The following is a 144179-nucleotide window of genomic DNA, read 5'->3' on the forward strand; positions in this document are numbered from 1 at the left end:
CTAAATATAGAAAGGAAGAAGTGGTACCAGCCACTGCAAAAACACACAAAATTGTAAAGACAATTGATGCTATGAAGAAACTGCATCAACCAACAGGTAAAATAATCAGCTAAAGTTTGGATTCAAGATGGCGCGGTAAGAACAACTCAGGATTTCAGCTCTCAGTAAAGTCGCAGAGGGTGAGTCAAAGCCGCATTTCCAGACGGATCTTTGTTGCCCACAGAACAGGAAAATTCCCAGGTGTAGGAGAGACACAGGATGCCAGCACAGCTCTTTCGGCAGGAGGGGCCGCTTCCGCCGGCGCCACAGAGCAGCAGCACTCCACACAAAATGCACTGGTCTGGATGCCCTGATAAACGGCAATCTGAGATTTGGGAGGGCAGATTAGCATATCCATCTGATTAACTGGGACTTGGACAGTGAGCCAGACCAGGAGATTCCTGGGAAGCGGCATTTGAGCCAGCGCAGTGGGTTGCTGCATGGGAAATCACACAGATCCCAGTGCCCTCTCAGCAGGCGACTGAAACACCTGGGAGAGAGTCGACCATTCAACTTAAAAAAAAAAAAAGCACTCTGAGGCAGGGAGCCAGGTGATCAGGCTCGGTGGGTTTCACCCCCACAGGGACAAACAAAACGGCGATTTGAAAAGGTCAGGATTGAGAGTTTTACTGCGGGCACAGCTGAACCCAGAATGGTGCAGCTCGGTGGGGGAGGGGCATCCACCATTACCAAGGCAATCGGCCCCTACTGAGAGGTACACTCCCATTGCTGACGCAGCCTGCCATTGCCGAGGCAACCCACCACAACAGAGAGACTCCGCCACAGGGCGGAGCCCACAGCAACAGGGCGGACCCCACACCAGCAGGGCGGGGCCCTGGCAGGCAAATAGAGACTAGACTGCCTCCTACCTGGGCAGGATAGTGCAACGGATACTCATAAAGAAAGCCCTAACTCCCCGAGACAGAGCATCTGAGGAAAAAAAGGGGTTTCATGAGTTCTGCTGCAGCAGACTTAAATGTATCAGCCTAACAGCCCTGAATGAACAACGGAGTTCACAGCTGAGCACTTGAGCTCCTATAAAGTACAGACTGTCTCCTCAAGCAGCTCCCTGACCCCTGTATATCCAAAGAGTCACCTCAAAAAGGACTGATGAGACTGACCTTTGGTGGGCATCATTCTGGGATAAAGATAGCAGAAAAAAACTGGTAGCATCCCTCACTGTTCCACAGCTGCTACAGGTGTACCCCAGACAAGCAGGGCCTGGAGTGGACCTCAGCAGTCGTACAGCAGAGGGACTAGACTGGTAGAAGGAAAACCAAGTAACAGAAATACTTCATCATCAACAATCTGGGCATCCACTCAGAGACCCAATCAAAAAATCAGCAACTACTCAGACGACAGGTGGATAAATCCACAAAGATGGGAAGAAACCAGCGCAAAAAGGAGGAAAACACCCGAAACCAAAACACCTCACCTCCTACAAAGGACCAGAACTCCTCACCAGCAAGGGAACAAAGCTGGATGGAGAATGAGTGTGACGAAATGACAGAATCAGACTTCAGAAGGTGGGTAATGAGAAACTTCTGTGAGCTAAAAGAACATGTTCTAAATCATGCAAAGAAACTAAGAACCTTGAAAAAAGATTCGAGGAAATGATAACAAGAATGGACAACTTAGAGAGGAATATGAATGAATTGAAGGAGCTGAAAAACACAACACGAGAACTTCACGAAGGATGCACAAGTTTCAACAGCCGAATTGACCAAGCAGAAGAAAGAATATCAGAAGTCGAAGAAAAACTCAGTGAAATAAAATGAGAAACCAATATTACAGAAAAAAAACACAAAAAGGAATGAACAAAGTCTCCAAGAAATGTGGGACTATGTGAAGAGACCTAACCTACGTTTGAAAGGTGTACCAGAATTTGATGAAGAGAATGAATCCAAGCTGAAAAATACTCCTCAGGATTTTATCCAAGAAAATTTCCCCAACCTAGCAAGGCAGGCCAATATTCAAGTCAAGGAAATACAGAGAACACCACAAAGATATTCTGCAAGAAGAGCAACGCCAAGGCACATAATCATCAGATTCACCAGGGTTGAAATGAAGGAGAAAATACTAAGGGCAGCCAGAGAGAAAGGTCGGGTCACCCACAAAGGGAAGCCCATCAGACTCACAGCAGATCTCTCGGCAGAAACTCTGCAAGCCAGAAGAGAGTGGGGGCCAATATTCAACATCCTTAAAGAAAAGAACTTTCAACCCAGAATTTTGTATCCAGCCAAACTGAGCTTCAAAAGTGAAGGAAACATAAAATCCTTTGCGAACAAGCAAGTACTCAGAGATTTTGTCACCACCAGGCCTGCTTTACAAGAGCTCCTGAAAGAGGCACTACACATAGAAAGGAAAAACCAGTACCAGCCATTCCAAAATCACACCAAATGTTAAAGAGCATCAACAAAATGAAGAATCTGCATCAACTAAGGGGCAAAACAGCCAGCTAGCATCAAAATGGCAGTATTAAATTTTAATACTATCAAATAACAATATTAACCCTAAATGTAAATAAGCTAAATGCACCAATCAAAAGACACAGACTGGCGAATTAGATAAAAAGCCAAAATCCATTCGTGTGCTGTATCCAGGAAACCCATCTCACATGCAAGGATACACAAAGGCTCAAAATAAAGGGATGGAGGAAGATTTACCAAGCAAACGGACAGCAAAAAAAAGCAGGTGTTGAAATTCTCGTCTCTGATAAAATAGATTTTAAAGCAACAAAGATCAAAAGAGACAAAGAAGGCCATTACATAATGGTTAAAGGATCAATACACAGGAAAAGCTAATGATCCTAAATATATATGGACCCAATACAGGAGCACCCAGATACATAAGGCAAGTTCTTAACGACTTACAAAAAGACTTAGACTCCCACACAAAAATAGTGGGAGACTTTAACACTCCACTGTCAATATTAGACAGATCAACCAGACAGAAAATCAACAAGGATATCCAGGGCTTGAACTCAGACCCGGAACAAGCAAACCTGATAGACATTTACAGAACTCTCCACCCCAAATCCACAGAATATACATTCTTCTCAGCACCACATCACACCTACTCTAAAATTGACCACATAATTGGAAGTAAAGCACTCCTCAGCAAATGCAAAACAACTGGAATCATAACAAACAGTCTCTCAGACCATAGTGCAATCAAGTTAGAACTCAGAATTCAGAAACCAATCCAGAACCGCACAGCTTCATGGAAACTGAACAACTGGCTCTTGAATGTTGACTGGATAAACAATGAAATGAAGGCAGAAATAAAGAAGTTCTTCGAAACCAATGAGAATGAAGACACAACATACCAGAATCTCTGGGACACATTTAAAGCAGTCTCCAGAGGAAAATATATAGCAATAAGTGCCCATATGAGAAGAGTGGAGAGATCCAAAATTGACACCCTATCGTCAAAATTGAAAGAGCTAGAGGAGCAAGATCAAAAAAACTCAAAACCTAGCAGAAGACAAGAAATAACTAAGATCAGAGCTGAACTGAAGGAGATAGAGACACGAAAACCCCTTCAAAAAATCAATAAAACCAAGAGCTGGTTTTTTGAAAAGATCAACAAAATAGACAGACCACTAGCCAGATTGATAAAAAAGAAAAGAGAGAACAACCAAGTAGATGCAATAAAAAATGATAAAGGGGAAATCACCACAGATTCCACAGAAATTCAAACCATCATCAGAGAATATTACAAACAACTCTATGCACATAAACTAGTAAACCTGGAAGAAATGGATAAATTCCTGGACACCTGTGTCCTCCCAAGCCTAAGCCAGGAGGAAGCCGAAACTATGAACAGACCAATAACAAGGTCTTAAGTAGAGGCAGCAATTAAGAGCCTACCACACAAAAAAAGCCCAGGTCCAGATGGGTTCACAGCCAAATTCTACCAGACACAAAAAGAGGAGCTGGTACCATTCCTTCTGAAACTATTCAAAATAATTCAAAAAGAGGGAATCCTTCCCAAATCATTTTATGAGACCAACATCATCCTGATACCAAAACCCAGCAGAGACTCAACAAGAAAAGAAAACTTCAGGCCAATATCCATGATGAACATAGATGCAAAAATCTTCAATAAAATACTGGCAAGCTGATTGCAACAGCATATCAAAAAACTTATCCTTCATAATCAAGTAGGATTCATCCAGGGGATGCAAGGCTGATTCAACATACGCAAGTCTATAAACATAATTCACCACATAAACACAAACAAAAACAAAAACCATATGATTATCTCAATTGATGCAGAGAAGGCATTCGACAAAATTCAACAGCCCTTTATGCTAAAAACCCTCAATAAACTCGGTGTCGATGGAACGTATCTCAAAGTAATAAAAGCTATTTATGACAAACCAACAGCCAATATCATACTGAATGGGCAAAACTGGAAGCATTCCCTTTGAAATCCAGCACTAGACAAGGATGCCCTCTCTCACCACTCCTATTCAATATAGTACTGGAAGTTCTAGCCAGAGCAACCAGGCAAGAAAAAGAAATAAAGGGTATTCAAATAGGAAAGGTGGAAGCCGAATTGTCTCTATTTGCAGGTGACATGATAGTATACCTAGAAGACCCCATCACCTCAGCCCAAAAACTCCTGAAACTGATAAGCAAGTTCAGCAAAGTCTCAGGATATAAAATCAATGTGCAAAAATCACAAACATTCCTATAGACCAATAACAGATTTAAAGAGAGCCAAATCAAGAATGAACTGCCATTCATAATTGCTACAAAAGGAATAAAATACCTAAGAATACAACTTACAAGGAACGTAAGGGACCTCTTCAAGGAAAACTACAAACTACTGCTCAACAAAATAAGAGAGGACACAAACAGATGGAGAAACATTCCATGTTCATGGTTAGGAAGAATTAATATCGTGAAAATGGCTATACTGCCCAAAGTAATTTACAGAATCAATGCTATCCCCATCAAGCTACCATTGACTTTCTTCACAGAACTGGAAAAATCCACCATGAACTTCATATGGAACCAAAAGAGAGCCCACATAGCCAAGTCAATCCTAAGCAAAAAGAACACAGCGAGCGGCATCAAACTATCGAACTTCAAACTATACTACACGGCTACAGTATTCAAAACAGCATGGTACTGGTACTAAAACAGAGATATAGACCAATGGAACAGAACAGAGGCATCAGAGGCAACACAACATATCTACAACCATACAATTTTTGATAAACCTGACAAAAACTAGCAATGGGGAAAGGATTCCCTGTTTAATAAATGATGTTGGGAAAACTGGCTAGCCATGTGCAGAAAGCAGAAATTGTACCCCTTCCTGACACCTTACACTAAAATTAACTCCAGATGGATTAAAGACTTAAACATAAGACCTGGCACCATAAAAACCCTAGAAGGAAATCTAGGCAAAACCAATCAGGACATAGGAGTAGGCAAGGACTTCATGAACAAAACACCAAAAACATTGGCAACAAAAGCCAAAATAGACAAATAGGACCTAATGAAACTCCACAGCTTCTGCACGGCAAAAGAAACAGTCACTAGAGTGAATCAGCAACCAACAGAATGGGAAAAAATTTTTGCGCTTTACCCACCTGACAAAGGGCTGATATCCAGAATTTACAAAGAACTCAAACAGATTTACAGGAAAAAAACAAACAAGCCCATTCAAAAGTGGGCAAAGGATATGAACAGACACTTTACGAAAGAAGACATATGTGAGGCCAACAATCATATGAAAAAATGCTCATCGTCACTGGTCATCAGAGAGATGCACATCAAAACCACATTGAGATACCATCTCAGGCCAGTTAGAATGGCGATCATTAAAAATTCTGGAGACAACAGATGCTGGAGAGGATGTGGAGAAATAGAAACGCTTTTACACTGTTGGTGTGAGTGTAAATTAGTTCAACCATTGTGGAAGACAGTGTGGCGATTCCTCAAGGCCTTAGAAATAGAAATTCCATTTGAACCAGCAATCCTATTACTGGGTATATATCCAAAGGACTATAAATCGTTCTACTATAAGGACACATGTACACGAATGTTCATTGCAGCACTGTTTACAATAGCAAAGTCCTGGAACCAACCCAAATGCCCATCGATGATAGACTGGACTGGGAAAATGTGGCACATATACACCATGGAATATTATGCAGCAATCAAAAATGATAAGTTCGTGTCTTTTGCAGGGAAATGGATGAATCTGGAGAACATCATTCTCAGCAAACTGACACAAGAACAGAAAATGAAATACCACATATTCTCACTCATAGGTGGGTGATGAAAAATAAGAACACATGGACACAGGGAAGGGAGTACTACACACTAGGGTCTGTTGGGGGGAATAGGGGAGGGACAGCGGCGGGGGAGCTGGGGAGGGATAGCCTGGGGAGAAATGCCAAATGTGAGTAAAGGGGAGGAAGGCAGCAAAACACACTGCCATGTGTGTACCTATGCAACTATCTTGCATGTTCTGCACATGTACCCCAAAACCTAAAATGCAATAAAAAAAAAGAATGTAAAAAAAAATCAGCTAGCATCATAATGACAGAATCAAATTCACACATAACAATATTAACCTTAAATGAAAATGGGCTAAATGTCCCAATTAAAAGACACAGACTGGCAAATTGGATAAAGAGCAAAAGAAACTATCATCATAGGGAAAAGGCAATCTATAGAGTGGGAGAAATTTTTTGCAATCTATCCATCTGACAAAGGGCTAGTGTCCAGAATCTACAAAGAACTTAAACAAATTTGCAAGAAAAAAAACAAACAACCCCATCAAAAAGTGGGCAAAAGATATGTACAGACACTTCTCAAAAGAATACCTTTATGCAGGCAACAAACACACGAAAAAAAGCTCATCATCACTGGTCATTAGAGAAATGCAAATCAAAATCACATTGAGATGCCATCCCACACCCATTAGAATGGTGATCATTAAAAAATCAGGAAACAACAGATGCTGGAGAGGATGTGGAGAAATAGGAACACTTTTACACTGCTGGTGGGAGTGTAAATTAGTTCAACCATTGTGGAAGACAGTGTGGTGATTCCTCAAGGATCTAGAACCAGAAATACCATTTGAGCCATTTGAGCCAGCAATTCCATTATTGGGTATACACCCAAAGGATTATAAAGACACATGCACATGTATGTTTATTGCAGTACTGTTCACAATTACAAAGACTTAGAACCAACCCAAATGCCCATCAATGATAGACAGGATAAAGAAAATGTGGCACACATACACCATGGAATACTATGCAACCATAAAAAGGGATGAGTTCATGTCCTTTGCAGGGACATGGATGAAGCTGGAAACCATCATTCTCAGTAAACTAACACAGGAACAGAAAACCAAACACCGCATGTTCTCATTCATAAGTAAGAGTTGAACAATGAGAAGAACATCACACACCAAGGCCTGTTGGAGGGGTGGGGTGGGTGGGAAGGGATAGCATTCAGAGAAATACCTAATGTAGATGACAGGTTAATGGAAGCAGCAAACCACCATTGCACATGTCTACCTATATAACAAACCTGCACATTCTGCACTTAAAGTATATTTTTTTAAATACTATAAATAAAATTCAGTTTAGTAAAATTACAGGTAAAAGATAAACACACAAAATTTTGTTTTATAGTCTAATTCCAGCAAGAAAAATTAAAATTTAAATAGAAAAAAATGTATTTTCAACAGTTTAGACAATTACTTTTAAGTATTGAAAACCTCACCTTTGGGTGAGAAGATATTTCCAAAATTTAACCATCTAGATGAAATTATTTGTAAAATATGCATCAGATTTCACCTTTTCATACACAAGAGTACCGTATCTATGCCCAGAAAGTAACTCTGCCCAGGGAAAATGATATCAGAATGATAAAATATTATTGGGGAAAATCTAGTGAGCTATTTCTGAGATAACAGAAACATTATATCACAGAGTAACAATATATGAGCTCATTAATATATATTAATAATCTAACAGAGATTTTTTTTTACCAAATAAGTTATCAAAAGCTTGTGAAACTCATGGGGAGGGCAAAGGAAAGCACCGTTTTAAAAAGTCAGAAATTTAGAAATGAAATATAGAGGAAAATAGGATCCTGTCATGAAGGTCCCTAAGAGAAATGCAAGGGATATAAAATACCAACAGACACCTAGAGCCTGAAACCTAGAATAAAGCTATGAAAAACAAAATTTAAATTTATAAAATAATTCAAAGGATAAAACTACCAATTATTCCATGTGCCATATAATATTAAGCCTGGAACATAATACTAAGCACTGAATGAAAGAATCTACTTTAGGTCTGTCCGTGCAGTCCTTGTCTGCTACTCAACTTGGAGCGATGGGAGGCCTTGAGAAGAAGTGTGAACGAGGCTCAGCCATCAACTACATCACCCAGCACAAAGCTCAGAAGAAGCTCCAGCTGAGCCTGGCTGACTTTAGGCGGCTGTGCATTCTGAAGGGCATTTATCCCCATGAACCCAAACACAAGAAGAAGGTTAACAAGGGTTCTACAGCAGCCCGAACTTTCTACCTTATCAAAGACATCAGGTTTCTCTCCATGAACCCATCGTCGACAAGCTCTGGGAATTCAAGGTGTTGGTCCGGAAGCTCCAGAAGGCCTATGGGAAGAGCCAGTGGAACACTGTAGAGCGTCTAAAGGACAATAAGCCCAACTACAAACTTGACCCCATCATCAAGGAACAGTACCCCACATTCACTGATGCCCTGCGGGACCTGGACTACACCCTCTCCATGTGCTTCCTCTTTTCCATCTTCCCACGGACTGGCAAGTGTCACGTGCAGACCATTCAGCCATGCCGCTGGCTCACCGTGGAGTTCATGCATACATCATTGCCTCCTGTGCCCTGAGCAAGGTCTCCCTGTCCATCAAAGGCATTTACTACCAGGCCGAGGTGCTGGGGCAGCCATAGTGTGGATCATTCCCTATGTCTTCTCCCATGACCACCCGACAGACGTGGACTACAGTCATGGCCACCTTCACCAAGTTCTACACCACCCTGCTGGGCTTCGTCAACTTCTGCCTCTACCAGTCGCTCAACCTCCACTACCCCCCAAAGCTCAAGGGACATGCCCAAGCAGAGGTGAAGGCCTGTGAGGGCACCTACGCGCTGGACTCTGAGAGCTCTGTGGAGAAACTGGCAGCCCTCAGTGCCAGCCTGGCCCGCGTGGTGGTGCCTGCCATATAGAAGAGGAGATGAGTTTACCCCCAATGGGGAGATGTCGGTGCAAAAGGAAGACAGCAGGAAGAGGGGGGAGGCGCAGGAGAAGCACAAGAAGCTTTCTGAGGGCCTGAAGTTTTTCCTGAACCGAGAGGTGCCCTGCGAGGCCCTGGCCTTTGTCATCAGGAGTTTTGAGGGGGAAGTGTCCTGGGACAAGTCTTTGTGCAGTGGGGCCACCTACGAAGTCACGGACTCCCGCATCACTCACCAGATTGTCGACTGGCCTGGGCAGCAGACCTCCCTCATAGGCAGGTGCTACGTGCAGCCCCAGTGGGCGTTTGACTCAGTGAACGCTAGGCTCCTCCTCCCCGTGGCAGAGTACTTCCTGGGGTGCAGCTGCCCCCACACCTTTCACCCTTTGTGACTGAGAAGGAAGGAGATTACGTCCCACCTGAAAAGCTGAAGCTGCTGGCTCTGCAGTGGGGAGAGGACCCAGGAAATTTCAATGAGTCGGAAGAAGAGGAGGAAAAAGACAATGACAACGAAGGTGATGGTGATGGAGCAGGAGAAAATGAGGAGGAGGAGGAAGATGCAGAGTCTGGTTCAGAAAAGGAGGAGGAAGCCGGGCTGGCAGCCCTGGAGGAGCAGAGGATGGAGGGGAAGCCAGGGCGATGGCAGGCACCTTGAAGCTGGAGGATAAGCAGCGGCTGGCCCAGGAGGAAGAGAGTGAGGCCACGTCCTTGGCCATCATGATGAAGAAGCAGGAGAAGTACCTGCACCAGAAGATCATGTTTGGCAAGTGGCAAAAAATCAGAGAGGCCAACAAGCTGGCGGAGAAGTGGAAAGCCCATGATGAGACGGTGAAGTCTGAGAAGAAGGCCAAGAAGGCAAGGCCGGAGTGAGTGCTGGCGGCCCCTCAGGGCTAAGGCCAGCTCCTAGCAGCTGAACGTGGCAGAGGCAGGCCAGAGTACCTAAGTGTGATGGACCAGAGTCATTTCTTTTCTTCTTTCTCCAGCCAGCCCTGATCCCTCAAGCTCTCTGGCTGGGCCAGTGGGCAGCCCTGGCCCTCTCTTGGATGGAACTGCCCTGCTTCTGCCTGAGCAGAGAAGAGGCCTCTGTGCCCAGCCTGATTCTGTGTTCCCAGGAGCCAGTGACATGAGGTGCAGGGGCCCACCCAGCCCCTTACCTGCTGCCCGTATTCACGCTGGCTTTCCACAGCCCACTCCCACACAGTTGGACCCATGATTCTCAGGGTGCTGTGATGGGGTGAGGGTGGGGGGAACATTCGTTATTAAATGACTGGACTTTTGTGCCAATTGTAAAAAAAAAAAAAAAGAATCCACTTTAGTTTTAGAATATTTTGTTCAAACGGTATTTTATACACCTCCGCTCATTTGACTCTTGCTCTAAAATAACGTCTGGGTGTACCATGGAGACAATTTTTATTTAAAGCATTATTCCATTCATTCTTTAACTTAGTTAATGCAGCTTAGTTAAGGCATGCTAGAAACTGTGACAAGTGCAAAGAATAAAATAAGTATGATCCCTGCCCTCAAAGAATTTACTGTCTTGTTTGAAGACTAGACAGTTACAAAGGATGTTATGAGATTTACACTAAGAATGATATTATGAGTATATATAAAAAAGAACCTATTAACTCTGTTCTTGGTACTCTAATTGAAGGTTCAAAACAAATTCCAGTTCAATAATGTCAGATAATCCTATTTTAAATACTTATATAAGTAAAGAAGTGATACAGGAAAAAACAAACCTGTAAGTATTTAAGCAGAGGATAGTGTTATATTATAAACTACCCTCAGAGACCACTCACCCCCATGGTGGTTTCACTGCATTTTCAAAGGTGTTTTCTAAACCATGTTTTTTGTTTGTTTGTGTTTGGCTTTAGCAACTGAATCATTTCACGGTCCAAGTGGCACACAATAAGAGTTCAATTTGCAATGCACTTTAAATCCAAGAATTTAAAGTTAAAAGAACAAAAAAGCAGGATATAAAAGTAGACTATTTAAAAATAGGTCCAGTAAATAGTGACGGAATTAGAATGACTGAAGTCGGGGGAAAGCACAGACTGATCAGATTATAGAGACTGCTTAGGACAAGAGAATGTTTCCTTCAGTGTTAAAATAGAAACAGGATATGAGGCAGGAGTGGAGCCCAGTTGTAGTGATCAGGCAAAAATGTAGGAGAAGATGGCAAACCTCTTAGTTCATCAAAATGCTGATGCTATTCTCGTACAAGAATGCCGGATTGCAAACGTGAGTTTGTGTTTTCAATGATGGCCAACATGAGAGAATATTCAGGAGAGAAAATGGGCATTGCAGAAGCCTTTTTACTTCTTCAAAATCATAAAGTCTGGAAAGTATGTATCAAACTTGTAGAACATTAGACCTTTAAAAATTAAGAAGTCACTTTAAAAATCAGGTATTGGGGTGGGAACGGTGGCTCACGCCTGTAATCCCAGCACTTTGGGAGGCCAAGGCGGGCAGATCACGTGAGGTCAGGAGTTTGAGACCAGCCTGGCCAACACAGTGAGATCTGTCTCTACTAAAAATACAAAAAGTAGCCAGGCATGGTGGCGCATGCCTGTAAATCCCAGCTACTCAGAAGGCTGAGGCAGGAGAATCACTTGAACCCGGAAGGCGGAGGTTGCAGTGAGCTGAGATCACACCATTACATTCCAGCTTCTGCGACAGAGCAAGACTCAGAGAAAATATATATATATATATATCAGGTATTAAACATGAAAAAGGAAAATATAGCTTCAGGAGCAAAGAAGAAGCACAAATATCAAATTCTAACATATAAAAGAACCAAATAAAGGAAATAAGGCCTGTGCAGAAGTCAAGCCAATCCTGTCGAACAAGCCAATCCTGTTTACCCAGGGGATGTTCTGTGCATTTTCAAGCACATGGCCTCCTCTCATCTTGCCAGCTACTCTGTAAAATCATTAATAATTTCTGCATCTTGCGGATAAGAATGCCAAGGTTTAAATAAGTTCAATGCTTTTCTCAGCACTGTGTTACGTAGAAGAACAAGGACTGAAACAGTGACACTTTGACTCCATGCCTGTTTTCCTTTCCATTTAAACATAGTCTATGTTAGGGTTAGAAAACGCTTTTATATAAAGGTCCCAGAAAACTTTAAGGCAAAGGAAAGCAAACTGCACAATGAATTCTCATCATGAACACAATCTCAGAGACCAGAAATTTTCATTTAGGCTGAAGACGTTGGAAAAAAGAAAAAATGTAAACTCTAAGAAAAACTGAAATCCACAATAAAAGTGCCAGTACAAATGGTCAAAGGTAACTTGGTAGGTTTCAGAAATATTTTTATCTTTTCTTTATTGTCAATGTTCCAAGTATAAGAATATTACCACTTATTTATAATATAGAATCTTTTCCCTTATTCTCTATAGAAAAGAAAGGAGTAATAAGTCAGATAACAATCAAACTTGTTCTTTCTACTGAATTCCAAAAGTAGTATGCGAGATTTAAGTTCATCCTTGTTAAGTTTCTTTAAAGTTTGTCAGCACAGTATGAGGGTTTTCATAAATGGATTTTTTAAGGAAGAGTGTAACATGCTTCCCTTTTTAAAAAGCAGCTGCTTGCAAAACCCAGAAACAGCACATTCAGTTACTTGCTGAAAACCTCAGCCTTTTACATCCACAATAAAAATTGAGTACAAAATGTACAAAGCATAGATTTTCCCCATGTGCTTATTATTAAATCCTTAAGTCAAAAATATTTAAGAAGTCATTAATAGGTATAGCTGCTAAGGAAACAAGTGAACAAGATAAATATGCAGAGTTATTTATAGTAGTGAAAATTTTGAAATAAATGTGTATTCAATAAGATAAATTTTTCAATAAATTTAGGACATAAGTTCAGTAGACTATTATGCAGCTACTAAAGATGCTAATGTCACTATGTGCTGACATAGAAAATCAGTATTATTTTATAAGTTGGAAAGGAAGTTTACAGAACATTAAAATATATAATCACATTTTACAGATATCTACATGTTTATATTTTTACACATATCTATGCATATATTAAAAGGTCTGAAATGATAAAAAGTGAATTATACTTTACCTATTTCTGACTGACCTGTACTATATATTTTATTTTATATTAAAAGTAAAGAAATAACTTTTTAAAATAACATATGGCTCCCTATGTATGATTTATCAGGGAAATACGGTTACATTTGAAATACAGAAAGAAAACTCAGGAGAATAAAAAACAAAGTGTGTATCCCAAGTGGATATGAAATCTCCTGATATCTAAAGTTAATCTTCAGTTTAGCTGAGCACAGTGGCTCATCATAATCCCAGCATTTTGGGAGGCCAAGGCAGGAGGATTGCTGAGGCCAGAAGTTTGAGATCAGCCTGGTCAATACAGTGAGATCCCATCTCTACAAAAAATAATAAATTTTTTTTAAAAGCCAGGTGTGGTGCTGTGCTCCTGTAGTCCTAGCTATTTAGGCAGCTGAGATGGGAGGATTGCTTGAACCCAGGAGTTCAAGGCTGCAGTGAATCATAATTGTGCTACTGCACTCCAACCTGAGTGACAGAGCAAGACGGTGTCTCCAAAAAAATTAAAAACCCACAAACAGCCAGGCGCAGTGGCTCACGCCTGTAATCCCAGCACTTTGGGAGGCCGAGGCAGGTGGATCACAAGGTCAAGAGATAGAGACCATCCTGGTCAACAAGGTGAAACCCCGTCTCTACTAAAAATACCAAAAAAAAAAAAAAAATAGCTGGGCATGGTGGCGTGTGCCTGTAATCCCAGCTACTCAGGAGGCTGAGGCAGAAAAATTGCCTGAACCCAGGAGGCGGAGGTTGCGGTGAGTCGAGATTGCGCCATTGCACTCCAGCCTGGGTAACAAGAGCGAAACTTCGTCTCAAAAAAAAAAAAACCCACAAACAACAATAAAAACTAAAAATCTTCAGCTTAATAGCAAATTATCTATAATTTGAGTCCTTATCCTGTGGTCCTGAAGAGAATTCAGTCCTTATGCCTAAAATCTCCAAAACTCTCCTGTGGATGTTTACATGATTTGATCACTTCTCAAAGTACCTCTTCTCCCTTCTCTAGGGTCACTTCTGTTCTCTTACACATTTTTCTTCCTAATATTCCTGCTAATAACCCTTCATGAAGATTTAAAGAATTATTAGGAAAACAAGACAAAACAGAAAACTTAAAAGTGAATATCAGATCATCCATGCTGTGTGACCATTAACACTGCCCTGTCACAGAGGTTCTTGGGTGGAGAACCAGCAACTCCCTTTTTAGCCCCAATCTTCTCATGTTTCTGGAAGTTGCTTCTACTCAAAGCAGAGGCCTCTCTTTGTTATGACTTCTTTACCACGGCTCCAATAAGTAAAAACAAAAAACAATAATCTGTCATTATTTAACATACAGTAAACTTGACACCAACAAAAATAATCATTTTGCTTTATTTTGCAGAGCTGTTCTTCCTAGTTTTGGCTGTTTTTACCTGGCATAACCAAGGATAATTGAGGAGTTCTCCCAAACAAATGAGTCCCTAAATAATGACCTGCAATTCTGTAACTAGAAAGAGCTTATAAATCAGTAATTTTTGCTGTGTGTGGTACAGGAGTAGTTCAAGAAAGAAATGATGAGAGCCTGAGTTAATTCAAGGGCACATCAGGGAAGAGAGTTAATAGATATAAGAATAACAAAGTAAATAAACTTGGTTAACGGATGCAGGCACTAACGGAGTGGTGCGGATGACCTCCAGATTTTCTGCCAAGCAACTAGGTTGGAGGAGAAGATTTGAGGACTCTCCAATGTGGTTACAAATATTGGTACACAAGTTTTGGGCACACAGCATTTTAGAGTTCAATATGAATTTAAGATTATTCTGAAAAAGTCAATCCCCAGTTGTCTGGCATTATAGAGAGACACTTTAAAAAGAAAGTGAAAGTCTTTAGAGAATGGATAAAAAAAAAGAGAAGACTCATTCATACATTCATGACTTACAAATAAATTCAATGAACAAATAGGCAGAAAAACAAGTGCCCAACAGTAATGACCAAGAGTCAGCTGACAAAAAGAGAAAATGTGGCAGGGCATGGTGGCTCACGCCTATAATCCCAGCACTTTGGGAGGCCAAGGCAGGTGGATCACGAGGTCAAGAGATTGAAACCATCCTAGTCAACAAGGTGAAACCCCATCTCTACTAAAAATACAAAAATTAGCTGGGCATGGTGGTGTGCGCCTGTAATCCCAGCTACTTGGGAGGCTGAGGCAGAAGAATTGCTTGAACCCAAGAGGCGGAGTTTGTGGTGAGCCGAGATCATGCCATTGCACTCCAGTCTGGGTAACAACAGTGAAACTCCGTCTCAAAAAAAAAAAAAAGAAAAGAAAAGAAAAAATGTGGCAGGTAGGTTAAAAAGACATTGGTTAGGCTGGGCGCAGTGGCGCACGCCTGTAATCCCAGCACTTTGGGAGGCCGAGGTGGGTGGATGGCCTGAGATCAGGAGTTCAAGACCAGCCTGGCCATCATGGTGAAACCCCATCTTTTTAAAAATAATATATATTTTTTAAAAAAGGATATTTGTTATTGAAGACAAGTGAGTTATTATTCTGTGACAGTTTTTATGAACAATATAAATGATATATGTCATTTTGACCACTAAGTTAAAAATGTGACTTAGATGCTAAGAGAAAAATTGTTAGCCAGTATGAGCAATGACTTAAGAAATATGCCAAGATGGATGGCTATGTAAGTCTGAATGGGGTATTTCTGGGGACTGATTCTAATTCAGATTAGAACTCAGCTTTAATCCTTTCTCCACTCCATAAAGAAAATTAAAAAGGCAACCTGAAACAGGCAGTAAAATCTCTCAGAACAACTTTCTTAATCTATATATAATTAGACATTACAAGATATAAATGGGGAAAATCCATGTATTACCAATATAAATTCTAGGTTTTCACCATCACATACATGAAAGGCATATTGATAGCAACACCACCAGTTTTCAGTGTTCACAGCAAAATTCTTGGGGTCATCCTCAATCCCTCTCTTACTTCCACGTTCCATATCCAATTCTTCAGGAAATCCTATTTGCACCACTTCCAAAATACATCTACATCCATTACCATCATCCTCAGCAGGGTCACCATCATCCCCTGCCTGGAATCCTGCTCCGGCCTCCTAACTACCTTTGCCTCTCCCAAGTATCTATTCTCATCAAGATAACTAGGGTAAACTTTTTAGATTTTAGGTTTGATCATGTTACTGGTTAATTCAAAATCCTTCAAAGGGTCCCTATCTCATTCAGAATAAAAGCTAAGCTACTTAAAATGGCCAATCTAAAGGAAAGTAACCAGCTCACCCCACCACTACCACCATTCTACTTACCTCTCTGAATCTTCTTTACTATGTCCCTACTCATTAATTTCCACCCACACTGGACATCTTGCTGTTCTCAAGCACCCCAGTTCTAGTCCTGCTTTAGGGCCTTTGCACTGGCTGTTCCCTTTTTCTTGAATATTGGTCCCCCAAATATCCACCTAGCTAATGTCCCCAACCCCTTCAAATCTTAACTCAGCTTCTCTGTGAGTCTTTTCCATAATTATTTTTTTTATTTTCCCCATTTTTATAACTCTATTACTGTATTCACTTTTCTTTTTGTTTCTAGAATTTTCATTTTCTAACATACTATAATTTATTTATTTATTTGGTCTATTTTTGCCTGAGGATACATCTCTCCCCTTCTCCACATTTCATATCTGAAAATAGGCTCCAGGACGAGTAGGGATTTTGTTCTCTGGTATGTTCCAAGCACTTAGAAAAATACTTCATACATATTTTTGAGTAGACTAATGAGAGTCAGTTACTTTTTCTAAATCAGTTAGTAGCATGTACTCCAGTCACTGTAGTTCATAAACAAGTTTTCCGTCACATTGAACAACAAATGCTGTTCATTGGTGCTAACATTCGGTGGGAGATAATGAAGAGACCCACACATCATGGCAGCTTACTCTTCTTTTTGGAACATTACTAATATTTAATATTTTAAATACTATAATTAATAATATCTCATTGCACTTCCTTGCAAATGTGTTTATCTAGAGAAGCCAACACAAGTTGATATATTCTAGATCATTTACCCTTCTAGGAATTGTCTTGTGCATAGTTAAATAAATAAAATGTCACTGATTGATCAAATATGAATTAAATTAAGAGCTGTTTTATAAAGATTGAGTATTTCAGGAAAATGAGTCACTAAAAAGTAATTAGATTAAATGTATATAAGAAAATTTGAAAATATTATAAAAGATCCTAAAAAGCTGGACAACTCCTACACAGAGATTGCCTGAAACATGTCTTTTAAGCTCTGACTCTAAAGAATCTGAAGTTAGTTATCTTAGATAATGCTTTATATATAAGATTATTCAAGAGTGAGGGGACAGAACCACAGTCTGTCAAACCAATAAAAAGGGATCATTTTGCCTTATATAAAAGGATTGGGAAGAGAATGTACATTTATATGTTTTCTATTTTGTTTCAATCATGGCATTTACATAACATCTGAAATGATTCTCTCACAGCCATTTTCTTCTCTCAACTCAAAAGTTGAAACGTGCTGTCCACTTTATCCAAATAATTTTTTAAAATAGGCAAGTACTTTCTTGTTTTCTTGTGTTTTTCTAAAAATAAGGACATCTTCTTTTATAACCATAGTACAAATATCAAAATCAGAGAAAATTATAAAATCAAGAGATTAGCATGGATGCTGTTATATATTTAATATACAGATATTAATCAGATTTTGCTAATTTTTTCAGTGATGTCCTATGTAGCAAAAGAAAAATTTTAGACCATCTGTTTCTTTGATCATTATGCTAAGTGGTATCTATTAGTTTTCTTCATTGTGTCAATTTACTATTTTTCCTTTTGTACATAAGTAATTTGCAGAAATATACTTTAAGAACATGTAAATAACTTTTTCTCCCACCACAACTGCTATGCCCAATCTACTTAAGTTAGGGAGGCTTTTCCAAAAAATTACATTTTTTATTTAATAATAATTTACATAGATTTTATTATTATGATTGTGTTATTTTGATTATGCACTAATCAACATTGTAATCGTACTAAATTCAGAAGATTCAGGTTAGGCATTTTTAAATCCTTCACAGTCACTATATCAGAGACAAAAGATGTTTATTTCACTACTGGTGAGGTTGAATTTCATCTTTTAAGGCTTCTGCGTATTCTAGGGAAGAATAAATACACTGGGAGATGGAGCTCACTATGGGAGAAGAGAGTTACAAATATGGAATGGGAGAAGTTAGAATGAATCCTGTGAAACTGCATTGGATTTTGAAAACCAAATATGAATTCATGGTTTTTGATTGATAGAGGCATAGATACAGATTGTATGAATGTGTGTGTGTGTGTTAAGTAATTCTGATTCCTTAGACAACCAGCAGTGACATCCCAAAATCAAGAATCTCACTTAGTTTTTATATCTTTGTTTCTAAATGCCATTCTCCACAAAATGAATCAGAGTTTCTTTGAGAAATGGCTAATTCCAAGACTAGGAAAGTACAATCTAACTTCATTATTTTTTTACTTCATTTAAAATTTTTGCTTTAATTTTTAATTCTAGATGACAAATTTTTTTCTAGGTTTAATTATGATTACAATTATTAGCACATACTCAAAACAACATAATTATATAGAAATGTTGGTAAATAGTTCCTAAACATAAAAAGTATAGTTTTGGAGATTTCAAGATGGTGGTGGCTGAGGGGTTAACAGAGGGGCTGAGTGGAAGAACTTTACAAAGTAAAAGAAGCTGGGATACTGTGGATTATGGCAGACGGGAGGCAGGACTAGACTGCAGCTCCAGACAGAGCAGTATGTGGGGATTCTCACTGTGAATTTTAGCTCCAGATCGACTGCAAGAACAAACCAGCAATCCCAAGAGGACCCACAGACCCTCTGAAAGAAACAGACTGCTCCTGCAGGACCTAGGAAACCACCTTGAAAACTGAGTCCCTCAACTGTGGAAGTGGGAATGGGAGACCCTCCTCTCCCGTACACACACCCCGACTGGAGAAACTAAAGGTCTGTTTGGAAGAGAAGTTTCTAACTTTACCTGGAGCTGAATCAATTTGGAGAGCCAAGTGAAATACAGGGGTAGAGGAAGCAGCAAAAAGTCCCTGGGCACTCACTGGGTCCCCACGGGCCTGGCACCACAGGGATCCAACAGGAGAGGAGCAGAGATTAAAACCACACAGGGAGAAGGAACTCTCTAGTAAAACTTTGTAACAATTTGAATGCTTGAGAAGCCTCCTGGCCAGTACCTGGGGGAGAGTGCAAATCCAGTGTGCAGACTTTGCAGGTTGGGGAAGAACCAAGCCCTTTTCTTTTGCAGCTGGGAGGCAAATAGCCTGGGGCAGGTTTTCAAGCCCCTATTGTACTCTGCCTGGAAACAGACTGGGGGCTGTTGGCAGGGGCACTGTGGGAGTGAGAGACCAGCCCTTCCACTTGAGTGGGAGCTGAGTGAGGCCTGTGACTCTCAATAATAAGTAGAAGAAAGAAATTCAGAGCTATAATAGTCTTGAATTAACCCAGTCCAACAAAGATAAAGAAAAAAGAATAAGAAAATATGAACAAAGTCTCCAAGAAGTCTGGGATTATGTTAAATAACCAAACCTAAGAATAATCATTGTTCCTGAGGAAGAAGATAATTCTAAAAGCTTGGAAAACATATTTGGGGGAACATCAAGAAAAACTTCCCTGGCCTTGCTAAAGACCTAGCCATCCAAATATCAGAAGTACAAAGAACACCCAGGAAATTCAACACAAAAAGACCTTTGCCTAGGCACAAAGAAGTGATTGGGGCCCTATCTTCAGCCTGCTCAAAAAAAAAATCAATTATCAGCCAAGAATTTTGCAACCAGTGAAACTAATCATCATATATGAAGGAAAAATGTAGTCTTTTTCAGACAAATACTGAGAGAATTCACCATTACCAAGCCACCACTTCAAGAGCTGCTAAAAGGAGCTCTAAATCTTGAAATAAATCCTGGAAACACATCAAAACAGAATCTCTTTAAAGCATAAATCACACAGGACCTATAAAACAAAAATACAAGTTAAAAAGCAAAAACAAAAAGCAAAAAAAAACCCAAGTACACAGACAACAAAGGGCATGATGAATGCAACCCTAACATATTTCAATGCTAACATTGAATGCGAATGGCCTAAATACTCCACTTAGAAGATACAGAACCACAGAATGGATACAAACTCACCAACAAACCATCTGCTGCCTTCAGGAGACTCACCTAACACGTAAGGACTCATATAAACTTCAAGTAAAGGGGTGAAAAAAAGGCATTTTATGCAAATGGACACAAAAAGCAAGCAGGGGTAGCTATTCTCATATAAAGTTTGCAAAACAAACTTTAAAGCAACAGCAGTTAAAAGAGACAAAGAGGGACATTATGTAATGGGAAAAGACCTTGTCCAACAGGAAAATATCACAATCCTAAACATATGACGCTCCCCAATTTTTAAAACACCTGACACTGGAACTCCCAAATTTATAAAACAATTACTAATAGACCTAAGAAATGAGATAGACAGCAACACGATAATAGTGGGGGACTTCAGTACTCCAATGACAGCATTAGACAGGTCAACAAGACAGAAAGCCAAAAAAGAAACAATGAATTTAAACTAGACCTTGGAACAAATGGACTTAACAAGATACATGTGGAACATTTCATCCAGCAACTGCAGAATACACATTCTATTCAACAGCACATGGAACTTTCTCCAAGACAGACCATATAATAGGCCATAAAACAAGCCTCAATAAATTTAAGAAAATTGAAATTACATCAAGCACTCTCTCATACCACAGTAGAATAAAACTAGAAATCAACTTCAAAAGGAACCTTCAGAATCACACAAATACATGGAAATTAAATAACCTGCTCCTGAGTTAGCACTGGGTCAAAAATGAAATCAGGATGGAAATTTTAAAAAGTCTTCATATTCAACAATAATGATACAACCTATCCAAACCTCAGGGATACAGCAAAGGTGGTGCTAAGAAGAAAGTTCACAGCCCTAAATGCCTACGTCAACAATACTGAAAGAGCACAAACTGACAGTCTAAGGTCACACCTCAAGGAACTAGAGAAACAAGAACAAACCAAACCCAAACCCAGCAGAAGAAAGGAAATGAGCAAGATTAGAGCAGAGCTAAATAAAATTGAAGCAAAAAATACAAAAGATAAATGAAAGAAAAAAGTGGTTCTTTGAAAATATCAATAAAATTGATAGACCATTGGCAAGATTAACCAAGAAAAGAAGAGAAAAAAATCCAAAAAACCTCACTAAGAAACAAAACAGGAGATATTAAAACTGACACCACTGAAATACAAAACATCATTCAAGCCTACTATGAACACCTTTATGCACATAAACTAGAAAACCTGTAAGAGTCGGATAAATTCCCAGAAAAATGCAATGCTCCTAGCTTAAGTCAAGAGTAATTAAATACCCTAAACAGACCAATAACAAGCAGTGAGATTGAAATCGTAATTTAAAAATTAGCAAAAAATAAGTCAGGACCAGACAGATTCACAGTAGAATTCTACCAGACATTCAAGGAAGAATTGGTACCAACCCTTTTGACACTGTTCTAGAAGTTAGATAAAGAAGGAATCCTCCCTAATTCATTCTATAAAGCCAGAATCACCCTAATACAAAAATCAGGAAAGGACATAACCAAAAAAGAAAACTACAGACTGACATCCTTGTTGAACATAGATGCTAAAATTCTTAACAAAATACTAGCTAACCAAATCCAACAACATATCAAAATCATAATCTACCATGATCAAGTGGGTTTTATACCAGGGGTACAGGGATGGTTTAACATACACAAGTCAATAAATGTGATACATTCACTGGGCGTGGTGGCTCATACCTGCAATCCCAGCACTTTGGGAGGTCACGGTGGATGGATCACTTGAGGCAAGAAGTTTGAAATCAGCCTGGCCAACATGGTGAAACATGGCCAACATGGTGAAACCTCATCTCTACTAAAAATCCAAAAATTAACCAGTCATGGTGACATACACCTGTAATCCCAGCTATTTGGGAGGCTGATGCACAAGAATCACTTGAACCTTGGAGGCAGAGTTTGCAGTGAGTTTAGCAGGGGTAACAGAGTGAGGCTCTGTCCAAATAAATAAATAGTGATATATCACATAAACAGAATTAAAAACAAAAATCACATGATCATTTCAATAGATGCAGAAAAAGCCTTTGACAAAATTCAGCATTACTTTATAATTAAAACTATCAGCAAAATTGGCATAGAAGAGACATACCTTAATATAATAAAAGCCATCTATGACAAACCCACAGCCAACATAATACTGAATGGAGAAAAGTTGAAAATATTCCCTCTGAGAACTGGAATAAGAGAAGGATGCTCACTCTCACCACTCCTCTTCAACATAGTACTGGAAATCCTAGTCAGAGCAATCACACAAGCTAAAGAAGTAAAGGGCATCCAAATCAGTAATGAGGAAGTCAGACTGTCACTGTTTGCTGATGATATGATCGTTGACCTTGAAAACCCTAAGGACTTCTCCAGAAAACTCCTAGAACTAATAAAATAATTCAGCAAAGTTTCTGGATACAAGATTAATGTACACAAGTCAGTAGTTCTTTTATACACCAACAGAGACCGAGTGAAGAATCAAATCAAGAACTCAACCCCTTTTACAATAGCTGGAAAAAAAATTAGGCCAAGGAGAAGAAAGGCCTCTATAAGGAAAACTGCAAAACACTGCTGAAAGAAATCGTAGACGACATCCCAGGAGCATGGGGTGTGTTTCCATTGGTTTGCTACACATGCTACACATATGTAGATATATATACAATACAAAGAAATATACATACATACACATATATGTGTATATATATATATATATAATGGAATATTATGCAGCCATTAAAAGGAATGAGTTAACAGCATTTGCAACAACCTGGATTACTACTCTAAGTGAAGTAACTCAGGAATGAAAACCAAACATCATATGTTCTCACTGATATGTGGGAGCTAAGCTATGAGGACACAAAGGCATAAGAATGATACAATGAACTTAGGGGACCTGGCGGGGGAAAGGGATAAAGCACTACAAATATGGTGCAGTGTGTCCTGTTTGGGTGATGGGTGCACCAAAATCTCACGAATCACCGCTAACGAACTTATGTAACCAAATAGTACCTGTACCTCAATAACTTACGGAAAAAAACAAAACAATAACCGTCAAGTGGGGAGAAATCAGTTAAAAGTAAATAAATAAATAAAATAAACAAAGTAAAAGAAGCCAGGAATCACCCACTCCCCAGTTCTCCCAGTCCTGGCACCATAGAAGAAGTGTTTTGTTTTTGTTTTTTAATAAACAGGTAAACTATACAAATTGTCAACATGGGACAGAGAGCTACATCATCCACCAAGAGTGAAAAATTTATTCTTGTTTCATTTTGTTTTGTAGAGATGGGGTCTCGCTGTGTTACTCAGGCTGATCTCAAACTCCTGACCTCAAGCAATCCCACCTGAGCCTCCCAAAGTGCTGGGATTGCAGGTATGAGTCACTGCACCCAGCTAAGAGTGAAAAATTTATGAACCCCACAGACCAAGCCTGAAAGAAAGCTAGGAAAAAAGAACTAGAGAACAAAAAACAGTGCATGATGGTGTGTGTTGCAGCTTTTAAAATGGGGGATCCCAAACGGATTATCTGGAACATGGAGAAATTAGATGTAAGAAGTTTAAGGCAGTGCAACAGCCACAATTAAATGAGAAAGTAAAAAGCTGCATGAAACCTTTGAACATATTCTATGACTCTATGAAAAAGAGAATCTAGATATTTACAAAAAATCAAGAAAGCTAGAAGTAGACAATGAACAGAAGAGGGCTCAACTTAGCCAATATTTTGATGCTGTCAAGAATGCTTAGCATGTGGAAGTGGAGCGTATTCCTTTGCCCAACATGTTACATGCTACTTCCATTTTGATCCAGGACATTCCATTTCCTGGTGCCCAGCCATCCCCCATCCTTAAGAAAACCTCAGTCTATGGGCCTCCATCTCAGGCAGTTTCTATACTTTGTCTTCTTGGACACGGTGTTCCACATTTACAACCTGGCCTTCCTTCTGGTCCAGCTCCTCCTCAGGTCTTGCAGATGTATGGCTGTGAAGTGGGTCTTGCCCTAGATCTTCCTCCTTGTAGGCGAGATGAAGGCATGTTATATAGATCTGAACTTGCCCAGCAGGGTCACCAATAATGTTTCCAGCACCAGTAAAAATGATTGCTCTCCTGAGGACATGGATCAAGATAAGCATGACGACAGTACTGATGACAGTGACATTGACAGATCAGTTGGAGAATGTGAGGGGGGTGAATTTGTGCAACATGCTGATTGTGAGAGAGATCACGGTGAAGAAAAGAAGGCAGGTCTGAGTGTACAATTTACAGATATGCCTGGAAAATCAAAGAAGAATAAAAGAATATGAAGGAACTGACACCTCTTCAAGCCATGCTGTTTGGTATGGTAGGTCGGGAAACCCTGAGGAGAAATAGAAAGTAGAGGAATTTTCAGGGGATGATGATGCAGAAAATCATCACAAAAACAGCATAAAGAGGAGTCTCATTTCTATGGCACATCTACTGCTTCTTCACAGAAGCAGGCTCCTCCCAACCCCCAGTCTGTTCCTACTTCTCAAATACAAGCATTTCCCACGCCAGGACCACCTCCTCTTGGACTTCCACCTACTCCACCATTACAGCCTCCTGGGCCACCTATGGGCCTTCCTCCTGGACCACCTCCAGGAGCTCCTCCATTCTTGAGATTACCTGGAATGCTAGGGCTCATTACTCTGAGGGTCATTACTCTGACTTACATCCAGGACCACCACCAGGCAGACCCCTTGCTCTTCCCTAGGTGCACCTCAAGGTCTGCCTTGTTGTCACCCTTCTTGAAGACCCCCACCAAGGTAAACTCCCCCTGTGCTTCCAGGTATTTCTCCACCTTATCCTGGCGTGATGCACGCATCTTTGGTGCCTCCACCAGGACCTGCTCACCCCCAACCTGAGACTTTCCCCACCAGCTCCCTTGCTGAACTCTGGGGTTTTAAGTTCTCCACCTAACTTGATTCAGCAACCCAAGGCAGATGATACAAGTGCAGACACCACTGAGAAGAAAGCCACAGTAGCCATCAGTGCCAAGCCACAGATCACTAATCCCAAGGCAGAGATTACTTGATTGGTGCCCACTACTTTGAGAATACATCGGAAAAATAAAGGGGTTACTGCTGCTCCCCAAAGAAAGTCAGAGGAGGATTCTGCTGTGCCTCTTGCCAAAGCAGCACCTCCAAATCTGATCCTTCTGTATCTGTCTCAGTACAAACTAGGGATAATGCATATGAGGCTCTCATGAAATAGATGGAAGGGCTACTGTGACAATTTTTATTGCTAGAAGGTGCTTCTGTGCACAACAGTGTCCCATGAAGAAAGAAGTTCTTATTAAACTTAAATAAAAGAGCTACTTCCATTGCTGGGATAGTTTATAATTTTAGTTCAAGGAATATCCTAAAGTTCAGCATTGTTCAGGATTTACTGCATTTAAGAGAGGGTATTTCACTCAGAATAAATCGGTTATTGAAGCAGCGCTGCTCACATCCATTCCCTTTCACACCATCATTTTCATGCCATTTCTTCCCCTCCTCCAGTTCTTTGGAAATCTGTGATCAAGGGTATCTTAGTTACTTATTTGTTTTGACTCCCTTCTTGTGTGCTGTGGGCACTGGAGTAGAGGTTTCTGAAAATCCAGTTTATTTAATCTTACCTTTTGTGTTTGAATCATTTTTAACATTTTTCTGCAAATTTTTTGTAATATTTTACATATATATGAGAGGATACATATACAAAGCAGGATATATATGAAATAATTGATATATATGATATATGATATATTTGATTAGTTTTAATCAATAATTGTACATTTTTCTCCAAAATGTTGATATATGGGAGGAAAATGTACAAGTATTTAATTAAAATTATTTGTCACTGACTTAAACTTCAAGTGTTTCATGGGAAAAATAAATAAATGTTCTACACCAAAAAGTGTAATTTTATTAAAAAGGCTCCCTAGACGATTAGACTTTAAAAAAATATAGTGTATATTCAAAATAAAAAATAGATATAGTGTGTATTCAAAATTGAATGTTATCTATTATTATAGTCTACAGGCCTCAACATAAATTCCATCATAATTTTTATATCAAGATACCAATAAATCTTATTCAAATAAATAATGATAATGGGAATGGAGGAAGATTTGTTATTGCAATGCCATTTAATTTGTTGGATTTCTTTTGAATTACATGCCAAAAATCACATGATAAATTATCGCTAATAATTATAACTGATCGCTCAGCTAAGTAATGGATATTCCTTCAATTTTACTGAAAGCAAAAAAATGGAAACATTCTAACTTTCAAATATATTTGTCACCTAATCAAGATAATTCTTTTTCCAAACATGTACCAATATTTTATTGTATTCTATTTTATTTGACACACTGGAGTTTTCTATACTGCAAGAAAGTGCATTAAAACAAAATCTGGTTGGGCGCAGTGTCTCATACTTGTAATCCCAGCACTTTGGGAGGCTGAGGTGGGCAGAATGGAGGAAGATTTGTTATAGCAATGCCATTTAATTTGTTGAATTTCTTTTGAATTACATGCCAAAGTGATCGAGACCATCTTGGCCAACATGGTGAAACCTTGTCTCTATTAAAAATACAAAAATTAGCTGGGCATGGTGGCGCGCACCTGTAGTCCCAGCTGCTCAGGAGGCTGAGGCAGGAGAATTGCTTGAACCCAGAAGGCAGAGGTTGCAGTGAGCCGAGATTGCGCCACTGCACGCCAGCCTGGTACCTGGCGACAGAGCAAGACTCTGTCTCAAAAAAAAAAAAGAAACTGAGAAGGAAATATATGTCTTTCTTTTGCAAAGTAGTAGAGAGCAATATGGTAGCTTGCAAGGGAGAAATTTTAGTAAAATACACATGAAATTGAAGCTATTCTTGCCAAAACAACCTTTGGAAACTCTCGCTGTATCACTGTAGATACAGGTACTCGAGTCTGAAAACTACTCACCTAAATGTTATTTGAAGTCCTTTTTGAACTCTAACATTTTTACAATATATCCAAGTAAGAAAATTATACTGGTATACCCTAAAAAAAAATTTTTTTAATGTAAACTGCAGGAAGTTTGATACAGTGCAACTTTTCCCAGCCATTGGTTTACAGATTATTGCAGTTTATTGTGGTAGTAAAAGATACTCACATCAGTAAACGAGGCAACAGGATATTTCTATTTTGACAAACAATAATGAAATGATTGTTAAAATATTATGTGCTTTAAACAGTATTAGTTTGAGAACCTTGGCCAGACGCAGTGGCTCACACCCTTAATCCCAGCACCTTGGAAGGCTGAGGCAGGAAGATCACTTGAGGCCAGTAAGTTGAAAACATCCTGGGCCTCATAGCAAGACCCCATTGCTACAAAAAAGGAAAAAAAAAGACAGGAAGAGAACCTTTGAGTGGGCATAAATAGCAGTTTGGAGTAAAGGGTCTGTGATGGAATTCATGTGGCAAATAGTTAACACTGACAAGAAGTTAGCTATTACTATTATCATTTTTACTTGTATTATTTAGATATGGTAAAAATCATTCTAGATACCCAAAAATTGAAATTACAACCATTAACAATTGGAGAGTTTTAGCTATGGATGTCCCTGTATTTTCTATAACTTGATTTAGTTTGCACAGATTTAGACATAGTGAAATATGATTTACAAACGGTTTCTGCAGAAAATCAAATATCACATATTCTCACTTATAAATGGGAGCTAAATCTTGGGTACACACAGACATAAAGATGGGAACAAGAGACACTAGTGACACCAAAAGGAGGGAAGTAGGGAGGGGAAAAGAATGAAATTTTTCCAATTACGTGCTATGTTCTCTACCTGAGTGGCAGGAGCAGTAGAAGCCCAAACGTCAGCCTCATGCAATATACCCTTGTAATAAATCTGCACAAGTCTTCTAAAATAAAAATGGAAATCAAAAAGTAAAACAAAAATAGAAATAGTTTGTAGATTGTATTAAAGGGAAAATATAATAATCATAACAGATTAGTTAATAAAGATTGTAATTTTTTTGAAGTCTATAAGCATACATTCACAAACCTGCTTTGATACTTGTAAAAAATATATTATGTCAAATACATAAGAAATATGTCTCTTTATTAAGAAAACATAACTTTCATCCAAGCTCATTTTTCTTGGTTTAAAAAAAAGACAACATAACTTTTGTTGGAATCAATTTAACGAGAATATATGCATCAATGATAGACTGGAAAACAAAATGTGGTACATATAAACCATGGCATAATACTATGCAGCCGTAAAACGGAATGAGATCATGTCCTTTGCAGGGACATGGATGAAGCTGGAAGCCATCATTCTCAGCAAACTAGCACAGGAACAGAAAACCAAACACTGCATGTTCTCGCTCATAAGTGGGAATTGAACAATGAGAACACATGGACATAGGGAGGGGAACAACACATACCAGGGCCTGTTGGGGGGTGGGGGGTGAGGGGAGGGAACCTAAAGGATGGGTCAGTAGGTGCAGAAAACCCCCATAGCACAGACACACCTGCGTAACCAACCTGCACATTCTATACATGTATTGGGGAACTTAAAGTAAAATAATGGTTTTAAAAGGTGTGGGCGAGACACATGAGCTAATAATGGTAGTATATTAACTCAAGCTCCTATCTCAAGTGACAACATCATAACCCCAGCAAGTAATTTGTTTCCAGGTTAAACACTTTAAGAGTGTGTCAACAGTAGGTATGTTGTATCTCTGAACGGAATGATCACCTGCTTTTTAGCAACTGTAATAGTAATACTAGAGGATTTTATACTTTCCTTATTTCATACATAAGAGTTGTGCAAGTTTTGTAGTTGTCTTAGCTGAGGGTATCTAGAAGGAACTGGAAAGAACAGGTATGAATACCTGACATCTTTGTTCTCAAGATATTAGGACTATTTATACCACCTAAAGTGATAAGCATTTTCAGTGCAATCCCATCAAAATTCCAGTGACTGCTCTGCTTCTCCCATTTGACAGATATTCAGTTTTCTCATGCAGCACCAGACCTCTTCCTGAGACACCAGAGTGAAAATGATGGCTGGAGTAAATGGATTTGGCCATATTAGGTGCCTGGTCATCAGGGCTGCTTTTAATTCTGGCAAAGTGGATATCGTTACCACCAGTGACCCTTTTGTTGACCTCAACTACCTGATCTACTATGTTCCACTACAATCATGTTCCACTATGATCCCACCCATGGCAAGTTCCCTGGTACCATCAAGGCTGAGAATGGGAAGCTCGTCATCAATGGAAATCCCATCACTATCTTCCAAGAGTGAGAGCTCGCCAAAACCAAATGGGATGATGCTGGTACTAATTATGTCATGGAGTCCACTGACATCTTCACTACCTTGAAAAAGGCTAGAGCTCATCTGGAAAGGGGAGCCAAAAGATTGATCATTTCCTCCCCCTCTGCGGTTGTCACCATGTTTGTGATGCGCATGAACCATACATATGAAAACAACCTCACAATCATCAGCAATGACTCTTGCACCACCAACTACTTAGATCCCCTGGCCAAGGTCATTCAAGACAACTTTGGCATCAGGGAGGGACTCAGGACCACAGTCCACACCATCACTGCCACCTAGAAGACTGTGGATGGCCCCTCCAGGAAAGTGTGGCATGACAGCCACGGGGCTTTCCAGAACACCATTTCTGCATCTACTGGTGCTGCCAAGAAAATGGGCAATGAAAGGGCAAGATCATTCCTAAGCTCAATGGGAAGCTCCCTGGCACAGTCTTCTGTGTTGCCAGCACCACTCTGTTGGTTGTGAAACTGACCTCCTGTCCGGAGAAACCTGCCAGACAGATGGTGAGGCAGGCATCCAAGGACCCCCTCAAGGGCATTCTGGGCTACACTGAGCACCGGGTTGTCTCTTCAGAGTTTAACAACAATACCCACTCTTCCACCTTTGATGCTGAGGCTGGCATTGCGCTCAATGACCACTCTGTCAAGGTTATTTCCTGGTATGACAGTGAATTTGTCTACAGTAATGAGGTAATGGACCTCATGGTACACATAGCCTCTAAGAAGTAAAAGCCCTCAATCACATAACCCTGGGAGAGCAGAAGAGGAAGAGAGGGACCATCAGCTGCTGGGGAGTCCCTGCTACACCCAGTCCCCCCATACATGCACAGAATCTTCTCTCCTCACAATTTCCAGACCCTCTGAAGAAGGAGGGACCTGGGGAGCCCCACCTTGTCTTTTACCATCAATAAAGTCTCCTGTACTCAGCCAAAAAAATTATATTTTTCATAGAAATAGAAAAAACAATTCTAAAATTTGTGTGAAACCACAAAATACTTCAAGTAATCAAAACAATGCTGAGGAAAACAAAGTTGAAGGGATCATACTTTCTAATCTCAAATTATATCACAAAACAGGCATAATGAAGCAGAATGAAAACAGATATACAGGCCGGGCTTGATGGCTCATGCTTGTAATCCCAGCACTTTGGGAGGCCAAGGTGGGTGGATCACCTGAGGTCAGGAGTTCAAAACCAGCCTGGCCAACATGGTGAAACCCCATCTCTATCTACTAAAATTACAAAAATTTGCCAGGTATGGTGGCAGGTGCCTGTAATCCCAGCTACTTAGGAGGCTGAGGCAGGAGAATTGCTTGAACCTGAGAGGCGGAGGTTGCAGTGAGCCGAGGCCATGCCATTGCACTTCAGCCAAGGCGACGGAGTGGGATCTTGTCAAAAAAAAAGAAAAATAGACATAGACCAATGGAACAGAATAGAGAGCCCATAAAAAAAAAAAACCTAAGCATATACAGTCAATTAATTTTTGACAAATCCACAAAAAAGACACAATGAGGAAAGGAAAGTCTCTTCAATATATGGTGTTTGGAAAACCGGATATCCACATGCAAAAAAATGAAACTGTAAAACCCTTGTCTTACACTGCACACAAAAATAAACTCTTTCACTAAAAAGAACAGGCAGTAAGAACAAAGGAAACAAGTAGAACTCTATCAAACTAAAAAGCTCTACACAGCAAAGAAAACAATCAAAATGAAAAGACACCCAAGGGATTGGGAGAAAATATCTATGAAGCATGTATCAGAAAAAGGGTTAAGATCCAAAGTATATAAGGAACTCAAACAACTTCATTGCAAAAGAAACAAATAATCCTATTAAAATATAGGAAAATAGGCCGGGTGTGGTGGCTCAAGCCTGTAATGCCAGCACTTTGGGAGGCCAAGGCAGGTGGATTTTCTGATGTCAGGAGTTCGAGACCAGTCTGGCCAACAAGATAAAACCACGTCTCTACTAAAAATGCAAAAAAAATAGCCAGGCATGGTGACAGGCATCTGTAATCCCAGCTACTCAGGAGGCTGAGGCAGGGGAATCGCTTGGACCAGGGAGGTGGAGGTTGCAGTGAGCTGAGATCATGCCACTACACTACAGCCTGGGCAAAAGAACAAAACTCCATCACAATCAATCAGTCAATGAAAAATAACCTGACTAGATATTTCTCGAAAGAAGTAGTAAAAAGGGCCAACAGGTGTAGCAAAAGTTGCTGAACATCACGAAACATCAGGGAGATGAAAATAAAAACCACAATGAGCTATCACTTCATATCTGTTAGGGTGGCTACTTTCAAAAATACGAGAGATAAAGCAATGTAGGTGAGGATGCAGAGAAAAGGGAAACCTCATACACTGTTGGTGGAAATGTTGATTGGTACAGCTGTATTTATGGTAAAAAATATGGAGGTTTCTAATGAAATTAAAAAACAGAGTTACCCTGTTACCCAGCAATCCCTCTTCTGGGCATATACTCAAAGGAAATGCAATCACCACCTTGTAAAGACAGTGTGTTCTTGTGTTCATCACAGCATTATTCACAATAGCCAAGAGGCAGAAACAGCCTGTCTATGGAAAAATGGATTTAAAATATTGCAGGACACACACCCACACAGACAGGGGAATATTCTTCAGCTTTAAGAAAGAAGATCCTGTCACTTGCAAAAATATAGGTGAACCTACAGGACATCATGTTAGGTGAAATAAGCCAGACAGAGGAAAAGTATACCAAGTGAACGCACTTACAGGTGGAAGATTTTTTTTTATTACAAACTCAAATACATAGAGAGTAGAATGATGGTTACCAGGGGCACAGGTAATGATGGGGAAAATGAGATGAAGTCAGAGGACACAATGCTTCAGTTATGCAGGGTAGATAAACATAGATCTCTAGTGTGCAGCATGCAGACCGTAGTTAACAATATGGTATTGAATACTGGAAGTTTGTTAAGAAATAGATTTTAGGTACTTTAGCCACAAAAAATGAAATATGAGATGATGGATATATTAATTTGCTTGACTATAATAATCATTTCACTTGTATATGTATATCAATACTTCATGTTGCATACTTTAAATATGTACAATTTAGGCCAGGCGCGGTGGCTCACGCCTGTAATCCCAGCACTTTGCGAGACTGAGGCCGGTGGATCACGAGGTCAAGAGATCGAGACCATCCTGGCCAACATGGTGAAACCCCGTCTCTACTAAAAATGCAAAAAATTAGCCGGGCATGTCGGCACACGCCTGTGGTCCCAGCTACTCGGAAGGCTGAGGCGGAAGAATCGCTTGAACCCAGGAGCTTGGAGATTGTTCCACTGAGCTCCAGCCTGGCGACAGAACATGACTCTGTCTCATAAAAAATAATAATAATATAGGCCTTAGCTCCCGCGCTAGACAGAAACATGTATCGTTTCTGATCACAGCTCTTCACTGGGATTTCTGCTGCCGCCGCCACCCACTCTAACCCCCGCTGCTTCTCGCCTCTGTTGTTAGCCGAAGACTCGCCTCCCAGCCGTCCGCAGCACAGACGCACGAGTAAAAAGTGCAGCTCCAAAAAATATTTTTTTTAAAAGGCCGGGCGCGGTGGCTCACGCCTGTATTCTAAGCACTTTGGAGGCTAAGGCGGGCGAATCACCTGAGATCGGGAGTTTAAGACCAGCCTGACCAACGTGGTGAAATCCCGTCTTAAAAAAATAATAATAATAAAAGTGTAGCTCCATGGGCTGATCCTCGCTAAGCTCCAACTCTAGGCTGCACAGGGCCTCCCACGATGCCGAAGAACAAGAAAAAGAACACTCCCCACCGCAGCGGCTCAGGGGCTGAGCCCCAGCCGGTGGTGATGAAGATGCATCAATTGAAACAATGAGCCATTGCAGTGGTTATAGCTATCCTTCCAGTTTTGCTGAAGATGGACTGGAAGTCCTTGATGAGGAAGGAACTCAAGAAGACCTAGAATATAAATTGAAGGGATTAATTGACCTAACCCTGGATAAGAGTGCAAAGACAAGGCAAGCAGCTCTTGAAGGTATTAAAAATGCACGATATCGTTCTACTATAAGGACACATGCACACGAATGTTCATTGCAGCACTGTTTACAATAGCAAAGACCTGGAACCAACCCAAATGCCTATCGATGATAGACTGGACTGGGAAAATGTGGTACATATACACCATGGAATATTATGCAGCCATCAAAAACGATGAGTTCGTGTCCTTTGTAGGGACATGGATGAATCTGGAGAACATCATTCTCAGCAAACAGACACAAGAACATAAAATCAAACACTGCATGTTCTGTCACTCATAGGTGGGTGTTGAACAATGAGAACACATGGACACAGCAAGGGGAGCATCACACACTGGGGTCTGTCGGGGGGAAAGAGGGGAGGGACAGCAAGGAGTGGGGAGTTGGGGAGAGATAGCATGGGGAGAAATGCCAGATATAGGTGAAGGGGAGGAAGGCAGCAAATCACACTGCCATGTGTGTACCTATGCAACAATCTTGCATGTCCTTCACATGTACCCCAAAACCTAAAATGCAATTTAAAAAAGATTTTTAAGGCCGGGTGCAGTGTCTCACACCTGTAATCCCAGCACTTTGGGAGGCCGAGGCGGGTGGATCACAAGGTCAAGAGATCAAGACCATCCTGGTCAACATGGTGAAACCCCGTCTCTACTAAAAATACAAAAAATTACCTGGGCATGGTGGTGCGTGCCTGTAATCCCAGCTACTCAGGAAGCTGAGGCAGGAGAATTGCCTGAACCCAGGAGGCGGGGGTTGTGGTGAGCCGAGATCATGCCATTGCACTCCAGCCTGGGTAACAAGAGCAAAACTCCGTCTCAAAAAAAAATAAATAATAAATTAATAAATATTTTTAAAAGTAATATGCCATTCAGGGATAGAAAAGATATGTTAAAACAAAGGCCTTCCCACACTGCAAGTGAAGGTGCAATGTGGTAGGACATTTTTGTAAGGCAGTTTGGTAACATGTAACAGGAACTTAGAAAACATTTTTGTTATTTAAATGAATGATTCTACTTTTTGGAATTTACCCTTGAGATAATTAAAATTGAATTAAGAAGGTAAAAAAAAATTTTCTGGCTTCAAAAATGCTGTATGAATGTATTCTGGAAAGAAGAGTGACTAACTGACAGTATTGAACGCTGCCTGAAAAAAGGGAAGTGACGAGCGACGTGCAGCCGTAGCATTAGCGTCTGTTCTCTGTATTCAGCTGGGCCCCGGAATTGAAAGTGAAGAGATTGTGAAAACTCTTGGACCAATCCTAAAGAAAATCATTGGCAATGGGGCAGCTAGTATCCAGGTTAGGCAAACTTGTGCAACTTGCTTTGGTGTTTGCAGTTGTATTGCCGCAGGTGACATTACTGAACCGTACTCAACTCTGGAATGTTTGTAAAATATCTTCACTAAGTCCTATCTCAAAGAGAAAGACACTACTGTTATTTGCAGCACCCCTAATACAGTGTCTCATATCAGCTCGTTTCCTGCATGGGCACTACTGCTGACCATATGCCCAATCAATGAAGTGAAGAAAAAGCTTGAGATGTGTTTCCATAAGCTTCCAAGCCTCCTCTCTTGTGATGATGTAAGCATGAGAAGAGCTGCTGGTGAATCTTCGGCATTCTGTTTGAATTGGCCAGAGGAATAAAGAGTGACTTTTTTTATGAAGATATGGAGTCTTGGACACAAATGCTTAGGGCCTTAGCAACAGATGGAAATAAGCGCCAGGCCAAAGTGGACAAGGGAAAGCAGTGGTCAGTTTTCAGAAACGTCCTGAGGGCAGTGGAGGAACGGGATTTTCCAACAGAAACCGTAAAATTTGGTCCTGAACGCATGGAGTAATACAAGGGTAATGTGCACTTATCTGATAACTCCGGTTATAAGAAACACTCAGACAGGGCTTAACTTCTACTGGTATTGCCAGTGACATCCCAGCACCAGTCTGCATGTGCCCAAGACCCTGAACACGTTTGGAAGCCAGCAGGACATGTCTGTAGTGTATAAGATGAGGTGTGTGTGGTCGATACAATCTGCTGATGGCTTGGTTGTTCTGATGTAGGATGGTGACACTGAAGTGAGGTCTGATGTGTCTGATGGAGATACTGATGTTGCTGAGAGTGAACTGGCCGTGAGGGCTGGGAGGCTTTCCGGAACATACCTAGTTGTTCTGACTGAGGTCCTGCTTGTCCTCTCTGTTTGTTTGCTTCTTTCACATTATTATCGTGAGCGACCAATAGCCGTTCAATACACTGCATTAAGAAATCCCACCCATTGATGATAGACTGGACAGGGAAAATGTGGCACATATACACCATGGAATATTATGCAGCAATCAAAAACGATGAGTTTGTGTCCTTTGTAGGGACATGGATAAACCTGGAGACCATCATTCGCAGCAAACTGACCCAAGAACAGAAAATGAAATACCAAGTGTTCTCACTCATAGGCAGGTGTTGAACAATGAGAACACATAGACACAGGGAGGGGAGCACTACACACTGGAGTCTGTTGGGAATAGGGGAGGGACAACAGGGGGTGGGGAGCTGGGGAGAGATAGCAGGGGGAGAAATGCCAGATATAGGTGAAGGGGAGGAAGGCAGCAAATCACACTAACACATGTGTACCTATGCAACTATCTTGCATGTTCTTCACATGTACCCCAAAACATAAAATGCAATTAAAAAAAGAAAGAAATCCCAAGAGTAAGCAGTAAGACAATGTAGTCTCGTAGGCTACGTTGGAGAAAAACGAAGTATTATCCTCGAAGAAGCCACACATGCAGCAGCTACTAAAGAAGGTGCATAATTTGGAAAGGCATAATCTTGCAAAGATACTTCCAGGAAGTAATCTGCGTATGTGGCCATGTAGAGTTTAGTCTTTTCCAAGCAAATCATTGGCCAGCCGTCATGAAGATCTGTTCCATGTACTGCTTCAGAGAGATAATAATACTCAATGAAATGGGCAGCTGTTGGAAGGCAGAGGTTCTACCAAAAGGTTTCTAATAATAATAGTTCCATATGTAGCAAATTTTGTTTTGTTAATACTAGATTCATATTAGTCATACAACCCAGGCTGTTGAGCTGCTCCAGCTTAGGCACACTATCTGCTTTTTCTTCAAATTTACTTGCTAGAAGCAGGCAGGAAAGTGCAACTAAATGCAGCTGCTGGATAGAGATGTCATAGCGGTCCATAAACATGCCCATAAGCAGACAGCAAGATGGCAGGCAGAAGGGCAGAGTGTGAAGCGATTGCTCACAATGGCAATCAAGTCAGCAAAATACCGTCTGAGACTTCATTGAGGGGACTGGCCTTTGGAGGAGAGCAACTTCAGCTCCTTGTAGCGAAGCACTTGGTGAATGTCTGCGGTCAGTTGTCCTCGCCACCACTGCTCCTCCAGCTCCACGGGACCCAGCAGCGCGCCCAGCCTGACGCGGCAACTCAAGTCCAGAACCGTGGCCCTCACAGCCCCATGGTAAAATTCCTTTTGTCACTAGTATCAACAAAAGGAATTACACCATGAGCCCTTACAGCCATACTTAAAAGCCACTCAGTTGAGCTATTGGGAGCTCATGATGAGTTAGCACGTGCAAGAGAGGTTGCTTAACCTTAAACTCTGAGAATAGTAACACTGATTTCATCTGCTGTATGCGACTGTGCATTTTACTTTGAAATAAAGTTTTTTTCACATGAAAAAAATATATATATGTATATACAATTTAAAAATTAGGACTGTCCAGATCTATTCAGTGTTTGAAATTACATTTTCTGTCCCACAAGTTATCACAACACTACTAGAATAAAATAATACATCTAAGAGCAAATGTCTTCATTGTATAAGGGCAGCATAATTAGTTTCCTCCTTTTTCTCTGAATAGTATTTCTGTTCTTTTTCCTGGTAATTGGAGGTAAAATTAACTGGGAATTTGTAGGAGATTGTGAAAATTTTGGATAGTACACCAACGGGTCAAGACCTGCACTTCAGCTCAAATAATGTTAGTTGCTATGGACAATTAAATTACCTAAAATTTTGTTTTGTAGACTCTAGCTAATTATGTGTTCTGTTATTGGGTGGGTAAAACCATGTCTGACACAACAACCATCTTTTTTTTTTTTTTGAGATGGAGTTTCATTCTTGTTACCCAGGCTGGAGTGCAATGGTGCTATCTTGGCTCACCACAACCTCCGCCTCCTGGGTTCAAGCCATTCTCCTGCCTCAGCCTCCCAAGTAGCTGGGAGTACAGGTGCACACCACCATACCCAGCTAATTTTTGTATTTTTAGTAGAGACGGGGTTTCACCATGTTGACCAGGATGGTCTCGATCTCTTGACCTGTGATCCACCCACCTCGGCCTCCCAAAGTGCTAGGATTATAGGCGTGAGCCACGGCGCCTGGTCAACCATCTTCTATTTTATGATTATGTTGATAATTGTCTCACTAATCTGTCATCCTTTTCCTACTCTCTCTTTCTACCTCAAGAATACAAAGTCGCCAGGCGCAGTGGCTCACGCCTGTAATCCCAGCACTTTGGGAGGCTGAGGCAGGTGGATCACGAGGTCAAGAGATCGAGACCATCCTGGCCAACATAGTGAAATCCCATCTCCACTAAAATACAAAAATTAGCTGAGCGTGGTCGTGTGCTCCCGTAGTCCCAGCTACTCAGGAGGCTGAGGCAGGAGAATGGCTTGAACCCGGGAGGCAGAGGTTGCGGTGAGCCGAGATCACATCACTGCACTCCAGCCTGGCGCCTGGCAACAGAGTGAGACTCTGTCTTAAAAAAAAAAAAAAATTCAAAGTCCGTACCTATGTTTACCTGAGGAAACTGGGAAGCCACCATTCTATTTTCTCTGGTTTTGAAGCAAACCAATGTGATATCCTTTTGAGAACTATGATACCAAAATGACTGATAGGTGGTAGAAAACGAATTGAAATGTGCTCGTTTCTTGTATGAATAATGGGAATGAGTTATAATTTTCAAAATATTCCATAAATTGAACGTTTAAAACCAGACACTGAGCACTGAATGGCAGTTTACTTAAATCCAGGTGGTCTAAAGTAATATCCTCCGGAAATTGGAACTTCATGGGAAGCAGTGGCCATCAAACTGTCCTCCCGCTGTAGATATGAGGAAGTAAACATGAGCAAAACCTTATGTACATACTTTACCTACAGAAGGAACAAAATAAAATCAGCATTGTATTTACTAAGATGTAATAGGTAAAGGACTGTCAACATGAAGGACGGGCAGCACCTGAAGAAAGGAAGGAGGCAGAAAAATCATTAGATGTTTTGTCATCCTCAATAGGTTTGTAAACGTTGTAACCTTTATGAGACATGAACAAACACACATGGGAAGAGAGCAGGATCATATAATAGTAAGAGTTGGAATGGGAGCTTGGTGAAGTTGAAAAGCATGCTCTGCACATGTACCCCAAAACCTAAAATGCAATAAAAAAAAAGAAAAAAAAATGTAATAGTATAATTAAAATCCATATTAGAGCAAGTAAAGATAATTGACAGTAGAAAAATAAATTTATAAAAGGAAGATAATTGAGAAACTCTGCTAGACTATTGAGGGGTAAGACAAAAATAATCTGTAGAGGGCAGATATGAATAATACAACCTAGGGAATAGAACTCTCTCCTAAGTATGAATCACAGTAAATGGGATAAAACAAATAATCAAGAATTTGATTGGAATAACAAAAGTTTTCTAAATAGATAAAGATAAATTAAACATGCAAATTTAAAGGGATCATTGTATTTGGGAAATAAATAATGAAAAGAGACTCACTCATATTATTTGGCAACATGTTAAGTACATGAGAAAAAATGTGAGAAAAAAATCATACATTTTAAAAAGAGATAAACTATAATGTAAAGGAAGAACAGGTGGCAATGAATATAGAGTAATGGATTATTGTAAGAAAATTTTTATGACCCAATAGTTCTCAAGCAACTCATCTGTCATGTGTGAAGATGGTAGGACATTTTAGATTTATACTGTCTTAGAAAATGTGCACCTGCACACAGTGTCCAAAATTACTTCAGAAAGACAAAACATAAGTGACTAAGAAAAATAGGGGAAAGCAGAACAGGGAGGAAAGTAAGGGAGGAGAGAAGAAAATGTGTGTCAGCAGGACATACCAGGCAAGTCCTTTTGGAATCAGCAAAATGCGTGAGAGGAAATGCTGAGTTTATTATTTAGGAGAATCTGAGGTTGCGTTTTTTTACCTCTTGCCATGCTCTTCTTCCTTCCGCAGTCCTCCTTCCCTGGCTACTGTCTCTAGGGCTAGCAAGTGAAGGAGAAAGTAAGCATGAAGAGGAAGTAAATTTAGAAGGAGTGAGGAAATGTATTGAATGTGAGGCCTGTGACCTTTTCCTAAACAGTACAAGGAAGAACAAGAAATTCTGAAATATAGCAGTGAAAATGAGGATTTTAGCGTGTCCAGGGAAGTTCATATGATTCAGAAGACTATGACTCTGGGTTAAAGGACCATTAACTTTTCTGTGTCAGTTTTTCCCCTTGTGACCATGATGTGTAATATTTGCTTGACCTTACTTGAATGTTAGTGATCCGTATACAGACATGGAGGATAAAAAGGGGATGGTAGCTACAGTTGTATGAGACAGATTAAAACTTGAAAGCAAGCTCTGAACACCTTATGGTGCTCTTCCAGGTAAGTAATTTAAAATAATTAAACATTCCAGTATGAATAAGGAAGTCCAACAAGATTCTAGAATTAAAATGCGGTAACTATATACAATGGAGTACTACACAGCCACAAAATGGAATGAGATCCTGTCATTTGCAATAACATGGATGAAACTGGAGATAATTATGTCAAGTGAAATAAGTCAGGCACAGAAAGACAAACATTACACATTCTCACTTATTTGTGGGATCTAAAAATGAAAACATCAAACTGATGGACATACAGAGTAGAAGGATGGTTATCAGAGGCTGAGAAGGGTAGTGGGGGACTAGGGTTGGGGTGGGGATGGTCAGTGGGTAAAAAAGAAATACTTATGACAAACTATTTCATAGCAAAACAGGTGACTATAGTCAATAATAACAATGGTACATTTTAAAATAACTAAAATCATGTAACTGATTTGTTTGTAACACAAAAGATAAATGTTTGAGGAGGTGGTTACCATGTTTTCATTGGTGTGCTTATTTCACATTGCATGCCTGTGTGAAAACACTCATGTAACCCGTAAATATATATACCTACTATGTACCCACACAAATTAAAAATTTTTTTTAATTTAATATTCTAGATTGTGTTCCAACAATTACTCCTTCAAGGTTTACTGTTATTTAAAATATGAAAAGTTTTCCCAGTTGCCTTTGAATACCATAATTAGACATGCTTTGTCTTTCTATTAGATAAGCTTTCTTACCTATTCTATTATAAGCTTTCTTACACTTATCTGGTTTTATTATGCACCATCATACCTTGGATAATTTTTTTCTAGCTTTGTATGCTTCTTTTTTACTTTAGTATTTGGTTGACCCAAGGGAACCTTTCAGTTAAGTTTTTTTTTTTTTTTTTTTGAGACGTAGTTTCGCTCTTGTTACCCAGGCTGGAGTGCAATGGCGCGATCTCGGCTCACTGCAACCTCCGCCTCCTGGCTTCAGGCAATTCTCCTGCCTCAGCCTCCCAAGTAGCCGGGATTACAGGCACACGCCACCACGCCCAGCTAATTTTTTGTATTTTTAGTAGAGACGGGGTTTCACCATATTGACCAGGATGGTCTCGATCTCTTGACCTCGTGATCCACCCACCTCAGCCTCCTAACATGCTGGGATTACAGGCTTGAGCCACCGCGCCCAGCCCAGTTACGTTTTTAATTATTCAGCTTTTACACAGCCATACTTATACTTTATATAAAGTCATCATGTTCTCTTACTCATATATCAAATAGATTTTAACATATAAATCAATAATTGAAAGTATTTCATGATTATACATCTTAGTAAGTATCATAGTCAATGCCACTAGCTTCAGATATGTACCTTTGTTGGTACATTTATTTAAATATTTTTCAGCAATTTTCTTGTATTGAGTCAAAACAAATAAATTGATGATACTGTTAAGGTGTATAGGTCTCGTAAAATTACAGTTAAGACAAAACACACTAATTGTGCTGAAAATGATAAATCTGTAGCTTCAACTGGCTATTCATTGCTATTAAACCACTTGCACCTGTGTTTAAATGTGAAGGAAAATAATTAATATAAAGGTATTGCTTCACTCACTTCTCTCTTTCTTCTTCAGGATCTCTCCCTGACTAGGAGTACTGGCACCCTTCTTGCCACCATGAAGCCCTGGGAAAGACACAAGTAAAGTGCCATGACATCACTTAGTCACTACGTAATTCTTGACTTGCTCACTTCTAAAGTTCCTTCTGTTATATGTAAAAGCTAAATCTCCTCATTACTTTAAAAAAAGAGAGAGAAAGACCAGGCATAGTGGCTCAGGCCTGTAATCCAAGCACTTTGGAGGCCAAGGCCAGTGGATCACCTGAGATTAGGAGTTCAAGACCAGCCTGACCAACATGGTGAAACCCCATCTTTAAAAAATAAATAAATAAAAATAAAAATAAAAGAGAGAAAGAGAGAGAGACCATAACTATGGAGGATCCACAAAGATATAGACCACATTGCTTTTATTTCCTCATTATTATATCCTCAGCGTCCAGCAATAGTAGGTAGCAAAAAATATAGAATGAATTATACAAAACGTTTAATATGTTATAAAAATTATATCAAACAGGTAAGTTATAATTATGAATTTATGCATTCTTTCATGACCTATAACATGTAAATTACACATCAGAATTTCACATTTATTTTTCAAAAATACATTGTGTGAGACTTCCACTTTCTAGTCTAATATGTAAAAAGCTGAGAAGTCACTTCTCTGGTCCTCAAAACAAGAAAAAAGCTGACAATCAACAGATCTTCTTAGAGCCATCAGAGAATTGAGGTCACGGGAAAAATTGCTGCCCTAAAACTAGAGGAGGCTGGAGGGCAAATACTGAGAATCACAACTTATCAGGAGCAGAAAAGTCCGGAGCAAAGACAGCAACTGGAGGCAATATTGGTAGAAACGTTTTAAACTGTAATTGATAAAATTCTGAAAGCTCAGTGTAGACTCACTTGAGAGTTAAGCCCTCTGAGGAAGTCAGTCTTGATGGTAGGGGTGGGAGGCAGGTGGGAGGTGGTGGGGGGTGGGGGAATGCTTTCTTGAGTTTTAGGTTCCCATGCTAAGGACCAGAGAAAAACCCTGTCACGCATCCAGCAGGGGGAGGAGAACAGTAACCATTTTGAAATAGGCATTGAGCTCTCTGTTCTTAAGATACGCTCTTCAAGGGAAACTATTTTACCACAGCCTAAGCTATTGGAGTTTTACCAAAGTCTAACTGACCTGGGGAAAGGTAACAAAACTCCAGCCCCATCTAGCCCTTGATATGGGGGAAGGGAAATACCAACTCAAACTCATTAAAAGAGAGCCTATAAAATTACTTTCCTCCCCTGACACCTTACCATCACATCAATAGGGCTCCTGTATAAACGTTGTGAATTACAGCTTAAAAAGGCTACAAGGCTCACACCCTATTTAGGGAGTCTCTAAGAAAATCTAAAGAAAATAAGGAGTCAGCCTGGACGGCGCCTTTTGAAAGAGTGTGGACGCGGCCCAGGACGGCGACCTCAGGCGCGCTCTTCGCAAACCTGGTGCCAGGCTCTCGAGGCGCCTCCAGCAAGTACCTGGTGGAGTTCCGGGCGGGAAAGATGTCCCTGAAGGGGACCCCGGACAAGCAGAAAGGGCTGGAGTACATCCAGCAGACGGACGACTCGCTCATTCACTTCTGCTGGAAGGACACGACGTCCGGGAACGTGGAAGACGACTTCACCATCTTCCCTGACGACTGTGAGTTCAGGTGGGTGCCGCAGTGTCCCAGCCGGGGGGTCTACGTGCTCAAGTTCAAGGCAGGGTCCAAGCGGCTTTTCTTCTGGATGCAGGAACCCAAGACAGACCAGGACGAGGAGCACTGCCGGAAAGTCAACGAGTACCTGAACAACCCCACGATGCCCGGGGCGCTGGGGGCCAGCAGGAGCGGTGGCCACGAGCTCTCTGCGCTAGGCGGTGAGGGCGGCCTGCAGAGCCTGCTGGGGAACATGAGCCACAGCCAGCTCATGCAGCTCATCGGACCAGCTGGCCTCGGAGGACTGGGTGGGCTGGGGGCCCTGACGGGACCTGGCCTGGCCAGCTTGCTGGGGAGCGGCGGGCCTCCAGGGAGCAGCTCCTCCTCCAGCTCCCGGAGCCAGTCGGCAGCGGTCACCCAGTCATCCACCACCTCTTCCACCCGTGCCACCCCGATCCCTTCTGCTCTAGCAGCCACCTCGGCAACCAGCCCGAGCCCCGCACCCAGTTCCGGTAACGCAGCCAGCACAACAGCCAGCCCGACCCAGCCCATCCAGCTGAGCGACCTCCAGAGCATCCTGGCCACCATGAATGTGCCAGCTGGGCCGGCAGGCGGCCAGCAAGCGAACCTGGCCAGTGTGCTGACGCCGGAGATCATGGCTCCCATCCTCGCCAACTCGTCCAGGAGCGCCTGCTTCCCTACTTACCATCTGGGAAGTCACTGCCACAGACCGCAGACGAGATTCAGAACACCCTGACCTCGCCCCAGTTCCAGCAGGCCCTGGGCATGTTCAGTGCGGCCTTGGCCTCAGGGCAGCTGGGCCCCCTCATGTGCCAGTTCGGTCTGCCTGCAGAGGCTGTAAAAATGTATATCTCACAGCAACACGAGTCAACTGATTAAGAAAAATAACAATTCAAGCATGTATACATCTAACATTTCAAAATATAGCAAAAATTGACAAATGAAAAGACATTCAATAATTTTATTACACTGTATGCAATAATGAATAGAACAGCTAAGGAAAAAAGTAAAGAAAAATCGAAGACTTAGCGAAGTAGATCAACTAGTCTTAGCAGACATCTATATAACAGGCCATTGAACAACAGCAAAATGCACATTCTGCTCAATGAAAACGTGTATGTAATTGTTCATAGCAGTGTTATTCAGAAAATCAAACAAGTGAAACAACTTATATGTTCAGTAACTAGTAAATGTATGAGTAAAATGATGTGTACATAATATTCAGCTAACTAAATGAAATATGAACAATTGCTACAACACTTAAATTCATTGAAAGTGCTACCCTAAGTGAAAAAAGCGTAAGTTACAAAAGATCACACATGCCGTGACTGCATTTATATGAATGCAGAGTTGGCAAGTCTGGAAAACAAAAGTAAACTGGAGTTTTCATAAGGCTAGGAGAGAGGGGGCAATTCAAAATGATTGTAAAAAGGAATGGAATTTTTTTGGAGGATGAAGAAAATTTCTAAAATTATTTTGAAGCTACGGTTGAATGACTGTGAATATATGAAAAATATTGAATTGTACACTTTGAATGAGTAAATAAATTTAATCCGCCATTTGCCAACTGACCTTCTGCCTCCTCTGTTGCTTTTAAAGTTTTGTTACCCACCACCTCCAAAAACTTTTCTAATTCTCACTTTGAATAATTATTTCCTGTCTAGTAAACCACATTGAATTTCATATATCAAATTTTTAACAGTTACTATACCTGAATGCTATGAGCTGTGGGGGCATAATGAAAGAGTAAATTTTCACATTTATTTCAAATACTTTTTCTTTTTTTTTGAGATGGAGTTTTGCTGTTGTTACCCAGACTGGAGTGCAATGGCACGATACCGGCTCACCACAACCTCTGCCTTCTGGGTTCAAGCAATTCTCCTGCCTCAGCCCCCCGAGTAGCTGGGACTACAGGCGCACGCCACCATGCCCAGCTAATTTTTGTATTTTTAGTAGAGACGGGGTTTCACCTTGTTGACCAGGATGGTCTTGATCTCTTGACCTCATGATCCACCCACCTTGGCCTCCCAAAGTGCTGGGATTATAGGCGTGAGCCACCATACCCGGCCTCAAATACTTTTTCAATGTAAATACTTTATGATACATTGTAATTATATTTGTAAAAATATGACTGATCAAAAAGACAAAAGAGGATCAGACATAAAAATAAATGATTGGTGTCATTCACCCATAAAGAATAAGTAACACTAGGTCACGGTGCATGTTTTTCATAATGGGCTATTGGATTCAATTGGCTAACAAAGAGAAAGCAATAGCATCAACATCAACAAAAGGACATTCACTCAGAGACCTCATCTGAAGGTCACCAACATCAGTGACCAAAGGTGGATAAATCTACAAAGATGAGAAAAAAATCAGCAAAAACTAGGCTGAAAATTCCAAAAACCAGATTGCCTCTTGTCCTTCAAAGAATTGAAGAACAACTCCTCACCAGCAAGGGAACAAAACTGGATGGAGAATGAGTTTGACAAATTGACAGAAGTAGGCTTCAGAAGGTGGGTAATAATACTCTTCTGAGCTAAAGGAGCATGTTCTAACCCAATGCAAGGAAGCTAAGAACCTTGAAAAAAGGTTAGAGGAATTGCTTACTAGAATAACAAATTTAGAAAACAACATAAATGACGTAATGGAGCTAAAAAACACAATGCATGAACTTCGTGAAGCATATACAAGTATCAATAGCCAAATCGATCAAGCAGAAGAAAGGATATCAGAGACTGAAGATCAGCTTAATGAAATAAAGCATGAAGGTTAGATTAGAGAAAAAAGAATGGAAAGGAACAAACAAAGCAAACAAAGCCTCCAAGATAATGGCACTATGTGAAAGACAAAGCCTGGGTTTGATTGGTGTACCTGAAAGTCATGGGGAGGATGGAACCAAGCCAGAAAACACCCTTCAGGATATTATCCAGGAGAACTTCACCAACCCAGAAAGACAGGCCAACATTCAAATTCAGGAAACATAGAGAACACCGCAGAAATACTCCTCAAGAAAAGCAACCCAAAGGCACAGAATTGTCAGATTCACCAAGGTTGAAATGAAGGAAATAATGTTAAGGCCAGCCAGAGAGCAAGGTCAGGTTACCCACAAACAAAAACCCATCAGACTAATGGCAGATCTCTCTGCAGAAACCCTACAAGCCGGAAGAGAGTGAGGGCTAATATTCAACTTTCTTTTTATTTTTTTATTATATTTTAGGTCTGGGGTACATGTGCAGATCATGCAGGATTGTTGCATAGGTACATACATGGCAATGTGGTTTGCTGCCTCCATCCCCCCGTCACCTATATCTGGCATTTCTCCCATGTTATTCCTCTCCAACTTCCCCACCCCACATCGTTTCTCCCCTAGCCCCCCTACACACCTCAGTGTGTGATGTTCCCCTCCCTGTGTCCATGTGTTCTCATTGTTCAACACCCACCTATGAGTGAGAACATGCGGTGTTTGATTTTCTGTTCTTGTATCAGTTTGCTGAGAATGATGGTTTCCAGATTCATCCATGTCCCTACAAAGGACACAAACTCATTGTTTTTTATGGCTGCATAGTATTCCATGGTGTATATGTGCCACAATTTCTTTGTCCAGTCTATCATTAATGGGCATTTGGATTGGTGCTAGGTCTTTGCTATTGTAATATGTCCCAACCCACGGGACGAGCAATGGAGACCCTAGGGAGGGAGTGGGGATTAAAAGAGAGAGACAAGAGATGCGGAGAATGGAGACAAGTCAAGGATCTGACCAAGTCTCTTTTATTAGCTACAAGGTGGTTGCTTATAAACAAGTAAGGACGGGATGTTCTGAGGGCTGAGGTCAGAGAGTAACCATGGAGACGAGGCTGCAGGCTAGCCTCATAACTAGGAGGAATGTGAAACTTAATAAGGGAAGCCCACAAGATGGAGGTTTAGGTAAGAGGAACAAAAGCTTAAGCAACATAGTTACAAGACAGCTACTGCTCCCCACAGTAATATATATTATATATATATATATTATATATGTGTCTTTATAATAGAACAATGTGTCTTTATAATAAAACATGTGTCTTTATAATAGAACAATTTATAATCATATATATATAGTAATAGAATTGCTGGGTCAAATGGAATTTCTATTTCTAGATCCTTAAGGAATCGCCACACTGTCTTCCACCATGGAAGAATTTTATTTTTCCTTTGCTGATGAAGCTTAGTTTGGCTGGGTGAACTCCTTAAACTGATAAGTAACTTCAACAAAGTCTCAGGGTACAAAATTAATGTGCAAAAATCACAAGCATTCCTGTCCACCAATAATAAACAGAGAGCCAAATCATGATTGAATTCCTATTCACAATTGCTACAAAGAGAATAAAATGCCTAGGAATACAACTTACAAGGGAGATTAAGGACCTCTTCAAGGAGAACTACAAACCACCGCTCAAGGAAATCAGAGAGGACACAAACAGGAAAACATTCCATGCTCATGGATAGGAATAATCAATATCATGAAAATGGCCATATGGCCCAAAGTAATGTATAAATTCCATCCTATCCACATCAAGCTATCATTGACTTTCTTCACAGAATTAGGAAAAAAAACTACTTCAAATTTCATATGGAACCAAAAAAGAGCCTGTATAGCCAAGGCAATCATAAGCAAAAAGAACAAAGCTGGAGGCATCACACTACCTGACTTCAAACTATACTACAAGGCTACAGTAACCAAACAGCATGGTACTGGTACCAAAACAGATATATAGACCAATAGAACAGATCCAGTGCCTGAGAAATAACATCATACATCTACAACCATCTGATCTTTGACAAACCTGACAAAAACAAGCAATGGGGAAAGGATATCCTATTTAATAAATAGTGTTGGGAAAACTGGCTAGCCATATGCAGAAAACTGAAACTGGAAAATTTTTTTACACCTTATAAAAAATTAACTCAAGATAGATTAAAGACTTAAATGTAAAACCCAAACCCATAAAAACCCTGGAAGAAAACCTAGGCAATACTATTCGGGAAATAGGCATGGCAAAGACTTAATGTCTAAAACACCCAAAGCAATGGCAACAAAAACCAAAATTGACAAATGCTATCGAATTAAACTAAAGAGCTTCTGAGCAGCAAAAGAAACTATCATCAGAGAGAACAGGCAACCTAAAGAATGTGAGAAAAATTTTGCAATCTCTTCATCTGACAAAGAACTAATATCCAGAATCTACAAAGAACTTAAACAAATTTACAAGAAAAAATCAAGCAACCCCATCAAAAAGTGGGCAAAGGATATGAACAGACACTTCTCAAAAGAAGACATTTATGCAGCCAACAAACATATGAAAAAAGACTCATCATCACTGGTCATTAGAGAAATGCAAATCAAAACCACAATGAGATTCCATCTCATGCCAGTTAGAATGGTGATCATTAAAAACTCCAGAAACAACAGATGCTAGAGAGGATGTGGAGAAATAGGAATGCATTTCCATGTTGGTGGGAGTGTAAATTAGTTCCACCACTGTGGAAGACAGTGTGGTGATTCCTCAAGGATCTAGAAATAGAAATTCTATTTGACCCAGCAATCCCATTACTGGGTATATACCCAAAGGATTATAAGTCATTCTACTATAAAGACACATGCACACGTATGTTTATTACAGCACTGTTCACAATAGCAAAGACCTGGAACCAACCCAAACGCCCATCAATAATAGACTGAATAAAGAAAATGTAGCACATATATGGCGTGGAATACTATGCAGCCATAAAAAAGATGAGTTCATGTCTTTTGCAGGGACATGGAAGAAACTGGAAACCATCATTCTCAGCAAACTAACACAAGAGCAGAAAACCAAACACCACATGTTCTCATTCATAAATGGGAATTGAATAATGAGAACACATGGACACGGGGAGGGGAACATCGCACACCAGGGCCTGTTAGGGGGTGAGGGGCTAGAGGAAGGATAGAATTAGGAGAAATACCTAATATAGACGACGGGTTGACGGGTGCAGCAAACCACCATGGCTTGTATATACCTATATAACAAACCTGCACATTCTGCACATGTATCCCAGAACTTAAAGTATAATAATTTTTTTAATGTTTTTAAAAACCCCATCAGATCTGTGAGACTTACTACCATGAGAACAGTAGGGGGGAAACCACCCTCATGATTCAATTATCTCCCATCAGGTCCCCCCATAACACATAGGAATTATGGGAACTACAATTCAAGATGAGATGTGGGTGGGGACATAACAAAACCATATTATCCACAGCATATGTATACCAGATTATTTCATTTCTATATATTTGTATCATTTTGAGGGTTTCTGCTGGAATTGGTTTCTAGGTTATTTTCCCACCATGATCTGAGAAGATACTTGATATGACTTTGATTTTTTAAAATGTATTGAGACTTGTTTTATGGCATATCATATGGTCTGTCTTGGAGAATATTCCATATACTGAGGAGAAGAATGTATATCCTGTAGTTATTGAGTAGACTGTTCTGTAAATACCTGTTGGGCCCATTTGTGTAGGCCCATTCGTCCTTGAGTGCAGCTGAAGTCTAGTGTTTCTTTGTAGACTTTCTGCCTTGACGATCTGTCTACTGTTGTCAATAAAGTATGGAATTCCTTCGTTATTATTTTGTTTTCTAGCTCTTTTCTTAGTTCTAGTACTAATTGCTTTATGAATCTTAAAGCTCTAGAGTTTTGTGCATATATATTTATGATTAAAACTAGAAAAATAGTTCTAAGTAACTTAGAATGACAGAAATATTTCAGTATCTGAATTGATCCTACCTCCCTTCAATTTTGCTTTCAAGGCGTTTCTCTTTTTGAAGTTGAGCAGCGGCTAAAATCCTTACATATCCTTGGTAGGGCTTCAGGCTCTGTAGAATCCTCACAGAGATAGCTGAGGCAAGCTTGTCATTTTTCTGTGTTAATGAGAGTTTATTTTCTGAAGGCTCTGAAGCAAGAATGAAGTATAGTGAATTGCAAAGTAACTGTGACCCCAGGGCTAGAGGGAGGACCCTGCTCCCTGTGAGCGCAGCTTGTTCCTTGGGCCATCTGAAGAGAAATGTTGCAGATTGGATTTTTCAAAAGCAGATGCTAAAACAAAGTGGGGGTGGCAAAACATTTATTAGGAATTAATACCTTTGAAAGGAAGCAGAGTTGGGGAATGATAAGAGAAGAAAATTTGACACAAGAAGAATTTGAACTGTGATCCAGGCACAGCACAGACCAAGCTAAGTTCTTGGACCAAACTGAGGGTCAAGCTGCTGTTTCTCACGGCCAAGAGCAAGAGCCAATGTACTGGGGAGGAAGAGAGTTTTTATTGCTGTAACATGTTATGGGGGAAATTATTTCCAGACCAACTGAAAATTACAAAGTTTTCCAAAACTCATATACCTTTTAAGCTTTATGTCTACATGTAAGTGTGCATTCATCTAAAGACATAAGTGATTAACATATTTTAATCTATAACTAAGGTCTGAATCCTGAAGATATTCCTCTGGAGCCTCAGTAAATTTGCTTACTCTAAATGAGTCTAGATGCTGGGGTGATTACCCTTATCTTGTCTCCTGCTAAAATACGGAAGTTTGGGGAGTTCCTTCAGACTTCCAATAAACTTGTTTAATCATGCTTTTAAGGTTCAGGAAAGGCCTAGGCAAAACCATTGGTGGGCTTTTGTTACATTCGAGCCTTTGTATAAGGGCACGGGCACCGGGTGTGGTGGCTCATGCTTGTAATCCCAGCACTTTGAGAGGCCGAGGTGGACAGATCACAAGGTCAAGAGATGGAGACCATCCTGGCCAACATGGTGAAACCCCCTTCTCTACTAAAAATACAAAAATTAGCCAGGCGTGGTGGCATGCGCCTGTGGTCCCAGCTACTCCAGAGGCTGAGGCAGAATTGTTTGGACCCAGGAGGCGGAGGTTGCAGTGAGCCGAGATTGCCACCGCATTCCAGCCTGGCAACAGAACAAGACTCCATCTCAAATAAAAATAAAAAAATTAAAAATAAGGGCACTGGCTTTTAATATTTAACTTAACCACTCAGTCAGTACTGAAACAGTTGTTACTGAGGGCTGCATTAGTGAGACCTGGCCTGCCACAAAGCCACCTTGGTAGAGAGGGCTGGAGGTGCTAACTGGCTATTTTTTTTTTTTTTTAAGATAGAATTTCACTCTTGTTACCCAGGCTGGAGTGCAATGGCGCAATCTCAGCTCACAGCAACCTCCACCTCCCAGGTTCAAGTAATTCTCCTGCCTCAGCATCCCAGAATAGCTGGGATTACAGGCACATGCCATCAGGCCTGGCTGATTTTTTTGTATTTTTAGTAGAGACAGGGCTTTGCCATGTTGACCAGGCTGGTCTCAAACTCCTGACCTCAGGTGATCCATCCATCTCAGCCTCCCACAGGGCTGGGATTACAGGTGTGAGCCACTGCTCCCAGCCATAAGTTGTTCTGATGATGCCTTTCTTGTTCATAGAAAGGAAAAAAAATCACAGGCGTCACAGAGATCACAATAAGTACATTGGGTTGGAAAACTAAAACTACACCATCAGAAGTATAATTCAAGGCAATAACCGTTCCTTTCATTTTCTGCACTCAGAGCAGTGTTTGCTACTTAAAATATCTGTGAACCAATGAAAATTTCCCCAGTACAAAAGATGGCATACCGTGTGCAATTTCTGCACCTTGCTTTCTTCACGTCACTGTGTCCTAGAGTTCACACTTGGAGAACTTCCACATTCTCTGATGTATTTGCATAATAATCCATTGTGTTGCTCTGCCTCACCAGTCCTGAATTTGATGAATATTCAGATGGTGCTCCAGTCTGACTATAGGAAATAATGGTGCAAATAACCATGCGCATATACCATTTCATATTTTTGCAAGCCTATCTTTGAGATAGGATCCAAGAAGTGAGATTGGTGGGTCAAATGGAAAACACATGATTTTGTAGACTCTACCAAATTCCCCTCCATAGGAGTTATATCATTTTATTCTTTCATGGCCATCACATGACAGAAGAGCGATATTGGAGCCCATGAATTAACCTCAGGATGTCAATGTTTCTGAAATTTTATGCAAATATTAGGTATGTTTGTCCAGGGATAGGTCTAGATGCACTGGCATTCTGTCCCCCATAATTGCTATGTTCTTTCCTATATCAGGGCCTTTCCTCATACCTGGAAGGCTCTTCTCTTCTTTGCCTTGTTAATTTTCTATTATTTCAGTAAATTTAAACTGAACTCAAATGTCATTCCACAGAAAAGCTTTCATTGACTTCCCTGACTTGTTCAGATCTCCTTTTTTGGGTTAATTTTGAGACGGAGTCTCACTTTGTAGCCCAGGCTGGAGTGCAGTGGCACCATCTCAGCTCACCGCAACCTCCATCTCCCAGGTCCCGATTCAAGCAATTCTCCTGCCTCAGCCTCCTGAGTAGCTGGGATTACAGGCACGTGCCACCATGCCCAGCTAATTTTTGTAGTTTTAGTGAAGACGGGGTTTCACCATGTTGGCCAGGATGGTCTCAAACTCCGAACCTCGTGATCAGCCCTCCTCAGCCTCCCAAAGTGCTGAGATTACAGGTGTGAGCCATCACGCCAGGCCCATTTTTTGGGTTAATTTTAAACTCGGGGTACATGTGCATGTTTGTTCGATGGGTATTGGTAAGGATGGGGCTTCTAGTGTACTCATCACCCAAATATTGAACATTATAAACAACAGGCAATTTTTCAACCTCTACCTCCCTACCTGGGGGTCTCCAGTGTCCTTATTTCTGCCTTTATGCCCATGTGTACCCATTGTCGAGCTCCCACTTGTAAGAAAGAACATGTGATGTGTGATTTTCTGTTTCTGAGTTTGTTCACTTAGGATAATGGCCTCCAGTTCCACCCATGTTGCTGCAAAAGACATGAGTTCATTCTTTTCTATAGCTGCATAGTCTTCCATGGTGTATATAGACCACAATATCTTTGTTTAATCAGCCACTGATGGACACTTAGGTTCATTTTATGGCTTTGCTATTGTGAATACTGCTTCGACAAACATAGGTGTGCTGGTGTCTTTTTTTTTTTTTTGAAGGTTCTCAGGTCTTCCATTTATTTTTTCTCTGAAATTTCAGGAATTTTCTCTTTTAATTAACCCATAAATATCTCATATAAATATTTTGAAAAAGTAAATTATATACAGATTCTAATGTTAATAGGAAAATAAGTTATAGCTCAGTGCACCATAAAGTTGAGACAGAGATGGAGACAGCACAGCCCCACGTCTCTAGAACAGGAAAGGTGACCAGGAAAGGAATGCAGGTCAGCGTGGGGAAGGGGATCATGATGGACACGGGGCTGGGCTGGTCTCCCTGCCTCCTCACACTATGCCTATAGGGACACAGACACATTCAGATGCCTTTGCAGTAAGAGAAGTCAAGGTTCTTGAAGTCACAAATGGAAGGTGTGGGTAAATCTTGCCTCTCAGTCACACACAAGGCAGCTGTCTCACACTTTACAAGCCGTGAGAGACACATCAGAGCCCTGGGCACCGTCACTGCTTGCAGCCTGAGAGTAGCTTACTCCCTTTTTATCTCCACATCAGAGCAGCGACCACAGCTCCAGTGACTACAGCTCCAAGGACAACCAGGCCAGCAACGATGCCCACGATGAGGATGGTGGGCTGGGAAGACGGCTCCCATCTCAGGGTGAGGGTCTCTGGCAGCCACTCATGCTGCACACGGCACGTGTATCTCTGCTCCTCTCCAGAAGGCACCACCACAGCAGCCCACTTCTGGAAGGTTCTGTCCCCTACCGGCCTGGTCTCCAGAGCTCCATGTCCTGGGTCTGGTCCTCCCCATCCCACTGCCAGGTCAGTGTGATCTCCGCAGGGTAGAAGCCAAGGGTCCACCACCTTAGGTGGTCAGGCCTCATGGTCAGAGATGGGGTGGGTGGGTCACTTGTATCTTAGGGGGCTCTGCGCACTGCAGTGTCTCCTTCCCGTTGTCCGGATATCTGCAGAGCCATTCCACGCACCTGCCCTCCAGGTAGGCTCTATTTCGCTCCGCCTCACTGGCCGCCTCCCACTTGCGCTGGGCGATATGAGCCGCTGGGTCCGCGGCGGTCCAGGAGCGCAAGTCCTCGTTCAGGGCGATATAATCCTTGCTGTGTACGCGAACTGGTTATACCCGCGGAGGAGGCGCCCGTCTGGCCCCGGGTCGCAGCCATACATCCTCTGGTAGGTGTGAGACCCTGCCTCGCTCTGGTTCTGCAGGCTCACTCGCTGGTCTGTGTGGAGTCCTTGGAGTTCCGTGCGTTCCAGTCCCGATCCTCCGGCCCCTCCTGCTCCACCCACGGCGCCCGCGGCTCCATCCTCGCTATCGCGGTGTCGCTGTCGAACCGCATGAACTGCGTGTAGTCGCAGTAGCCGACTTCGATGAAGCGGGGCTCCCCGCGGCCGGGCAGGGACACGCGGGTCTGAAATACCTCATGGAATGGGAGCCCGCCCGGGTCTGGGTCAGGGCCAGGTCTGCCGAGAGCAGCAGGAGGAGGGTTCGGGGGCGCCATGACCCCATCCTCGGCGTCTGGGGAGAATCTCGGTGGTGTCTTTTTTTTTTTTAAAGACCGGGTTTCACCATGTTGGTCAGGCTGGTCTTGAACTCCCCACCTCTGGTGATCCACCCGCCTTGGCCTCCAAAGTGCTTGGATTACAGGTGTGAGCCACCACGCGCGGCCGTGTCTTTTTTATATAATGACTTCCTTTCCTTTGTGTAGATATCCAGTGGTGAGGTTGCTGCGTTGAGTGGTAGTTCTATGTTTAGTTCTTTGAGATTTCTCAATACTAAGAACTAATTTACATTCCCACCAATGGTGTCTAAGTATTCCCTGTTCTCCACATCCATGCCAACGTCTGTTGCTTTTTGACTTTTTAATAATGGCCATTCTGACTGGTGTTTTAATTTGCATTTCTCTGATGATTAGTGATGTTGAGCTTTTTTTTCATGTGTTTTTTGGCTGCCATGGATTCTTTTGAGGAATATTTTTGTCCAGTTTTTAATGGGTTTTTTTTTTTTTACTTATTGAATTCCTTGTCAATTCTGAGTATTAATCTTTTATTGGAAGAATAATTCCCAAATATTTTCTCTCATTCTGTAGGTTATTTCTTTTACTATGCAGAAGCATTTTAGTTGAATTCAGTCCCATTTGCCTACTTTTGTTTTTATTGTTGTATTTGTTTTTGGAGTCTTTTTCATAAATTTCATAATTTCCATAAATTATTTACCTAGGCTGATGTCCTGAAGACGTTTTCCTAGGTTTTCTTCTAGGCTTTTTATGACTTTAAGTCTTTGATTTAGGTCTTTTTAATCTATCTTGAGTTAATTTTTAATAAACTGAGAGATAGGGGTCCAGTTTCAGTCTTCTGCATATGGCAATCCAATTTTCCCAGCACCATTTATTAAACAGGGTGCCCTTTCCCCTTTATTTATTTATTTATTTATTTATTTATTTATTTATTTATTTGAGACAGAGTCTTGCTCTGTAGCCCAGTCTGGAATGCAATGGCGCTATCTCAGCTCACTGCAACCTCCACCTCCCGGGTTCAAGCGACTCTCCTGCCTCAGCCTATGGAGTAGCTGGGATTGCATGCACACACCACCATGTTTGGCTAATTTTTGTATTTTAAGTAGAGACAGAGTTTCACCATGTTGGTCAGGCTGGTCTCCAACTCCTGATTTCATGATCTGTTCACATCAGCCTCCCAAAGTGCTGGGATTACAAGTATGAGTCACCGCACCTGGCCCCCATTATTTATTTTTATCAACTTTGTCAAAGATCAGTTGGTTGTAGCTATCTAGCTTCATTTCTAGGTTCTCTTATTCTGTTGTCTATTTTTGTACCAATACCATGCTGCTTTAGTTACTACGAACTTGTGATATAATTTTAAGTCAGGTAATGTAATGCCTCTGAATTTGTTCTTTTTCCTTAGGACTGCTTTGGTTATTCAGGCTTTTTGTTGTTGTTGTTCCTTATGAACCTTAGAATTGTTTTTAAACCCCTATTTCTCAGACTCTATAGATTACTTTGGGTAATATGGTCATTTTTTTTTTCTTTTTTTTTTTTTTTTTTGAGACTGAGTTTCGCTCTTGTTACCCAGGCTGGAGTGCAATGGCACAATCTCAGCTCACCACAACCTCCGCCTCCTGGGTTCAGGCAATTCTCCTGCCTCAGCCTCCTGAGTAGCTGGGATTACAGGCACGTGCCACTATGCCCAGCTAATTTTTTGTATTTTTAGTAGAGACGGGGTTTCACCATGTTGACCAGGATGGTCTCGATCTCTTGACCTCATGATCCACCCACCTCAGACTCCCAAAGTGCTGGGATTACAGGCGTGAGCCACCGCACCCGGCAATATGGTCATTTTAACTATATTGATTCTTCCAATCCATGATTGTAGATTTTTTTATTTGTTTATGTCATCCACAATTTCTTTCACCAGTGTTTTGTAGTTGTCCTTGTAGAGATGTTTCACCTCCTTGGATACATGTATTTCTAGGTATTTGATTTTTTCCTGGCTATCATAAATGGGATTGAGTTTGATTTGGTTCTCAGATTGAACATTATTGATATACAGAAGTGCTACTGATTTTTATGTGCTGATTTTGTATCCTGAAGCTTGTTGAAGTCATTTTCAGGTCTATGAGTCTTTTGGAGGAGTCTTTATGGTTTTCTGTAAGCAGTGAACAGAGATAATTCGATTTCCTTTTTTCCATTTTGGATCCCTTTTATTTATTTCTCCTGCCTCTTTGCTCTGGTTGGGAGTCCAGCACTATGTTGAATAGGAGTGGTGACAGTGGACATCCTTTTCTTGTTCCAGTTCTTAGAGGAAATGTTTACAACTTTCCATCATTCGGTATGATGTTGTCTGTGGGTTTGCCATATATGGTTCTTATTACTTTGATGTATATTCCTTTGATGCCTTATTGATTGAAGGTTTTCTTTTTTTTTTTTTTTTTTTTTTTTTTTGAGACAGTCTTGCTCTGTCTCCAGGCTCCAGGCTGGAGTGCAGTGGCACAATCTCGGCTCACTGCAATCTCCACCTCCTGGGTTCAAGCAATTCTCCTGCCTCAGCCTCCCAAGTAGCTGGGACTACAGGCATGCACCACCACACCCAGCTAGTTTTTGTATTTTTTAGTAGAGACGGGGTTTGACCATGTTGGCCAGGATGGTCTCGATCTCTTGACCTCGTGATCCACCCACCTCAGCCTCCCAAAGTGCTGGGATTACAGGCGTGAACCACCGCACCTGGAGGTTGAGGGGTTTTATTAAAAAACATGTTGAATTTTATCAAATGCTTTTTCAGCATCAGTTGAAATGATTGGTTTTTTTGTCCTGCACTTTGTTGATATGATGTCTCACATTAATTGACTAGCATATGTTGAACCGTCTTTGCATCCCTGGAATGAAGCCCACTTGACTGTGATGAATTATCTTTTGGATGTGCTGATAGATTCTGTTTGCTAATATTAGTTGAGAACTTTGGTATCTATGTTCATCGGGGATATTGGCCTACAGTCTTTTTGTTGTTGTTGTACCCTTGCCTCATTTTGGTATCAGGGATTCATAGTGGATTTGCAGCATGAGTTTGGGAAGAACGTCTCCTCCCCAGTTTTTTGTAAGAGTTTCAGTAAGATTTGTACCAGCTCGTCTCTGTATGTTTGATAAAATTCAGCTGTAAATTAGTGTGATCTTGGGCTTTTTTTTTTTTTTAAAGATTTGTAGGTACTAATTTGATTTCATAACTCATTATTGGTATGTTCAGAATTTCTTTCTGGTTCAATCTGGGGAGGTTGTATGGTTCCAGGAATTTGTTCATTCCCTCTAGTTTTCTAGTTTATGCACATAGAGCTATTCTTTTTAGTGATCTCTGCTGATCTTTTTATTTCTGTGGTATCAGTTTTAATGTCATTTTATCATGTCTAATCGTACTTATTTGAATCTTCTCCTTTTGTTGGTTAATCTAGCTAGTAGTCTTTCAATATTATTTACTTTCTCAAATAACCAACTTTTTATCTCATTTATCTTTCATATCATTTTTACGCTCAATTGCATTTAGTTCTGCTCTAATCTTTGTTATTTATTCGCTAGCTTTCGGTTTGTTCTTGTTTTTCTAGCTTCTTGTGTTTATTTGGGATCTTTCTGTCTTTTTTGTGTTCACTAGAACCTTTCCTCTTAGCTTGCTATATCCCAGAGATTTTGGTTTGTTGTGTCTGCATCTTCTTTTGTTTCAAATAATTTGTTAATTGTGCCAATATTTCATTGTTTACTTAGAGTTCTTCAGGAGAAAGTGGTTCAGTTCCATGTACTTGTGTAGTTTCAATAGTTCCTCTTGGTGTTGTTTCTAATTTTATTCTGCTGTGGTCTGAGAAGATACTTGGTATGATTTCATTTTTTAAAAATTTATTGAGACTTGCTTTATAGCCAAGCATATGGTTCATTTTAGAGGCTGTTTCATGAGCAGATGAGAAGAATGTATATCCTACAGTAGTTGCATAGAATGTTCTTTAAATATGTATTAAATCCATTTTATCTATAGTCTAGTTTAAGTTCAGAGTTTCTTTTTTTTTTTTTTTTTTTTTTTGCTGAGGTAAACTTTTATTTCTTGGCTGATGACTTCCACACCCATGCTACTCCTGGCACCTTCTACCCTGCCCAAGCAGTGGCAACCCAGTCCCAAAGGTGCCTGCCATGGTCACAGGGGTTGGGGAGTCACTTCACATTCCAGGCTGGAGGAGTGAAAGGGCTTGGGGGTACTGCCCCCACACCACTGCCAGCCATGACTCACCAAAACCCCAAATCCTGCCTCCTGGTGGGAAGTGACAATGCCTCCTCCCAGCTCTCAACACCTGATGGGGTCATGACCAGACAGGGTAGGACCCAGACCCCCAGCCTCAGTTGGTAACGGTGGCCTCCAAGGCTGCCCCCTGTCCCGGTCACAACGCCAGCCACCATCATGGGGCAGCAGAGGTCTCTTCTGCTCCTTGGTCCTCAGCGACAGACAGAGCTTTCCACGCCAGACAGGACAGAGGCAGAGTCAGAAGCAGCAGCGGTGGCAGGGACGGAGCGGCCACCACGAGCACAGAGCTCTCCTGAAGTCAGGGCAAGCTGTCTGCCATGCGGCTCTGGGACCCGGCCACTAGGTGGGCGTAGGCGGCTGTGATACAGGTACTTGGACACCTTTGTGTCCTGATGTTAGCTGATACTTGTCTTTGGCTGCTTCCCGCTCCTTGGCATCAAAATACCAGACAGTGATGGCGTACCTGGTGGCATACGCTGGCTTCACCTTGTGGGGGTTCCACCGGTCAGACCAGAAAATGAGCAACTGGTCAGAGTGGCTCGATGTTGGCTACCACCAGCCGGCCCTCAGGGAAGATCTGCAGCAGGCCTCCATGCACCTTAACGCCCCAGTTCTGAGTCAGGTAATAGATACAGGTGATGTCACCATGGGGATTGTCAACGTGACTTACGTACCGAGCCCGTTGCCTGGGAAACGCCACCACGGCCTTGGTGCGCCCATTGATGACGTAGCTGCCCGCCGCCCTGAGCAGTGGCGGATGACGGCGTCCACATGGGCCCTGAGGGCACCGATACTTCGGAGCCTGGCTCATGGCCTTCCACCCAGGCAATCTAGTCCCCACGGATGCTGCGCGGTGGGATCCCCCCAGGCTGACCAGCTGCCCATCTCGCAGGCGCCCACCCCGTTTGAGGGGGCTCCACCTCGGCCAGCACGCGGCCACCCAGTGCTGCCCCCAGGAAGCTGTCCTGGACGCAGATGCCGTAGTACCGCATGCAGGGCACGATATAGTCCAGGGCCAGGCGCTCAGGCGCACAGGGCAGCACCTCCTCCGTCAGCCCAGCGCTGGCCTCACCACTGCCACTGCTGCAGCCTCAGCTCATACCACCCTCCCACTGCTCTACCTCCTGGTTCTCTTGCCTGGCCCAGGGCCGCTTGCTGGGTGAAGGGGCATCCCCACTATCCTCGGCCCATTTCCGTTTGGGGGCTTCAGGCCGGGAATCCTGGGCTGCCAGTCACTGGCACCCCTTGGTGACCAGCGCGGCACCTTCACTCTGCAGCAGCCACAACTCACCACCATCCTGCCCACCAAAGCCCTCCCGAAGGGGGCTGGCAATGGCAGAGGTGGCTGTGGCTCTGGGGGTCCCACTCCCTGCCGAGGCCTCACTGGGCACTCCTGGACAGTGGTAGGAGGGGAGCAAGGGACAGGGCAGGTAACTCTCCACCCCCATCCTGGCCCGGCCAGGCTCCAAGGGCTCTGACGAAGACCCCGGTAACTGAGGGAGAGCCTGACTTAGGGGCTGCGGCTGGCACAGGCTGTCCCTGGCAGCAGTGTCTTCATCCCCCTGGCATGGAGGGCACCACCCGGGCCCATGGTGCCAGCCTCCTCTGCCTCCACTTGATGCAGCTGGGGGCCACCGGGCCTGGCGTGGGGCAGGGTGAGGCAGGGCAAAGAGGGAGAGCTCTTCTTGTGCCCCAGGGATTGCTTGCCGTCCCTAAGGGCTTGGGAAGGAACCCTTCAGGGTGGCGAGCTTTTTCCTCCGGCCCTGGAGCCGCCTCTTTTGCCAGCCACCCTGTGCCGCACAGTGCACCATGCCCCCCAGAGTTTTTTTGTTGATTTTCTGCCTACTGATGTCAGTGAGGGATTGAAGTCTCCCACTATTATTGTATTGCTATCAGTATCTTTTCTTCGATATTGTGGTATTTTGTTTTTTGGTTTTTTTTTGAGATGGAGTTTGGCTCTTGTTACCCAGGCTGAAGTGCAATGGCGCGATCTCGGCTCACCGCAACCTCCGCCTCCTGGGTTCAAGCAATTCTCCTGCCTCAGCCTCCTGAGTAGCTGGGATTACAGGCACGCACCACCATGCCCAGCTAATTTTTTGTATTTTTAGTAGAGTTGGGGTTTCACCATGTTGACCAGGATGGTCTCAATCTCTTGGCCACATGATCTACCTGCCTTGGCCTCCCAAAGTGCTGGGACTACAGGCTTGAGCCACCGCGCCTGGCCATGATCTTGTGGTATTTGTTTTATGAATCTGGGTGCTCCAGTGTTGGTTGCATATATGCTTAGGACAGTTAAATCTTCTTGTTGTATTGAACTCTTTGTCATTACATGCTCTTCTATTTTTATTTTCTTTTAAAAACTACTGTTGGTTTAAAGTCTGTATTATCTGATATGGAAATGGCTACTCCTGCATACTTTTGTTTTCCATTTTCATTATATATCTTTTTTCATCCATTTACCTTGAGTCTGGAGGATGTCTCTAGCCAGTAGGTGGTCTCTTATAAGCAGCAGGCAGTTAGGCCTTGCTTTTTATCCAATGTGCCACTCTGTGTGTCTTAGGTGGAGCTTTTAAGCCCATTTACATTTAAGGTTAATATTGATACGTGAGGTTTTATTCCCATTATATTGTCGTTAGCTAGTTGTTTCGGAGTTTCTATTGCATAGTTTCTTTACGGCAATGGGAGCTCTGTACTTAAGGGTCCTTTTATGATAACTATTGTCCTTTCTTTGCTATATTTAGAAGTCCTTTAAGCATTTTTTTTTTTTAGAGGTGACAAATTCTCTTAGATTTGCTTGTCTGGGAAAGAATTTGTTTTTCTTAATTTATGAAGCTTAGTTCAACAGTATACAAAATTTTGGGCTGCATTTTTTTAATTATTATTTAGGGAAGCTAAAAATAGCCCCCCAGTCTCTGCTGGCTCGTAGGGATTCTCGTGAGAAGTTTGTTATTAGTCTGACAGGTTTTCCTTTATAGATGATTTGACCCCTTTTCTCTAGCTGCTTTTATGATTTTTATTTTTTTAGTGTTGACCTTGGATAGTCCAATAGTTACATGCCTTTGTATAGTGTTTTGCAGGTATTCTGACTTTCTTGTATCTAGAAGTTTACTTCTCTGGTAAGATTTAATAATTTTTTCTGAATTATTCCCTTAAATATGCTTTCTAGGTTGCTTACTTTTTCTTCTTCTCTCCCAAGAATGACTATAAGTCACAGCTTTGGTTTGCTTTACATAATCCCATATTTCTTGAAGGCTTTGTTCATTTTTCAAAAAGCTCCTTTCTTTATTTTTAACCGGGCTAATTTGAAAGAGCAGCCTGCAAGCTCTGAAATTCTTCCTTCTGCTTGATTTAATCTATTATTAAAGCTTTCAAATCTATTTTGAAATTCTTTTTATTTTCCTTCGAAGTCTCGCTCTGTCACCCAGGCTGGAGTGCAGTGGCATGATCTTGGCTCACTGTAACCTCTGCCTCCCGGGTTCAAGCGATTCTCCTGCCTTCCAAGTAGCTGGGACTACAGGCACCTACCACCGTGCCCAGCTAATTTTTGTATTTTTAGTAGAGATGGGGTTTCACCATAGTGGCCAGGCTGGTCTCAAACTCCTGAACTTGTGATCCACCCACCTCAACCTCCCAAAGTGCTGGGATTATAGGCGTGAGCCACCACACCTTGCTCCTCTATTTTGAAGTTCTTTAAGCAAATTTTTCTTAGAGAAATCAATGTCTTTCTTTATCTCCTGGATCACTTTCCTGGTTTCTTTGTGTTGTTTTTCAGCCTCTCTTGGATCTTGGTGAGCTTCCTTGCAATTTATACTTTGTACTCTTTATCTGTCATTTCTGAGTTTTCATCTTGGTTAAGGTCTATTGATCCTTAGGTGGTGTCACAGGATTCAGGTTCTTTGTGGTGCCAGAATTCTTACTCTGGTTTCTTCCCATTTGGAAAAGCTGACGCTCCTTTTTTTTTTTTTTTGAGATGGAGTCTCGCACTGTCACTCAGGCTGGCGTGCAGTGGTATAATTTGGCTCACTGCAACCTCTACCTCCTGAGTTCAAGAGATTCTGCTGCCTCAGCTTCCCAAGTAGCTGGGATTACAGGCACCCACCACCATGCCCAGTTAATTTTTTGTATTTTTAATAGAGACAGGGTTTCACTATGTTGGCCCAGCTGGTCTCAAACCCCTGACCTCATGATCTGCCCGCCTGGATCTCCCAAAGTGCTGGAATTACAGGTATGAGCCACCACACCCGGCCAACACTCCTTATTTTTAAATTTATTTTTATTTTGATGGGAGTTTTTTAAACTATTTTTCCTTTTTTGGGGGGGTGTGACTGTGATATGTAGGGTAGGGTCTTTTGGCTTTGCTTCTATACATAGCCAGGTGCCCTTTTCTCTGCAGGTTTTATATTGGACTGTGCAGTTTGACCTGCAGGCCAGTAGATGGTGCGTATGGGTAATAGCCAACTGGGGCACAAGCAGACAGGTGTGTACTCGATATTTCTTTACTGTGAGGTGCTCTCTGTTGCCTATAGTGTTGGGCTGGAAAATGCAATGCCTGGTTCCCTGAGCTTCCTGTTTAGCAGGGATTGGGGAGACACAGCTGGACTCCCTGGCTTGCCCATGAATATGCCGGTGATGAGCAGACACCAGCCCTGACAGGAGTCGCTAAAGGAGCTCCTTGTGAAATGCACTGAGGTCTCTGCAGGTGTTGGGGGAGTGAGAGGCTGCATCAGCTCCACATCCTAGTTAGACAACAGTGTGCTCTGTTTCCCTGTTAAGCCCCAGTCCCAGGGCGCATGACTCGGAGCTCAGATGTACATCGTTGTCTACCTCCAGGCCACAGTGTAGCTGAGAGTCACAGATAACACCTGTCCCATGGCTCTCCACAGGAGTGGTTTCAGGACAGAACCTCTCCACTCAGCCCAGTACAGACGCTTTATGGTCCAGCTATTCTCTGATGTGGTAATGCTGCTGCTTCACGTAGAGAGGGCGAAGGGCTTCACCTTTGGGCTAATGTAAAATAGATGTCAGTTGTGGTGGTGTTGGCTGGTTGAGTTGCCCTAAGCTCAGGTCCTGGTGGGAGTGATCAGTGCCAAGGGTGTTGGATAATTCCACAATCCCTACATTTTCTCACTTCATTAATTCCAAGCTAACCACATCTTTATTCCTTAAAAAATGCCAAGTTTTTTTAATATGAAAAAACTTGGTATGTCTGCACCTTCTGTTTCATCTGTGTGAAATAATCTTCCTCCAGATTTCCACATGGCCTTCTCATTTATTTCATTTGGGTCTTCATTTAAAAATTACCAATATCTGGGCCGGCGCGGTGGCTCATGCCTATAATCCCAGCACTTTGGGAGGTCGAGGCGGGTGGATCACGAGGTCAAGAGATCGAGACCATCCTGGTCAACAAGGCAAAACCCCATCTCTACTAAAAATACAAAAATCAGCTGGGCATGGTGGTGTGCGCTTGTAGTCCCAGCTACTCGGGAGGCTGAGGCAGGAGAATTGCTTGAACCCAGGAGGTGGAGGTTGTGGTGAGCCAAGATCCTGCCATAGCACTGCGGCCTGGGTAACAACAGCGAAACTCCATCTCAAAAAAAAAAAAAAAAATTACCAATATCCTTGGCAAGTCCATCTAAAATAGGATTCACTGCTTCCCACACTCTAGCCTTTTACTCTGATTTACTTTCTTTTACTGGACTTTACTTGGCTTTACTTTGGTTTGCTACAATGTCATGGAGGTTGATATCAAATCATAACTTAGCTGATACAATTTCTGTTGCGCCTCCAACTGTAATAAGAAAAAAAAAGCCTAAACTTGATAGTACAGCTAGTGACCATTTGCTATTTTCTCTGTGAAAGTTTGTTAATCAGCCAAATAATTTTACTCCTATAAGAATAGCAAGAGTTATAGTGGCTCGTATAAAATATGCTCATGTATCAACGTCCATTTCTACTGTAAATATATAATGAGCTTTGGGTTAGGTCTGCTTGCATTGCTACAAAAGAATACCTGAGGCTGTGTAATTTATAAAGAAAAGGGGTTAAATTGACTTAGAGTTCTACAGGCTGTGCATGAAGCATAGTGCCAGCATCTGCTTCTGATGAGGGCTGCAGGAAGCTGACAATCACAGTGGAGAGCAAAGGGGAGACAGTGTGCCACGTGGTGAGAGTGGCAGAAGAGAGATGCCAGACTTCTTTAAACAACAAGCTCTTGTGTGAACCAACAGGGTGAGAACTCATTACTTCATGAGGGATCTGCTCACATGACCCAAACACCTCCAAATAATACAGGAGTAATTAAGAAGTAATTTTTAGCCAGGTACAGTGGCTCACGCCTGTAATCCCAGCACTTTGGGAGGCCAAGGCGGGTGGATCACCAAGGTTGGAAGTTCCAGACCAGCCTGACCAATATGGAGAAACCCCATCTCTACTACTAAAAATACAAAATTAGCCAGGGGTGGTGGCATATGCCTGTAATCCCAGGTACTCGTGAGACTGAGGCAGGAGAATATCTTGAATCCCGGAGGCGAGATTGCGGTGAGCCGACATCATGCCATTGCACTCCAGCTTGGGCAACGAGAGCAAAACTCTATCTCAAAAAAAAAAAAAAAGGTGCCCGGGCACGGTGGCTCACACTTATAATCCCAGCACTTTGGGAGGCCGAGGTGGGTGGATCATGAGGTCAAGAGATCGATACCATCCTGGTCAATATGGTAAAACCCCATCTCTACTAAAAATACAAAAATTAGCTGGGCATGGTGGCGCGTGACTGTAGTTCCAGCTACTCAGGAGGCTGAGGCAGGAGAATTGCTTGAACCCAGGAGGCAGAGGTTGCGGTGAGCCGAGATGGCGCCACTGCACTCCAGCCTGGGTAACAACAGCGAAACTCTGTCTGAAATAAAAAAAGATAGGAAAAGAAATGTTTAGGCAGCTAGAAAGGGTAAAGGTTCTCAGTGGAAATTTTCCTGCAGTAGGAAGCAACCCCCAAACCATTTCTTTTCTAACAGAAAGGAGCTTGAAACACCAGGCCAGCAAGTTTGATATGCAAACGCCAAGGGTTAGATACTAGATCCACCCAACACGGCCAACATGGCAAGTACCGCCCTCTTTTCCTTGTCACCACATGTGCCAGTGTCATGGCTATTTCCAGATAACTCACATGTATTCAGGATATTATGGTGGCCCACATTTGCATATTAAAGGACTAAGGTGGGAGTGCCAGGTTTTTCACGGGCCACATGAATGATACATTTGATCAAACCAATCTCCTGGGCCCTATGCAAATTAGACACTGCCCCCTCCAGCCTCCTAATATGACCAACTATTTCTCCACCACACACGGGGTTTCTCTCTCGGAGCCCCCCTCCCTCTGCCTACTGGGGAGGTTCTTTCTTTCTTGCTTATTAAACTCTCCACTCCTTAAAACCAGTCCACATGTATCCATATCAGTTTAAATCAACGCGAGACCAAGGACCCTGCTGTTCCTCCATTTATAGGAGCCTTATCATTTTGGTGCATTGGCCAGGAATTTCATTCATTGGAGTGGTGACTATGGAGCAAACCTCAATGTCAAATCTGTCCTTTAATCTAAGGCCCTCTTCCTACTATCCTGTTGCAAAACTTTCCTTCTTTCTCTATCCACAGTCTCTTACTCTCTCTGTGTGCGGGGATTTTTACAGTTCAGGGAAACAGGTCTGTCTGGAAAGATGGGCAAACACAGCGAGCAGTAACTCAATAAGCTCTCTGTATGGTTTTGCTGATGATTGCTGGTATTTCTAAGCCAAGAGCGCCACCTAGTGGAAGTATAAATCCCCTTCAGGAGACACCTTTTTTTTTTTTTCTCCCCAGTGAAGTCAGAATTTTGCTTTAGTTGCCTGGGATGGAGTACAAAGGCGTGACCTTGGCTCACCACAACCACCGCCTTCCAGGTTCAAGCGATTCTCCTGCCTCAGCCTCCCGAGTTGCTGGGATTACAGGCATGCGCCACCACGCCCAGCTGACTGTATTTTTAGTGAAGAAGGGCTTTCTTCGTGTTGGTCAGGCTGGTCTTGAACTCCTGACCTCGTGATCCACCCGCCTCAGCCTTCCAAAGTGCTGGGATTATAAGGGTGAGCTACCACACCCGGCAGGAGGCACATTTTTTTAACGTGACACCGAGCTTCCTTTTACACCACTAGAAATCAGGCTCCAGGCTACTTCTGTGAACAGGAAAGTTCTGGCTTCCGCAGTTAGAAGTAATATGTCCTCGGCCGGGTGTGGTGGTTCATGTCTGTATTCCCAGCACTTTGGGAGGCGGAAGCGGGTGGCTCATGAGGCCAGGAGTTCGAGACCAGCCTGGCCAATATGATGAAAGCCCGTGTCTACTAAAAACACAAAAACTAGCTGGGCATGGTGGTGCACACCTGTAGTCCCAGCTGCTTGGGAGGCTGAGGCAGGAGAATTGCTTGAATCCTGGAAATGGAGGTCGCAGTGAGCTGAGATCGCACCACTGCAGTCCAGCCTGGGCAACAGAGTGAGACTTTGTCTTTAAAAAAAAATTTTTTTTTAAGGAATAAGCCCTCTGCTGCCAAATTTTAGTCTTGATATTGTCCCATAAGCAGGAAAATGGCTATCCAGTTCCTACTTTCTTTAAAGACACCTAGTCTGTTTCCTGTTAAAATGGTATTTAAATAGTAAGGAGATTTTAACTTTGGAAGTTAACCAGAACCATTTTTTTGAGGGTAAATGCTTTCGCACAAGCCATAATAGCAAACAGTCTAGCACTCTGCCTCCATTAAAGGAGATTTGCCCAAAGACAACAGGGTCTCTCCGAGGATCCATTTTTCAGGGAGCCAGGCAGATCACATAGGTCTAGAAAGTCAAAGGGAATCACACAAGGCAGATGAGCTAAGGTTGCGTGGGAAAAGCGTGGTTAGTCCCATCATGTAGTTCATCCGGTTGGTCCCATGGCTTGGAGGATTGTGCTTACAACTATGGGTGGTACATTTAACAGGGTGCCAGGTCCCAGGAACCAGGAAAGTAAAACAGGAGGGTGCTCCACTGTCTTACTTTCCATCCTGGGTCATACAGAAAGGAAGGAGACTGAAAGAACACTTTTATTCTTGCTTCTCTTTCTAGATGGGTAACAGGTTATCTTCCGCTGGCACCCCTCTGGGGTGCACCACTCTGAAACACTGAAACTTTTCTAACCTCAGGACATTAAAGAGAAGAGCAACTCATTTTCTTTTGTACAGGAGCATGGCATTTTTACTAAAACTTTGCACACATTGTAAGATCAACCCAGCTCTTTTAGCAATCATATGGAGCAGGCGTACAGAGAATAGTCCCCCAAAATTAAAAAAGCAACTTACATCTTTGGGAGACTGAGGCAGGTAGATCACCTGAGGTTGGGAGTTCAAGACCAGCCTGACCAACATGAAGAAACCCCGTCTCTACTAAAAGGACAAAAAAAAAAAAAAGTCAGACCAGCGTGGTGGCACATGCCTATAATCCCAGCTACTTGGGAGGCTGAGGCAGGAGAATCGCTTGAACCTGGGAGGCAAAGGTTGCAGTGAGCCGAGATTGTGCTGTTGCACTCCAGCCTGGGCAACAAGAACAAAACTCCATCAAAAAAAAAAAAAAAGAAAGAAAGAAAGAAGCAACTTCCAAGGGAACCATCTGAAGATGCCCCTTATTTGCGGCCTCTTCAAGTTCCTTTCTCATTACAGGATCTTAGGCAAATAAAGGGAGACTTAGGCCAATTTTCTGACAGCCCTGATAGATATATGAAGGCTTTCCAAAAGTTAACTCAGGTACTTCACCTCCTAAACAAGACCCTCACCACAGCTGAAAAGCAGGCAGCTCTGATTTTGGAGATGAGCAGTGTATCTCCTATCACACACCAAAAGGGAAGAAAGCAGATAAGGAAAGAGAAGAAACAGCAGAAATGCCATTCTCAATTGGGAGGAAAAGCACTTCCCCTTGAAAACCCTAATCAGGACCCCAATAACTCAGGAGATGAATGGAAAAGGACGTACTCTTTAAAGTGTGCATTAGAGGGCCTAAGGAAAACCAGGGCCAAACCTCTCAATTACTCTAAACTTCCATGATAAATGAAAACCCAAATGAGAATCCTGTAGCCTTTACGAAAGGACTGAGAGGCACTAATAGAACACCCCTCCTTATCCCGATTCAGTCAAGGGACAGCTCATCCTAAAGGACAAGCTAGCCGGGCGCGGTGGCTCATGCCTATAATCCCAGCACTTTGGGAGGCTGAGGTGGGTGGATCACGAGGTCAAGAGATCGAGACCATCCTGGTCAACATGGTGAAACCCTGTCTCTACTAAAAATACAAAAATTAGCTGGGCATGGTGGTGAGTGCCTGTAGTCTCAGCTACTCGGGAGGCTGAGGCAGGAAAATTCCTTGAACCCAGAAGGCAGAGGTTGTGGTGAGCCGAGATCATGCCATTGCACTCCAGTCTGGGTAACAACAGCGAAACTCCGTCTCAAAAAAAAAAAAAGGACAAGCTTATTACACAAGCAGCTTCTGATATTAAAAGGAAGCTATAAAAGCAAGCTATAGGACCACATAGCACCTTAGAGAACCTCCTAAACGTGGCCACTTTGGTCTTTTCTAATAGGGACCAGGACAAGGCCCAAAAGAGAGAATGGTCAGAAGAAGAGGCTTCTAGCAGCATCTGCTAGTTGCTATTAGTGGGGCAGACCAGGGCATTTAAAGAAAGAATGCCCAGGCCGGTCGCGGTGGCTCACACCTATAATCCCAGCACTTTGGGAGACTGAGGCAGGTGGATCACGAGGTCAAGAGATCGAGACCATCCTGGTCAACATAGTGAAACCCCATCTCTACTAAAAATACAAAAGAATTAGCTGGGCATGGTGGCTCGTGCCTGTAGTCCCAGCTACTTGGGAGACTGAGGCAGGAGAATTGCTTGAACCCGGGAGGCGGAGGTTGCGGTGAGCCAAGATCACGCCATTGCATTCCAGCCTGGGTAACAAGAGCGAAACTCTGTCTCAAAACAAAAAAGAAAGAAAGAATGCCCATAGAACAAGACGAAGCCACCTCAACCCATCCATCTGTGGCGGAGACCACAAAGGTGGAGGTCACTGGGCTCAGAACCAGCTTCACAAATGATCCAGCAGGACTGATGGGTCCCGGGGCTCAAACTCTGGCTCCAGCAGCTCAAACCGCCATTATAGCACAGGAGCCCCGGGTGATTCTGGAAATTAAAGGAAGGAAAGTAGACCTCCTTCTAAACACCAGAGCCAGTCTCTCTTTTTTCTCCTTTCTAATCCAGGCCTACCCTCTCCTTTCTAATCCAGGCTTCCCCTACCAGAAGTTTTTCTCGGGAAAAACTCTAATCTAATCCACTATTTTTCTCAACCTTAGTTGACACGTGCTTCCAAGCCATTGTCATGGCAGCTCTACTAGTCAGAAAAGCCTCCAAGTTAACCCTAGGAAATAATTTAACTGTTCACACTCCACATAATGTGGCTGGATTACTGTCCTCTAGGGGGAGCTCTTAGCCAACAAACAGCCAGTAAAGCAAGAAGTACATAAGGCAGGATAAGCAGTAGCCACTCTAAAGAATGTCTCAGGCACAGCGCTCAATTAGCTGAACTAATAGCTCTTAAATGAACACTTGGATTAAGCAAGAGAAAGGTAGCTAACATTTATACTAACTCCAAGTATGCTTTCTTGGTTCTCCACATTTACGCTGCCACTTGAAAGACATTTTCTTGCCACTATTGGATCTCCTATAAAAATATCGCCAGGAAATTAGCAGGTTATTATCCTCAGTTTTTCTTCCACAAGAAATAGCAGGAATGCATCCTAAGGAACATCAAAAGGGAACAAATGAGGGGCCAAAGGAAATAGGTTAGCTTATCAGGCAGTTAAGAGAGAGACAAGGAAGCCTCGAGGCATTAAGGCACTTCAAGCTTCTTCTAATCTAGGAAGGTTCCCTAAGGAAAATTAAACCTCAGTATTCCCCTGCAGAAATAAAATAGGCCACTTCTCGAGCGCATACTTCCCAGCACTCAGGAAGGCTACAGTCAGAGGATGGCAAACTCCATCTGCCATCAGGAAAGGAGATGTATCAGTGTGCTCAGAGATTGTTTTCAGGCAGGAAACTTCTAAATTGGTTAAGCATGTAACCTTTCCAGCTCACTTGCAACGTGAATTAACACAACTAGCAGAAGCCCAACCCCCAGGAAACAGAACCACCTTTATTTAACCCGGGAAATTTGGTATTAGTGAAAATTCTCATCTCTGTCTCCTTCCCTAAGCAAAGCTGGCAAAGGCCCTACGCTGTTCTTTCCCCTTGTCAGTAAAAGTTACAGGAATCAACTCCTGGATACATCACACTCAAGTCAGAGCCTGAGGAGCTGAGGGAGCAACTCCTAACAGCCCAGAAGAACGTCCTGAATATCAATGAGGAGAAATAGACGACTTTAAGCTGAAAATCACAAAGTAACTGAGTGAGGGGCTCCTCCCTCTATACTTTTTATTATTTCTGCTCTTTCCTCTCAAAAGCTGCCACCAAATATTAAAACTTCCTTTTAATGCATATTTGCAGTGAGATTTAATTATACATGAGACTGCATTTGTAACTTTATAGATCCCCAAAGGGGACTGTTATATCGTGACAAGTAAAGATTTAAACAACCATTATTTACTATGCCACTCTTGTGGGAATTGTTATAGTCAAGCTACTATTTGCAGTAGAACTATACACCATGGTACCTACGATGTGGAATTCTGGTTGTAAAATTCTAATTGCTGTAATATTTTGCCTGATTATCATCTATAGGATTAATAATTGCAGGATTTAGTTAAGGTTATTTTGCTTATAACAGGAGTCATAGTTATGGATAAGAAGCAAGCATAGCCAGGCACGTTGGCTCAAGCCTATAATCCCAGCACTTTGGGAGGCCGAGGTGGGTGGATCACAAGGTCAAGAGATCAAGACCATCCTGGTCAATGAGGTGAAACCCCGTCTCTACTAAAAATACAAAAATTAGCTGGGCATGGTGGTGAGTGCCTGTAGTCCCAGCTACTCAGGAGACTGAGGCAGGAGAATTGCTTGAACCCAGAAGGCAGAGGTTGCGGTGAGCCGAGATTGTGCCATTGCACTCCAGCCTGGGTAACAACAGCGAAACTCTGTCTCAAAAAAAAAAAAAAATTTTTTACTATCATTGAGTTTGACAGGACTTTTTACTGAAGATTGGTAATGGGATGCACTCTAAACTATTAAAAGAAGGTTATAAAGAAAGAGATTTTATGTAAGGAAATATTTTGTATGGTAAATTCTTTTCCTAAAATGAAATCATTTGTTGTTTGGTGGCTCACACCTGTAATCCCAGCACTTTGGGAGGCCGAGACAGGCAGATCACAAAGTCAGGAATTTGAGACCAACCTGGCCAATATGGTGAAACCCTGTCTCTAATTAAAAAAATAAAATAAAAAGAAATTATTGGTTGTTTAAAGGAAGGATATTTAAGAGAAGTCAGAAAGTTTGAGTATGTTGTAAGAGGGTCTGTGAAAATCACAGAAGAATTTATTAATTAAAAGAAAGAAATTGTCAAGATTAATGCTAAAGTTATTTTAGCCACCCAATATTATATTTCTCCCAATCATATTGCAACTCATAAAAATGACCTATGCTTAAAATTATTCTCTGATGGCCAGTCAGGGGGAAAATGTATGCTTTTCTCAAGGAAAATGTTACTTTTATATTAACGTCTCTGGGGATGTACAACGACATCTAGTGAAAGAAACTGGTATTGCAATCCATTGGTGTAACCAGCATCAAACTCAGTTTGGTCTATAGGACCCCCACCAACGGTGGTCATCTTAATACTCATACTCTAGCTCTGTATTTTAAATCTTCTTGTAAAAATTATCTCTCTTCACCGAGAAGCAACCAAACTCCAAACGGTGCTGTGAGCAGAGCGACACACGGACACACCATTCGTCCCAAAACCCTTAGATCAACCTCAGGAAGAGGACCAACTAACTGATTAAGTAAGTGATGATTTTTTATATTGAGATCTAGTTTGTGGTGATATATTAATAATTGTTGTGATAAAATTAATAGCACCTAACATTGATGAAATACCTGCTAAGTGTAATTAGAAAATGGTTTGATTGACCAAGCGCTGTGGCTCACGCCTGTAATCCTAGCACTTTGGGATATCGAGGTGGTGGATCACCTGAGGTCAGGAGTTCAAGACCAGCCTGGCCATCATGGTGAAACCCCATCTTTAAAAAAAAGAAAATGGTTTGATTTACAAAGGCTCCAGCCTGGGCTGAATTTCCAGCTAAAAGTGATGTTTTAAAGCTTTAAAATGATTCTACTTCCATAGTTTGCAACATGAGTTATGTATGTTTTGCTGTGATAAGAACGTGGATTTTAATTCCCCCTCCCTGTAGTAGTGTTATGTCACACCTCATTAGACCACATATGTGAGTAACTGACCTCAACTACTAGACTCCAAAATACATATAAACCCAAGATTTTGACAGACACTTTGAGAGCTCAGACTGTGGCAAACCCCTACCATGTTAGCCTTTGTGCTCATCTCTGAAACCTCATTCTGCCAACACACAGCCCACGGGTGCTGAGGGACCTAAGGCATCATTTGTCTCTCTGAGAAGATTCCACGCAAAGGGACATCTTAAACTTCGGTTAGATTTTACTTTCCACAGAGGCCTGCTTCCATCCTAATGGAGCAACTAGACTTTAATAATTGGATTCTGTCAAAATTGGAACTCACTGTGTGGCTAATGTACCTTGCCTATGGGGTGTATTTCCTGTGAGATTTGTTCTCGTTCTCCCCCTCTTTAGGTGTTGTAAAATAAAAAATATATAAAAAATAAAAAATATTTTTTATGGCAATAAACCCTATGATTCATGAAATCATACTGTTTTTTATTGTTTGTTGGTTTTTTTGAGACGGAGTATCGCTCTGTAGCCCAGGCTGGAGTGCACTGGCATGATCTTGGTTCACTGCAACCTCCACCTCCCCAGTCCCAGTTCAATTTTCCTGCCTCAGCCTCCTGAGTAGCTGGGATTACAGAAATGCACCACCATGCCCAGCCAATTTTTGTATTTTTAGTAGAGACAGAGTTTCACCATGTTGGCTAGGCTGGTCTTGAACTCCTGACCTCAATTGATCTACACACCTCGACCTCCCAAAGTGCTGGGATTCCAGGTGTGAGCCACTGCGACTGGCCTCATTAGTAGATTTAATATTATTGTAAAGGAGTTATAAGTTATTCAGCTTATATGAGTAATTCATGAGTAGGCTGAGTTTTTTGTAATTGTGTCTGACTTAGCCCTCCTTATCCTCCTACTAAAAAAATGATAATATAGCAGCAGTTAATATTACGTTTAAGTCTGAGAAAGAAAATGAATGTTTTATCTGAGGAATGTGAACACCTTTAAATTATCAAGCCCAAAGGAACATTTAAAATGTGACAACCATCACATCTCACTCTCTGCTTGAGCTAATTACCTCTTAAAGCCCCTTGCTGCATGGGCTGTAGACTGATGCCGAGCAGCCACAAAATGCCCTGTGCTGGACACCATGTGTAGCCACTCACTAACCAATATTATTTCAGTAAACCAATGAGAATTCCTATCAGAAAACTTCTGCAGGCATGTCATTCAATGTCTCTGCAGGTCTCTGAAGCTCTCACAAAGAGGGTAGCTCCTCTCTGCAGCTGGTCATCCAATCCTCTATAAATTATCTATAAATCGTACGATATTCTAACTAAGAAACAAAAATAAATGCTACTACTTAGTCTTTTGTTTTTCTGTAGCTGTGTCTTCAGCAGTTGGTTCCATGTCATTATTTGTCCTGAAAACAGAGAAAGCCCCTACGGGGAAAACCCATCTTGGATTTTCATGTCCTGAGTTTCAAATTTTTGTGTCTAAGTCCCCTCTTACTCTGAATCATGGCTGGCCTGCGTGACGAATAGAATACTGCAAAAGAAATAAGGTGTGATTCCAAGATGAAGCCATTAAAGTCATGGAAATTTCCACCTTGGTCTCTCTTAGATCACTTGCCCTGGGCGAGATATGGTGGTGGCTCACACCGGTAATCCCAGCACTTTGTGAGGCCAAGGCTGGTGGATCACTTGAGTCCAGGACTTTGAGACCAGCCTGGGCAACATGGCAAAACTCCATCTCTATAAGAAATTCGGCTGGGCGCGGTGGCTCATGCCTGTAATCCCAGCACTTTAGGAGGCCAAGGCGGGCGGATCACGAAGTCAAGAGATCGAGACCATCCTGGCCAACACAGTGAAACCCCATCCCTACTAAAAATACAAAAAAAATTAGCCAGGCGTACTGGCATGTGCCTGTGGTCCCAGCTACTCGAGAGGCTGAGGCAGAAGAATCACTTGAACCTGGGAGGTGGAAGTCGCAGTGAGCCAAGATTGCGCCACTGCACTCCAGCCTGATGACAGAGCAAGACTCCGTCTCAAAAAAAAAAAGAAAAGAAATTATTCAAAAGATAACTTAATCTGTAGGGTAGGAAGTCAATTCCCATGTCTTGTTTATTTAAGCAACCCTGTTGAGAGGCCTACATGGCAAGAAACTGAAACCTTCTACCAGCCGCTAGCACGAACTTACCGGTCATCTGAGCCCGCCACCTAGGCCTCATGCTCCAGCCTTCAAATGACTGCAGCCCTGGCTGCTATCTTGACTGCAACCTCCTAGGGGACCGGAGACAGGAACACCAGATAAGCTGCTTCTAAATTCCTTCCCCACAGAAACTGTGAGAGATAACATATTTATTGTTGGTTTAAGCTACAGAGTTTTGGGGTACCTTGTGAACATTTCAGATTCTAAATGGCATTCACCCTTTAGTGGGTCATCATTGCTTGTTCTTGAATCAGGACACACATGGAATCACTCTGTTCATCTCCAAGTCACAGAAGGCTGGATCAGCCCTGTAGCTAGAAGGATGTGTCGTGGAATCATTTGGTAATGGCAGTTTTGAAGATGAAGTCTGAAAAATGTAAGTCGATTTTGCCGTCTTCTTGAAATCTTTAAACAAGGTGGAAGACCCTGGAATATAAAAGGATTATATTTAATACTTAGGATAAATATTTTAATTAATACTATTATCATCACAAACATTTGTAAATGTCAATCGGAAGACGATTTAACTACTTCTCTTTTTTTGAGACAGGGTCTTGCTCTGGACTCATTGCATTCACCCAGGCTGGAGCGCAGTGGCACAGTCACAGCTCACTGCAGCCTCAACCTCCTGGGCTCAAACAATTCTCCCACCTCAGCCTTCCAAGTAGCTGGGACTACAGGCGTGCATCACGACACCCAGCTAAATGTTTTGTGTTTTTTGTTGAGACATGGTTTCACCATGTTGCCCAGGCTGGTCTCCAACTCCTGGGCTCTAATCATCCACCCGCCTCTGCCTCCCAAAGTGCTGGGATCACAGGCATGAGCCATCGCACCTGGCCTGAACTACAACTTTCAAGAGAATCCAAGCCAGGCGTGGTGGCTCACACCTGTAATCCCAGCACTTTGGGAGGCCAAGACAGGTGAATCACAAAGTCAAGAAATCGAGACCATCCTGGCCACGATGGTGAAACCCCATCTCTACTAAAAATACAAAAATTAGCTGGACATGGTGGCGCGTGCCTGTGGTCCCAGCTACTCAGGAAGCTGAGGCAGGAGAATTGCTTGAACCCAGGAGGCAAAGGTTGCGGTGAGCCAAGATTGCGCCACTGCACTCCAGCCTGGTGCCTGGCAACAGAGCAAGCAAGACTCTGTCTCAAAAAAAAAAAAAAAGAGAGAACTCAATGGAACATATACATTTTCTTCAATAAGATTACACATGCTAATAAGGGAAAGGGGAACATCTGAAATACAGTAGAGCCAATATGTGTTGTGGTAACGAGCAATAATAATGATAAAGCCAGACACGATGCCACATGCATGTGGTTCTAGCCACACAGGAGGTTGAGGTCAGAGGATTGCTTGAGGCCAGGAATTTAGAGTTTGAGGCTGTGTTATGCTGTGAGGGTGCCTGTGAATAGCCACCACACCCCAGCCTAGGCAATGTAGCCAGACCCTGTGGGTTAAAAGATAATAATAATGGTCAAGTGCAGTGCCTCACACCTGTAATCCCAGCACTTTGGGAAGCCAAGGCAGGTGGATCGCCTGAGGTCAGGAGTTCAAGACCAGCCTGGCCAACATGGTGAAACCCCATCTCTACTAAAAATACAAAAAATTAGCTGGGCATGGTGGTGGGCACCTATAATCCCAGCTACTCAAGAGGCCGAGGCAGGAGAATCACTTGAACCCAAGAGGCTGAGGTTGCAGTGAGCCAAGATCACGCCGTTGCACTCCAGCCTAGGCAACAAGAGTAAAACTCCATCTCAAAATGATAATAATAATAAAATAAGAATAAAAAATAATAAAATGTAATTAATATGGGGGCCACAAATATCTTAGATCAGTTTATCCAAATTCCCTTCTCCCACTTACTTCCCACAAGCAGGTTATCTTGTTCTTAGGTTTAGGTACTGTTTGTTTGTTTGATGCATAATTTTCTTTTTTTCTTTTTTTCTTTTTTTTTTTTTTTGAGACAGAGTCTTGCTGTGTCACCAGGCTGGAGTGCAGTGGCACAATCTTGGCTCACTGCAACCTCCACCTCCCGGGTTCAAGCAATTCTCCTGCCTCGGCCTCCCGCATAGCTGGGACTAATTTTTATATTGTTTAGTAGAGACGGAGTTTCAGCATGTTGGCCAAGATGGTCTCGATCTCTTGACCTCATGATCCGCCCGCCTTGGCCTCCCAAAGTGCTGGGATTACAGGTGTGAGCCACCGCAACTGGCCACATAATTTTCTTTTTTTTAGAGCTGGGATCTCACGACATTGGCCAGGCTGGTCTCAGGCTCCTGGCCTCAAGCAATCCTCCCATCTCAGCCTCCCAAAATGCATGAATTACAGGCATGAGCCACTGCATCCAGCTGTTTTTTGAAACAGGGTCTTGCTATACCACACAGGCTGGAGCATATTGTTATGATCATAGCTCACTGCAGCTTGCAAGTGATGGACTCAAGCTTCCTGAGTAGCTGGGACTACAGGTGTGCACCACCACACCTGGCTCTGAGATTTTTCTTAAGAGGAGCTAGCTAGTTAAATAACTAAATCTCAATATAAATGTCAAAAAGAAAGTAAGAATCAAAATTATCGGGAAAGAATTTTAAAGACGGATGTTTCTTTTAGCATCAGCATTTGTGTCCCTAAAGTAACTCACTAGAATTATGCAGTGCAGCTCCAGTGCATACAGCATCAGCCACAGAGGGGGATGTCGTGGCCAGTGAGCTTCTTCCCCAGGTGGGTAGTTGACAAAATTCCTCCAGCAGTGATAATACTCTAAGGAAACACAAATCTTGGCTCATTCAACAAGCAGAATGGTAAATTACTTAAAAAGGGCCCCAACCTAGTTTACCATATAGAAAGACTCTAGTCTCTGGTCTAGTTGCTGCTGGACATTAGGCTCATTAAAAAGAATAAAGTAGTTCATTTAAAGATGACTGAGAGGCAAGACCAGAGAAAAGAGTTGTTGTTGGTGCTGGTGGTGGTGGTGGTGGTGGTTGATTTTTGAGACAGGGTCTCGCCCTGTCACCTAGGCCAGTGTGCATTAAGTCCAAACATAGCTCACTGCAGCCTTAAACATCTGAGCTCAGGATCTGAGATCTTCCCACCTCAGCCTCCCAAGCAGGTTGGCCTACAAGTTGATGCCACCATGCCTTCTGATGTTTTAATTTTTTTGTAGAGATGGGGCTGATCTTGAATGCCTGGCTTCAAGTGATCCTCATGCCTTGGCCTCCCAGAGTGCTGGGATTACAGGCACGAGCCACCAGGCATAGCCAGGAGTTGTATTTTTGTTATTTTCCTTGTCATGAATTTTAGATCTAATCCTTTCACAGATGATTTTGAACTTTTACTTCTGAGATTTCCACCCTGGGATAACCAGTCTTCTGGCCTAAAAAACAGCTGCTGTCACCACAGACTCTTGTAAACAATGAAGTTTCGTTGTTTACTGTTTTTACCTGATACTGTCATCATCTGAATAGTGACTCCACTGTTAACAAGGTCCCTGAGTCCTTGCCGGTTTTGTTGATCCATGTGCTGAAAAAGCCTCGCTACATAAATCACCAAAGTCACACCAGGGTGCTGACTCAGAAACTCTCTGATAGCCTGGGAGCATTCCCAGCAGGGACTCCAGGACAAGAACCAGGTGATGGAGCAGCTGACGGACAAGTGAAAATGTCTTTCTGACGTAAATTTTTCTATAAAATTAATTTCCACATGATTGGTGGTGTTTTTGCCTGAACTTCTCCAGATCTTCCAGCTCATGCCCCACTTGATTTCGTAGAGCAGACAGGTCTCTTTACAAAGTTCTTTGGGGTCATAGGAGATGTAAAATTCCCATGGTTCAATTCTTCTCCTGAAATATGAAAAGGAGCCCACACTGTTATGTCCTATTAAGAGAGACCTTAGAAGTCTTTTTTCTGCTCCCTCTTTTTTTGGGGGGGGGAACGGAGTCTCACACTGTTGCCCAGGTTGGAGTGGAGTGGCACGACCTTGGCTCCCTGCAACCTCCACCTCCAGGGTTCAAGCAGTTCTTTGCTTCAGCCTCCGGAGTAGCTGGGATTACAAGCACCTGCCACCATGTGTGGCTAATTTTTTGTGTTTTTAGTAGAGACAGGCTTTCACCATGTTGGCCAGGCAGGTCTCAAACTCCAGACCTCGTGACTTGCCCACCTCAGCTTCCCAAAATGCTGAGATTACCAGCATGAGCCACTGTGCCTGGCCCCTGCTCCCCTCTTCTATCAGGCTAATCTGAGATGTAACATCTCGGGAAACTTCCTTTTCTAGTCTGTCTCAATGTTATCTGAAGAGGTCTGTTTAAATTATAATTTTTTTGTTTTGTCACAAACATAGTGCACAGGTTTCTTTCCCCAGTCACGTGATTTGGTGACCACTCTCTAATCCCATTATGTTTTAGTCTTGAATTCAGGTGTAAGTGTGTCTTAGTTTCTCTTTTAACATTTCCTTCATTATATTCTAATCTTATGTATTTATTTATTTTGAGACAGGGTCTCCATAAGCTGGCCAGGCTGGTCTCGCCTCCTGGGCTCAAGGTATTCTCCTGCCTCAGCCTCCTGAGTAGCTGAGAGTGCAGGTGTGCCCTACCATGCCTAGCTATATTCTAATTTTCTTTTCTTTTTTTTTTCTTTTTTGAGATGGAGTTTCGCTCTTTTTACCAAGGCTGAAGTGTAATGGCATGATCTCGGCTCACCGCAATCTCTGCCTCCTGGGTTCAGGCAATTCTCCTGCCTCAGCTTCCTGAGTAGCAGGGATTACAGGCACATGCCACCATGCCCAGCTAATTTTTTGTATTTTCAGTAGAGATGGGGTTTCACCATGTTGACGAGGATGGTCTCGATCTCTTGACCTCATGATCCACCCACCTTGGCCTCCCAAAGTGCTGGGATTATAGGCGTGAGCCACCACACCCAGCCTACGCTAACTCTTACAAGAAAGAAATTCTAGGGCCAGGCACAGTGGCTCACGCCTATTGGGATAGGGGCAAAAACAGAAGCCTAAGCACTGCCATCTTATAGAGAAGCCACCTGGGCCCTGGGCAGAGGTGTAATTCTCGGAACTGTTATTGTACTGCAGGTCTCAGAGGTGTTAAGGGTAAAAATTTCCACTGCTACCCCCCTCCCCTTGCAATAAACCTCTAACTTTACCTTCTGTACAGACAGCTTGCCTTGCACACCCCTGGACCCCCCTGAACAAGGATGTGGGTTCTTTTGTTTCTTTTTCTTTTCTCAATTTGAGCCTATTCATAAGGCTGTATATTTATTGGTGATATTTTTGACAGTTTTTTTTAAGAGAGAAAGAGAAAGAAAGAAAGACAGAAAGAAAAGGAATGAAGAAGAGGAAAAAAGAGGAAGAAGAGGAGGGAGAGAGAACAGGAGTGTTGTTGCTTAACTGCCCAGGCTAGAATGCAGTCTAAAAATGGGTATTGAAAACCTCCCTTATACCGCCAATTGTGCTTAATAACGGCCAACCAATATTTCATTTAAACCTGTGAGTAGGTGTGATGTGGTACTAAGAGTGCATGTCTTGTGTGTTTAAAGTGGAGAGTTCTATAAATGTTTATTAAGTTTACTTGTTCTGGATCTGAGTTCAAGTCCAGGATATCCTTGTTAATTTTCTGTCTCATTGATCTATCTAATACTGATGTTGAAATCTCCCACTACTACTGTGTGGGGCGTCCAAGTCTCTTTACAAGTCTTATGTATCCTGCATTGGGTGCGTACACATCCAGGATTGTCAGCTCTTCTTGTTGCATTGATCCTTTTATCATTATGTCCTCTTTTGATCTTTTTTTGCTTTAAAATCCATTCCATCAGAGGCGAGAATTGCAACCTCTACTTTTTTTTATTTATTTATTTATTTTGCTCTCCATTTGGTTGGCAAACCTTTCTCCATCCCTTTGCTTTGACTCTTTATGTATCCTTGCACGTAAGATGGGTCTGGATGCAGCATACCGATGGGTTTTGGCTGTATCTTTTGATTGGGGGATTTAGTCAATTTAAATTTAAGATTATTGCCATTTGATGTTAGCTGGCTATTTTGCCCATTAGTTGATATAAATTCTTCATTATGTTGATACTCTTTACTTTTTGGTATATTTTTATTGTAAGGTAAGGATGGTAAGGATGTGGTTTTGCAGCTTAAATGCCTTGCTCCCCCTGAGCTCGGGGCCATGGGTTGGAAAGACATGAGTCCTCCATGGCCACCGGCAATAAAGACCCCGCAATTTGGCATACTTTTGTCTTGGTGTTGAATTTTCACTCGCTCCGGTGCAACACTGTAATCCCAGCACTTTGGAAGGCCGAGGTGGGTGAATCACGAGGTCAAGAGATCGAGACCATTCTGGCCAACATGGTGAAACCCCATCTCTACTAAAAATATAAAAATTAGCTGGGTGTGGTGATGCACGCCTGTAGTCCCAGCTACTCGGGAGGCTGAGGCAGGAGAATTACCTGAACCCAGGAGGCGGAGGTTGCGGTGAGCCGAGATCGAGCCACTGCCCTCCAGCCTGGGTAACAAGAGCAAAACTCCATCTCAAAAAAAAAAAAAAGAAAGAAAGAAAAAAAGAAATTCTAGCTCTTCGCCATCGTTTCTCCTCCCTTGGAGCCGCCGCCATGAAGGTCGAGCTGTGCGGTTTCAGCGGGTACAAGATCTACCCCGGACATGGGAGGCGCTATGCCGACAGGAAGGTTTTCCAGTTTCTTAATGCAAAATGCGAGTCAGCGTTGCTTTCCAAGAGGAATCCTCGGCAGATAAACTGGACTGTCCTCTACAAAAGAAAGCACAAAAAGGGACAGTCGGAAGAAATTCAAAAGAAAAGAACATGCCGAGCAGTCAAATTCCAGAGGGCCATTGCTGGTGCATCTCTTGCTGATATAATGGCCAAGAGGAATCAGAAACCTGAAGTTAGAAAGGCTCAACGAGAACAAGCTATCAGGGCTGCCAAGGAAGCAAAAAAGGCTAAGCAAGCATCTAAAAAAACTGCAATGGCTGCTGCTAAGGCACCTACAAAAGCAGAACCTAAACAAAAGATTGCGAAGCCTGTGAAAGTTTCAGCTCCCTGAGTTGGTGGAAAATGCTAAGCTGGTAGATTAGATTTTTAAATAAAGATTGGATTATAACTCTTAAAAAGAAAGAAATTCTAATTGCTCTCAGTGATATCTTTAGATTTAACACTCTATGTCTGAAAGCCATGACTCAAGGGAGACTCAGAATTGAGCTGCAGACTCTTCTTTGCAGTATGGTTGAGTCACGAGCTTATTACATTCTAATAGTTCCCACTCATCCCTAAAGTGCCACGTTCATTTATTACATAGACCAATCCTTTCACCTATCATGAGATAGTATTCCTTGGCATGACTTTCCTGTAATATGTCTGAAAAATGGGCAGACAGTATAAAATGAGGATGAACTTAAAGTGACAAATGAGTTTCCCAGGTATTTCACTAATGGCTATAAAAGCACACGATTAAAAAAGAGAAGAGAGCCAGGTGCGGTGGCTCATGCCTGTAATCCCAGCACTTTGGGAGGCCGAGGAGGGTGGAACACGAGGTCAAGAGATCGAGACCATCCTGGTCAACAAGGTGAAACCTGTCTCTACTAAAAATACAAAAATTAGCTGGGCACAGTGGCGCACACCTGTAGTCCCAGCTACTCGGGAGGCTGAGGCAGGAGAATTGCCTGAATCCAGGAGGCGAGGTTGTGGTGAACCGAGATTGCGCCATTGCACTCCAGACTGGGTAACAAGAGCGAAACTCCGTTTCAAAAAAAAAAAAAAAAAAGAGAAATTGTAAGACAGTAACAGACAAGCAAGCTACAGAGTCATTTATTTAAAGAGATCAAAAGACATAAGAGCAAAGATATAAAAAATCATAGAAAATGGCATTGGAAAAGGCAAAAAGGAAAGAATAGGAAAATGACAAAAGAGAAAAGGAATAATATCGGAAGCTATATCCACAGTTCCTTTTTTTTTTTTTTTTTTTTTTACGAGACAGGGTCTTAGTCTGTCAACCCGGCTGGAGTGCAGTGGTGCAATCATAGTTCACTGCAGGCTTGACCTCCTGGGCTCAAGAGATCCTCCCGCTCCCGCTTCAGCCTCCTGAGTGGCTGGGACTATAGGCGCATGTGCCACCATGCACAGCTCTTAAATACCCATTTATCCTTGATCGAATCAAATGAGTACTGTGATGGTATTATTCTTACCTCAGAGTGGGATCGCCAGTGGAAGGACCTGTTGACCAAGACATGATTATGTCAAATAACACTCAAACACCGAATGAGCTGCTCAGAAAAGTGTTCTATCATTCCAAACCTGCAAATCATCTCAGAAAATGGAATTTGATGATTCTCTCATAGATTAATTGTATTGGACCAGTTCATTATACCCAAGAAAAGCAAGATTTTTAAGGGCTCTATCAAAATCGATTTTCCCAGATGCCCAATCCCAAACAAGGTAATCCTCCCTAAGGTGTCAACAAAAATGATTAAGTGCAATGGGAAAGTCACTTCGTAAAAGCTCTTAGAAGACACACATGGTGACTAAGGCCTGTAATCCTAGAACTTTGGGAGGCTGAGGCAGGTGGATCACCTGAGGTCAGAAGTTCAAGACCAGCCTGGCCAACTTATCGAAACTCATCTCTACTAAAAATACAAAAATTAGCCAGGTGTGATCACAGGCACCTATAATCCCAGCTACTCAGGAGGCTGAGGCAGGAGACTTGCTTGAATCCAGGGGACAGATGTTAAGTGAGCCAAGATCTCGCCATTGCACTCCAGCCTGGGCTAAAGAGCGAAACACTGTCTCAAAAAAATAAATAAATAAAAATAAAATAAAGGTTCCTAGGTGTAATCTCTATGTGACCTCAGTACCCTATTCTGCATCAAAGTCATTATCATGCTCTACCATGATTGCCTATTTACATGCCTTAATAACACTGAACTGTAAATTATGTGAGATACGGATTTTGTACATTTTGTTCCAAACCCTATCACACTGCCTGAAACATGTTAGTTAGCAATAGATTTGAATAAATTACTGAGTAAATGATTAAATGAACTTCACTACTACCCACTATAAACATATTTTCCCCTTCCTTCTTTTCCTCCTTCCTTCCTTCTTTCTTTTTTCTTCTTTCCTTCCTTTCTTTCATATTTCCTTTACTCCTTCCTTCCTTAATCCTTTTCTTTTTATTTTTTTTTTTGAGATGAAGTCTTGCCCTGTTGCCAGGCTGGAGTGCAGTGGTGCAATCTTGGCTCACTGCAATCTCCGCCACCCGGGTTCAAGCGATTTCCCTGCCTCAGCCTCCTGAGTAGCTGGAACTACAGGTGCCCACCACCATGCCCAGCTATTTTTTTTTTTTTTTTTTTTTTTTTTGTATTTTAGTAGAAACGGGGTTTCACCACATTGGTCAGTGTGGTCTTGATCTCCTGATCTGCCTCATGATCCACCCAAAGTGGATCCTCCCAAAGTGCTGGGATTAGAGGCGTGAGCCACCACACCCAGCCCTTTCTTTTTTTAAATAGAGAAAGGGTCACACTCTGTTGCCCAGGCGGGAGTGTAAGTGGTACAGTCATGGCTGTCTGCAGCCTTGAACTCCTGGGCTCCAGTGATCCTCCCACTCAGCCTCCAGAGTAGCTAAGACTGTAGGCACAACACCTCACCTGGCAAATTTGTATTTTTACTTTTATTTTTATTTTTGTAGAGACAGGAGTCTCACTACGTTGCTCAGACTAGTTTCAAACTCCTAACCTCAAGAGATTCTCCCACCTTGGCTTCCCAAAGTGTTGGGATTACAGGTGTGAGTCACCAGGCCTAGCCCCCTTCTTTGTTTTTCTACCTTATTTAACTTCTCGTTTTTACTCATGCCTTAGACCTTATAATGGAATCCAATAGCAGTAGCATCTTTGTACACTTCACAACACATTTAACCATTAAAATCTTTTGTCAGCTGTGCATGGTGGTTCACGCTGGTAGTCCTAGCACTTTGGGAGGCCAAGGCAGGTAGATCACCTGAGGTCAGGTGTTCAAGACCAGCCTGACTAACATGGTGAAATCCCGTCTCTACTGAAAATACAAAAATTAGCTGTGCATGGTGGCAGGTGCCTGTAATCCCAGGTACTCGGGAGGCTGAGGCAGGAGAATCACTTGAACCTGGGAGGCAGAGGTTGCAGTGAACCAAGATCAAGTGAACCTGGGCAACAGAGCAAGACTCCATCTCAAAATAAAATATATATTCATAGTCGACTAACTCAAATATAATAAAACTCTAGTGGAACAAACCCAGAACCTATAGTCTTTTTTTTTTTTGAGACAAAGTTTCACTGTTGTTACCCAGATTGGAGTGCAATGGCACAATCTCGGCTCACCGCAACCTCCGCCTCCTGGGTTCAGGCAATTCTCCTGCCTCAGCCTCCCGAGTAGCTAAGACTATAGACGCGCACAACCATGCCTACCTAATTTTTGTATTTTTAGTAGAGACGGGGTTTCACCTTGTTGACCAGAATGGTCTCAATCTTTTTTTTTTTTTTTGAGAAGGAGTTTCGCTCTTGTTACCCAGGCTGGAGTGCAATGGCGCGATCTAGGCTCACCGCAACCTCTGCCTCCTGGGTTCAGGCAATTCTCCTACCTCAGCCTCCCGAGTAGCTGGGATTACAGGCATGCGCCACCATGCCCAGCTAATTTTTTGTATTTTTAGTAGAGACGGGGTTTCACCTTGTTGACAAGGATGGTCTGGATCTCTTGACCTCGTGATCCACCCTCCTTGGCCTCCCAAAGTGCTGGGATTATAGGCGTGAGCCACCACACCCGGCCAAGAACCTATAGTCTTAAGAAATGGTAATTCTATCAACATATCTGATGCCAAAATTCTTTTATTTATTTATTTTTTTTTTTTTTTTTTTTTTTTTGAGACAATGATTCCCTCTCATCACCCAGGTTGGAGTGCAATGGTATGACCTTACTGCAACCTCTGCTTCCCGGTCTCAAGCCTCCCAATTAGCCAGGACTACAGGCGCATGCCACTGTGCCCAGATAATTTTTGTATTTTTTGTATAGATGGCGTTGCCCAGGTTGGTCTTGAACTCCTGGGCTCAAGTGAACCCCATGCCTCGGCCTCCCAAAATGCTGGCATTACAGGCATGAGCCACCACACCCAGCCTGATGCCAAAGTTCTTTTCACATACCAGATGGTCACCTAGTGAAAGAGTAAACCCTAAAGGCTTAATTTTTACCAAATCAACAATTTGAGAAGTTAAATAATGAAGAACAAAGCTGACAGTAAACTATTATGTTTTGTTTTGTTTTGTTTAAGATGGAGTCTCGCTCTCTAGCCCAGGCTGGAATGCAGTGGCGCAATCTCAGCTCACTGCAACCTCCAGCCCCCGGGTCCCAGTTCAAGCAATTCTCCTACCTCAGCCTCCCAAGTAGCTGGCATTACAGGCACGAGCCACTATGCTCAGCTAATTTTTGTATTTTTTAGTAGAGATCGGGTTTCACCATTTTGGCCAGTCTGGTCTTAAACTCCTGACCTCGTGATCCACCTGTCTCAGCCTCCCAAAGTGCTGGGATTACAGGCGTGAGCCACCATGCCCGGCCCTAATATATTATATTTGACTTCAAGTATTTATTTAGAAATAAGGAGAAAAATAATTTGAAGAAAAATTGGCTAGCATTAAAAAACAGAACTGAAGAAAAAAGACAATGAAAAAAGGATGTCAGTTGAATACCACTTGTTGTCAATACACTAAATTAAACAGTTAAGGTGAGTACCTCACGTAATTTGGATCCCATGGGCATGAAACCGTTTGCATACATGTGGAAGAACTAACTTTAGCATTGGGTTTATCACTAGGAAAACATTGCAAGGTGCATTAGCTCAGATAACCAATCAGTTTCTGTGGAATGAAATGAAAATATGAGAAATGGTATGACTTGATGGGTACAGAAGCCTAATGTAGACATGGGAATAGACAGCTTTGAGGGGCCTCATAGGGAGCGGTGCAGACGGCGTGGGGTGGAATAGTTTGGAAAATAGAAAAGGAGGTAGCATTGGTGGGGCTTTGATTTTATATATATATATACATCTTTTTTTAATATAATTTTTTTTTTAATTTTTTGAGAAGGAGTTTCACTCTTGTTGCCCAGGCTGGAGTGCAATGGCGCAATCTCAGCTCACAGCAACCTCTGCTCCTGGGTTCAAGTGATTCTCCTGCCTCAGCCTCCCCAGTAGCTGGGGCTACAGGTGCATGCCACCAAGCCCAATAATTTTTGTATTTTTAGTAGAGACAGGTTTCTCTGTATTGGTCAGGCTGGTCTCAAACTCCCGACCTCAGGTGATCCACCTGCCTCAGCCTCCCAAAGTGCTGGGATTACAGGTGTGAGCCACTGTGCCCAGCACACCTGGCTAATTTTTGTATTTTTAGTAAAGAAGGGGTTTCATCATCTTGGCGAGGCTGGTCTCAAACTCCTGACCTCATGATCCAACTGCCTCAGCTTCTCAAAGTGCTGGGATTACAGGCATAAGCCACTGTGCCCAGCTGAAATTAGGTTTTTATTTCAGGTTTGATAAATGATTAAACAGGTGTTGGATTAATAGGTGTTGGTCCTTGGTTACAGGTGTATTATTTTCCAGACTCAGGCTGCATTTTGAGAAGGGTGGTACAGGAATTAAAGAGTAAAGATCTTGATTTATGGCTCGATTACTCAACAGAAATATCATAGTGCCAGATGATCTCAGAGTCCGTGGCATGACGGAAAAAGGAAGTCTATGAGACCTCACTATAAGAAGCTCATGACAATAAAATTGAGTCTGAGAACTCTCCTCAAGCTAATATTTTTAAATAATAATCACTCTGCACATATTGATTGAAAATTTAGTCTCGGCATGATGGCTCACACCTGTAATCCTAGCACTTTGGGAGGCCAAGGTGGGTGGATCACGAGGTCAGGAGTTTGAGACCAGCCTGGCCAATATGGTGAAACCCCATTTATACTTTATATATATATATATATATATATATATATATATATAATTAGCCGGACATGGTGGTGCATGCCTGTAGTCCCAGCTACTCGGGAGGCTGAGGCAGGAGAGTTGCTTGAAGCGGGCAGGCAGAGGTTGCAGTGAGCCGAGATCGCGCCACTGCACTCCAGCCTGGGTGACAGAGCAAAACTCCATCTCAAAATGAAAAAATAAAAAATAATAAAAAGTAAATTTTTTAAAAAAGAAGAAAGGACTCGGCCGGGCGCGGTGGCTCACGCCTATAATCCCAGCATTTTGGGAGGCTGAGACAGGTGGATCACAAGGTCAAGAGATCGAGATCATCCTGGTCAACATGGTGAGTCCCCGTCTCTACTAAAAATACAAAAATTAGCTGAGCATGGTGGCACATGCCTGTAGTCCCAGCTACTCAGGAGGCTGAGGCAGGAGAATTGCTTAAACCCACGAGACGGAGGTTGCGGCGAGCTAAGATCTCGCCATTGTACTCCAGCAACTGGGTAAAAAGAGGGAAACTCCGTCTCAAAAAAAAAAAAAAGAAAGGACTCTTGGGCATGGCACGATTTTTTTGTAGATAGAGAGTGGTTCTAGCTGGGGAGATATCTAGGAAATAGGACAGTCAGGAAACACTAGTCCAAGTATGAGCTGAAGAACAAATTTCTTTCTATTAAAGAAGGAATGGGGAATTTGAGCACTGGGATGAAGGAGGAAGGGGGTGGCTGGCATGCTGGAATGAGCACTTAGACCTTAGTGCAAATTGGGGCCCTGGAACCAGTAATCCACTCCAAGGGAGCCTTACAAAAACAGAGGCCATGTTACAGGAAAAGGGCATATGTGGGTAAGGAGAGGGGGAAAAAAAGGCATACTGATGACAGGAAGACTCTTTCTCTGAAAGAGCTGAAGCGGCAGTGAGAAGTTCAGAAAGGGCCAGTAAGATACATGTTGTGTCTACACTGATCAATTTTACTCCTGGGATGCAAGGGCAAGGATACCAGACACATGGTCAGGGATACTCTGAGGTACAGAACACACTGCCTTTATAAGAAGAGTCACGTAGCAGCTCCCAGAGCTCCTAGAGCTCCAACCCTCGGCTTGGCGGCTGAAGACTGTTGCTGCCCACGCATCTCAGAAGCCCCCTGGACCATCACAGACGCCGAGCTTCGGGTAACTCTTATGGTGGAAGGTAAGTCCATCCCTTTCTTAATCAGCACGGAGGCACCCACCCCACACTGCCTTCTTTTCAAGGACCAGTTGCCGGAATTGACAGCAAGGCCTCCAGGCCTCTCATAACTCCCCAAGTCTGGTGTCAATTAGCCCAGCACTCCTTTCCACGTTCTTTCCTAATCATCCCCACTTGTCCAGTTCCCCTGTTAGGCTGAGATATCCCAGCAAAATCGTCTGCCTCCTTAACTATTCCTGGGCCACAGCCACACCTCATTGCCGCCCTCCTCCCTGAACCCATACCTCCCTCAATAGCTCCCTTTATGTCCCCCTTTATGTTGCTAGAAAAATCACCCTTAAGCCAAGTAAGTAACCCTTCCCAGCTCAAATATATTAACTGCAGCTACAGGCTTATCAAGCAACACACACACACACATTCAAAGTAAGTCATAAAACTGTACTTAAAGTTAGTAAAAGAAGAGCAAATCTAGTACAACTCCCCCCTCCCTTAGAGATAAGGAAGTTAATGAAAGCACCCAGGCATATATCTCTACCCACACATATTTCTGCTATCCTTGTTTTGTTTTGTTTTTGAGACAGAGTCTCATGCTGTCACCCAGGCTTGAGTGCAGTGGCATGATCTCAGCTTACTGCAACCTCCACTTCCTGGGTTCAAGCAATTATCCTGTTTCAGCCTCCCAAGTAGCTAGGACTACAGGCACCCACAACCATGCTCAGCTAGTTTTTATATTTTTAGTAGGGACGGGTTTTCAACATATTGGCTAGGCTGGTCTCAAACTCCTGACCTTGTGATCCTCCCGCCTCAGCCTCCCAAAGTGCTGGGATTACAGGTGTGTGCCACTGTGCTTGGCCTCTGCTATCCTTGTTTTTCTCTACCCCAGCTGCAAGGTCATGAGACCAAGGTAAACCATGTTTTTCATGTTTTACATGAAAAAAAAAATGTTTTTCAAGATTGCAAAACTGTCACAAAGTAAAATTAACTGCCTTTGTCTCAAAACTTGTTCCCTGCCTGGTTTTCCCCACCCTAAAATGTGTTAAAAACATGTAATTCTTGGTTTGGGGCCACGGCCATTTAAAAACGTTAGTCTAACTATGAGCTGGTGCACCTAATAAAATTTTCTTGAAGCCTGAAAAGTCTCTCTGTCCTTTTAAATCCTGCTACAAAACAAACACTGGTTTAATGACATTTGATTAAAGTCACTTGGACAAGTAAATAATAATGATAAATTATCTTATTTAAGATTAATATATTAATAATAGGGAAGTTGGAAAACACCCACAGATGGAAGAATCAGGACACACACACCCGCGCACACACACACACCTGCACACGCGCACGCACACACGCTTCTTGCCTTGTTCGAGAATACTGGCCCCCAGATCCGTTTTACCTCTCTCAGAAGTCATGGTGCTCTGTCTCTGGACTGCTTCCTCTGGAGTCATAAGTTGTGCTGATTGCGCCTGGACCTTGTTTCTTCAGGTGTGCCCACTGCCACCTGCTTGGGCAGAGGATGACTCATTCCTGACTCCTTCCTCATTCTCAGGCAATTACTGGGAATCTGGGCTGTCTGTACAAACAGGAGGCTAAGACGGACGTTATCCTGGGGATTTACATCTTCAGTGATGAGAAAGCCTATTATGCCAATGACATGAATTTCGTAGAGTAGATCACTGGGATTACCAAACTCCAAAGTTCTTCTCCAATGACTCTGAATTTAGTAACCTTTCTCTTTCTATTTATTTTATTTTATTTTTTTAGTAGAGATGGAGTTTCATCATGTTGGTCAGGCTGGTCTCAAACTCCTGACCTCAGATGATCTGCCCGCCTCAGCCTCCCAAAGTGCTGGGATTACAGACATGAGCCACAGCACCCGGCCTCCTTTCTCTTTCTTCAAATAAAGACTAAGGTAAGATGGATCCATCATCCTTTATATATTTTTTTGTTTTATTTTTATTTATTTTTCATTATCCCGTGCTCTGAATCAAGGATGCATCATTCTTTATTGGAGAAAGAAGAGGAAGAAGAAAAGTTAAGAGAGATTTCACCTGTAACTATAGCTTGAAAGTTTTTATGTTATCTGGTGAACACACTGTGGCCTTGGCTTTCAGCTATTATTCTCCTATTTCCAACTTCCTCTCATTTTGCTCTTTGTCCCACAACCCTGTTGGAGAGGGGAGGGGCACTATTCGATACAAAATGAGAAGGACCTTTGCCTCTGAGTCAAGTAATTTGTGTATAGGTCTTTGGTGCTCTCTTCATCCTTGAAGCTAAGATTAGCTAAGGGTGTGGCCAAGTCCACTGCTGCTATTTTTTTTTTTTAGACGGAGTTTCGCTTTGGTCATGCGGGCTGGAGTACAATGGTGCAATCTCGGCTCACTGCAACCTCCATCTCCCAGGTTCAAGTGATTCTCCTGCCTCAGCCTCCCGAGTAGCTTCGATTACAGGCACCTGCCACCATGCCCAGCTAATTTTTATATTTTTAGTAGAGAATTTTTATGTATTTGCCAAGCTGGTCTCAAACTCCGACCGAGGGTGATCCACCTTCCTCGGCCTCCCAAAGTGCTAGGATTACAGGCCCATGAGCTACTAGGCCCGGCCACTTCTGCTTTTTTATCCCCCTTGAAAAAATAAATGCGGTATTTCCCTATGCCATTGCTCTCTGTTGCCTGAACCCTGGGTCAAGTTCAAGCCAAAAGTTCCTTTAGTCTCCTAGAATTGTGGTCACTTTCTCAAGGCCTAAGTCTCCCTCCACTGTCTAAAAACTTGAGCCTCTGAACTCTGAATTTTAAGGCCCCATGAACCTGGAAACTGAATTCTACATACAAGACTTTACTTAGTTATGCAAGTCGACCTGGAGCCTCCATGAGATAAAGCAGGTGTTTGGACTCGGGCAGACCAGTGTTTTGAAGAAGGGGCAGAAATCTCACATCATCAATAGAGGCCCTTCAAAGACCAAGTTTTTCCAAGTTAGGCAGAAGTAGAATAATGGTAAAGTAAAGGTAGGATAGCCCAGGTGCGGTGGTTCTCACCTGTAATCCCAGCACTTTGGGAGGCAGAGGCAGGCAGATCACCTGAGGTCAGGAGTTCAAGACCAGCAAGGCCAAGATGGCAAAACCCAATCTCTACTAAAAATACAAAAATTAGCCAGGCGTGTTGGCAGGTGCCTATAATCCCAGCTACTCAAGAGACTGAGGCATGAAAATTGCTAGAACCCGGGAGGCAGAGGTTGCTGTGAACTGAGATCCCACCATCGCACGGCAGCTTGGAAGACAGAGTGAGACTCTTGTCTCAAAAAAAAAAAAGATAGGATAATAGACCCCAGCGATATCCATGTCCTGATCCCTGGAATCTGTTAAATATGTGAACTTACATGCCAAAAGGGCCTTTCTCATTAATTAAGGATCTTGAGATGGGACAACAATCCTGGATTATCCAGATGAGCACAGTCTGATCACAGGGTCCTTACAAGAGGGATGTAGAAGAGTCAAAAGTCAGAATGAGAAAGGGAGCTATGAGGATGGGAGCAGAGTTCTGCTTGCTGGCTCAAAGCAGGCCAGGATTCAAGGAATGAGGAAAGCCTGTAGAAGCTGGAAAACTCAAGGAATGGATTCTCTCCCAGAGCCTCCAGAAGAAATGCTACCCTGATAAAATCTTGATGTCAGCTCAGTGAGACCCATTTTGTACTTCTGTCCTCCAGAACTGTAAGACAATGTGCGTCGTTTTATACCGTTAAGTGTGTGGCAATGTTTTAAAGCAGCAATAGGAAAGTGACATGGTAGGACATGCTCACAGCAAGTAAACATGCAGTAGCCAAGAGGATGCATAACTTGGGTTTGTTTTCTACTAGCAGGACTATGGAGCGCTTCATCCATGTTCTGCTTTGTTTAAGAAACCTTAGAGGTTTCCACCTGATTCTGATAAGCGGGGAAAAAAAGAAAACTTCGCAGTATGACATGTGCTAGACTATCTGTGCAACCCCCTTGTAGACCCCTGCCCGGTACCCGATCCCAAGTAACAGCTCCAGAGTTGGAAGCCGAGTTCAGGTTTATTGGGACCAGCGGGGAGGCCAGGAAAGGAAGGAGATCGGGGCTGGCTGCGACTGCGCAGCTGGGGTAGGAGGGTTTTATAGGGGGGCAGACGGGGCGTGGACACAGGGCTGGCGGGGTGTCGTGGGAGCTTAGGATAGGCTGTCCGTCTCTGGGTCTCTGGGCAGACTGCTGAGGTAGCTCAGAGGGTTGTGTGTCGGGTCAGGATAGGCTGAGGCTTGGCGGGCTTTTCTGCTGCGATGATTGGCTGCTTGCTGTTGCCGGGCAGAACAGAGCAGCACCTGAGGGTTTTCTTCCGGGTGGCGGGAAGCCTGGGGGGCGGAGGGTGGCAGGACTTTCTACCGAACATTTACTTGGGATTGGGTACCGGGCAGGGGTCTACAAGGGGGTCGCACACTATCATGTTGTTAATTATTTGTAAGTGAAAGGCCAGGCGCGGTGGCTCAAGCCTGTAATCCCAGCACTTTGGGAGGCCGAGGCGGGCTGATCACAAGGTCAACAGATCGAGACCATCCTGGCCAACATGGTGAAACCCCGTCTCTACTAAAAATACAAAAAATTAGCTGGGCATGGTGGCGCGTGCCTGTAATCCCAGCTACTCAGGAGGCTGAGGCAGGAGAATTGCCCGAACCTAGGAGGCAGAGGTTGCAGTGAGCCGAGATCGCGCCATTGCACTCCAGCCTGGGTAACAAGAGCGAAACTCCGTCTCAAAAAAAAAAAAATGAAATCAGGCATTGTGTACACTTTTGTGCGTTCTGCTTAGCTTTTCTTTCTGTTTTTTGGAGGGTTTTTTGTTGTTGTTGTTGTTGTTGTTGTTTTGGTTTTTTGGTTTGTTTGTTTTTTTTTTGAGATTGCGTTTCACTCTTGTTACCCAGGCTGGAGTCCAATCGCACTATCTCGGCTCACCGCAACCTCTGCCTCCCGGGCTCAGGCAATTCTCCTACCTCAGCATCCTGAGTAGCTGGGATTACAGGCATGCGCCACCATGCCCGGCTAATTTTTTGTATTTTTAGTAGAGACAGGGTTTCACCATGTTGGCCAGGATGGTCTCGATCTCTTGACCTTGTGATCAGCCCGCCTCGGCCTCCCAAAGTGCTGGGATTACAGGTTTGAGGCAGTGCACCCGGCCAAAAACAGTTTTTTAAAAAAGAGTTAAATATAGGTTTACGTATTTGATCCAGCAATTCCACTCTTAGGCACTTACCCAAGAGGAAGAGAAAGAAACATATGTTTATGTAAAGTCTTTTATGCTTACTGATGGCCCCTGGACGCCATGTTAACCTCTGTGACCTGCACAGACACTCCAGATGAGTTCCTGGAAAATCTAAAGTAACTGGAAGACCATGAAAAGAGGAAGAAATGCTCAACCCCTGCAGCGCCTGCTTAACTTTGACACCGTCTCTGTTGTTTCTTATTCCAGCCTTGATTGACAAGGCCATTGGACTTTGTAACCGACCTTGGCCAATCTGTGACTCCACACCCTATGGTCCCCTTCCAGCTTACAAAAATCTGCCCTAAAGTTGCTTCTGTAATTTTTCACTGTCTACCCCAAACCCATAAAATCAACTCCTATCCTTCTGCCCTCCGCTGACACCCTTTTTGTCCTTAGCCCGCCTGCACCTGGGTGAATAAACACTCATGTTGCTCATGCAAAGCCTGTTGGGGTGTCTCTTCATCCAGCACGTGCATTTTAACAGTTTACACAAATAATTGTACACAAACATTCACAGAAGCTTTATTCATAAAACCCGAAAAAAGTACATCACATTGACAGAAGAATAAACAAATTGTAGCATACCTATGTAATGGAATAATATTCACCAATGAAAATTAGCCACCAATATACCTAATAATGTAGACCAATTTTATAGAAAACCTGAGCAACAGCTGGCCAACAAGCTGAAACCCTGTCTCTACTAAAAATACAAAACATTACCTGGGCATGGTGGCAGGTGCCTGTAATCCCAGCTACTGGGGAGACTGAGGGAGGAGACTCACTTGAACTTGGAAGGCGGAGGTTGCAGTAAGCCAAGATTGCGCCATGGGACTCCAGCCTGGGTGACACAGTGAGACCCTGTCTCAAAAAAAATAAAAAATAAACCGGCTGGGCGCAGTGGCTCACGCCTATAATCCCAGCACTTTGGGAGGCTGAGGTGGGTGGATCACGAGGTCAAGAGATCGAGACCATCCTGGTCAACATGGTGAAACCCCATCTCTACTAAAAATACAAAAATTAGCTGGGCGTGGTGGCGTGCGCTTATAATCCCAGCTACTCGGGAGGCTGAGGCAGGAGAATTGCTTGAACCCGGGAGGCAGAGGTTGCAGTGAGCCGAGATTGTGCCACTGTACTCCAGCCTGGCACCTGGCGACAGAGTGAGACTCTGTCTCAAAATATATATATGTATATTTTATGGCCAGTCGAGATGGCTCAAGCCTGTAATCCCAGCACTTTGGGAGGTCGAGATGGGCAGATCACAAGGTCAGGAGTTTGAGACCAGCCTGGCTAACATGGTGAAATCCTATCTCTACTAAAAGTACAAAAATTAGCTGGGTGTGATGGCGGAAGCCTGTAATCCCAGCTACTCAGGAGGCTGAAGCAGGAGAATCACTTGAACCTGGGAGGCGGAGTTTGCAGTGAGCTGAGACTGTACCATTATACTCTAGCCTAGGTGACAGAGGAAGGCTGTCTGAAAAAAAAATTTTTTATTTTATTTTATTTATTTATTTTAATTTTTTTTTTTTTTTGAGACGGAGTTTCGCTCTCAGGCTGAGATGGGCGGATCACAAGGTAAGAGATTGAGACCATGCTGGCCTACATGGTGAAACATAGTCTCTACTAAAAATACAAAAATTAGCCAGGCATCGTGGTGCGTGCCTGAATTCCAGCTACTCAGGAGCCTGAGGCAAGAGAATTGCTTGAACCCAGGAGGTGGATGTTGCAGTGAGCTGAGATTGAGCTACTGCACTCCAGCCTGGGCAACAGAGAAAGACTCCGTCTCAAAATAAAACAAAGTAAAAATAAAAAAGTTAATTGCAGTAAGGCAAACAAAAGTGAAAGAAGTGTTTCAGGGAAAGTCTGGGAGTTGTCTTTCCTGAGGCAAAAAAGAATTCAGTACCCAAGGAAGTAACATTACTAGAAATGGGTTTATTTTTATTATTTTTATTTTTATTTTTTGAGACAGGATCTTGCTCTGTCACCAGGCTGGAGTGCAGTGGCGCAATCAAAGCTCATTGTAAGCTCAAACTCCTAGGCTCAAGTGACCTTCTCAGCCTCCCAAGTAGGTGGGACTATAGGTGACCACCACTACGCTGGCTTATTTTATTTTTTTAATTGTCTCCCTGTGTTGCCCAGGCTGATCTGAACTCCTGGGCTTGAGCAATCCTCCTGCCTGGGCCTCCCAAAGTGCTGGGCGTGTGCCATGGCGCCTGGCCCCGAAGTGAGTTTTCAAAGAACCACTACAGCTCCAGTGGGAATAGGTGAAAGGGCAGTTGTTATAACAAATCTGCCATAGAATGTGGGAATAGAAAGAAAGAGATGGAGTGGGAAGTAAGTTCCTTAAAAGGAAATGAATACTGCCAGAGAGTTCATGCGTGCTCACACACACAAAATCATAAACAGGACAAAAATAAGGAAAAATACCTGACTCGAGGAATGTGCTTTCCATCATCCCATAGCTTATCCATGAAACCACTGGAATTATATGCAAGATGTTTTTTGTTTATGTGCATTATTTTCTGGGGGAGTCTATATGTTTCATCGGGTTCTTAATAAGTCTTTCAGTCCCACAGACATAAGGAACTGTTTTTGGCCGGGCGTGGGGCTCACATCTGTAATCCCAGCATTTTAGGAGGCCAAGGTGGGTAGATCACCTGAGGTTGTGAATTCCAGACCAGCCCGATCAACACGGTAAAACCCCATCTGAAAGTACAAAATCAGCCAGGCATGGTGGCGCATGCCTGTAATCCCAGCTACTCGGGAGGCTGAGGCAGGAGAATCACTTAAGCCCAGGAGATGGAGGTTGTGGTGAGCCAAGATCGTGCCATTGCACTCCTGCCTGGGCAACAAGCATGAAACTCCGTCTCAAAAAAAGAAAAAAAGGAACCGTGTTTTCATAGATTTGCTTTTCCCCATTTTAGTCAGCAGAGGGCAGAAAAGCAATATAATTAGGAGAGCCAACCACCAAGACATAAATTGCTAAAACTCCTCGAGTCCCTCTCAGTTTCTGCCATCTATTTCCTGACTTTGCTCTAGCTAAAATTCCCTGACATCTCCCTCTGTCAAAATACTACCATCTCTAAATAACCATAGCAGCCCTTCCTCTTTTTTTTTCTTTTTGAGATGGAGTCTCGCACTGTTGCCCAGGCTGGAGTGCAATGACAAGATCCTCACTGTAACCTCCACCACCCCAGTTCAAGTGATCCTCCTGCGTCAGCCTCCCAAGTAGGTGGGACTACAGGTGCCTACCACCACATCCGACTAATTTTCATATATTTACTAGAAACGGGGATTTCACCATGTTGGTCAGGCTAGTCTCCAACTCCTGACCTCATATATATTTATATATGCATGTGTGTGATCCACCTGCCTCAGCCTCCCAAAGTGCTAGGATTACAGGTATAAGCCACAGTGCCCTGCCTCTTATTTAGATGAATTCTGTCTTTAATTTACACTTTTCTTTTTTAAATTCTCTTTCCAGAAGAACCTAATTTTCTCATTTCTGTTTACACCTGTGGTAATTACCATATTCTCTTTCACAACATATATTCATTCAATTACTATTGTTCTAGGAGACCTTGAAGAATTACCCCATGAGGAGCCTAAAGCTCCCATATCACTTACCACATAATTATTATATATTATTTATTTTTTGAAAGATGAAAATGGGGCTGGGCACAGTGGCTCACAGCTGTAATTCCAGCACTTTGGGAGGCGGAGGCTGGCGGATCACTTCAGCTCAGGAGTTCGAGACCAGACTGACCAACAAGGTGAAACCCTGTTTTGTTTTGTTGTTTTGTTTTGTTTTGTGACTGAGTCTTGCTCTGTTGCCAGGCTGAAGTGCAGTGGCACAATCTCGGCTCACTGTAACCTCTGAATCCCGGGTTCAAGCGATTCTTCCGCCTCAATCTCCCGAGTACGTGGGACTATAGGCGCATGCCACCATGCCCAGCTAATTTTTGTATTTTTAGTAGAGACGGAGTTTCACCATGTTGGCCAGTATGGTCTCGATCTCTTGACCTCATGATCCACCCGCCTCGGCCTCCCAAAGTGCTGGGATTACAGGCGTGACCCACTGGGCCTGACCGAAACCCTGTCCTTTTTTTTTGAATGAAAACTTTTATTCTGTAAGAAGAAAAAACCCTGGACATAATAAATGCCTGTTTTCTACAAAAACAGTGTCTAACTCTGGGTGGACTGATCTCTTCTCAACAGCCCAGGGTGGAGCTGGTCCTTGATCTGCCTGTGTCCACAGGACACTGCACACACCAGGACAGGATTTGGCTGAATTTAAATCCTACTACCCACCAAAGGGACTTGGGGACATTCAGTGGTTGAGGGACACACCAGACGATCACTGCAGAGAACCACCTCTTTTCCTTACTGTAGTTTAAGTATGATAATTGGGCTTTGCTATGACTTGCTGGACAAACCAGTAAGAAAAGCTAATCTTCAGGCTTCAACGTGTTTTGACATGCAAATGAGAAGTTTCAGGCTCTTGGCCAGGCTGGTCTTGAACTCCTGACCTCGTGATCCAACCGCCTCAGCCTCCCAAAGTGCTGGGATTACAGGCATGGGCCACCGATCCTGGCCTAATGCTTTTTGTTATTAAAAAAGAAAGAAAAGCCGGGCACGGTGGCTCAAGCCTGTAATCCCAGCACTTTGGGAGGCCGAGGCGGGTGGATCACGAGGTCAAAAGATCGAGACCATCCTGGTCAACATGGTGAAACCCTGTCTGTACTCAAAATACAAAAAATTAGCTGGGCATGGTGGCACGTGCCTGTAGCCCCAGCTACTCAGGAGGCTGAGGCAGGAGAATTGCCTGAACCCAGGAGGCGGAGGTTGCGGTGAGCCAAGATCGCGCCATTGCATTCCAGCCTGGGTAACAAGAGCGAAATTCCGTCTCAAAAAAAAAAAAGAGAAGAATCTGTCTGTCCATCAAACCGACTTGAATATATATATTATATGCTTTTGTTTTTGTTTTTGAGATGGAGTCTTGCTCTGTTTTCTAGGCTGGAGAGCACTGGCCGAATCATGGCTCACTGTAGCCTTCAACTCCCAGGCTCACCTGAGATGTGACTATAGTCCCAGTTTGGGACTACAGGGCCTGCCACGCCACATCCAGGTAATTTTTTTTTATATATATAGAGATGGAATCTCCCTTTGTTGCCGAAACTAATCTCAAAATCCTGAGCACAAGAGAGCCTCAGCTTTTCAAAGTGCTGGGATTACAGGCATGAGCCACTGTGCCCAGATCTAAGGGACTGCTCTTAGGTTTGCATGTATTGAAGAAAACCCAGAGCTAGATAGTAGCTGAAGTGGTAAAAATAGATTTTACTTAGGACAATTGCAGTAGAGGAAAAGAGGCCTAGTTTAAAATGGGCTTAATTCCAGCCGCCTACAGTGGCTCACACCTGTAATTCCAGCACTTGGAAGGCAGAGGTGGGTGAATCACCTGAGGTCAGGAGTTCGAGATCAGTCTGACCAACATGGTAAAACCCCATCTCTACTAAAAATACAAAAATTGGCCGGGCGTGGTGGCTCACACCTATAATCCAAGCACTTTGGAGGTCAAGGCCAGCGGATCACCTGAGGTCAGGAGTTCAAGACCAGCCTGACCAACGTGGTGAAACCCTGTCTTTATTTAAAAAAAAAAAAAATACAAAAATTAACCCAGCGTGGTGGCAAGCACCTGTAATCCCAGCTACTCAGGAGGCTGAAGCAGGAAAATCACTTGAACCCAGCAGGCAGAGGTTGCAGTGAACTGAGATCGAGCCACTGCACTCCAGCCTGGATGACAGAGCAAGACTCCATCTCAAAAGAAAAAAAAAAAAAAGAATGGGCTTAATTCCAAATACAACAAGGAAAAATGGGTATGAAAGTATGAAGTGCCAAGAACCAGTAATTTTCCACTCTGATGGAAAATTTTTATTTCTGATGGAAAATTACTATGAAAAAACATCAGGAGTAAAGGGGGATTCTGGCTAAATCAACCTAATGGAATTCTTTTTTTTTTTTGAGACGGAGTTTCACTCTTGTTACCCAGGCTGGAGTGCAATAGCGCCATCTTGGCTCATGACAACCTCCGTCTCCTGGGTTCAGGCAATTCTCCTGCCTCAGCCTCCTGAGTAGCTGGGACTACTGGCGCACGCCACCATGCCCAGCTAATTTTTGTATTTTTAGTAGAGACGGGGTTTCACCATGTTGACCAGGATGGTCTCGATCTGTTGACCTTGTGATCCACCCGCCTCGGCCTCCCAAAGTGCTGGGATTACAGGCTTGAGCCACCGAGCTGGGCCCAACCTAACAGAATTCTTGTCAAGACAGGCCAAAGTGATCAGACATCACCTGGGGGCAGTGCAGGATGGGGAATTTGATCACTTAATGATGGTGATCTGATATCAAGGTTAGGAATTCTTGCCAGAACTGAACACAGAAGCCCAACGTCAGGGCCCTGCACGGTGGCTCACGCCTGTAATCCCAGCACTTTGGGAGGCGGAGGCGGGTGGATCACGAGGTCAAGAGATCGAGACCATCCTGGCAAACATGGGGGAACTCCGTCTCTATTAAAAATACAAAAATTAGCCGGGCGTAGTGGCACCCGCCTGTAGTCCGAGCTACGCTGGAGGCTGAGGCGGAAGGATCATTTGAACACAGAAGGCGGAGGTTGCAGTGAACCGAGATTGTGCCACTGCACTCCAGCCTGGAGACAGAGCAAAATTCAGTCTCAAAAAAAAAAAAAGGCCGGGCACGGTGGCTCACGCCTATAATCCCAGCACTTTGGGAGGCCGAGGCAGGTGGATCACGAGGTCAAGAGATAAGACCATCCTGGTCAACAAGGTGAAATCCCGTCTCTTCTAAAAATACAAAAATTAGGGAACGATCCAAGATGGCTGATCGCTAACATCCCGGGATTGCAGCTCTCAAGGAAGGCGGGGAGAACTAGAGGACGCCACACTTTCAGACAAATTCTGGTCGCTCACGGAGCAGAAGATCCCCCAGTGGAGGAAACACACGGGTGGCCAGCACGACTCTCATGGCCAGCGCAGCGGTTCAGCCGGCCCCTCGGCGAGGCAGCTCTCTGAGCAGAGCAAACAGGTTCGGAGGACCCGCATGGGTCCCCAGCAGGACACCAGAGCCTGGCGCAGCGGCTGTGATGGCACCTCGGCGCAGCAGCGCTCGGCGCAGAGTAAACGGGACCGGTTTCCCTTCTGACCGAGGTTTGGAGCCCCGGGAAGGCAGAGTCGCCTACTATGGACACAAGAAGGAAGCCAGACAGGAGAATCCTGGGCTGAAAAGCACCATCAGTTTTAACGCCGCTGCTCTGGCCCTGGGAACTAACAATCTGGACATCCACTCAAGAGACCTAATCTGAAAGTTGGTAATTTCAAAGACGACAGGAGGATAAATTTACAATGACGGGAAGAAACCAGGGTAAAAAAGCTGAGAATACTCAAAGTCAGAACGCCTCTCCCTCTAAAGATGATCACAGTTCCACATCAACAATGGAACAAGGCTTGATGGAGAACGAGCGCCTCCTGATGACAGAATCACTCTTCAAGGAATGGATAATAACAAACTTCGGTAAGTTAAAAGAACATGTTGTAGCCCAACATAAAGAAACTAGGAACTTTGAAAAAAGGTTTGATGAAATCCTATTGAGAATAGACAACTTAGAGAGGAGTATGAGTGAATTAATGGAACTGAAGAATACAATACAGGAACTCTGAGAAGTATGCACAGGTTTAAACACTCGAATTGTTCAAGCAGAAGAAGGGATATCAGAGGTCAAAGTCCAACTTAATGAAATAAAACGTGAAGAAAAGATTAGAGAAAAAAGGATAAAAAGGAATGAGCAAAGTCCCCAAGAAATGTGGGACTATGTGAAAAGACCAAATTTACGTTTGATAGGTGTATCTGAATGCGACAGAGAGAATGAATCCAAGCTGGAAAATACCCTTCAGGATATTATTCAGGAAAATTTTCCTAAACTAGCAAAGCAGGTCAACATTCAACCCCAGGTAATACAGAGAACACCACAAAGATATTCCTCAAGAAGAGCAACCCCAAGGCACATAATCGTTAGATTCACCAGGGTTGAAACGAAGGAGAAAATACTAAGGGCAGCCAGAGAGAAAGGTCAGGTTACCCACAAAGGCAAGCCTATCAGACTTACAGCAGATCTCTCAGCAGAGACTCTACAAGCCAGAAGAGAGTGGGGACCAATATTCAACATCCTCAAAGAACAGAACCTTCAGCCCAGAATTTCATATCCAGCCAAACTAAGCTTCACAACTGAAGGAAAAATAAAATCTTTTATGAACAAGCAAGAACTCAGAGATTTTTATTACCACCAGGCCTGCTTTACAAGAGCTTCTGAAAGAAGCATTACACACAGAAAGAAACAACCAGTATTAGCCTTTCTAAAAATACACCAAAAAGTAAAGAGCACCAACATAAAGAAGAATTTGCACCAACGAATGGATAAAACAGCCAGTCAACATCAAATGGCAGTAACCCTAAATTTAAATTGACTAAATCCCCCAATCAAAAGACACAGCCAAAACCCAACGGCATGTTACATCCAGACCTGTTTCACATGCAAGGATACACAAAGACTCAAAGGGATGGAGAAAGATTTACCAACCAAATGGAGAGCAAAAATAAATAATAAATAAATAAAAAGCAGGAGTTGCAATTCTCGTATTGGATAAAATAGAGTTTAAAGCAACAAAGATATAGTGGTAAAAGGATCAATGCAACAACAAGAGCTAACGATCCTAACACCCATATACAAGACTTAGATTCAATGAGACAGAAAATTAATAAGGATATCAAGGAGTCGAACTCAGATCCGGAACAAGTAAACTTAATAAATATTTATAGAGCTCTCCACTTCAAATACACAAAATATACATTCTTGTCAATACCACATCACACCTACCCATAAGCTTAAAGGAAACATTGATTGGCCATCATTAATACCCAATTTTTTTCAAAATAAAGCAATATTTCCATTTACTCTCCCTCTTTCTCTTCCTCTTTCTTCCTCTCCTTTACTTATTTTTTTTTTCTTTCCTTCTCTCAAAAAAAAAGAAATCAACTTGTAAACCTCTAGATCCAGGTCGGCAATGTCTCTCTCATTGCTTGATTTCCTTCCTTCCCTTCCCTCCCCGCTTCCTCCCTTCCTTCCTTCCTTCCTTCCTTCCTTCCTTCCTTCATCCTTTCCTTCCTCCCTACCGTCCTTCTTCCCTCCCTTCCTGCCTTCCTCCCCCCCCAAAAAAAAAAAATACAAAAATTAGCTGGGCATGGTGGTGCACGCCTGTAGTTCCAGCTACTCGGAAGGCTGAGGCAGGAGAATTCCTTGAACCCAGGAGACGGAGAATGCGGTGAGCCAATATCATGCCATTGCACTCCAGTCTGGATAACAACAGCGAAACTCCGTCTCAAAAAAGAAAAGAAAAGAAGGCCATGCGCGGTTGCTCACCCCTATAATCCCAGCACTTTGGGAGGCCAAGGTGGGTTGATCATGAGGTCAGGAGTTCGAGACCAGCCTGGCCAACTTGGTGAAACCCCGTCTCTACTAAAAATACAGAAAAGTTAGCCAGCCATGGTGGGCATGCACCTGTAGTCCCAGCTACTCGGGAGGCTGAGGCAGAAGAATCACCTGAACCCAGGAGTCAGAGGTTGCAGTGAGCTGGTGCCACTGCACTACAGCCTGGGTAACACAGTGAGACTCTCCAAAAAAAAAAAAACACTCTTTTCAAAAGTCAACAGATTCTGATCTTTCAAGAATATGCTCCAAATATTTCACTCACAAGCGAAGCACAGAAACCACTGCGTTAAGAGTTCAAGTGCTCAATGTCATTTTTGAAGAGAGAATACAATGTTGAGAAACAATCCTACAGCAACCCCTGGTGTACTGTTTATGCTCCATTGCTTTTTTGTTTTATGTAATTTTATTTTTTTCACTTTTAATTATTATTATTATTTTGAGATAGGGTGTCACTGTCACTCAGGTTGAGTACAGTGGCACAATCTCGGCTCACTGCAACCTCTGCCTCCCAGGCTCAAGCAATGCTCCCGCCTCAGCCTCCCAAATAGCTGGGACCACACACAGCAAATTTTTTTTTTTTTTTTCCGGTAGAGATGGGGTTTCACCATGCTTCCCAGGCTGGTCTCAAACTCCTGACCTCAAGTGATCTGTCCACCTCGGCCTCCCAAAGTGCTGGAATTATAGGCATGAGCCTATATGAATCCCTTCATTTTTAATTTTTTAGAGATGGGGTCTTGTTATGTTGCCCAGGATGGAGTTGAGCTCCTGGCCTCAAGTGATCCTCCCCTCTCAGCCTCCTAAGTGGCTGAGCGCATGCCACTGACCATGGCTTGTAATATTTTATTTATTTATTTTTTGGCTAGTCAAATGAAGCAGTGGGAGTGGAGAAGGAACAAAGGTTGTTTTATTTTAAAAGAAACAAAATTAGGCCCAGCCTGATTTGAGGAAATATAATTTTATGATAAACTACTACTCAAAGGTAGAATATCTATCTTATCTTTCTTTCTCCCTTTCAAGGTGACGGGGTTCAGGATATGCAACCCCAAAATACAGCACCTTGGTATTTGAAGAAACAGAAGCAGGAAAGTCTCTGTCCCTTACTCTTTATTTTTTAAAATTATCTTTATTTTATTTTTTTACTTTTTTTTTTTTTTTTAAGACAGGGTTTCACCACGTTGGTCAGGCTTGTCTTGAACTCCCAACCTCGGGTGATCCGCCCGCCTTGGCCTCCAAAGTGCTTGGATTACAGGCATGAGCCACCACGCCCGGCCATTTTTAAACTTTTTTAAAGGGGAGGAAGAGGGTGTACACAAGACACACAGCCCAGCTTCCTCCTCCTGCCCTTATTCTTAAAGCAGGCCATGAAAGAACTCTCTGCCCTTCCTCTGTATAGACCTTTCATTCCAGATGTATCCTGTCTAAACCCACAGAAAAGGAACATCTTTATCCTTAAAGACACAGAGACACTAAGAATCTGAACAACTAGGTCTTGCTAAGTTCTCCTCCAGTTCTTTTGTTTGTTTGTTTTTAGAGGTGGGGTCTCACCACGTTGCCCAAGATGGTCTTCAACTCCTGGGTTAAAGTGATTCTCTTGGCCAGCTGTGGTGGCTCACGCCTATAATCCCAGCATTTTGGGAGGCCAGGGCGGGTGGAACACAAGGTCAAGAGATCGAGACCATCCTGGTCAACAAGGTGAAACCCCGTCTCTACTAAAAATACAAAAATTAGCTGGGCATGGTGGCATGTGCCTGTAGTCCCAGCTACTCAAGAGGCTGAGGCAGGAGAATTGCTTGAACTCAGGAGGTGGAGGTTGCGGTGAGCCGAGATCGCACCATTGCACTCCAGCCTGGGTAAAACTCCATCTCAAAAAAAAAAAAAAGTGATCCTCCTGCCTTGGCCCCACAAGCAGCAAGGACTACAGGCTCACACCACAGTGTCCAGCCATTCCCAGCTTATTACCATTAGATCACACGCCCTTTGTCCAATCATACTTCTGCGTAACTGTCCACCCTTTATCAAACTTAGTACAAGTTTCCCTGTTTCTTTGACTCTCCATTTCTGAAGGTTCTCATTTCACTAAAACTTACATTAAATAAAATTGATTGCTTTGCTTTCTTTTCACTTGTGAATCCTTTTCTTTTCTTTCTTTCTTTTTCTTGTCTTGGGTGCGGGGGTGGGGGTGACGGAGTCTCACCCTGTCGCCAAGCTGGAGTGTAGTGGCACGATCTCAGCTCACTGCAACCTCCGCCTCTCAGGTTCAAGCAATTCTCCTACTTCAGCCTCCACAGTAGCTGAAACTACAGGCACGAGCCACCATGTCCAGCTAATTTTTGTATTTTTAGTAGAGACAGGGTTTTACCATGTTGGCCACGATGGTGTCAATCTCCCGACCTCAGGTGATCCGCCCGCCTCAGCCTCCCAAAGTGCTGGGATTACAGGTGTGAGCCACCGAGCCCGGCCAATCCTTCTTTTCTGGTATTGTATGTGCCTCAGCCATGAATTTAGCAATGGGTAAAGAAACAAATCTCTCTTCCCCAACAAAGGCATTCAGTAAATGTGAAATTGGATAGAAATAAATTAAATTGATGGTAAAAATTCCTGCGATTAAATAAGACCATGAGCCTTAAAATGCTCTGAAATAGTTGTGCTGTACACACGTGCTTAATTTACTTAAATTTTGGAATTAAGAGTTCTATCCTGCCCCAACCTGCCCAAATCACAGCCTATAACTTGGCCTACAGGGCGTATACTCTGCCTGTTGTAGACTGGTCTGACAAACATGAAGATTCTAGTAGTGAAATAGAATAATGCAAATCCCAAACCATGAAAGCACTTATGCATAGATTACTTTAGTTTCAGGCATGATAATGACCTCAGGAGATAATCTGATTCATTCAGGAACAGAACAAACCAGCCAACCACAAAACAACTGAAAAAAGGCAGTAGCCACTATTCTTTAAACAAGGTTTTTTTGTTTTGTTTTGTTTTTTGTGTTTTTTTAGATGGAGTCTTGCTCTGTAGCCCAGGCTGGAGTGCAATGGCTCGATCTCGGCTCACTGCAACCTCCATCTCCCTGGTCCCGGTTCAAGCAATTCTCCTACCTCAGCCTCCCAGGTAGCTGTGATTATAGACATGCGCCACCACGCCCAGCTAATTTCTGTAATTTTTAGTAGAAACGGCGTTTCACCATGTTGGCCAGTCTGGTCTTGAACTCCTGACCTCATGATCCGCCCACCTCAGCCTCCGAAAGTGCTGGGATTACAGGCATGGGCCACTGTGCCCGGCCCAAACAAGCTTTAATAATATGAGGATATTAATTAAATACATGAACCCAAAAATCAAAATCTATGAGACTAAGGAAATCTGGCAATCAAAGTAAATTCACTAATGCAGTATTAGAAATTGTGATCAGTTGGGCTTTTGTCACACACTACTTGCCATTTTAGAAATTAGCCCAAAGGATTCAAGGTTTAAGATAAGGAAGGTTATGAAAGGAAATCTGCCTCAGGCTGTAGTCAGGAGCCCAGGATAATTTAAGTCAATGTCATATTCAGTAAACAGGAGCAAAGTCACATCTGTGACAAAGCAGAATTCTCCAAAGTGGGGTATGTACAGCCAAGGGGATGTGCATCTTGAAACATCCCAGTGAAAGAAGGTAGCCCAGGCACAGTGGCTCATGCCTGTAATCTCGACACTTTGGGAGGCCGAGGCAGTCAGATCACCTGAGGTCAGGAGTTCAAGACCAGCCTGGCTAACATGGTGAAACCCTGTCTCTACTAAAAGTACAAAAAGTATCCTGCTGAGCAGTCTACAAAAAGAAAAAAGAAATTTTTTTTTTTTTTTTTTTTGAGACGGAGTTTCGCTCTGGTTACCCAGGCTGGAGTGCAATGGCACAATCTTGGCTCACCGCAACCTCCGCCTCCTGGGCTCAGGCAATTCTCCTGCCTCAGCCTCCCGAGTAGCTGGGACTACAGGCACATGCCACCATGCCCAGCTAATTTTTTGTATTTTTAGTAGAGACGGGGTTTCACCATGTTGACCAGGATGGTCTCGATCTCTTGACCTCGTGATCCACCAGCCTCGGCCTCCCAAAGTGCTGGGATTACAGGCTTGAGCCACCGCGCCCGGCCTGAAAAAAGAAATTAAAAAAAAAATACAAAAAGTAGCCCAGCATGGTGACAGGTACCTGTAATTCCAGCCACTTGGGAGGCTGACGTAGGAGAATCTCTTGAGCCTGGCAGGCGGACTTTGCAGTGAGCTTAGATCACACCATTGCACTCCAGCCTGGGCAACAGAGTGAGACTCCATCTCAAAATAAAAAAGGTAAATACTAGAACTTCTATTCCTGAAACATCGATGCAACAGAAAGAAGAAAGTATTAGAACTGGCCAGGCAGTTGCTCACACCTATAAACATAGCCCTTTGGGAAGCCAAGGTGGGTAGATCACCTGAGGTCAGGAGTTTAAGACCAGCCTGGCCATCATGGTGAAACCCCATCTTAAAAAAATAAATAAAAATAAAATAAAAAAAGAGAGAAAGTATTAGAACTTTTGTTGATATTTATTAAATCTAGAAATAAAACTTTAGGCCGGGCGCAGTGGCTCACGCCTGTAATCCCAGCACTTTGGGAGGCTGAGGCGGGTGGATCATGAGGTCAAGAGATCGAGACCATCCTGGTCAACATGGTGAAACCCCGTCTCTACTAAAAATACGAAAAATTAGCTGGGCATGGTGGCGTGTGCCTGTAATCCCAGCTACTCAGGAGGCTGAGGCAGGAGAATTGCTTGAACCCAGGAGGCGGAGGTTGCTGTGAGCCGAGATCCTGCCATTGCACTCCAGTCTGGGTAACAACAGCGAAACTTCGTCTCAAAAAAAAAAAAAAGACTGGAAGGTTGAGGCTTCAGGTGAGCCATAATCACACCACTGCACTCCAGCCTAGGCGATAGAGTAAGACCCTAACTCAAAAAAAGGAAAAGAAAAACCTCTAATGACAGCATTTTCAAATATGCACAGTATATTAATAAAAATAATATATGTAGTTTGTGAATAATTAAATATGCCTACATTGGGATATATGCTAATTTTTCACATATACATATATAAATAATCTATAGTCAAATGTGCTATATTGGCCAGGCACAGTGGCTCATGCTTGTAATCCCAGCACTTTGAGAGAACAAGGTGGGCGGATGAAGAGATCAGGAGTTAGAGACCAGCCTGGTCAACGTGGTGAAACCCCGTCTCTACTAAAGATATGAAAATTAGCCGGATGTGGTGGTACATGCCTGCAGTCCCAGCTACTCAGGAGGCTAAGGCATGAGAATCGCTTGAACCCGGGAGGCAGAGGTTGCAGTGAGCCGAGACCACACCATTGCATTGCAGCCTGGGCGACAGAGTGAGACTCCCTCTCAAAAAAAAAAAAAAAAAAAAATTGCTAGATTTTAAGCTCTACAATGAAAGAGATCATTTATCCTTATTTCCCAGGATCTAATACAACAATTGGCACATAACAGACACACAATAAATATCAGTTGAATGAAATAAAAGTGAAATTGTGCAAATAATTTACTTCAGAAATAATCTGTTCTATGATTTATAATGTTTGGCCAACATGATTTAGGATTACACCAATCAACATAAGCCCAAAAAAGCAGGTTTGACATTTGATACAAATAAGAAAGGTAGGCTGGGCACGGTGGCTCACACCTGGAACTCCAGCACTTTCAAAGGCCTGGAGGGTGGACTGAGTTCAAGACCAGCCTGGGTAACATGGTGAAACCCCATCTTTACAAAAAATTAAAAAAAAAAAAAATTGCTGTGTATGGTGGCAAGTGCCTGCCTGTAGTCTCAGCTGAAGTGGGAGAATCACTTGAGACAAGGACATGGAGGTTACAGTGAGCGAAGATCATGCCACTGCTTTCCAGCCTGGGGGACAGAAGGAGATTCGGTTTCAAAAAAAAAAGCTAGAGTTCAATCAAGAATATAAGTGTAGACTGATTAGAATATTAAGAGGAGAGATAAGATGTAAAATGACTAGAAAACATCTTCAAGTGTCTGGACCTGGAGGTTAATAAGTCTTGGCAATGGGATCATTTACCTAATTCCCTTCCTCTGATTTCCCAATACACATTCAGATAATAAATTGATTTTCAAGTGTACTTTGTTTTTCTTTTCTTTTTCATTCTATTTTCCCCTCCAACCCTAGCGGAAAGTGTAGTTTTCTTTTTAATCAACAAGAGTGTTGGCTGGCCCTCTTCCCTTGGCATCTTTTTGTAAACTCACAGATTGTGTTTACAAATGAGATTTTATGACTTTTTTCCGCTAATGAGACCACCTTGCTCAAGTCTGAGTGCACTATCAAGAATCCTGGGCCCAGCCGGGCACGGTGGCTCACGCCTATAATCCCAGCACTTTGGGAGGCCGAGGCGGGTGGATCACAAGGTCAAGAGATCGAGACCATCCTGGTCAACAAGGTGAAACCCCATCTCTACTAAAAATACTAAAAATTAGCTGGGCACTGTGGCGCGCGTCTGTAATTCCAGCTACTCAGGAGGCTGAGGCAGGAGAATTGCTTGAACCCAGGAGGTGGAGGTTGCGGTGAGCCGAGATCGCGCCATTGCACTCCAGCATGGGTAACAAGAGCGAAACTCCGTCTCAAAAAAAAAAAAAAGAATCCTGGGCCCACAGGTCAGGGCTGAGACCACCAAATCCCCACCAAAGCACTGCTACCTTCACCAAAACACCACCCATCTTTTCTTCTGTTACATTAGTTTCTTTTTTTTCTTCAAATATATATTGCACTTCAGGTTCTGGGGTACATGTGAAGAACATGCAGGATTGTTGCATAGGTACATACATGGCAATGTGGTTTGCTGCCTCCATCTCCATCACCTATATCTGGCATTTCTCCCCATGTTATCCCCCCAACTCCCGACCCCTGCTGTCCCTCCCCTAGTTCCCCCCACAGACCTCAGTGTGTGATGCTCCCCTCCCTGTGTCCATGCATTCTCATTTTTCAGCGCTCGCCTATGAGTAAGAAATGCAGTGTTTGATTTTCTGTTCTTGTGATTTTCTTTTTTTAAAAAAACAAAAGGCCGGGCACAGTGGCTCACGCCTGTAATCCAAGCACTTTGGAGGCCAAGGCGGGCAGATCACCTGAGGTCGGGAGTTCAAGACCAGCCTGACCAACATGATGAAACCCCGTCTTTAAAAAAAAAAAAGGCTGGGCGCGGTGGCTCACACCTATAATCCCAGCACTTTGGGAGGCTGAGGCAGATGGATCACGAGGTCAAGCGATCGAGACCATCCTGGTCAACAAGGTGAAACACCATCTCTACTAAAAATACAAAAATTAGCTGGGCATGGTGGTACGCGCCTATAGTCCCAGCTACTCTGGAGGCTGAGGCAGGAGAAGTGCTTGAACCCAGGAGGCAGAGATTGCAGTGAGCCGAGATCGTGCCATTGCACTCCAGTCTGGGTAACAACAGTGAAACTCTATCTAAAAAAAAAAAAAAAACTTTTATTTTAGGTTCGGCAGTACATGCAGGTTTGTTACGTATGTAAACTCCCATCTTGGGGATTTGTTATCAGATGATTTTGTCACCCAGGTCCTAGGTCTAGTACCCAATAGTTATTTTTCTGCTGCTCTCCCTCCTCCCACCTCCTCCCACCTCCACCCTCAAGTAGCCTCCAGTGCCTGTTGTTCCCTTCTTTGTCCATACATTAATTTCTCAGCTCTTTCTTCAACAAACAGAATCTAAAAGTGCCTTGTTTTCTGTTTTTTCTTTTTTAAATAAGGATGGGGTATCACCATGTTGGCCAGTCTGGTCTCGAACTCCTGACCTCAGGTAATCCACCCATCTCGGTCTCCCAAAGTGCTGGGATTACAGGCATGAGCCACTGCGCCCAGCCTGAAAGTGTCTTGTTATCATATTCATACAGGTCATTACTGTCTGCGTCATGCAAATAGTAATTGTTCCACTAATTTGTTCTTGATTTGTCCAAAGTCAATCTCCCACTCTCAGTAATAACAGTACTTCTCATTCAAATGATGCATTTGGTGGGGCAAGTGCTTTTAAAGACTAATGTCAGTTGTGTTCAAGGATATACATTCAGAGTAGCCACAAGCTCCTGGGGCTTTTCTCCGTTCTTAGGAATTGCCCAGACTGCTGCCCTACTGAAGCTCTGCCTATGTAAAGAGATTTTGTGTCCCTTCCACAGGAATGATTATAGCAATCTGTTTAAATGTCCCGATTATCCAAAAATAATATAGTAAATAAATGAACTGTGGAACATGCACATAATAGATTGCTATTCAGCTGGGAAAAATTAATTATATCACCAGCTTGTAATCCTAGCACTTTTGGGAGGCCAGATGGGTGTATCACCTGAAATCAGGAGTTCAAGACCAGCCTGGCCAACATGGTGAAACGCTGTCTCTACTAAAAATACAAAAATTAGCAGGGTGTGGTGGCATGAGCCTGTAGTTCCAGCTATTGGGATGCCTGAGGCAGGAGAATCACTTGAACTTGGGAGGCAGAGGTTGCAGTGAATCGAGATCACGCCACTGCACTCCAGCCTGTGTGACAGAGCAAGACTCCGTCTCAAAAAAAAAAAAAAAGTTAATTATATCTATACCTATCAACTTTTATAAATCATAGAAATATTATATTGTGAGCTGGGTTGAGTAGCAGGTGCCTATAGTTCTAGCTACTTAGGTAGCTGAGGCAGGAGGATCACTTGAGTTCAGGAGTTCAAATCCAGCCTGGACAACATGGCAAGACCCATCACCAAAACTGTTTTTTGTTGGTTTATTTGAGACAGGCTCTCACTCTGTCACCCAGACTGGAGTGCAGTGGCACAATCACGGTTCACTGTAGCCTCAACCTCCTGAGCTCAGGTGGTCGGTCCTCCCACCTCAGCCTTTCAAGTAGCTGGACCTATAGGTACACATCACCACACCCGGCTGCTTTTTACACTTTTTGTAGAGACTGGGTTTCGTCATGTTGCCCAGGCTGGTCTTGAACTCCTGAGCTCAAGTGATCTGCCCTTCTTAGCTTCCTAAAGCATTGGGATTACAGGCATGAGCCAACATGCCCAGCTTCTGACCTAATTTTTTTTTTTTTTTTTTAAGATGGAGTTTCGCTCTTGTTACCCAGGCTGGAGTGCAATGGCGCAATCTCCGCTCACCGCAACCTCCGCCTCCCGGGTTCAGGCAATTCTCCTGCCTCAGCCTCCTGAGTAGCTGGGATTACAGGCACGTGCCACCATGCCCAGCTAATTTTTTGTATTTTTAGTAGAGACAGTGTTTCACCTTGTTGACCAGGATGGTCTCGATCTCTTGACTTGGTGATCCACCCGTCTCAGCCTCCCAAAGTGCTGGGATTACAGGCTTGAGCCACCGCGCCCGGCCCCTGACCTAATTTTTTTAAAAATAACTTTGGAAGCCGGGTGCGGTGGCTCACACCTATAATCCCAGCTCTTTAGGAGGCTGAGAAAGGCAGATCACTTGAGCCCAGGAGTTTGAGATCAGCCTGGGTAACATGGTGAAACCTCATCTCTACAAAAAATACAAAAACTAGTTGGGCGTGGTGTGGTGGTGCATGCCTGTGGTCCCACCTACTTGGGAGGGCTAAGTTGGGAGAATCATTTGAGCCCAGGGAAGTTGAGGCTGCAGTGAGCCATAATGGTGCCACTGCACTCCAGCCCGGGCAATGTAGTGAGATCCCGTTTCTGTTTTTTTCTTTTCTTTTTTTTGTTTTTTTTTTGAGATGGAGTCTCCTGCGACAGGCTGGAGTGCAGTGGCGTAATCTTTGCTGACTGTAATGTCCGCCTCCCAGGTTCAAGGGATTCTCCTGCCTCAGCCTCCCGAGTTACCTGGACTATGGGCACGCACCACCACGCCCAGCTAATGTTTGTATTTTTAGTAGAAACGGGGTTTCACCTTGTTGGCCAGGATGGTCTGGATCTCTTGACCTCGTGATCTGTTCGCCTTGGCCTCCAAAGTGCTGGGATTACAGGTGTGAGCCACGGAATCCAGCCAAGAGATCCTGTTTCTAAAATATATATATAAATAAATACATATATACATATTCCAGTATTATTTATAACATTTACATATTTGTGAAATAATGTTTTATACTGCTTATGGATACAAAGACATAGTAAAATTTTAAAGAAATAAACAGAAAAGATATGCAATTAATTCAGGTTTGTGGTTTCTTTGAAAGGATGAGAAAAAAGAGAAGGGGATTATGGAGTTACAGAGGGGTCTTCACATATATTTATAATATAGCAAAATTATAGTCTACATTTCATTATTTTTTAAATTTTATGTATTTGCTTGTTTGTTTGAAGACAGGGTCTCACTTTGTTGCCCAGGCTGGAGGACAGGGGCGCAATCACAGTTTACTGCAGCCTTAATCTGGGCTCAAGCAATCCTCCCACCCTAGCCTCCTAGGTAGCTAAGACTATAGACAAGTGCCACCGCACCCAGCTAATTTCTTAATTTATTGTAGATATGGGGTCTCACTATGTTGCCCAGGTTGGTCTCAAACTCCTAGCCTCAAGTAATCCTACCACCTCGGCCTCCCAAAGGGCTGAGTACAGGCATGAGCCATCATTCCAGACTACAGATTTTGTATATCTATGCAAATTTTGCATTTCACTCCAAAATTTATCCATTGTTTTAATATCAATTTTATGTTAATTACACGAGTCAGCTTATGCTTCTGACTCTGCAATTCCAAGTCTGAAAACTTTCTAAGGGAGTAAGGGACTAAAAATGGACGATGATGTGAACACAGAGTTATAACCCTATTCCATCATGAAAACTGCAAATTTCTTGTCTAGTGATAAACATTCTCTGAAGTAAATTATGGTATATCTAAACAAGCACACGCCGTCGCAGCCATCAAATTAACTAACTAGGGCCATGCGCAGTAGCTTACACCTGCAATCCCAGCACTTTGAGGGGCTGAGGCTGATGAATAACCTGAGGTCAGGAGATCAAGACCAGCCTGACCAACATGATGAAACTCTGTCTCCACTAAAAATACAAAAATTAGGCTGTATGCGGTGGCTCACGCCTATAATCCCAGCACTTTGGGAGGCTGAGGCAGGTGGATCACGAGATCAAGAGATCGAGACCATTCTGGTCAACATGGTGAAACACCGTCTCTACTAAAAATACAAAAATTAGCTGGGCACAGTGGTGCGCACCTGTAGTCCCAGCTACTCGGGAGGCTGAGGCAGGAGAATTGCTTGAACCCAGGAGGCGGAGGTTGCAGTGAGCCGAGATCCTGCCATTGCACTCCAGTTAGGGTAACAACAGCGAAATTCCATCTCAAAAAAAAAAAAAAAAATACAAAAATTAGCTGGCCATGATGGCCTGTGCCTATAATGCCAGCTACTAGGGAGGCTGAAGCAGGATAATCGATTGAACCCAAAAGGCAGAGGTTGCAGAGAGCTGAGACTGAGCCACTGCACTGCAGCCTGGGTAACAGAGTGAGACCCTGTCTCAAATTTTTTTTTTTTTTGAGATGAACTTTCGAAATTCTCCTGCCTCAGCCTCCCAAGTAGCTGGGACTACAGGTGCACACCACCATGCCTGGCTAATTTTTGTACTTTTAGTAGAGACGGGGTTTCACCATGTTGACCAGGATGGTCTCAATCTCTTTACCTCGTGATCCACCCGCCTCAGCGTCCCAAAGTGCTGGGATTATAGGCGTGAGCCACCGCACCCAGCCTCAAATTTTTTTTTTTTTTTTTTTTTTGAGACAATCTTGCTCTGTTGCCAGGCTGGAGGTACAATCTCAGCTCATGGCAACTTCTGCCTCCTGGGTACAAGTGATTCCCCTGCCTCAGCCTCCCAAGTACCTGTGACTACAGACACGTGCCGCCATGCCCGGCTAATTTTTTGTGTTTTTTTTAGTAGAGACAGGGTTTCACCATGTTGGTCAGGCTAGTCTCGATCTCCTGACCTTGTGAAACGCCCCCCTCAGCCTCCCAAACTGCTGGCTTTACAGGTGTGAGTCACTGCACCTGGCCCTCAAAATTAAATAAATAAAAAGTAATAAAATACAGCCAGATGCAAAGACTCATGCCTGTAATCCCAGCACTTTGGGAGGCCAAGGTGGGCGGATCACCTGAGGTCAAGACTTTGAGACCAGCCTGACCAACAAGGAGAAACCTTGTCTCTACTAAAAATACAAAATTAGCTGGGCAGTAGTGTGGTGCATGCCTGTAATCCCAGCTACTACGGAGGTTGAGGCAAGAGAATCATGTGAACCCATAAAGTAGAGATTGCAGGTAGCTGAGATTGAGCCACTGCACTCCAGCTTGGGCAACAAGAGCAAAACTACATCTCAAAAAACAAAAAGTGTATGTACAATGTGATCTGCACTATAGGAATCATAAAGAACACCAATAAAAGACCAGAAAGAGGCTGGTCTACCTAGGGCCAGGCGTAGTGTCTTACACCTGTAATCCCAGCACTTTGGGAGGCTAAGCCCTCCTTTAAAAAAATTAAAATTAGGCTGGGCGCAGCGGTTCACACCTGTATTCCCAGCACTTTTGGAGGCCAAGGTGGGCGGATCACGAGGTCAGGTGATTGGGGCCATCCTGGCTAACACAGTGAAACCATTTTTGTATTAAAAATACAAAAGAAAATTAGCTGGGTATGGTGGCGCATGCCTGTAGTCTCAGCTACTTGGGAGGCTGAGGCAGGAGAATCGCTTGAACCCAGGAGGCGGAGATTGCAGTGAGCCGAGATTGCGCCACTGCACACCAGCCGGGGTGAGAGAGTGAGACTTTGTCTCAAAAATAAAAAAATTTAAATTTTTTAAATGTAACCCTGTTAACAATGATCAGATCTGCCTGGAAGAGCTGCTGACCTTAGGAAAATACGTTTAGCAGGCCAGGTGCGGTGGCTCAAGCCTATAATCCCAGAACTTTGGGAGGCTGAGGCGGCGGGCGGGGGGGATCACGAGGTCAAGAGATCGAGACCATCCTGGTCAACATGGTGAAACCCTGTCTCTATTAAAAATACAGAAATTAGCTGGGCATGGTGGTACACACCTGTAGTCCCAGCTACTCAGCAGGCTGAGGCAGGAGAATTGCTTGAATCCAGGAGGCGGAGGTTGCGGTGAGCCAAGATCGCACTATTGCACTCCAGCCTGGGTAACAAGAATGAAACTCCTTCTCAAAGAAAAAAAAAAAGAAAATGCATTTAGCTTCTCTAAACCCTGGCTTCTTTGTCTATAAAGCATAAAAAGCAATGCTTGCCTCAAAAAACAGTGAAATGTTTGTAAAGTAACACGTAGAATAATGCCTGCCCATAATCAGCCATCAGTAAATGCCTGTGTCCATACTGTCATATGCATAAAAAGTATGTTAGAACAGAAATAAGATCATTAGGGCTCCAGGATATATGTATGTGTGTGTGTGTGTGGGCATGCATGTATGTATGGGCATCATTAATTATGATGGGTTTTCCAGGAAGACAAATTATAAACACAGGAATATTGACATTTTCCATCTAAGTGGTCATAAAACAGACAGGTAGTTTTATTATACGATTTACTCCAAGAACACTCCTATCCCTATTTCTGACATCCTACCCACACCCACATTCATCAACTACCATGTCTTCATAATGTCGTAGAATGACATTGTCATTATTGTCCTGGTAGAGCATGGAAATGGGGGATAGCTTGCTGGGGATACACACAGCCTGGGGGGTCTCTGGGTCAACTGCCTGCATCAGGGCTTGCATGAAAGCGTAATTGGAGCTGTTGAGAGAGACGGTCAGTGAGAACGGACAATCCCCATGACAGTAATTTGCCATGAACCCCTTGGGAGCAATGATCCACTTGTGCCAACCCAGGTCGCGGAAGTTAATGAATAGCTGGTGACGGTGGCAGAGGTTCTTACAAGAAGCCTTGGGAACAGGGATGGATGCTCTCCTTTTCCGAGAAGGGTGACACTGATCAGAGTTGAGGGTCACCACCAGCAGGGAAGCATGTAGGGAGCGTCTCAGTCTGGTACAGGCGTCCTCAGGTTGAAAATTCACCCCAGAGTCTCTATCTTCTTTGACCAGTATCTCCAGGAATAGCCCGAAGTTTTTCTGGGGGTTGTCATTCCAATCCTTAGCTACATCCAGCAGGTTGAAGCGAAGGGCACCTTGCGGCCATGGGACTGACTGCAACGCAAATATTTTACCTGGCTTAGGCGTGAACTGGCCCCACACATGAGGCTCCTGAACCAGGAACAGAGCCAATTCCAGCTCTGGTCCTAGGTTATAGTAAGAACTGGGCCCCAAGTCCAGGCCCAGCTGGGCCAGTGTCAACTGCTCCCTTTCTTTGATGGCAGACAGATTAAAGTACAGGAGCTTTTGTAGGCAGGAGGAGGCTTGGAAAGGTTTCTTTGGGTAAAGAAAGAAACCTAGATGGGAAAAAAGACATGTCAGAGTCATCATAGTATATTTTACTTCATATCCATCTATGTGATATAAATGCCAGGGATCCATGTATATAATACAAGGGCAGGAAATGACCCAAGCCCTATCATTGGGAGGATTGTTTCTCTATTCCTCATTCAAAGTCAGAGGTTCTTTATTTTTTTTTTTGAGATGGAGTCTTGCTCTGTCGCCCCAGCCTAGAGTGCAGTGGCACGATCTATGCTCACTGCAACCTCCGTCTCCCAGGTTCAAGCAATTCTCCGGCCTCATACTCCCAAGTAGCTGAAATTAGCGTACCACCACACCCAGCTAATTTCTGTAATTTTAGTAGAGACGGGCTTTCACCATGTTTGTCAGGCTGGTCTTGAACTCCTGACCTCGTAATCCACCCACCTCAGCCTCCCAAAATGCTGGGATTACGGACATGAGCCACCATTCCCAGCCCAAACCCACAGGTTCTTATCTTCACATCCATGGGTTCCCAGAGAGTTCTGGATGAAATTATAGGATTCACGAACTTAGACGGGAAAAATAATATCATCATTATTTCCACTAAACTCTAAATGAAATTTAGCATTTCCTTCATATATGAATATAGGCAACAAATCCCAGTAATATCATCAGGGCCTCTGACATTGTTATCAATAATTATCGTAGCTATGTTTACACATTTAGTTGTTGCAAATATCTTAAAACATTTATGGAGACCCAGCAAGGTGGCTCATGCCTGTAATCCCAGCACGTTGGGCGGTTGAGATGGGAGATTTGTTTGAGGCCAGGAGTTTGAGACCATCCTGGGCAACAAGTAAGATCCCATTTCTACAAAAAAAAAAAAAAAATTAGTAAAAGAGAAGGAAAAAAAACACTTATGCTAACACCATGCTGAAATTTCTGGTAGTTCTAAGTATAGTTACCTCCCTAGATCTTGTTACCTATTACATTAATACATAAAAACCAGCCTGAACAACATGAGGAAACCCTGTCTCTACTAAAAATACAAAAATTAGCCAGGCGTGGTGGCACATGCCTGTAGTCCCGGCTACTCAGGAGGCTGAGGCAGGAGAATCACTTGAATCTGGGAAGCAGAGGTTTCGGTGAGCCGAGAATGTGCCATTGCACTCCAGCCTAGGCAACAAGAATGAACCTCCATCTCAAAAAAGAAAAAGAAAAGAAGGCCAGGCACGGTGGCTCATACCTGTAATCCCAGCACTTTGGGAGGCCGAGGCGGGTGGATTACCTGAGTTCGAGACCAGCATGACAAACATGGTGAAACCCCATCTCAAAAAAAAAAAAAGATTTATGTTAAACTGTGGGAAGAGAGAATTCTCATATACTCATGGTGGAGTATAAATTTTGTAGGACATTTGCTATATATTAAAAGTTTAAATGTGTGTACTCCTTAATCCAACAATTTTATTCTTTTATTCTAGGGAAATAATAGAAAAAGTGCATACACACACAAAGCCCTGAGCCTTTATCACACTTAGCACGATACAGGGAAGTCATTTGTTTCTCTACCTCCCTTCTATAAATTAAAAAAAAATTTTTTTTTCTTTTATAAAGACGGGGTTTCACCATGTTGGTCAGGCTGGTCTTGAACTCCCAAACTCAGGTGATCTGCCCCCCCTTAGCCTCCAAAGTGCTTGGATTATAGGCGGGAGCCACCACGTCTGGCCTATAAACTTTTTTTTTTTTTTGAGACGGAGTTTCGCTCTTATTACCCAGGCTGGAGTGCAATGGTGCGATCTCGGCTCACCGCAACCTCCGCCTCCTGGGTTCAGGCAATTCTCCTGCCTCAGCCTCCTGAGTAGCTGGGATTACAGGCATGCACCACCATGCCCAGCTAATTTTTGTATTTTTAGTAGAGACGGGGTTTCACCTTGTTGACCAGGATGGTCTCGATCTCTTGACCTCGTGATCCAACCGCCTCGGCCTCCCAAAGTACTGGGATTATAGGCGTGAGCCACCGCACCCAGCGAGTTTTTTTTTTTTTTTTTTTTTTTAATTGAGACAAGCTCTTCTCTGTCACCCAGGTTGGAGTGCAGTGGTGCGGTCATGGCTCACTGTGGCCTCAAACACCTGGGCTCAAGTGATTGTCCCACCACAGCTTCCCAAGTAGCTGGGACTGCAGAGCGATCTTCAACCCAAGACACCGGCAAAGAGAGCATTTAACTGCTTAAAATGAGAACTTGCAGATGGGATCACAGGACCATCTGAACCGGAGAAGGCGGGGGAATGGAGAGCCGGCAGAACACCGGAGATGAGGAAATGACTTACAGATTTTCCAACCCAACAGGGAAGGTTTAAAGACCCAGTCTCCAAATACAGTCACATTCTGAAGTATTGGAGGTTAAGACTTCAACATACGAATTTTGGAAGGAACACAGTTCAGCCCATGACATCACTTAATACCAGAACTTTTGCCAACCCAAGGTGTCAATTTCTTTGTTAGCTGCTTGCTGATACTCATGTACGATACAATAATAAAAATGGGTACCATATTAAAAAAAAAAAAAAAAAAAGCAAATTTGCTGGGTTTGATTCCCGGTCAAAAAAAAAAAAAAAAAAATGGGCAAATTTGGCTGGGCTCGGTGGCTCATGCCTGTAACCCCAGCACTTTGGGAGGCTGAGGCAGGTGGATCACCTTAAGTCAGGAGTTGGTGACCAGCCTGGCCAACATACAGTGAAACCCCATCTCTACTAAAAAATTTTTTAAAAATTAGCTGGGTGTGGTGGCGCATGCCTGTAATCCCAGCTACTTGGGAAGATGAGGCAGTCTGAATTGCTTGAACCCCGGGAGGTGGAGGTTGCAGTGAGCTGAGATCACGCCACTATACTCCAGCCTAGGAGACAAAGCGACACTCTCAAAAAAAAAAAAAAAAAAAAAGGCAAACTTTGTCTCATATTCTCAAGGTTATACACAGTTCCTAGCTCACCATAGATATCCAATAAGTGCTTCTTGGACAAATAAATATTTAAATCTTCTCTCCAGTTGCTGTAAAACTAACCAAGGCTCTAAATTCTGCATCTGAAACACCTGGGAGGTTGTATAGACATGCAGATTCTCAACACCCATTTCAGACTTTGAATAAGAATTGGGTGCGGAGAATGAGGGGCAGGAATGGGGTTGGAGGATCTGCCGTTAATGGAAGACCTAGGCTATTTGGTGGGTGGTCGGTTTGGGAAACTGTTGGATGCCACTCACTGGTATCCTTTTATAAAGGATATAACAATTGTATATATTATTGTTCTGTATTCACAAATCAAGAATAACTTTTGCCAGGAGGTGCAAATAAGGAAAGCAGAATTCATGGCCAAACCAACCTCAAAATTTTCATACCCTGCCTGCTATACGGAAGACAGCAGGATGTGTATATATGGATTGAAGAGTAGGAGACTGAGCTCTGATTCTTCCCTCACTTCTTTCATCTTAACTGAAGCACAAAGCAGTTGATTCAGAAAACAAAAACCTATTTCGAATTGTGACTTCGTTCTCGCACTAGCTTTATGATCTTGAATAGATTACAGGTTACCTACTGTCTGAGCCTAACTTCGTTATCGTTGGAAACTTGATAAGAATATCTACCTTCCTCTCAGGATCCTGTGCTGGAATTAAACGAGATAAAATTTTAAAATACCAGCACAAAGGCCATCAGTCATTGTCATTTCCTACTGTCCTTTCCTTTCTTCACATCACCCAGTTCCAGATGTTTCTCTGGAAAACAGTCCCATTTCCTTACCTTGGTCTGGGAGAAAGCGAAGTACATTCCCACGGACGCCCAGCTCCTTTACGTAGCATAAGTCTTGGGAGACTCCAGTGGTTGCTGCTGCTTCGCGATCCTGGAAAATTTTCTTCAGGATATAAGGCACAGGTTGGAACTTCTGGGGTGAAGGCGCCTTATCTAAGTCCAGAAATTGTAGAAAGACATATTCTTGAAATTGGACTGCCTGGCCCAAAGCCAGAGTTAGCAGGAAGCTAAAAGCCAAATCTGGCAAGAAAGGACCCATGGCCTCCGGGACGGCTGTCAGGCTGGGGAGAGCTCCACTGCCAGACTGCCCAGCAATTCAAGCGCTGCTAATTTATCTGATGTAAGATAATCAAGTGTGAATTGCCCTCTTCCCAGCTCCTCAAAGGCCATTGGATGTGAAGACCGATTTTTTTTTTCTCTCTTCTCTTGTTCTACTCTTCCAAGAAAAAGTTCACAAAGATTGCCAATGCATGGACATAGACTCTACAACAATGTGAGGTTGTCAGCAGTAGACAGAGTGAAAAGGAGACATGCATTTATTCATTTAACAGTTATTAAGCATCTATTATGTGCAAGGTGCTGAGATTGGTGCTAGGAACAGAGCAGTGAATAATTCATAGACTTGGGCTGGGCGTGGTGGCTCAGGCCTGTAATCCAAGCACTTTGGAGGCCAAGGTGGGTGGATCACCTGAGGTCGGCAGTTCAAGACCAGCCTGACCGACATGGTGAAACCCTGTCTTAAAAAATAAATTAAAATAAAAAATAATTCATAGACTTTTAATTCGTCATCTGCTTACACCAAGCTTGTCCAACCTGCGGCCTGGCCTGAGGGCCACACGTGGCACAGGATGGCTTTGAATGGACCCCAACGCAAATTCATAAACTTTCTTAAAACATTATGAGACTTTCTTGTGGGTGTTTTTGTGTTGTTTTGTTTTAGCTCATCAGCTATCGTTAGTGTTAGTGTATTTTACGTGTGGCCCAAGACAATTCTTTTTCTTCCAATGCGACCCAGGGAAGCCAAAAGATTTGACACCCCTGGGTTAGACAAATACCCAAGTAGATTTCATTATTTTATTTCTATTTATGTGTTTATTTATTTTTGAGATGGGGTCTCACTCTGTCGCCCAAGTTGGAATGCAGTGCCCTGATCTTGGCTCACTGCAAGCCTCGACCCCCTGGGCTCAAGAGATCTTCCCACCTTAGCCTCTGGAGTAGCTGAGACTACAGGGACAGAGCACAACTTTAGATAACTGTTTTATATTTGTAGAAATGGGGCCTTGCCACATTGCCCAAACTGGTCTTGAACTCCTGGCCTCAAGCATCTTAACACCTAGGCCTCCCAAAGTGCTGGGATTATACGCATGAGCCACCATACCCGGCCACCAACCTTGTTTCTCACCACCCACCATCTCCTGACCTCATGATCCTCCCGCCTTGGCCTCCCAAACCGCTGGGATTACTGGCATGAGCCACCGCACCCTGCCTTGATGTTTTATCTAATTCAAAGTGAAAAAAGCCGTCTTGTTCCTTCACTTATCAGAGCCGTATCAAAGTGATCTGTCTGCCTTGGCCTCCCAAGGTGCCGGGATTGCAGGTGTGAGCCACCATGCTTATTCTGACAATGCTCTTATCTTACATATTTTCTTCCCAGGCCTAGAATTAGCCATTTCTCCAAGGAGTCCTCATTGTTTTTATTGGAGAATGTTATTAGAAAGTAAGATCCGGCTGAGGCGGTGGCTCAGGTCTGTAATCCCAGAATTTTGGGAGGCCAAGGCAGCAGACCACCTGAGGTCAGGATTTCCAAACCAGCCTGGCCAACATAGCGAAACTCCGTCTCTATTAAAAATACAAAAATTAGCAGGGCATGGTGGCCTGCACCTGTAATCCCAGCTACGAGGGAGGCTGAGACACAAGAGTCACTTGAGCCCAGGAGGTGGAGGTTGCAGTGAGGCCAGATTGTGCCACTGCACTCCAGCCTGGTCAAGGGAGCAAGACTCTGTCTCAAAAAAAGAAAAGGAAACAATGAAACACAAAGTTATTCTTAAACAACACCCCACCAACATTACTTCCTCTACATTCTGTGGAGCCCTATAAATTAGACAAAGAAAACAAGTCTTTCCTGAAATCTCATCCTTAAGGAATTCTCATCCTGGGAATGCTAACAGTATTTGCTACTCTCTTCCAACAGGCCGAAGTGACCTTTAGACAGGGTTCCAGATAACTTTACTCAACAGCTAATTTTGGGAAATCTACCACCCATCTTCCCCTTTCCATCAGAGCCACGATTTATTCCAGTAAGCTCTTTAGAGGGCTGTCATGGTATTAAGTTATCATTAACTATTTTCCACTAAGCTATTAAATAATTGCCCTGGGAGTATTAATTTATCATTGTGGAATTGCAAAAACTAAGGATTCCTGGAGAGGAAGGCAACTGAGGGCTGTGGGAGGTGAGGAAGAGGCATGGACGCCAGGGGCTGTTTTGCTCAACCTGGGGTCCCGGCGTCCCACTGGGGCGAACTTCAGACCCTCCTGCTCCACCCCAGTGGGGTTGCTTGACTCCGACATACCCCTTGGGCTTCCGATACAGGAAGGCAAGGCAGATAACCTTCAAAGGCAGGTGGAAATGTCTGGTTTGAACCGCACAAATGCGAGGGTGGAGAGTCAGAGAGAACACCAAGGGAGCCTAGGGTTGGGGTGGAACTGCTGGGGTAGAGGGACCCAGGCCCAGGGGACCCCCGCCCCACCAGGGTCAGAAAGCTTGGAAAGAGCGCAAGTAAAATAGCTGCATGTCTGGGAGGTTTTCCAAAATAGCAGCCCTCCTTTTCCCCTTACCAGGCTTTCCCTCTCTGGAATACCATAGACACACCTACATATATATGTGTGTGTGTGTGTGTGTGTGTGTGTGTGTGTGTGTGTGTGTGTGTGTATAGAAATTTATTTCAAAACGGGAGATCAAAAAATATATATTTTTGAGACAGGGTCTCTGGCCAAGGCTGGAGTGCAATGGCATGATCATAGCTAACTGCAGCCTTTAACTCCTGGCTCAAGACATCCTCCTGCCTCAGTGGTCAGTATTGGGTACCCATATCCAGGACCACAGGACTGTGTCACCAGCCCCGGCTAATTAAAAAAAAATTTTTTTTTTTTGCAACAGAGTTTTGCTCTTTTTGCCCAGCCTGGAGTGCAATGGCGCATCTCAGCTCACTGCAACCTCTGCCTCCTGGGTTCAAGTGATTTTCCTGCCTCAATCTCCACCACATCCAGCTAATTTTTTTGTTTTAAGAGGTAGTCGCACTCCGTCGCCCAGGCTGGAGTGCAGTGGCGTGATCTCTGTTCACTACAACTTCCGCCTCCGGGGTTTAAGCAATTCTCCTGCCTCAGCCTCCCGAGTAGCTGGGAGTACAGGCGTGGGCTATCACGCCCGGCTAATTTTTTTGTATTTTTTTTAAATAGAAATCGTGTTTCACTGTGTTAGCCAGGGTGGTCTTGATCTCCTGACCTCATGATGTGCCCGCCTCAGCCTCCCAAACTGCTGGGATTACAGGCGTGAACCACCACGCCTGGCCGCCCGGCTAATTTTTTGTATTTTTAATAGAGATGGGCTTTCTCCATGTTGGTCAGTCTGGTCTTGAACTACCAACCTCAGGTGCTCTGCCCACCTAGGCCTCCCAAAGCACTGGGATTATAGGTATGAGCCACAGCACCAGGCCTAACTTTTAAATTTTTTGTGGAGACCATGCCTCGCTTTGTTTCTCAGGCTGGCCTGTAACTCCTGGGCTCAAGAGATCTTCCCACTTCAGCCTCCCAAAGTGCTGGGATTATAGGCGTGAGATACCATGTCTGGTCCCCTTAAAACAAGATTACATTAATTTGTTATGCTTACCTCTTGTTAATCTGTCTTTTGTGGGTTTTTTTTTTTTTTTTGAGACGGAGTTTCGCTGTTGTTACCCAGACTGGAGTGCAATGGCATGATCTCGGCTCACCGCAACCTCTGCCTCCTGAGTTCAAGCAATTCTCCTGCCTCCCAAGTAGCTGGGATTACAGGCACGCACCACCATGCCCAGGTAATTTTTGTATTTTTAGTAGAGACGGGGTTTCACCTTGTTGACCAGGATGGTCTTGATCTCTTGACCTCATGATCCACCACGCCCGGCCTAATCTGTCTTCTGTTATAGAAGTGTCAGTCATGAAGCCTGGCCAGGTGGCTCAGGCCTGTAATCCCAGCACTTTGTGAGGCTGAGGCGGGCTGATGACTTGAGGTTAGGAGTTCGAGACCAGCCTGGCCAACATGTGCTGAATGGGGAAAATATAGCACTTTTTCTCTTCTACACATATTTGCTGCAACATTGTTTAAAGTGTATGACTTGTCAATTGAGTTAGTTCCTTTTTTTAATATATACAATTTTTTTAAAAGCCAGTCAAAGGCCGGGCGCGGTGGCTCACGCCTGTAATCCCAGCACTTTGGGAGGCCGAGGTGGGTGGATCACGAGGTCAAGAGATCCAGACTATCCTGGTCAACGTGGTGAAACCCCGTCTCTACTAAAAATACAAAAAATCAGCTGGGCACAGTGGCGCTTGCCTCTAATCCCAGCTACTCAGGAGGCCGAGGCAGGAGAATTGCCTGAATCCAGGAGGCGGAGGTTGCGGTGAGCCAAGATCGCGCCATTGCACTCCAGCCTGGGTGACAAGAGTGAAACTCTGTCTCAAAAATAAAATAAAATAAAATAAATAAATAAAAATAAATAATTAATAAAAGCCAGTCAAATTTAGCAGTGGGGGGTTGAGTTAGTTCTTCACTTTGTGTGATAAAATTTGACAGTTCTTTTCCTTGTAATTATATTGTTCCTTTCCACATTTTGAACTCTATCTCCTTAAACCTTCCTCTTTCTTTTTTTATATTTTGTTCTTTTTTTATCTCCTTAAACCTCCCGTATACTTTAAGGCCCCCATATCTCTTAGCTCCCAAAGTTTGAAAAATATTTAGTGCTATTCTTTATTGTATTTCTAAGGATTTTAGAAAATAAGCTGTTTATGTGGAATTTATTTCAAAATGGGAAGTGAAATAAGAACATAAATTGGGCCAGGCACCATGGCTCTCGCTTGTAATCCCAACATTTTGGGAGGCTGAGGCAGGAGGATTGCTTTAGCCCGGGAGTTTGAGACCAGCCTAGGCAATATAGCAAGAACACTGTTTCTAAGATACGTATATATTTCCCCTATTCTTTTTTTTTTTTTTTGAAACAGGATCTTACTCCGTCTCCCAGGCTGGAGTGCAGTGGTGTAATCACGGGTTACTGTAACCTCTGCCTGCCGGGTTCTAAGTTCTTAAACACTTAAGAATCACTTCTAAACTTCAAAGTAGCTGGGATTGCAGGCATGAGCCACCACGCCCAGCTAATTTTTGTCGGTTTTTTTTTTTTTTTTTGGTAAAGATGGGGTTTCACCATGATGGCCAGGCTGGTCTTGAACTCCTGACCTCAAGTGATCCACCCACCTCAGCCTCCCGAAGTGCTAGGATTACAGGCATGAGCCACCGCGCCCGGCTAATTTTTGTATTCTTTGTAGAGACGGAGGTCTCACTATTTTGCCAAGGCTGGCCTTGAATGCCTGGGCTCAAATGATCCTCCTACCTCGGCCTCCCAAAGTGCTGGAATTACAGGATGCAGCCATCAGGCCTGGCCCTGTTTCATCTATACACATAACAGACTTTCATAACTGAACTTATTAACCTTAAAAAATTATAACTCTGTATCATGTATCATTAAACACTTAATTTTCCTTACTCATCCAGACTCTTGCAATGCAATGTTCTTGTGAATTTTCCTATATTCATTCTTGCTCTCCTTCTCTTACATGTTTTACATCGATAACTGTTTTTCTCCGCTTTTTTCTTTTTCTCACTTCTCTCTTTCCTTCCCCTCGCCCCTCTTTTTTATTTTTCTTTTGTTACGGATTGTTCTGTTGTCCAGGCTGAAGTGCAGTGGCCCATCTTGGCTTATTGCAACCTCCACCTCCCTGGTTCAAGGGATTCTCCCACACTGCCTTCCCAAGTAGCTGGGATTACAGGCACATGCCATCACGCCTAGCTGATTTTTGTAATTTTAGTAGAGACAGGGTTTTACCACAATGACCAGGCTGGTCTCAAACTCCTGGCCTCAAGCAATCCGACTCTCCATCAGCCTCCCAAAGTGCTGGGATTACAGGCATGAGCCACCTCGCCCAGCCCTTGTATATTTCTTTTCTTTTTTTTTTTTTTTTTTTATTTTTGAGACGGAGCTTCGCTCTTGTTACCCAGGCTGGAGTGCAATGGCGCCATCTCGGCTCACCGCAACCTCCGCCTCCTGGGTTCAGGCAATTCTCCTGCCTCAGCCTCCCAAGTAGCTGGGACTACAGGCGCATGCCACCATGCCCGGCTAATTTTTGTATTTTTAGCAGAGACGGTGTTTCACCTTGTTGACCAGGATGGTCTCAATCTCTTGACCTCGTGATTCACCCGCCTCGGCCTCCCAAAGTGCTGGGATTATAGGCATGAGCCACTACGCCCGGCCGCCCTTGTATATTTCTAGAGTAAATTTTTTGTTTTGTTTTTGTTTTTGAAACAGTTTCACTCTTGTCACCCAGGCTAGAGTGCAATAGCATGATCTCCGCTCACTATAACCTCTGCCTCCTGGGTTCAATCGAGTCTCCTGCCTTAGCCTCCCAAGTAGCTGAAACTACAGGCAAGCACCACCATGCCTGGCTGATTTTTGTATTTTTAGTAGACACGAGGTTTCACCATGTTGGCCGGGCTGGTCTGTAACTCCTGACCTCAGACGATCTACCCACTTCAGCCTCCCAAAATGCTGGGAGTATAGGCATGAGCCACCATGCCTGGTCTATAAAGCAAGTTTATAAAGATATGTCTTGATTTTTTTCAGTTTAAACATTTTTTTTCTTGACTTCTAACTTGCAGATGTGGCTTTTTTCCTCTTCCTTATCATGCATTAACATATTTCAAATTTGGTTGCTCATCCTCCTAATTTGGTTCTTTTTTTTTTTTTTGAGGCAGAGTTTCTCTCTTGTTGCTCAGACTGTAGTGCAATGGCACAATCTTGGCTAACTGCAAACTCCGCCTCCCAGGTTCAAGCTATTCTCCTGCCTCAGCCTCCCAAGTAGCTGGGATTACAGTCATGCGCCACCATGCCCCTCTAATTTTGCATTTTTAGTCGAGACAGGGTTTTACCATGTCGGTCAGGCTGGTCTTGAACTCCCAACCTTGGGTGATCTGTCAGTCTCAGCCTCCCAAAGTGCTGGGATTACACGTGTGACCCACCACGCCCGGCCTTTTATTTTGTTTGTGAGACTTAGTCTTGCTCTGTCACCTACGCTGGAGTCCAGTGGCACCATCTTGGCTCACTGCAACCTCCACCTCTCGGGTTCAAGGGATTCTCCTGCTCCAGCCTCTTGGGTAGCTGGGATTGCAGGTGCTCCCCACCATGCCCGGCTAATCATTGTTTTTAGTGGAGACAATGTTTTACCGTGTTAGCCACACTAGTCTTGTACTCCTAACTTCAAGAGATCTGCTTGCCTCAGCCTCCCAAAGTGCTGGGATTACAGACATGAGCCACTGCACCTGGCACAATTTTTTGCATTTTTGGTAGAGAAGGGGTTTTGCCATGTTGCCTAGGCTGGTCTTAAACTCCTGAGCCCAGGCGATCCACCTACTTTAGCCTCCCAAAGTGCTGGGATTACAGGCATGAGCCACTATGCCCAGCCTTGGTTTCTTATAAATTAGAGTCTATTTCAGCCCTTTTTGTTGTCTCACCTCCTAATCCTAAACCCCCTTCAATGGGATTAAATTTCTCTCTCCAGTGGAATTCTTGGAGACTGATATGAGAGAGATTTCCAAGGCAAGAGGGAGATCAGCCAAGAGCAGGTCAACCGGAGTGGAAAGTTCATAGTGCCTTAAAGTAGGGCTGCTTAACTTTAGCACTCATCAGAATCACCAGGGGCTCGCTTCAGTCTTCTGGCGAAAATCAAGGGCAGAATTGCCTGGGAGGCTTGTTAAAGCATTGACTGCTGGGCCCCACCCTTTGATTGAGTAGGGCTGGGTGGGAGCTCAGGATTTGTCTATCTAAGTTAACCAGGTGCTTGTTGGAGACCACCGTTTTTTTTTTTTTTTTTTTTAAAGACGGGGTTTCACCATGTTGGTCAGGCTGGTCTTGAACGCCCTACCTCAGGTGATCTGCCCGCCTTGGCCTCCAAAGTGCTTGGATTACAAGGTGTGAGCCACCACACCCGGCCACAGATTTTTTTTTTTTAAAGGGGCAGGGTCCTGTCCTGTCAGGCTGGATTGGAGTGCAGTGGCATGATCATAGGTCACTACAGCCTTTAACTCCTGGGTGATTTCGGAGACCACACTTTTGAGAATCACTTGCATAAAGTGTTGGGACATGATCTATGTCTATGGCTGCTCATTATGAAAAAAATTTTAATTATTTTTTTTTTTTTTTACTTTTTTTTTTTAAAAAATGGGCAGATCACTTGAGGCCAGGAGTTCGAGAGCGGCCTGGCCAACAGGGTGAAACCCCGTCTCTACTAAAAATACAAAAATTAGCCGGGCCTATGAAAAAATATATATATTTTTTTTTTCTTAAGACAGGGTTTCACCATGTTGGTCAGGCTGGTCTTGAACTCCCGACCTCAGGTGATCCACCCGCCTTGGCCTCCAAAGTGCTTGGATTACAGGCGTGAGCCACCACACCCGGCCGAAAATATTTCTTAATCATAACTTCCAATTTTCGCTTTTTACCAAACGCAAACAAGATTGCCTATGACTATTTTCTCCTGGTTTCCACCTAAAGAGAGAACCGGGAACGGTGCATATTTGAATAAGAGGGAAAAAGATGAGAAGGGCAGCTGGCGACTTGTTCTTCCACTTCCTGCAGACAATCAGTGGTTAAATGTTGGTGTGCTTTGCTACAATTTACAAGCATTTTCTTGGGCGGGGGAGTAGCAATTTGTAAATTCAGTTAATTTCAGCTGCTCGGAAATGTTAGGTACTGTGAAGATTATATAGTTTAGAAAACGAACAAATCAGTAATACATGTCCCTAAAATATCAAGCTATTTAAGTGTTCATAACAGATACTTGTTCATTTTTCCTCTCTTCTTCCTTTGTAGCAGCAAAGGTTTAAGACGATTTAGATAAGGAAAACTTTAAGATACCTTTCTCAATTACCTTAATTGGGAGTTTATGGGCAGCCGTGGGGGTGGGGGTGGGTAAAAACTGCCATTCTCCCTGCACTAGACACTTAAGCCCAGTTCGGTCGGGCTCGGTGGCTCAAGACTGTAATCCCAGCATTTTGGGAGGCCGAGGCGGGTGGATCACGAGGTCAAGAGATCGAGACCATTCTGGTCAACATGGTCAAACCCCGTCTCTACTAAAAATACAAAAAATTAGCTGAGCATGGTGGCGCGTGCCTGTAATCCCAGCTACTCAGGAGGCTGAGGCAGGAGAACTGCATGAACCCAGGAGGCGGAGGTTGCGGTGAGCCGAGATCACGCCATTGCACTCCGGCCTGGGTAACAAGAGCGAAACTCCATCTCAAAAAAAAACAAAAAACAAAAAATGAACCCAGTTCACAAAACAGAAGCCATCTCCAGGAGTAGAGTTTGGGAAAACAAAAAACAAGAAAATACTAACTTAAATGTAAGGCAGCCTTAGGGAGACAGAGCCAGAAAAGAGGCTTTTTATACATTTTCTAGCTGATATGCCGTAGACATTATTTTAATGCAAATCAGATGAAGAACTACCCTAGCAGTCTAAACTACACCCATTAGCCTTTAATCATTTGGATCCTTTAATCCTCTAATCATTGGATCATTAACATTCAAATATCCTGGAAGATTGGCTTGTCTGCTTTTTAACAGGAAGCCTAACGTATATTTCACGTCGGTTTAAGTCGGTTCTGCCACCATTCCTTGGAGCTCCGGTTTTCAGCTTCTTTCCAGGCTACCTTGTAGCAATTTGAATTTGCCGGTCATCAGTTTCTGCTGTGTTTCAAAGATCCGGGAGAAGCTTAGTGTTGTGTCAAGACGAAAATGGACCCAACACAGAAGTTTAATCTAACCTTCATCCCCGAGTCTTCACAAATGGTCACCGGAGAAACTTACCAGGACGACTCAGGTAACTTAATGCCTTTCTTGACTATATGAGTAAAGGGGGCTGGGGAAGTCAAAAGCCTGCCGTCCTTCTAAAAAAAAAGTATATTCACTTCAGCCTTTGCAAGAGGAATGTATCTAAGTAAACCTCAAATCAGAGGGAGTGCAAGCAACTTCCTCCATTAAAAAAACAGAGGTCAGAGACTATTAAAAGGGGTGGTGGTGGTGAGAGTTGTATTATTTTATTCACTATGCTTAGGAATACTTCAGATTTTTTTTTTTTTATGAGACGGAATTATACTCTTTTCGCCCAGGCTGGAGTGCAATGGTGATCCGCCCGCTTCCGCCTCCAAAGTGCTGGGATTATAGGCGTGAGCCACCGCACCCCGCCAGTACTTTATTTTTTTGAGGCATGGGTCACCCCATTGCCCAGGTGGTATCAAGCACCTAGCTTTAGGCCATCCTCTTGCGTAGCTGGGACTGCAGGCATGCGCCACCGCGTCTCGGCACTAAGGCAATATTTTTGAGACTGGCTTTCCAGCTAAATGTATCCTTCGGGAAGGTTAATAAACAACACTAACGCGGCCTTAGCCTTTACCCGGGAAATGGAAGGGCGACGCCGTAAATGTAAATGTGCTCTGTAATGTAAATTAGTAGCAGGAGCTACACCGGAGGGCGGCTTGCCTAGAAATAGCTTGGGTCGACGGGGCACGGTGGCTCACGCCTGTAATCCCAGCACTTTGGGAAGCCGAGGAGGGTGGATCACGAGGTCAAGAGATGGAGACCATCCTGGTCACCGTGGTGAAACCCCGTCTCTAATAAAAATACAAAAAGTTAGTTGGGCGTGGTGGCGCGTGCCTGTAATCCCAGCTACTCAGGAGGCTGAGGCAGGAGAATTGCCTGAACCCAGGAGGCAGAGGTTGCGGTGAGCTGAGATTCCACCATTGCACTCCAGCCTGGATAACAAGAGCGAAACTCCGTCTCAAAATAATAATAATAATAATTAGCCGGGCTCGGTGGCGGGCGCCTGTAATCCCAGCTACTCGGAAGGCTGAGGCAGGAGATTTGCCCGAACCCAGAGGCGGATGTTGCAGTGAGCCGAAATCGCGCCACTGCACTCCAGCCTAGGCAATAGAGCGAGACTCCATCTCAACAATAAACTGGATGATTCTGGTTCTTAGGCCGGATCCTCTGGTAGAGGAACTCTTTGTCTTATAGCAGCACCCAAGTTCGGGCTTGGGCACAGAGGCCCTCCACGTGGTTTGAAGTCTTATTTACGTCCCTAATGGCTGGTCGTGGAATTATGTGCACAGGTCCCTAGACTGAGAATCAATCCTGAAATTTTATATTGTTTACTACTTTAATTTACAGGGGGCAAAACCAAACCAAAATGAAACACACAGAAGGGGCAAGAGAATGCTGGGGGCTGGAAGTTGCAATGAGCCGAGATCCCACCATTGCACTCCAGCCTGAGCAAAAGGGCGAGGCTCCATCTCAAAAAACAAAAGTTAAGGGTGTGTGTGTGTGTTTTGAAAAGTTTGTGATTGGAGAAAATTCTCATTAATTAGGACCCAAGTTTAGTTAAACCCGTGTTGTTCAAGGGCCAACTGTGTTGCCATGTGCCCCTGTACAAAGCGATTTCTTTTTGCCTTGACTTTGCTCTTCCCCGCCACCCCAGACAGTCTCATACTGTCGCCCGTGGCTGGCGAATGGTGACATGGTCTCAGTGCATCCTCCGCCTCCTGGGTTCAAGCAATTCTCCTGCCTCAGCCTCCCGAGTGCTGGGACTACAGGCGTGGGCCACCACCACGCCCAGCTAATTTTTGTATTTTTAGTAGACACAGATGCAATCAATATTGGCCAGGCTGGTCTCGAACTCCTGATTTCCAACTTCACCCACCTGGCCTCCCAAAGTGCTGGGATTATAGGCCTGAGCCACCGTACCCCGCCAACTTTACTCTTTTTGAGAAGACTAGAGGTCGTGCATTGTTTCCTGTGACCTTCCACCCTGAGAAATTTCCCACAGTCCCCTGTTCACCTGCTTATGGGCAGACTTAGTTGAAGTGTGAATGTTGAGGATCTCCTTAATGTAATGGATTTTAACCTTCTCTTTCAGGGGCCTCTCAAAACTTCTCAGAGACATTGATAAAGAACCTTAGTAAGCTGACTCTCAACGCCAGTACTGAATTCCCTTCCCCTCTACCAGAGGGTTCACTCCAGCAGTCTGCAGGAGCAGCAATCCTCAGGGAAATCGGAGATGACTTGCCTTACAGGAGGAGAGGAGTAAGAACATTGCTGTCTGTGAAGAGAGAAAGGCTGGCAAGATTGAGATACATGTTACTTGGCAGAGGTCCCAGGGTATGTTGATGTGATGTGGGTGGGGCTCCCCAATTTCAGGTAGTGACACTTAGAAATTAGACCTAATTAAGACTCCTCAGCTCTAGGCCAGTGGCTGACTCCTGTAATCCCAGCACTTTGGAAGGCTGAGGTGGGAGGATCATGTTCAGGAGGTCAAGACCAGCCTAGGCAACATAAAAAATTAATAAAAATTAGCTGTCTGCACAGAAAAATAAAATTAGCTGGGTGTAGTGGTGCATGCCTGTAAGTCCCAGCTGCTGGCGGGCAGGTGGCTGAGGGCGGAGACAGCTAAATGGCTTGAGCCTGGGAGGTTGAGGCTGCAGTGAGAGCCATGAGTGCTCCACTGCACTCCACCCTGGGCAACAGAGAAAGGCCCTGTCTCAAAACAAACTCCCCAGCTTCTCTCCCTTATATATATCTGTAATATTAGTAATATTTTTCTTGATAGAGTTTTCGGGCCGGGTGCGGTGGCTCAAGCCTGTAATCCCAGCACTTTGGGAGGCCGAGGCGGGTGGATCACGAGGTCAAGAGACCGAGACCATCCTGGTCAACATGGTGAAACCCCGTCTCTACTAAAAATACAAAAAATGAGCTGGGCATGGTGGCGCGTGCCTGTAATCCCAGCACTCAGGAGGCTGAGGCAGGAGAATTGCCTGAACGCAGGAGGCGGAGGTTGCAGTGAGCCGAGATCGCGCCATTGCACTCCAGCCTGGGTAACAAGAGCGAAACTCTGTCTCAAAAAAAAAAAAAAACAATGTCTGTACACATGCAGCCCAAATATAAGCTTAAAGTTTATTTCTAACTACAGAGCTTTTAAAAGAATAATCTCTTAGGCCGGGCGCGGTGGCTCACGCCTGTAATCCCAGCACTTTGGGAAGCCGAGGGGGTGGATCACGAGGTCAAGAGACCGAGACCATCCTGGTCAACATGGTCAAACCCCGTCTCTACTAAAAATACAAAAAATTAGCTGGGCATGGTGGCGCGTGCCTGTAGTCCCAGCTACTCAGGAGGCTGAGGCAGAAGAATTGCCTGAACCCAGGAGGCTGAGGTTGGGGTGAGCCGAGATCACGCCATTGCACCTGAACCTGGGTAACAAGAACAAAACTCCGTCTCCAAAAAAAAAAAAAGTTTTCAATAAACATATTTTTTTCTTTCCAAAGCAGCCTGAAAGACCGCTGATGAACACTGGGCTTAAGGGAGTTAAGGTAAATATAATTTTTTTTTTTGCTTTACATGTAGTTGTGTATCTGGTTGTTTTTGAGATGGAGTTTCACTCTTGTTACCCAGGCTGGAGTGCAGTGGTGCCATCTCTGCTCACTGCAACCTCCGCCTCCTGGGTTCAAGCAATTCCCCTGCCTCAGCCTCCCGAGTAGCTGGGACTACAGGCGTGTGTCACCATGCCCAGGTAATTTTGTATTTTTAGTAGAAACAGGGTTTCACCATGTTGACCAGGATGGTCTTGATCTCTTGACGTCTCGTGATCCACCCGCCTGGGCCTCCCAAACTGCTGGGATTACAGGCGTGAGCCACTGCACCCGGCCCTGGTTGTTTTTTTTTTTTTTTTTGTCTTTAGAGATGAGGAATAGCGGCCAGGCTCAGTGGTTCACACCTATAATCCCAGCACTTTGGGAGGCCGAGATGGGTGGATCACGAGGTCAAGAGATCGAGACCATCCTGGTCAACATGGTGAAACCCTGTGTCTACTAAAAAATACAAAAATTAGCTGGGCATGGTGGCACACGCCTGTAGTCCCAGCTACTTGGGAGACTGAGGCAGAATTGCTTGAACCCAGGAGGCGGAGGTTGCGGTGAGCCGAGATCGCACCATTGCAGCCTGGGTAACTAGCGAAACTCCGTCTCAAAAACAAAGAAAAAAAAAAGTTTTCAATAAACATATTTTTTTCTTTCCAAAGCAGCCTGAAAGAACACTAAAGAACACTGTGCTTAAGGGAATGAAGGTAAGTATATATATATATATATTTTTTTTTTTTTTTTTTGCTTTACATGTGGTCGTGTATCTTTTTTTTTTTTTTTTTTTTGGAGACCGAGTTTCACTCTTGTTACCCAGGCTGGGGTGCAATGGTGCGATCTCGGCTCGCTGCAACCCCTCCGCCTCCTGGGTTCAGGCAATTCTCCTGCCTCAGCCTCCCTAGTAGCTGGGGCTACAGGCATGTGCCACCATGCCCAGGTAATTTTTGTATTTTTAGTAGAGACAGGGTTTCACTTTGTTGACCAGGATGGTCTCGATCTCTTGACCTCGTGAGCCACCGCGCCCAGCCCTGGTTATTTTATTTATTTATTTATTTATTCATCTTTTTAAAGATGAGGAATAGCGGCCAGGCGCGGTGGCTCACGCCTATAATCCCAGTGCTTTGGGAGGCCGAGGCGGATGAAGTCAAGAGATCGAGACCATCCTGGTCAACATGGTGAAACCCCGTCTCTACTAAAATTATAAAAATTAGCTGGGCATGGTGGCACATGCTTGTAGTCCCAGCTACCTGGGAGGCTGAGGCAGGAGAATTGCCTGAACCCAGGAGGCGGAGGGGTTGCAGCGAGCCGAGATCTCACCATTGCACTCCAGCCTGGGTAACGAGCGAAACTGTCTCCAAAAAAAAGAAAGAGATGAGGAATAAGGAATTTTCTTGGACCTGCTGAATCCCTAGAAACTCTGGAGGAGTCAGTTCCATGTTTGTACGTGGTGGCGCATGCTTGTGATCCCAGCACTTTGGGTGGTCGAGGCAAGTGGATCTCCTGAACTCAGACTCTCTTGGGGAGTTCAAGACCAGCCTCACCAACATGGGGAAACCCTGTCTCTACTAAATAGAAAATTAGCTGGGCTTAGTGGCACATGCCTGTAATCTCAGCTACTTGGGAGGCTGAGGCAGGAGAATCACTTGAACCCAGGAAGTGGAGGTTGCAGTGAGCTAAGATCATGCCACTGCACTCCAGCCTGGGTGACAGCGAAACTCCTTCTAAGGGAAAAAAATATATATGTATTTTTAGAGCAGTTTTATGTTCATAGCAATACTGAACAGAAAGTATAGAGTTCCAATATATGCCCTTCCCCCCACACATGCCACCTCTACCAATCAACATCACACATAGTTTACCCTAGGGGTCACTCCTAGGTGTTAGGTTGATACTTTTTCACATGCTGTTACAAACATCTTCACTGTAACCTGTGTAGTAAGAGAACAAACACTTCAGCAGCAGAATGAGTTGCATTTAAGGCATTCAGGGAACTGAGACTAGAACGTTTTATTGACAAGCTGCACTTGGTACCACTACAAAGTTACTCTCAGGCTGCCATTCTGTAGTACCCATATCCCCATCCTCCTTTTTTTCCTCCTAAAATGTTTCGCTTTTGGCCCCATGCCCTTTTTTGTGTGTTCCCTGTTCCAACATTTACCTAAACAAACATTATATTTGAGGGTTAATTACATTTCTCTTGGGTACAATATTCCAATTAATTCATTTCATCATTTTTTCAGAATGCATCAAGAAGAGGAATGTTCAAATGTCCCTGCAGTTTCTGCAAGTCTAGCGGATGGGATCCTTCTGAGAATGCCAGAATGGGGAATTACGACACCAAGCCACTTCAGCCATAAACCTTATTCTTGCCCCTTTTTTTTCTTGCTGGTAATTTTTTATAGCAGACCGAGAAAGCTACTCTCTGCTCATATGGATTATATATCAATAATTTTGATAAACGAGTTCAAGGTTGTATTTTTCTTGTATCTTTTTCCCTACTATGATGCTAGTAATTTATAAGGGATCTGTGTAGTTTGAATATATTTGGATAACTTTAGCTGTACTGTTTGGTTTGTCCCAAAGAAGCCAAGAGCATGTAAATATTCCCATGTGTTTCAGAAGCCCAAAGTCAGTGAGGTGAAACCCAGCAACAAGACACTGAAGCAAAGATACTTGTGAATAAAGAAAGCATTAGCTAGTTTGGATAGAGCATAATAATTAGATTTTCTGGCTTTCAAAAATTTGGGTTGCGGTAAGAGCAAAGTTTGTGCTATTTTTACAGTTTTCAGTACAAAAAGGTGTTAATATAGAAACAATAAAGTTGACATTAGATTACCTTTTAAAAATAGTTTTTGATTTTATAGTTGTTCTTGCTAACAATTAGGTGAACAATAGTTTTATCATTACGGTCCCAGAATGTAAGTATATGGCATTCTAATATTGTGTGATATATTCCCGCTGGGAGGAAACTTCATTGTACATTTGAGTGAATGGAAAATACAGGCACAGATATTTGCAATTGTCAACTTCCCATAAGACGTGAAAATTGGACGAAGGTAGAAGTGGAGCTTACTGGGTTGTGATGGGAAATATGCAGAGGTCCTCATACCCACCAAGGAATTCCTGTTTTGTGTTTTGAGGCAGTTTGCTCTTGTCGCCCAGGCTGGAGTGCAGCGGCACAACCTCAGCTCTCCGCAACCTCTGCCTCCTGGGTTCAAGCGATTCTCTTGCCTTAGCCTCCTGAGTAGCTGGAATTACAGGCATGTGCTACCACGCCCAGCTAACTTTTTGTATTTTAGTAAAGACAGGATTTTACCATGTTGGCCAGGCTGGTCTTGAATTCCTGACTTAAGGCACCTGCCCTCCTCCCAAAGTGCTGGCATTGCAGCTGTAAAGCCACAACCCCTGGCCTCCGAGCAAGCACTTCTGCAGTAGATGCCAGATGGGTGTCTAATTTGATTTTAGCACCATCTACCTGGAGGTAGCTCCAGGTCCTACAGGTTGAAGGCTGTCCCACAAGACTGTCCACCTCTAACCCAGTCACAAGCTTCAGGTTGTCTTACCTGTGCTTTTGACTGACCAGCTGAAAATCAGGATTTCCTCAACCCCCTGCCTGATTTACTGGCTCATAGAACTCAGGGAAACACCTTCGTTATTATTATTTTTTTTTTTTGAGACAGTTTTGCTGTTACCCAGGCTGGAGTGCAATGGCGCGATCTGGGTTCACCGCAACCTCTGCCTCCTGGGTTCAGGCAATTCTCCCGCCTCAGCCTCCTGAGTAGCTGGGATTACAGGCACACACCACCATGCCCAGCTAATTTTTTGTATTTTTGTAGAGATGGGGTTTCACCATGTTGACCAGGATGGTCTGGATCTCTTGACCTCGTGATCCCCCCGCTCTGGCCTCCCAAAGTGCTGGGATTACAGGCTTGAGCCACCGTGCCTGGCCACACCTTAGTTATTCTGAAGGATATTACAAAAGATACAGATGAACAACCAGATGGAAGAGGTGTATAGGACAAGGTAAAGGAAAAAAGGCAGGCAGGATGAACCGCCCTTAAGGAATGTGTGTAGCTTCTAGAAGCCCTCAGAACTGAGTCCTTTTGTGTTTTTGTGGAAGCATCCTTAGGGTTGATTACATCACTGGCCATTGGTTTACCAATTTAGCCTTCAGCCGCTGTCCCTTCCCCAGGAGGTCCTGGAATGGGAGTGAAAGTTTCAACCCTCCAATCACTTCCTGGCTGCCGGCTCACATCCTGAGCCTGCCTGGAGCCCCCAGACAGCAGTCACCATTAGCATACAAAGGTTAACAGCTCCAGTGATTTCAAAGATTTTAGGAGCTATATGACAGGAAATGGTGACCAAAAACACTTCATATCACAGGGAGAATTGGAAAGGATATCTGCATGGTATAACACAAGAAGATGCCATCTGGTGGCTTCTGTTTGTTTTTGAGATGGGGTCTCACTTTTCCCAGCCTGGAGTGCAGGACCACACTGCCCAGTTTGGTCCTCAGAAGTTACCTCATCGGGGCGGGCGCGGTGGCTAACGCCTGTAATCCCAGCACTTTGGGAGGCCGAGGCGGGCAGATAACGAGGTCAAGAGATTGAGACCATCCGGGCCAACATGGTGAAACCCCGTCTCTACTAAAAATACAAAAAAAAAAAAAAATTAGGCATGGTAGCACGTTCCTGTGGTCCTAGCTACTCAGGAGGCTGAAATGGAAGAATTGCTTGAATCCAGGAGGCAGAGGTTGCAGTGAGCCAAGATTGCACCACTGCACTCCAGCCTGGTGACAGAGCAAGACTGTCTCAAAAAAAAAGTTACCTGATGGAAGAACTAAATCTAACACGGCTTACCAGCAAGGACAGACGGGTTAGGCTCACCAGCAAGGACAGACGGGTTAGGCTTGAGCATTTGTTGTAACTTCAAGTCATTTCTAGTAACAAAGCTAACTTACTAATTTTCTGTATGAACCTGAGAATCACTGATTAGTTAAAAAAGGCAACTTCTAGGGCCAGGCTCGGTGGCTCACGCCCATAATCCCAGCAGTGTGGAAGACTGACGGGGTGGATCACCTGAGGTCAGGAGTTAGAGACCTGCCTGGCCAAGATGGAGAAACCCCATCTCTACTAAAAGTACAAAAATTAGCAGGGTGTGGTGGCAGGTGCTTGTAATCTCATCTACTCTGGAGGCTGGGGCAGGATAGTCAGTTGAACCGGGGAGGTGGAGGTTGCAGTGAGCTGAGATCATGCCATTGCACTCCAGCCTGGGCAAAAATAACAAAACTCCATTTCAACAAAAATAAAAGCGGGGGAGGAGATAAAGGAAAAGACCCACTCAGCCCACCCCCATGTCCCATTTTTTATTTAAAATGAAAAATATATTTTAATTATTTTTTTCTGAGATGGAGTTTTCACTCTTGTTACCCAGGCTAGAGTGCAATGGCGCGATCTCAGCTAACCGCAACCTCCGCCTCCTGGGTTCAAGCAATTCTCCTGCCTCAGTCTCCCGAGTAGCTGGGCCTACAGGCGCGTGCCACCATGCCCAGCTAATTTTTGTATTTTTAGTAGAGACGGTGTTTCACCTTGTTGACCAGGATGGTCTCGATCTCTTGACCTCGTGATCCACCCGCCTTGGCCCAAAGTGCTGGGATTATAGGCATGAGCCACCGTGCCTGGCTAAAAAACACATTTTAAAAAGCCAACTTCTACAATCATGTTAAATTTATAAATTAATGAAAACATTAATTCTACATGTCACATGTTCTTTGATTTTTTTTTTTTTTTTTTTTTTTGAGACTGAGTTTCATTCTTGTTACTCAAGCTGAAGTGCAATGGTGAGCTCTCAGCTCACTGCAACCTCTGCCTCCCTGGCTCAAATGATTCTCCTGCTTCAGCCTCCTGAGTAGCTGGAATTATAGGCACACATCACCACACACAGCTAATGTACTTTTAGTAGAGACAGGGTTTCACTATGTAGGCCAGCCTGGTCTGGAACTCCTGGCCTCATGATCGTCGTCTGCCTTGGCCTTCTAAAGTGCTGGGATTACCGGTGTGTGAGCCACCGTGCCTAGTCTTTTTTTTTTTTTCTGAGATGGAGTCTCACTCTGTGGCCCAGGTTGGAGTGCAGTGGCGCCATCTCTACTCACTGCTACCTCTGCCTCCCAGGTTCAAGCAATTCTGCCTCAGCCTCCTGAGTAGCTGGGTCTACAGTGGAGATAGGGTTTCACAATGTTAGCCAGAATGATTGTGAACTCCTGACCTCAGGCAGTCTGCCCACCTTGGCCTACCAAAGTGCTGGGGTTACAAGCATGAGCCACCTCACCCAGCTAGTATTCTTTAGATATATTTTTTAAACCTTTCTATAGTAATACTTTAGTTTTTTTTTTTAGATGGAGTCTTGCTCTGTTGCCCCGTCTGGAGTGCAGTGGTGCCATCTCTGCTCACTGCAACCTCCGCCTCCTGGGTTCAAGTGATTCTCCTGCCTCAACCTTCCTAGTAGCTGGGACTATAGGTGAATGTCACCATGCCCAGCTAATTTTTTGTATTTTTAGTAGAGACAGCATTTCACCTTGTGAGCCAGGATGGTCTCAATCTCCTGACCTCGTGATCCACCCGCCTCGACCTCCCAAAGTGCTGGGATTACATGCATGAGCCACCTTGCACTGGCAATACCTTACTTTTAGATATTTGCCACCCAGAGCATCAATTCAAGTTGCCCTGAATCTTTAGGCTTTCAGTTTGCATTTATTGAGTGCTAGGCATTATTCTAAGAACTTTACATGCATTAGTTTATTTAAACCTTAAAAGTATTGAGGTAGGTCACTTTTGATATCTTCGT

The 144179-nt window shown here is 43.4% G+C and overlaps 3 protein-coding genes and 8 pseudogenes across 16 annotated transcripts; 6 read left to right on the top strand and 5 right to left on the bottom strand.

Annotated features, from left to right (window-relative positions):
* Window positions 1–8416: 8416 nt before the first annotated feature.
* On the top strand, window positions 8417–10256 carry LOC100397787 (pescadillo homolog pseudogene; annotated as a pseudogene).
* Window positions 10257–23975: 13719 nt separating this feature from the next.
* LOC100393804 (WW domain-binding protein 11 pseudogene) lies at window positions 23976–25444 on the top strand (annotated as a pseudogene).
* A 3976-nt stretch (window positions 25445–29420) lies between these two features.
* On the top strand, window positions 29421–30631 carry LOC144577748 (glyceraldehyde-3-phosphate dehydrogenase pseudogene; annotated as a pseudogene).
* A 4258-nt stretch (window positions 30632–34889) lies between these two features.
* On the top strand, window positions 34890–35752 carry LOC100398144 (interferon-related developmental regulator 1 pseudogene; annotated as a pseudogene).
* An 806-nt stretch (window positions 35753–36558) lies between these two features.
* LOC144577809 (cyclin-J pseudogene) lies at window positions 36559–38745 on the bottom strand (annotated as a pseudogene).
* Window positions 38746–43709: 4964 nt separating this feature from the next.
* LOC100398490 (proteasomal ubiquitin receptor ADRM1 pseudogene) lies at window positions 43710–44758 on the top strand (annotated as a pseudogene).
* Window positions 44606–92000, bottom strand: APOBEC1 (apolipoprotein B mRNA editing enzyme catalytic subunit 1). 9 transcript variants are annotated; one of them, XR_013522283.1, is made up of 8 exons: window positions 91949–92000; window positions 84583–84610; window positions 82833–83149; window positions 79821–80218; window positions 79022–79140; window positions 76562–76803; window positions 76366–76448; window positions 44606–44699 (listed from the first exon to the last, which is right to left on the bottom strand). XR_013522283.1 is itself a non-coding variant. In XM_078337978.1 (6 exons), exons 3-6 carry the CDS (start codon window positions 82994–82996, stop codon window positions 76654–76656), a joined length of 831 nt encoding a protein of 276 aa, XP_078194104.1. In that variant the 5' UTR covers window positions 82997–83149; window positions 84583–84610; window positions 91949–92000; the 3' UTR covers window positions 76485–76653. The 9 variants fall into 9 exon arrangements, 7 of the variants coding, with proteins under 7 accessions (XP_078194104.1, XP_078194105.1, XP_078194106.1 ...); XR_008473751.2 differs by lacking the exon at window positions 44606–44699 and adding an exon at window positions 66627–69162; XM_078337978.1 differs by lacking the exons at window positions 44606–44699; window positions 76366–76448 and having other exon boundaries at window positions 76485–76803.
* Window positions 52726–55448, bottom strand: LOC100398859 (saoe class I histocompatibility antigen, A alpha chain pseudogene; annotated as a pseudogene).
* Window positions 56021–73579, bottom strand: LOC100399221 (prolyl hydroxylase EGLN2 pseudogene; annotated as a pseudogene).
* A 26905-nt stretch (window positions 92001–118905) lies between the features above and the next one.
* GDF3 (growth differentiation factor 3) lies at window positions 118906–123889 on the bottom strand. Its single transcript, XM_002752299.6, has 2 exons — window positions 123575–123889; window positions 118906–119818 (listed from the first exon to the last, which is right to left on the bottom strand). The coding sequence occupies exons 1-2, from the start codon at window positions 123840–123842 to the stop codon at window positions 118992–118994; spliced, it is 1095 nt and encodes a 364-aa protein (XP_002752345.3). The 5' UTR covers window positions 123843–123889; the 3' UTR covers window positions 118906–118991.
* Window positions 123890–133509: 9620 nt separating this feature from the next.
* Window positions 133510–139893, top strand: DPPA3 (developmental pluripotency associated 3). 6 transcript variants are annotated; one of them, XM_035255614.3, is made up of 5 exons: window positions 133510–133753; window positions 135845–136086; window positions 137247–137291; window positions 137999–138043; window positions 139577–139893. In XM_035255614.3, the coding sequence occupies exons 1-5, from the start codon at window positions 133669–133671 to the stop codon at window positions 139691–139693; spliced, it is 534 nt and encodes a 177-aa protein (XP_035111505.1). In that variant the 5' UTR covers window positions 133510–133668; the 3' UTR covers window positions 139694–139893. The 6 variants fall into 6 exon arrangements, with proteins under 6 accessions (XP_035111505.1, XP_035111507.1, XP_035111506.1 ...); XM_035255616.3 differs by having other exon boundaries at window positions 138002–138043; XM_035255615.3 differs by having other exon boundaries at window positions 137250–137291.
* The last annotated feature ends 4286 nt before the right edge of the window (window positions 139894–144179 follow it).

The sequence above is a fragment of the Callithrix jacchus genome, chromosome 9 (genome assembly GCF_049354715.1).
Source record: "Callithrix jacchus isolate 240 chromosome 9, calJac240_pri, whole genome shotgun sequence".
Lineage (NCBI taxonomy): Eukaryota > Metazoa > Chordata > Mammalia > Primates > Cebidae > Callithrix > Callithrix jacchus.

Coding starts and splice junctions, on each gene's coding strand:
- APOBEC1 (XM_078337980.1), bottom strand. CDS start 82,996: ATGGCGGCGGCTCCAAGGGAGGAGAAACGATGGCGAAGAGCTAGAATT. Junction 80,219..82,832: donor CCTCCGCCTCCTGGGTTCAG/GTAATTCTCCTG, acceptor TTCATATTTCAG/GAGAAGAATTGAACCATGGG. Junction 76,804..79,021: donor AGCTGCACTGCATAATTCTA/GTGAGTTACTTT, acceptor TTTATATTCCAG/GGTCTTCCACCTTGTTTAAA.
- GDF3 (XM_002752299.6), bottom strand. CDS start 123,842: ATGGGTCCTTTCTTGCCAGATTTGGCTTTTAGCTTCCTGCTAACTCTG. Junction 119,819..123,574: donor TCGCTTTCTCCCAGACCAAG/GTAAGGAAATGG, acceptor TTTCCCATCTAG/GTTTCTTTCTTTACCCAAAG.
- DPPA3 (XM_035255614.3), top strand. CDS start 133,669: ATGGACCCAACACAGAAGTTTAATCTAACCTTCATCCCCGAGTCTTCA. Junction 133,754..135,844: donor AACTTACCAGGACGACTCAG/GTAACTTAATGC, acceptor CTTCTCTTTCAG/GGGCCTCTCAAAACTTCTCA. Junction 138,044..139,576: donor CTGTGCTTAAGGGAATGAAG/GTAAGTATATAT, acceptor TCATTTTTTCAG/AATGCATCAAGAAGAGGAAT.